Genomic DNA, 141,202 nt, shown 5'->3' on the forward strand with positions numbered 1-141,202 from the left:
CTACTATAGGAGTCCCGTTCAGACACACCTGTCAGCTCTCCTACCGTCTCATCTCTACTATAGGAGTCCCGTATAGACACACCTGTCAGCTCCCCTACCGTCTTATCTCTACTATAGGAGTCCCGTATAGACACACCTGTCAGCTCTCCTACCGTCTTATCTCCACTATAGGAGTCCCGTATAGACACACCTGTCAGCTCTCCTACCGTCTTATCTCTACTGTAGGAGTCCTGTACAGACACACCTGTCAGCTCTCCTACCGTCTTATCTCTACTATAGGAGTCCCATATAGACAAACCTGTCAGCTCTCCTACCGTCTTATCTCTACTATAGGAGTCCCGTATAGACACACCTGTCAGCTCCCCTACCGTCTCATCTCTACTATAGAAGTCCCGTACAGACACACCTGTCGGCTCTCCTACCGTCTCATCTCTGCTATAGGAGTCCCATACAGACACACCTGTCAGCTCTCCTTCCGTCTTATCTCTACTATAGGAGTCCCGTATAGACACACCTGTCAGCTCCCCTACCGTCTTATCTCTACTATAGGAGTCCCGTACAGACACACCTGTCAGCTCTCCTACCGTCTTATCTCTACTATAGGAGTCCCGTATAGACACACCTGTCAGCTCTCCTACCGTCTCATCTCTACTATAGGAGTCCCGTATAGACACACCTGTCAGCTCCCCTACCGTCTTATCTCTACTATAGGAGTCCCGTATAGACACACCTGTCAGCTCCCCTACCGTCTCATCTCTACTATAGGAGTCCCGTATAGACACACCTGTCAGCTCTCCTTCCGTCTTATCTCTACTATAGAAGTCCCGTACAGACACACCTGTCAGCTCTCCTACCGTCTTATCTCTACTATAGGAGTCCCGTATAGACACACCTGTCAGCTCTCCTTCCGTCTCATCTCTACTATAGGAGTCCCCGCATTTATTGGAGCCTCGATCACCGCCAGTACACGGCAGCCCCACAGAGGAAACTCTTCAGAGTGGTCTGGGCACGTACACTCGTGGAACCCGCCCGTCCTCTCCGTGGACGTACAGGGTTTCCCTGCGACAGCCGGGCGAGGCGGGTCCTGGACGTGCGAGTATCTCAGGCTGCGGAGGCGCCTATTCTCGCAGTATTACGGCTCTCGCTCCCAGCGGCGCCTCCAGTTCCTCCGCATTCCCGAGTCCCGGTTCCTCCGGTTCCGCTCCTTTCCTGTAAACTGCGCTCCGACCTGCGGACCGGAGCCTGCAGTCCTGCTGGAGCGGGTCAGAGCGCCGGCCCGGCCGCTCCGACTGTCAGGAGAAACTTCTGAACTCTTCTCTCTTCTCACGGTGTGTCGGTTTAGCGAGAAATGTTGGATTTTTGGTCCTGAAATCGGGAAATTGCTCGCAAGTCACGCTTTCAGGATATAGGATCAGCTCCTGAAAGCTCATCGTACACCGGAGCCTGTTTAAAACATCTCCGTTTCTTTTAAACCGTTTATACATCCCCGAACAATTTCTCTCTCCTGATCCGTGTGGTCTGGAATACAGCTTTGTGGAAAAACTCTCGAAAAACAGCACGATTGACTCTTTGTACACACGGAGTTTGTTTATATATATATACTTCCTCATTTCTGCGCAGGTAAATTAACAACCCTGAAGTGAGATGGAAGATGAACATTAATATTCATCTCGTATAGCGCCTTTAAAAGAGGCTTTTTATCGTGCTCTGCAGAGGAAGACTCCGCACCGAGAGGAAACAGCAGATTGACACAGGACCCGTGAAATTAAAGCTCTTTTACTGAAGCAGGTTTAGAGTCTGGATGTGAAAGACCTCAGGGAAGGAGACTCTGATGTCCTTGGTGATGTTTTTACCTGTTTCTCTAAATCCTAAATACTTCTCATTTCTTTTAAATTGTTTTTGCACGTTTGTTCCCCAAAAGAGTATGTGTTTAATGCACATATAAAGTATTAGCTCTTCTAAATACGAGCACATTTCAGAAAACACTGACTCAGTGCTGCAGGTTCACAGGGGAAGTGAGTTTAAAACGGAGTCATTTTCAGTCTATTCGCAGTTAATCATTGTATTTAAGACACACTCGTGCGATTTGTCTCAGTTACTTTTAAAATTTCTGGATTTCCTGAGCCTTTCACCTGCAGCAGCTGATGGATTGACAGAGCAAGCCTTTTATTGGAACAACACGAGTCACATGAGAGTTTACACGTGAAAAGTATTTTCATGTTGAATGTTTCCAGAGTGAAGAGATGCGTTATGAATTTTCCTGGCGGTTCATTAAGTTTCATTTGTACTGATCCACCAGGTGGCGCCAGAGCAGAGTCTTCATTGCTCAGGTGAGCTCACCTTTACCTGAAGAGAACAGGAAGTCATTCTTCCTTAGATCAGCAGGAAGAGAAGGAGAGAGAGAGAGATGGCAGCGTGTAGGAGCCCAGCGCTCAGCCCTGGTGAGTTTTCTCTTGTTCTACCTGTCAGAGTGTCGGTAAGGGAGTCACTGAGGGTCTCTTCTCTGTCACAGAGCACAGCAGCAGCTGGAGAAGTGTCTTCCTGTCTGCTGAGAGTGTGTTCTCTCTGTCAGACACACAGGGTCTGGTTTACTTTCACTTTCTCTTGTCAGTGATCAGAGATCGTTAGTGTAAACTCAAGCTGTTTGGAATGTACTAAATATTTTAATAAGGTGTTTATTTAAGGTAAAATGATTGATGTTAAACCTGACTGTGTGCTGATGGTATTGGATTCACACTGTTAGTATTCATGATGCTCAGACACGCTCAGATATGAATATTTCCTGTTTGTTGCTCAGAGGCCATGTTTATTGTACAGCTGATAATACCAGAGAGGAATCAGTACAGATGAACAACAGAGGAATTTATTTGGCCCATAATTAGTAGTGATTCCAGGTTCTCGTGCAGCTGTTTCTCCTGTCCTGACTGGGCAGCTTGTTCCCTTCTCCCACCCCTCTCTGTGTACAGTAGAGACTCCCACTCCTGATTTTAAGTCTTAATGTTGCTTTGATTTTTAGTGTTAATTCTGAGGAACTCTGAGGTGTCAATATCTAACTGGTCTTTAATGATGACTAACTGTCACTGAGGATGTTGAATATTTTGTATATATGTGGTTCCCTATCTTCACCCTGTCAGTGTGGGACACTCCCTTTAGACTAAAGAGACTCAGTTCCTTCAGGTTGTCAGTTTCACTGTTTTTAAACTAACATCATGCTAGTTCTCTTCAGTGTGCATCACAGTAGTTAGTTTCTAAGCGGTTTGAAACTATACAACACACAGATTTCCCAGCCAGGTGGCTGAGTCCCAAACATGTCTTTATGAAATGTGACATTTTAGACTTACTACTGAAGAATCAGGATGGACTGAATGATTTTACAGTTTTGATATATATTTTTAAAATAAGGTGGTATAAAGGTTCATTCTGAACACAGGAGTCCCATATGTGTCTGAACTGCCACTGGACACTCAGAGTGTTAGTGGGACTCTACAGGGCCCTCCAGAAGTATTGGCGCCCTTGGTAAAGATGAGCAAGGAAGGACTTGGGAAAAATGTCTGTGTTGTTTATCAGATGAGAGAAATCTAATCTTTCAGTGAGGTTAAATTTTTCTTAGGAAAAAAATCCTGATGAAAAATAAACATGTACTATTGAGAAAAACAGTTAAAAATAAAAAAATATTTTTTTATATAAATTGTAAGAATACAGAATTACAATGTTGTAAGAATACAGTTTGATTAACTAACATTAATAGAATTTTTGTATACCACAGAGAATACACAGAAATATAATCTCAATAATCTGTGATTTTCCTCTCTCACAGGGCAGAGACAATAGGAAAGATATAGAGGTGTTTTATCGTAAATTTGAAATGGGATGAGTGGTGAAGATATCTCTGATGAGAACTTTATAATGTAAATAACCTGTGATATTTCTCTCTGACAGGGAGGAGACGGGCTGATTCCCATGAGGCACCACAGCGTCTCTCAGAGATCAGGATCGTGCTGCTGGGGGGACGATGGTCTGGGAAGAGCTCAGCAGGAAACACCATCCTGGGCAGAGAGGAGTTTGTCACTAAGAGAGTAAATGAGGAGTGTGTGAAGAGACAGGGTGAAGTAGCTGGGAGGCAGATCACTGTGGTCGACACTCCAGGCTGGGGTTCCTCTTTTATAATAAGGGCACATCCACAGCGTGTCAAAGAGGAGGTTGTGCGCAGTGTCTCTCTGTGTCCCCCAGGACCCCACGCTCTCCTCCTGGTGATTAATGTGAACTCATACACAGACTGGAGATCAGTGGACGAACATCTGGAGCTTCTCAGTGAGAGAGTGTGGAGACACACAATAGTGCTGTTCACCTGGGGGGACAGACTGAGAGACACAACCATTGAGCAGCACATTGAGAGAAGAGGGAAGGAGCTCCAGTGTCTGGTGGAGAAGTGTGGGAACAGGTATCATGTTCTCAACAACAGGTACAGGGGCGACCGCACTCAGGTCACAGAGCTGCTGGAGAAGATAGAGGACATGGTGGCAGGAAACTATGGGCTTTACTTCACCACTGACATCAAAGAAATAAATACTGAACAAGAAAAATATATGAAACAAAAGGAGGAGAGACAGAGAGAGACAGAGGAGCTGAGACAGAGGGAGGAGGAGAGACAGAGAGAGACGGAGGAGCTGAGACAGAGGGAGGAGGAGAGACAGAGAGAGACGGAGGAGCTGAGACAGAGGGAGGAGGAGAGACAGAGAGAAACGGAGGAGCTGAGACAGAAGTATGAAAGAAGGGAGAGAGAGAGAGAAGAGGGGCTCAGACAGAGGTTGGAGGAGGAGTGGAGCAGGAGAGAAGAGGAGCTGAAGGAGAAGATGAGAAAGACACTGGAGGAAGAGGAGCTGGAGAAAGAGACAGAGGAGCCCAGACTGCCTGTCAAGAGGAGGAACAGTTTGGACATCAACCCTCCCACCAGTGAGTGTGATTGATGCTGTATTACTGAGTCACTGATCTTACTGGTCATCAGACTGAGAGATTCAACCATCTTGTGTCCTGTTAGGAATTAAAATCATACTGTGCTCCGCTCTGTACTGCGTTACTAACACAGTGGCACACAGATCTGTGTCTGTTTAAATCCTCTGTGCTGTAATTGAACTATTTTCTCTCAGGGAGATTAGATTTAATCCATCACACAGCAGCTCAGTCTCTGTAATCTGTTCCTCAAGACTGTCGGACCAACACTCAATCAATCAAGGTTTATTGATCAATGCATGAACAGTACAGCACACAGCAGTGTTGTCAGCATTGAAATCTGTGAGCTCGTTAAAGGCTCGTTAAGAGGGATAGAAGAGTTGGAGGACAGGAATTTATAGGGCTTAACATTGGGATACAACAGATTACACAACTGAAATTCACAGATTGTGTGGAAGTAACACAAGGATAGGAGATAATGAGGTGTCCTGACAGTGGTAGGGTACAGGGAAGAAGGTATTTAGGTGTCCTGACAGTAGCAGGGTACAGGGTAGGAGGTATTTAGTGCTCTTCGTAGGTGTCCTGAGAGTGCCAGTGCCCCCTGTCAGTTCAAGGAGGTAACTGCAGGTGTCTGCTGTGGTTGGCTGTTGCCTGGGGCAAGAAGCTGTTCTGACACCTGGTGGTCTTGGTCTGATACTTCAGTACCGTTTTCCAGATGGTAGTAGAGAGAGCAAGTTGTGTTTAGGGTGACTGGGGTCCCTGAGGATGGACCTGGCCTTCTTGAGGCATCTAACACAGTAGATATCCTGTGTTACCCTCTGGAGGACCCTGAGCTCGTGGGCGGAGCAGTTACCACACCAGGCAGTGGTGCAGCCGGTTAGGATGCTCTCAGTGGTGCAGCTGTAGAAGCTGATCAGGATGTGTGAAGGCAGGCTGAACTTCTTCAGTCTGGGGAGAAAGAACAGGCGCTGTCTTGTCTAAGGGGTTGGTGTGGTGGGTCCAGGTCAGGTCGCCTGTGATGTTGACACCTAGGAATTTGAAAATCTGGACCACTGCGGACCCACTGATGTGAATGGGTGCCTGGTCTGTTCCTGTGGTCCACCATCAGCTCCTTAGTTCTGCTGGTGTTCAGAGAGGGGCTGCTGTCCTGACACCATGCTGTCAGCGTTTCTACCTCCTCCCTGTAGGCGGACTCATCACCATTCGTGATCAAGCTGATGATCGTTGTATCGTCCGCAAACGTGATGATGGAGTTTGTCTTGTTCCTGGATACGCAGTCGTGGGCGAACAGGGAACAGAGGAGAGGGCTGAGTTTGCAGCGCTGGGGAACACTAATGTTCAGAGTCAGGGTGGAGTATGTACTTGACTCTGGGCATGATGCCCAAGAATAATTCCCAGATGTTCATTCTGTAAATTTCTTTCATAATGGCCAGCAGCCCTATCACCCTGCAACTCCCAGCTGGCAGCCCCACTGGAGCCCAGCAGGTGTGAACCTGGCCAGTACCTGCATGGGAGACTCCGGGGAAAACACTGAGGCTGCTGCTGGGAGAGGTGTGAGTGGGGCCAGCAGGGGGCGCTCTCACCCTGCGGTCTGTGTGGGTCCTGATCCCCCAGTATAGTGACGGGGACACTGGACTGTAAACAGGCGCCGTCCTGCGGATGAGACGTCAAACCGAGGTCCTGACTCTCTGTGGTCATGAACAATCCCAGGGTGTCTCTCGAGAAGAGTAGGGGTGTCACCCTGGTGTCCTGGTCAAATTACCCCCCTGGTCTTTACCCATCATGGCCTCCTAGTACCCCCCTCTCTGAACTGGCTTCATCCCTCTGCTCTCCTCCCCACTGAGAGCTGGTGTGTGGGGAGAGGACTGGAGCATCATCCAGGTGGGGCTGCACACTGGTGGTGGTGGAGGGGATCCCCATGACCTGTAAAGAGCTGCACACTGGTGGAGGTAGTGGGATCCCCAGGACCTGCAAAGCGCTTTGAGTGGAGTGTCCAGAAAAGCACTATAGAAGTGTAAGCAATTATTATTATTATTATAATAACTTTTAAGTTACGTTTGTCAAGAAATGACTTGAGCAAATTGTACTCCTTTTACCTGTGGAGAGGTTGGTCGCCTCTCATGTCTAACCTCCCTGATGCTCCTGTCTCTCCTCCTGTTGCAGTGAGTGAAGGGGACCCTGCAGTCAAACCCAGACTCCAGCCCCGCCCCTCTGAGCTGAGACTGGTGCTGCTGGGCAGGACTGGTGCTGGGAAGAGCACAGCAGGAAACACCCTCCTGGGCAGCACACAGTTCCCCTCCCGGCCCAGCCTGTCCGCGGTCACCCAGGCCTGCGAGAGACGCAGGGGGGAGGCTGCTGGGAGGCAGCTCTCCGTCATCGACACGCCAGACCTCCTGGACAGCAGGGGGCGCCAGAGGGACATGTGTCTGGAGGTCCGGAGGTGCCTGCTGCTGTCCTCCCCAGGACCCCACGCTTTCCTGCTGGTGCTGCCGGCCAGACGCTTCACGGACGAGGAGAAGGGAGCCCTGCTGACCATGACCGAGGTGTTTGGGGAGGCTGTCCTGAATCACACTGTCGTCCTCTTCACCCACGGGGACAGTCTGGGACAGGAGACAGTGCAGCAGTACATTGACACACAGGGGAGAGACCTGAAGCAGCTTTTGGAGAGCTGTGGGAACAGGTATCATGTTCTCAACAATATGGACACGGGCGACCGCACTCAGGTCACACAGCTGCTGGACAAGATCGAGGACATGGTGGCAGGAAACAGTCTGGACTTCTTTGTGGACCAGGATGCAGAGGAGAGGCTGAGAGAAAGAGAGAACAGATACAGGGAGGAGGAGGAGGGCAGGAAGGAGAGGGAGGAGTTTCTGAAGAAAGTGCAGGAGCTGAGAGAGGAGTACGAGGCAGAACTGCGTCAGAAGACGGAGGAGCTGAGACGCAGGAGTGAGGAAGAGCAGAGGAGGAGAGCGGAGCAGCTGAAGGAGGAGCACGAGGAGCAGCAGAGGCACCAGCTGGAGGAGCTGAGACGCAGGCAGGGAGAGGAGCAGCGCAGGCAGCTGGAGGCTCTCAGGAGAGAGCAGGAGGAGACACTGCGCAGGAAGGAGCAGGCGCTGCAGCTGCAGTACCAGGAGCAGAGGCAGAGGCTGGAGCAGGAGCAGCGCGAGAAGACGGAGGAGATCAAGCTCCGCTACAGGACGCAGCACCAGGAGCTCCTGCGCAGGTACGAGGAGGAGCAGCGCAGCAGAGCTGAGCAGATGGAGCTCAGATACCAGGAGCAGCACAGGAGGGTGCAGGAGACCATCCTGAAACTCACTGAGGAGCAGCTGAGGAAGGTGGAGGAGACCAGGACCCAGTGTGCAGAGAGACTGAGGGAGAGGATGGAGGCCGTGAAGAGGGAGCTTGAAGAAGAGCAGGAGAGGAAGATAGAGGAGCTGAGGCAGCAGCACAGAGGCCAAGACCGCGGGGAGGCCCAGCAGAGGTGTGAAGCAGAGCTGTGGAGGAAGGTGGACGAGATCAAGCAGCTGTATGAAGAGAGATTGCAGGGGAGAGTTCAGGAGCTGGAGCAGCAGCAGCAGAGGGAGATGGAGGAGAACAGGAAGGAGCAGGAGGAGGAGCAGAGGAAGAGAGAGGAGGAGCTGAAGAAGCAGCTGGAGGAGGATCGCAGGCAGAGGGAGCAGGAGCTGGAGCTGAGGAGGGCTGAGGAGCTCAGGAGAGTGGAGGAGCTGGAGCAGAGATACGCTGAGGAGGAGCAGAGCAGACTGGCAGAGCTCAGACTCCACGAGGAGAGGATGAGAGAGCAGGGCAGGCAGGAGCTGCAGAGGCAGACGGAGGAGCTGAAACTGAGGCAGCAGCAGAGGGAGGCAGAGCTGAGGCAGGAACTGGAGGACGAGCAGAGGAGGACGGCGGAGGAGCTGAGGCAGCAGTTGGAGAGGGAGCACCGTCAGAGAGAGCAGGAGCTGGAGGAGAGATACAGGGAGCAGCAGCAGGAGGCGCAGGAGGAGAGGAACAGGACGGAGGAGCTGAGGAGGCAGTGGGAGGAAGGGCTGAGAGAGGAGTACGACAGGAGGCTGCAGAGAAAGGAGGCGGAGATCCAGGAGAGGTGGGAAGGGGAGCTGCAGAGGAGAGTGAAGGAGCTGCAGGAGTCCTCCCAGCCTCAGAGCCTGGAGCCGGGTCAGAGTAAGTACCCCAGCAGTGGTGGATGCCCAGTCAGGGTGGGGTAAATTCTGCGGGGCAACTTCCAGAGAGACAGATCTGCTCACAAGGCTCCAGATCTTTCTCCTGACTCAGGAGTGAATCAGTTTTAGTATTGGGACCATGAGGGGCGATATGTGCTTTTTGCTGAGTACTGTTGGAATTTGTTTTTGACACAAAAGAACAGAATATGATTGCCGGCCGGCATTTCTACAGTTAAACTTTGTCAGACAAGACTTTCTGTGTTCAGTCCCCCCAGTTTCAGGTCAGCAGCAGTGAAGTGAATCAGAGTTACTTGGTCACATGTCTCTTACACGACTTTCAGTCTGCGACTCCTCGACGCCCCCAGACCCCTGATATGATCCTGTGAGCCACGTTCGGCGGCTCTCCGTCTGCGGGTGTTTCTGGGTGTCATTTCCTCTGCAGCTCAAAGGGGCTCAAACGCTCAGGAGTTTCCACTTCTTCCCCCTGACAACAGCCCATGAGAGTTGTGCATCTTGCACTGTTGCCCCTGTAGGTCTCCTCTCTAGGTCTCTGGCATATTGGATGGAGGTGTTTTCACCTCAGACCTGTGGAGGGTGTCTGCAGTCTGATGGCTATCTCAGTTTCCTCACTGCTCTCAGGAGTTTTCTCATCTGTCTTGAACCACTGCTGATTTCCCATGGCTGACTCCTCCAGTCGCGTCTTTTTCAAGACATGACATATTGTTGATATTGTGGTGCCCGGTCTCTCTCCAGCGGTTACAGTGCCACCTGGACTTTGATGGGCTCTGATCTTCACAGCTGCTCGCTCTTCTGTCACAGGCAGCTCTCTGGTCTTCATCCTGACTCGACAGCCAGACCCAGACAGTCAAGACTGGAACCAAGGCTGCAGTCTGACAGCTCTCGTTTTCACAGTTAGTACAACATAAACACCTGAGCAATTAGTCGCCTGTCAGCCATTTGCACGATTAACTCTGTTCACCTGACACTGGGGGTTGAACACAACAGACGACACTGTTGTTACATGACTAATCGTGTCTAGAAAATCATTTCCACAGACAGATGCTGCAGTTCTGTGCTTTTGCTCAAATTTAACCCTTTGATCTGAAAATCACATTTCAATAGTACACATCAAAATAAATATCACATTTAATTTAATTTTGTACAACTCAAAAATGACTAATTTTACTTATAGCTGTGGTTCAGGTCCAGTCTGGTTAGACCAGGAGGACAGCTGGTCCAGTGGTTCAGGTCCGGTCCTGTTAGACCAGGAGGACAGCTGATCCCGTGGTTTAGGTCCGGTCCTATTAGACCAGGAGGACAGCTGGTCCAGAGGTTCAGGTCCGGTCCTGTTACAAAAGGAGGACAGCTGGTCCAGTGGTTCAGGTCCGGTCCTGTCAGACCGGGAGGACAGCTGGTCCAGTGGTTCAGGTCCAGTCCTGTTACACCAGGAGGACAGCTGATCCCGTGGTTTAGGTCCGGTCCTGTTAGACCAGGAGGACAGCTGGTCCAGAGGTTCAGGTCCGGTCCTGTTACAAAAGGAGGACAGCTGGTCCAGTGGTTCAGGTCCGGTCCTGTCAGACCGTGAGGACAGCTGGTCCAGTGGTTCAGGTCCAGTCCTGTTACACCAGGAGGACAGCTGGTCCAGTGGTTCAGGTCCAGTCCTGTTAGACCAGGAGGACAGCTGGTCCGGTGGTTCAGGTCCAGTCTGGTTAGACCAGGAGGACAGCTGGTCCAGTCATGTTGGAGGACAGCAGGTGTGAGGATGCTGTACCAGGAGAACAGTGTTGAAGTTCTGTGATTTTACAGACATGATGTTCTTTCGTTAGAGGTAGTGCTGCAGCAGGTGTCAAACTTTACTGTGTTTCAGTCCCACCAATGGACTGCAGAGTCTCACTGTGAGCTGTTACAGAAGCCCCTGTCTATACGGAGGAGAAACACAACTTCTACCAAGAATGAGGAATAGGTCAAGTTTATATCCTAACAAGTTTGGTGTTGTTCCTGAGTTGTACAGTTGTACGTTTAAGGACTGAGCACATGAAGGTCTGTTTTACCCAGAGTGGTGGGTGTCTTGTACAGACTGCTCTGCTGTACTGTTGAAATTTTATATCTTTCAGAAATCAGCTGGATAAAGAAATGAGATTCATCATCGTCGATCTCTAGCTTGTTTGGTAGTGAGTAGTAAATGGGTCACTTGTGACCTCCCTTCCTGTCTCTCCTCCTGTTGCAGTGAGTGAAGGAGACCCTACAGTCGAACCCGGACTCCAGCCCCGCCCCTCTGAGCTGAGACTGGTGCCGCTGGGAGCAGGACTGGGGGCAGCAATAGGGGCCCTAGCAGGAGCCCTGAGGGGCCCAACAGGAGCAGCAGCAGGAACAGTGATAGGAGCTGCAGTAGGAGCTCAGATAGGAGCTTTACTGGGAGGAGAAACCAGAGCAGCACAGACTCACACACAAGAGCGCACACAGCCCGCAGACACACAAGAGCGCACACAGCCCGCAGACACACAAGGGCAACCACAGCCCGCAGACACACAAGAGCACACACAGCCCGCAGATGCACAATGAGCAGACACACACAGCCCGTAGACACAATGAGCAGACACACACAGCCCACAGACAGGAGAGAGAAACAGACAGGAGATTGAGGAGCTGAGAGAGAGTTGACACTAAGACAGGAGCAGGAGAGGGAGAGGAGGAGCTCAGGCAGTGTTATCCGAGTGACAGAGAGACACAGAGAGACACTGCCGCAGGTCAGTCACTGATCCACACAGTCTTTCCCAGCGGGAGAGGAAGACCGGATACTTCCTGGACACAGAGTGAGGACTTTCCACTGAAACACTGATCTCTTCCTCGTAAGAGATCCGACTCACTGAAAACCTGCCCTTAGTGTCCCATGTGAAGAAAAACTAATTTTAAATAATGTTCTATTTTGATCATGTTTGTATTTTGCTATTCTTTGTGTATATATGTGTGTGGAGTCTGTGTGTTTCTGCTGGGGGTCGCTGGTACTGGCGTCTGTGTGTGTGGAGTCTGCATGTTCCTGCTGGCGTGGTGGGGGGGGTTGCTGGCACTGGTGTCTGTGTGAAATGACTGCTATCCTTCCTGACGGTTCGAGATCCGCAGCTCCGCACCCTGACGGTCCTGCTGTCTCGACCCAGTCCACTCTGTCGGGACCAAACCAGGGAGCCAAGAGGTAGATCGGCCAGATTTAAACCGGGTCAGAACTTTTTATTAGAATACACAAGCTTTCTTCTTTCCCGCCCTCATGGACGCCGTGTCTCTGCGTCGCCGAGCTGAAGCCACAGGTCAACCGCGGTTTGAACACGTTTCAATCAGTCACTTCGTGTTTTTTAAATATAATGTCGTCTAGAGCAGCAGTTTGTTCCTCACGAACGTAGATATCGGCGTCAAAGGAGTGGAAAAGTGTGCGTTTGCGTCAGTGTCATCAATATCATATGCTATCAGTGTTGTAACGCTAATATAATACAATACTGCGTCAGTATAATCGGTCTGACAGAGTTTTCGCCAGGCTGGGGCTCTTCAGCACGTTTATACACCTGTTAAACTTGACTGAGTCCAAAGTCAACGCGTTTCTGGACGTTTCTGCGCACCGAGAGGACGTTTGCTGTTCGTGTTGGAGACGGAAGATGTTTCCCGGGCTGTGGCGGTGAGTGGCGACTTGTCCCTCCGTTTCTTCATTGAAATCGTTCAGTCCTCAGGCTGATGAGAAAACAGTCATAGGAGTGAGAAAATGTCTGTGGTGAAATTGTGTAAAAGTGTGTTTTTATCATTGAGCTGGGAGGGTTTGAGGTAAAATTGTGTCAAAGGTGTCGGGTTATCATTGAGCTCGACGGGTTTGAGGTAAAATTGTGTCAGAAGTGTCGGTTTATCATTGTAAAATTGTGTAAACGTGTCTTTATCGTTGAGCTCAGGGGGTTTGAGGTAAAACCATGTAAAAGTTTTTTACCTTTGAGCTCGATGGGTTTGAGGTAAAATTGTGTAAAAGTGTCTTTTTATTATTGAGCTCGGTGGGTTTGAGGTAAAATTGTGTAAAAGTGTCTGTTTATCATTGTGCTTGGGGGGTTTGTTGTGAAATTGTTTAAAAGTGTCTATCATTGAGCTCGTGGGGTTTGAGGTAAAATTGTGTAATATTAATAATTGCTTACACTCATATAGTGCTTTTCTGGACACTCCACTGTACGCGGTTTACAGAATGAGGACTCCCCTCCACCAACACCGAGGTCATTTATCATTGAGGTTAAAATTGTGTAAAAGTGTCTTTTTATCATTGAGCTCGACGGGTTTGAGGTAAAATTGTGTCAAAAGTGTCGGGTTATCATTGAGCTCGACGGGTTTGAGGTAAAATTGTGTCAAAAGTGTCGGGTTATCATTGAGCTCGACGGGTTTGAGGTAAAATTGTGTCAAAAGTGTCGGTTTATCAATGAGCTCGACGGGTTTGAGGTAAAATTGTGTAAAAGTGTCGGTTTATCATTGTAAAATTGTGTAAAAGTGTCTGTTTATCATTGAGCTCAGGGGGTTTGAGGTAAAACTGTGTAAAAGTTTTTTACCTTTGAGCTCGATGGGTTTGAGGTAAAATTGTGTAAAAGTGTCTGCTTATTGTAAAATTGTGTAAAAGTGTCTTTTTATCATTGAGCTCGGTGGGTTTGAGGTAAAATTGTGTAAAAGTGTCTGTTTATCATTGTGCTTGGGGGGTTTGTTGTGAAATTGTTTAAAAGTGTCTATCATTGAGCTCGACGGGTTTGAGGTCAAATTGTGTAAAAAGTGTCTGTTTATCATTGAGCTCGGGGGGTTTGAGGTCAAATTGTGTAAAATTGTCTTTATCATTGTTAAATTGTGTAAAAGTGTTTTTTTATCATTGAGGTGAAATTGTGTAAAATTGTCTTTATCATTGTTTGATAGAGGGTGTTTGAGGTAAAAGTGTCTGTTTGATGCGGCGGGGGGGCCGGGCACGGCGAGGTGTGCCGGCGGCTGTGTGGCGCAGTGAGACTGGGGGTGTGTGTGCGGGTGGGGCTGTGGCTGAGTGTGTGTGAGAATGGGGGAGTGGGGGTGTGTGTGCGGGTGGGGCTGTGGCTGAGTGTGTGGGGTTGTATGTGGGGGTGTGTGTGAGGATGGGGGAGTGGGGGTGTGTGTGCGGGTGGAGTTGTGGGGGAGTGTGTGTGGGGTTGTGTGTGCGGATGGGGGTGTGTGTGCGGGTGGGGCTGTGGCTGAGTGTGTGGGGATGTGTGTGAGGATGGGGGAGTGGGGGTGTGGGTGTAGGTGGGGTTGTGGCTGAGTGTGTGGGGGTGTGTGTGTGAGGATGGGGGAGTGGGGGTGTTTGTGTGGGTGGGGCTGTGGTCCGGCCAAAAACTAAAACTCAGATACAGTCTCCAGACACTCACAGTATGTAGATGTTTTCTGATATGTCTGTTGTGATTGTCTGATTTTTAGTTTTTTCACGTTAATTTTCTAAGGGAGGGTCACAGAGAAGACCCCCTTGCCCCCATCTTGATTAAAATGAAACGCGTGTTTCATGAAATAGTTATTTTTCACAATCTGGCCGTGCCAGACAGAATCCACGTTCACCGTGCATAAATATAGTTAGACCGTCCTTCATTCCTGTAGATACGCGATTCCATCTTATACTCCCTATGAACCCAGTTCTAAAAGTGTGCTTGTTTACTCCGGTATCGAGCGTCTTCGCAGACAAGCTTGAAACTGTCACTTCTCTCACAGAGCGCTGTCTACTGTATAAACGTCCGGTATCATGGTCAGAGGGGGCAAGGAGCACGTGAAAACGTTTCTGAAATAACCACACGTAAGACTTTGGTGCTTAAAATGTTCAGGGAGAAATGGAAGACTGGTGTGTATTTTTTCTTTAAAATACCGTGACATAATATGTTTATGTTCCTAAATTAATATCGTTTATGACCTTCAGATGCGTTATGCTCCTCTTCCTTTTATGCTCAACTACTAAAATTTCCCTTTAGTGTCAAAAGTGTCGGTTTATCATTGAGTTCGACGGGTTTGAGGTAAAATTGTGTCAAAAGTGTCGGTTTATCATTGAGCTCGACGGGTTTGAGGTAAAATTGTGTCAAAATTGTCGGTTTATCATTGAGCTCGACGGGTTTGAGGTAAAATTGTGTCAAAAGTGTCGGTTTATCATTGAGCTCGACGGGTTTGAGGTAAAATTGTGTCAAAAGTGTCTGTTTATCATTGTGCTCGACGGGTTTGAGGTCAAATTGTGTCAAAAGTTTATTTTTATCATTGAGCTCGATGGGTTTGAGGTCAAATTGTGTAAAACGTGTCTGTTTATCATTGTGCTCGGGGTGTTTGAGGTGAAATTGTGTAAAAGTGTGTTTTTATCATTGAGCTCGACGGGTTTGAGGTGAAATTGTGTAAAAGTGTGTTTTTATCATTGAGCTCGACGGGTTTGAGGTGAAATTGTGTAAAAGTGTCTTTATCATTGTGAAATTGTGTAAAAGTGTCTTTTTATCATTGAGCTCGATGGGTTTGAGGTCAAATTGTGTAAAAAGTGAATGTTTATCATTGAGCTCGATGGGTTTGTGGTAAAATTGTGTAAAAGTCTTTATCTTCGAGTTCAACGGGTTTGAGGTAAAACTGTAAAAGTGTCTTATTGTAAAAGTGTCTTTTTATCTTTAAACTCGGCGGGTTTCAGGTAAAATTGTGTAAAGTTTCTTTTTATCATTGAGCTCGGGGGGGTTTGAGGTAAATTTGTGTAAAAGTGTCTTTTTATCTTTGCGCTCGGTGGGTTTCAGGTACAATTGTGTAAAAGTATCTTTATCATTGAAGTAAAATTGTGTAAAAGTGTTGATCATTGAGCTCGACAGGTTTGTGGTGAAATTGTGTAAATTGTCTTTGTCATGGTAAAATTGTGTAAAAGTGTTTATCATTGAGCTCGTTGAGTTTGAGGTAAAAGTGTGTAAAAGTTTCTTTATCATTGAGCTCGGGGTGTTTGGAATAAAATTGTGTAATATTAATAATTGCTTACACTCATATAGTGCTTTTCTGGACACTCCACTCTACGTGCTTTACAGATTGAGGACTCCCCTCCACCAACACCGAGGTAAGTGGTGATATAAGTGTGTGTTTTTATCATTCAGCTCGTGGTGTTTCAGGTAAAATTGTGTAAAAGTGTCTGTTTATCACTGAGCACGGGGGGTTTGAGGTGAAATTGGATAAAAGTCCTTGTCATTGTAAAATTGTGTAAAAGTGTCTTTATCATTGAGCTCGGGGGGGTTTCAGGTAAAATTGTGTAAAAGTGTCGGTTTATCATTGAGCTCGACGGGTTTGAGGTAAAATTGTGTAAAGTTTCTTTTTATCATTGTGCTCGGGGGGTTTGTTGTGAAATTGTGTAAAAGTGTCTTGATCATTGAGCACAGGGTGTTTGTGGTGAAATTGTGTAAAAGTCGTTATCATTAAGCTCAGGGGGTTTGTGGTGAAATTGTGTAAAAGTGTTTTAATCATTGAGCTCGGGCTGTTTGTGGTGAAATTGTGTAAAAGTGTCTGACATTGAGCTCGGGGGGTTTGAGGTGAAATTGTGAAAAAGTCTTTTTATCATTGAGTTCAGGGGGTTTGTGGTTAAAATGTGTAAAAGTGTCTATCAATGAGCTCGGCAGGTTTGAGGTGAAATTGTGTAAAAGTGTCTGTTTATCATTGTGCTTGGGGGGTTTGTGGTAAAGTTGTGTAAAAATCTTTTTATCATTGTGTACAAGTGTTTTTATCATTGTGTTCGGGGGATTTGTTGTGAAATTGTGTAAAAGTGTCTTTTTATTATTGTGCTCCAGGGGTTTGTGGTGAATTTGTGTAAAAGTCTTATTGAGCTCGGGCTGTTTGAGGTGAAATTGTGTAAAAGTGTCTATCATTGAGCTCGGGGCTTTGTGGTGAAATTGTGTAAAAGTGTCTATCTTTGAGCTTGCGTTGTTTGTGGTGAAATTGTGTAAAAATGTCTTTTTATCATTGAGCTTGGGGGGTTTGAGGTAAAATTGTGTAAAAGTGTCTTTTTATCATCGTGCTCAAGGGGGTTGTGGTGAAATTGTGTAAAATTTTTTTGTTATTGAGCTCGCGGTGTTTGAGGTCAAATTGTGTAAAAGTGTCTTTTTATCATTGAGCTCGGGGTTTTGAGGTGAAATTGTGTAAAAGTGTCTCTCATTGAGCTCCGGGGGCTTTGTGGTGAAATTGTGTAAAAGTGTCTTTTAATCATTGAGCTCGGGGGGTTTGTGGTGAAATTGTGTAAAAGTGTCTTTTTATCATTGAGCTCCGGGGGCTTTGTGGTGAAATTGTGCAAAAGTGTCTTTTTATCATTGAGGTAAAATTGTGCAAAAGTGTCTTTTAATCATTGAGCTCGGGGGGTTTGTGGTGAAATTGTGTAAAAGTGTCTTTTTATCATTGAGCTCCGGGGGCTTTGTGGTGAAATTGTGCAAAAGTGTCTTTTTATCATTGAGCTCGGGGGCTTTGTGGTGAAATTGTGTAAAAGTGTCTTTTTATCATTGAGGTAAAATTGTGCAAAAGTGTATTTTTATCATTGAGCTCGGGGCTTTGTGGTGAAATTGTGTAAAAGTGTCTATCTTTGAGCTTGCGTTGTTTGTGGTGAAATTGTGTAAAAATGTCTTTTTATCATTGAGCTTGGGGGGTTTGAGGTAAAATTGTGTAAAAGTGTCTTTTTATCATCGTGCTCAAGGGGGTTGTGGTGAAATTGTGTAAAATTTTTTTGTTATTGAGCTCGCGGTGTTTGAGGTCAAATTGTGTAAAAGTGTCTTTTTATCATTGAGGTAAAATTGTGCAAAAGTGTCTTTTAATCATTGAGCTCGGGGGGTTTGTGGTGAAATTGTGTAAAAGTGTCTTTTTATCATTGAGCTCCGGGGGCTTTGTGGTGAAATTGTGCAAAAGTGTCTTTTTATCATTGAGCTCGGGGGCTTTGTGGTGAAATTGTGTAAAAGTGTCTTTTTATCATTGAGGTAAAATTGTGCAAAAGTGTATTTTTATCATTGAGCTCGGGGCTTTGTGGTGAAATTGTGTAAAAGTGTCTATCTTTGAGCTTGCGTTGTTTGTGGTGAAATTGTGCAAAAGTGTCTTTTTATCATTGAGGTAAAATTGTGCAAAAGTGTCTTTTAATCATTGAGCTCGGGGGGTTTGTGGTGAAATTGTGTAAAATTTTTTTGTTATTGAGCTCGCGGTGTTTGAGGTCAAATTGTGTAAAAGTGTCTTTTTATCATTGAGCTCGGGGTTTTGAGGTGAAATTGTGTAAAAGTGTCTCTCATTGAGCTCCGGGGGCTTTGTGGTGAAATTGTGTAAAAGTGTCTTTTAATCATTGAGCTCGGGGGGTTTGTGGTGAAATTGTGTAAAAGTGTCTTTTTATCATTGAGCTCCGGGGGCTTTGTGGTGAAATTGTGTAAAAGTGTCTTTTTATCATTGAGGTAAAATTGTGCAAAAGTGTCTTTTAATCATTGAGCTCGGGGGCTTTGTGGTGAAATTGTGTAAAAGTGTCTTTTTATCATTGAGGTAAAATTGTGCAAAAGTGTCTTTTTATCATTGAGCTCGACGGGTTTGAGGTACAATTGTGTAAAAGTGTCTTTATCATTGAGCTCAGGGGGTTTGTGGTGAAATTGTGTAAAAGTGTTTTTATCATTGAGCTCGAGGGGGTTTGTGGTGAAATTGTGTATAAGTGTCTTTTATTGAGCTCGGGCTGTTTGAGGTGAAATCGTGTAAAAGTGTCTATCAATGAGGTAAAAGTGTCTTTTTATCATTGAGCTCAGGGGGTTTGTGGTGAAATTGTGTAAAAGTGTCTAACATTGAGGTAAAATTGTGTAAAAGTGTCTTTATCATAGAACTCGGGGGCTTTGTGGTGAAATTGTGTAAAAGTGTCTATCATTGAGCTCGGGGGCTTTGTGGTGAAATTGTGTAAAAGTGTCTTTTTATCATTGTGCTTGGGGGTTTTGTGGTGAAATTGTGTAAAAGTGTCTTTTTATCATTGAGCTCACGGTGTTTGTGATAAAGTTGTGTAAAAATGTTTATCATTAAGCTCGGGGGCTTTGTGGTGACATTGTGTAAAAGTGTCTTATTGAGCTCAGGGGCTTTGTGTTACAGTTGTGTAAAAGTGTCTTTTTATCATTGTGCTCAGGGGGTTTGTGGTAAAAGTGTCTATCATTGAGCTCGGGGTGTTTGAGGTGAAATTGTGTAAAAGTGTCTTTTTATCATTGTGCTCAGGGAGGGTTTGTGGTGAAATTGTGTAGAAGTCTTTTTATCATTGTGCTTATGGGGTTGTGGAGATATTGTGGTTTTTGGGTGTAAAAGTCTTATTGTTCACACTTTGCTGCTGTGATGTGGCCTTTCGCCTGTAGGTGGCGCTCTCTCCAGTCATTTTTAAATGTACCAGTCCTGATGGATGACTGTACACATCCTCAGTCAAGGGGAATATCTAATTAGTTACTCTCCAAATAGCATTTTTGTATGAAACATTTAAAGAAATCGACAACCACTTTTCAAAACGCACAATAACACAGACTGGCATGTTTGACAACGAGTAAATAAGACACAGGCGAAACGAGAATTCACCATCACTTTCTGCATGTTTACTGTGACCTGTCCTGATCATGAGAAGTCTCAGACGCGTCTCTTCACCAGACAGTTTAATACAGCAGTTCTACATGGGACCGGTGTGAGAGTATGTGGGTAACAGTGATGGCTCTCTCTGCTGTACTGCTGTGGCCCTCCCTCCTGATGACAGAATCGTCTCACACTTCATCTTCACAGACACAAGCTCCATGTGTTTGTGGTGAAATTGTGGGTCTGTTGGTGTGAAAGTGTCTTTATTATTGAGCTTGTTGAACTGATCTCGAAGGCCACTTTAATTTCAGTTGCGTCTGACATTTTGAGTGAAATTGTAGTTTTGTTGGTTTAAATGTGCTGTTTCTTTGACTAGCCGGCTTGTTTAGTTGGTATTTGTATTTCCTCCTTCTGAAGTAAATATCAAGTGTTTTCTTAATGAAATTGTAGGATACCGGTGTGTCGAAGTGGCTCCGGTTTCGCTGCGGCTCATGTCAGATCCAGGGCTGATAGAAACAGTGTGATCAATAAATGAACGAAAAACCGATTCACACATTTGCTGCACTTCAGCTGAACAGAGACAACGTTTTCAAACCGTCTATATTGGAGATTTGCATCACCACTGCTAAAATCGACAGAAACAATGTTGTAAAAACGTGTTTTCGAGGTTTGCTTCGGTTCAGATGACACCTCAAATACAGTAATACAGTATAAAATAAGTGACAGGAAATACGCTGTGCTGAAGCTCTGTATGATGACGTGTTCTTGCAGGTTTATTTGGGTTCAGGTAAAGAGAAATGAAAGTTTTATAAACACTTATTTCGGAGGCGTATTTCACTCCAGGGGAAGTGAGCAGAAACTAACCCAAAGAAATGCAAGAACAGGGCGTACAGATGCGTTATGAAAGGGTGTTCTGGATGTTTGACTCAAGAACAACGATATAAAAACTGAAAACAGGAGATCCGCAGGTTGTCCGTTAAACCTTGAAGTTTATTAAGTAGTGATCAGCAGTAACTTACTGGTTTGCCCCGGTTCTTGTCTTCCAGTTCAGGACTTGTGCTGGGGAATGAGTGTGGTCTGTGGGCTCTGGCGGGAACAGTCACACTGCGGGGACGGGGGTATCCTGTTCCTGCTCTGATGTTCTCTCCTGGAACCTCCATTAACTTTCGATCTCAAGAAAAGAGAGTGATTGATTGGCTTGAGTGCCTTGTGAAATTCTCAGGGCTCGACCCCGGGTTTCGGCTGCGATGCCGTCAAGCGATCATCTGCTGTGAGTTCCCTTGTGGTGTCCCCATGTGACTGCGTGTGCCCGTGTCACTGCTGTGTGTGACAGTGGATTCCTCTCCGTCGCCCCTCAGGCGTTCCTGGGTCTCCTCTCCGTGGTGCAGCTGGACTGTAAAGAGTGCGCTGGAGAGGATTGAGCTGCTGCGGTGAAGGAGTGTGAGATGTGCTGAGTGTGAGACTACGAGCGCAGGCGAGCGGCGGCTCTCACCTTCCTCCCGAACTTCGGTTTGAAACCTCATGAGCGCTCTCGGCAAGGTCAGTCGGTCGGTGTCCTTAAATGTTTTGATCGCCTGTTATTCCTCTCGTCGTCCAGGCAGGGGTGTTGAGTTCCGCCCGTCTTCGGCACGTTCAGAGAGACCGACCCTGTGAGCGCACACGGGGGAGAGAGAGAGGAGGAGCAGGCCCCACTTCCAGCCTCTCGCTCTTTCACAGCCCCGTACCTGAGGACCAGAGCGTCTCTCGTCAGCAGGGCCTCGCGCCTGCAGGTGACTGAAGTGTGCTTTTATATACAGGTGAGAGAGAGTGCACAAGAATCGTCAGAAGTCAACACCGTTCTTTAGAGATGGATGATGTCCAAGGTCACCCAGAAATAGAGCACGACAGGTCACTCAGAGGAAAGGTATTTTTCATTTTTCACCGGCCTATGGATCTACCAAGTACAGACGCCAGACAAAAAATATTGAAATGCAATTTGAAATTCACACTGACGTGTTGAGAACTGTTCTTGAAGCGGCTGTTCCTTAGAAGTGTTTGATCTGCGTTCAGATCTTCTGCTAAGGAGGTGTGGTCAGGACTGTTGTGTCTGCAAACCCTGAGGTGTCCTGCGGTCTTTATAATCTATAACCACACTTTCCCCTGTGGACATTAAATCATCTCAGTCGCAGCAGGATGCCGATTGATTTGGAAGGCAGCTTTATCCTGACAGCATGAAAGAGAGGCCAACATCAGTCTGGCTAGAGGTCTGGTGAAAGGAAAGCTTTGAATTTAGAGAATTTAAAATGATTTTTGTAGATTTTAAAATTAAGTGATTAAGTAGAACTAACTAACTTATTATTTTATTTCAGTTGAACTATTAGGAACAGTTATTTTACGAAACCCGAACATTATACTGTGTTTTGGTTTACTCGAGATTTAACGCAAGATGGAGTTTCCTGCAGGAGTTCTCGGCCGGTGCGGAACGTGTTCAGTGTCCTGCAGGAGTTCTCGGGCGGTGCAGAACGTGTTCAGTGTCCTGCAGTCCAGGCTCTCACTACGGAGCTCGCCACTTTGACGTCTTCAACGATTTTTCTCAGCCTCTGGTTTTTCTCCCTCACGATCCTGCGCTCCTCCGGCAGCAGTTTCTCGTTGTTGGCGATCTTGGCGAGGATCTCGGCGTGCTGTTTCATCTTGCGCAGCTCGGCGATGCGGGCCTCCTCTTCCTCGTTGCGGATGAGCAGCTCGATGTAGGCGGCCGTGGACAGAGCGTTGGGCTTCAGGGCGATCTCCTCCAGCCTCGCCAGGCAGTTGGAGGACAGCCTGATCAGCTGCATGATCCGGTCCTCGATCGTCTCGAAGTCCATTTCGATTTTCTCGAGCATCTCCTTCGTCGACATGAATTTGCCGGAAGCCTTAATGAAGTTGTCCTTGAGTTCTTTGACTGTTTTCATGACCTTGACCACTTCGTACTCCCACATCGTCATCTCGGATATGTGAGCGGAGTAGTGGCAGTTACCTGGACAGATCACACAGAATCCAGCGTCATCCATGACGGCGCAGAGACTGATTTCTCCTGGTGTGGGAAGGAAACATCCTGAATGGCACGAAACCAGACAGTTGTTGCAGTTTGTTGATAGATGCTTGGTGTTCTTCCGTTTCGGGACCAGCTCCTCGATCTCTGTCTCGAAGTTCTTGTTCTGCTCCATGCTGGCCTGCTTGTTTTCCAGACATGCCCTGATCTTCTTCATTTCGCTCAGCTTCGCCAGCCCGGCCGAGATCTGAGGCAGCAGCCTCACCATCGCCGTTTTCAGCCTCTCGCGCTCCTCCAGGACTTTCTTCGTCAGCGTCAGGTCCTTCCCCTCCGTCTTCTCCAGGGTTTGGAAAAACCTCTTCAGCTGCTTCACGTTGTTCGTCCAGACGATTTTCTCCAGCTTGTTGTCGTCCTCTTCCTCGATGTCGCTCCTGTAGCCCTCCCCTTTGGAATCGGTGTCGGGCCTCTCGTTTTGCGTGTAAAGGGCGGAGTTGTTAAATTCGAAGTGCGTCGCTTTGCCCTTCCGGTTCTTGCGGCAGGGCAGGCCCGCGGCTTCGATGGCGCCCCGGACGGGGATGTCCTTCCCGTCCACAAACGTGACGAGGATGTTCTCGGCGATGTCCTTCCCGAAGATGGAGAGGATGGAGTCGAAGACATACTGCTGGATGGAGGTCAGCCGCGCCAGAGACGCCTGGACCACGAAGCCCACGGCATCGATGTGGTCCACGCTGCCGGGGCTGGTAAAGAAGCGCTTCACCTGCTCTGTGATCAGATTGTCCCAAGAGAGTCCCCGCGTGTCTCCGAACCCCGGGGTGTCGATGACCGTGAGGGAGTAGGGGACGACGAACCCCTTCTGGTTGTGGAGCTCGTAGGACGTCACGATGGAGGTCTGACTCTCCGCCCGCGAGCGGTTGGTCTCCTCGTGGATCAGCTTGAATCGAAACCGATCCTCCCACTGCAGGATGTAATTGATCATCGCGTTGATGAGGGTGGTCTTCTCTGCCCCCGTGGCCCCCAGAAGGATGATGACCTTATTGTTCCCTTCTTCTACTTTCCTGCCGAACGTGAAGCGCTGGAAATGCTGCTTGTCGGTGGGCTCCCGTTTCAGCGACAGCCTGTATAAGGAAGGCTGCCTGCGCTCTATCAAAGTGGAGAAGTTTAGGAAGTGGTCGCTCTGTACTTTAACATGAAAACCGCCCGGCAGCCGAATCGATAAGAAGCATTCAGGTCCAGCCCCGACACGGTGAGCTCTGGCTTGTTGTCATCGGTGTCCACTTCCCCCCCAAGCTGAGTTGCCCAGTTTCTGGTACAGAACCCGATACCTCACGATCTCGCCGGAGTCGTACTTCGGCTGGCGGAACGCCAGCTGGACGGAGTCGTGCAGAGTTGTCAGCATGGCCGGTACCCCCGGCTGGGAAGGCAGCTCGAAGTGCTTGCTGGCCAGAGCCCCCCTTTCGAAGAGGTAAACTGAAGATCTGATGTGGACCTCGTCGTCGATTGAAGCTCGCCTCCACATTCAGAGGAGACGCCTTGTCCACCATGGAGTCGGATGGAATGATTTGGAAATCTGTGTTCGGCTGAGGACGCATGTCGATGTCTTTCTGCAGCGTCTCGGCGTCCCATAACGTGATTCCTGCGGGGAGACAAGAAATAGAAGATGTGTTCATGGGGCTTTGCAAGCTTGTCGCGCTACAGGGAGTGATCTTTCAGCTGTACGGTCAAGTGTCGATGTAGCGTCCCTGGTGGTCTAGTGGTCAGGATTCGGCGCTCTCACTGCCATGGCCCGGGTTCGATTCCCGGTCAGGGAATGTCAATACTCTTCTGGGGGCAGAGCGGTGGCTCTGTGGCTGAGGATCTGTTCCTGTGGCTGGAAGGTTGCCGGTTCAAATCCTGCAGCCAGCAGAGGAATCTGACTCCGTTGGGCCCCTGAGCAAGGCCCTTCACCCCAACTGCTCCAGGGGCGCTGTCCAATGCCTGACCCTGTGCTCTGACCCCCAGCTTCTCTCCCTGTCTGTGTATCTGTCTCATGGAGAACAAGCTGGGGTCTGTGAAAAGACGAATTCCTAATGCAAGAAATTGTATAGGGGCAATAAAGCAACATTATCAACATGATCACATTATTATAAATCATAATCAATGCGACAGATATAAGCGCAAGGCGAGGCATCCTGACCACAAGGATGAGGCTGAAGCCCCACCACTGATGCAGCCCTCCAGTGAGAGATTTTGGTTCAACAGGCCCGTTGGGTTATTCACAAGCATTTAATCACTGATCACTGATCGAGGGTGTGATGGGAGAGTCTGAGATTCACATTCCCTGAAGGGCAGACGGGAGATTTGGGCTGCCCGACGCCAGACATAGGAACAGATGACGAGTAACTGCTTGCTGATTCCACAGGGTGAACAGAAGGATTTAATAGCGAGTGATAAGAATGAGGAACTCGGAGCAGTTTCAGTAGGATCGGGATTCAGTGCAAGCGTCCAGTTCTTCTGGTCCTTTTGTCACGACTGAAACAACGAGGATGAAAAACAAACGCCGGCCAGAGCGATGGGAACCTGTCGGAGTGTCCACTGTGGGTTAACGCTAGGGGACGACACTGCACCAGACTGGAGCCAGATGGAGTGTCCACTGTGGGTTAACGCTAGGGGACGACACTGCACCAGACTGGAGCCAGATGGAGTTTCCACTGTGGGTTAACGCTAGGGGACAACACTGCACCAGACTGGAGCCAGATGGAGTTTCCACTGTGGGTTAACGCTAGGGGACGACACTGCACCAGACTGTAGCCAGATGGAGGTTCCACTGTGGGTTAACGCTAGGGGACGACACTGCACCAGACTGGAGCCAGATGGAGTGTCCACTGTGGGTTAACGCTAGGGGACGACACTGCACCAGACTGGAGCCAGATGGAGTGTCCACTGTGGGTTAACGCTAGGGGACGACACTGCACCAGACTGGAGCCAGATGGAGTGTCCACTGTGGGTTAACACTAGGGGACGACACTGCACCAGACTGGAGCCAGATGGAGTGTCCACTGTGGGTTAACGCTAGGGCACGACACTGCACCAGACTGGAGCCAGATGGAGTGTCCACTGTGGGTTGAGGGGACGACACTGCACCAGACTGGAGCCAGATGGAGTGTCCACTGTGGGTTAACGCTAGGGGACGACACGACACCAGACTGGAGCCAGATGGAGTGTCCACTGTGGGTTAACGCTAGGGGACGACACGCCACCAGACTGGAGCCAGATGGAGTTTCCACTGTGGGTTAACGCTAGGGGACGACACTGCACCAGACTGGAGCCAGATGGACGACTCTGCACCAGACTGGAGCCAGATGGAGTTTCCACTGTGGGTTAACGCTAGGGGACGACACGACACCAGACTGGAGCCAGATGGAGTGTCCACTGTGGGTTAACGCTAGGGGACGACACTGCACCAGACTGGAGCCAGATGGAGTTTCCACTGTGGGTTAACGCTAGGGGACGACACTGCACCAGACTGGAGCCAGATGGAGTGTCCACTGTGGGTTAACGCTAGGGGACGACACTGCACCAGACTGGAGCCAGATGGAGGTTCCACTGTGGGTTAACGCTAGGGGACGACACTGCACCAGACTGGAGGCAGATGGAGTTTCCACTGTGGGTTAACGCTAGGGGACGACACTGCACCAGACTGGAGCCAGATGGAGTGTCCACTGTGGGTTAACGCTAGGGGACGACACTGCACCAGACTGGAGCCAGATGGAGTGTCCACTGTGGGTTAACGCTAGGGGACGACACTGCACCAGACTGTAGCCAGATGGAGTTTCCACTGTGGGTTAACGCTAGGGGACGATGCCACACCAGACTGGAGCCAGATGGAGTGTCCACTGTGGGTTAACGCTAGGGGACGACACTGCACCAGACTGGAGCCAGTCGGAGTTTCCACTGTGGGTTACAGTTAGGGGACGACACTGCACCAGACTGGAGCCAGATGGATATGACTGGAAGCTGGGAAGTGACCTTATCATTGACACTGTCTCTGGGAACACCAAGGACTGTGAAAGTGGGGGTACAGTGCCTGACGACGCAAGAGGAGCTCAGTTGTGCCGGGCCTCCAGGGAGGGACAAAGTCCTAGGAAGGAGCCAGACTACCAGGCAGCATGGCAACCAATAGGATTCAGTAGCGTTCTGCAGAGTGTGGAGAGGGAGACATTGAAGGAGCTGCGTCTTTGATGTGTAGAGAAAACTTATCAGAATCTAAAGAGGGCTCATACAGCTCAGCTCAGTATAGTTCTCACCTGGAATCTGTCATAGAGCTGAAAGACAGGTCACCTCAGTGTGAATCTCTCAACTGGAATCAGTGTCTCTGTCAGGGTCATACAGCTGGAGACAGGTCACCTCAGTCTGAGTCTCTCACCTGGAATCAGTGTCTCTGTCAGGGTCATACAGCTGGAGACAGTTCACCTCAGTGTGAGTCTCTCACCTGGAATCAGTGTGTCTGTCAGGGTCATACAGCTGGAGACAGGTCACCTCAGTGTGAGTCTCTCACCTGGAATCAGTGTGTCTGTCAGGGTCATACAGAATCCCCAGCTGGATCAAACGAACGCATGACCCCAAACTGTCTGGATAGCGTCTGTAAAAACGTTTTCTAAACCTTGGAGTTGTACAGTTTTAGACACTTTGTGATTGTGCTCTCTCACAGAAGATAGAAAACAAGTCTCTCATAAATTCCCGTAGGAATTAGAGCCATGATCGGATCAAGGATAGGATCGGAGCCATGCTCCTCGCCAGCTCTCCCTTCTCTGTACCCAGCCGGTGTTGAAGCTGATACCGGAGGCACTGCTGTACACAGAGAGGGGCGGGGGTGGGGAACCGATACCCCTTAACTGATGACTTCCAGTCAGCAGCAGGGGCAGTCGATCACTCAGGATGCAGAAAGCAGAACAGGACACCCAGTTATCTGAAAATGTTACTTTATTAAAACTTCTACAAAAAGATTCACGACAAGAACCAGACGAACCCGAGAGCCTTCGACACGCCAGCGCTGCCCAGAGGCAGCGCGAGGACCGCAGACGGGGAACGCACCAACGTCTCCATATATTAGTGTAACAATCTGTCCCGTACGCTATGTACAACATTAGTAGTCGGCGAAGAAGGAAAAAAACACGTTGTGTCTCTCCTGCACACTGGGGCTCAGAGACAAGGAGCCGGTCCCCCAAAACTATTCTCCTGGTCTAACAGGACCGGACCTGAACCGATGGACCAGCTAGACTGGACTTGAACCACCAGAACAGCTGTCCTCCTGGTCTAACAGGACTGGACAGTGTACTGACCTGGGCCACTCACAGCGAATGGATCAGGAGCAATCGATCACATGGAGATACTGACCAGGGCCAGCCACAGTGAATGGATCAGGAGTGATCGATCACATGGAGATACTGACCAGGGCCAGTCACAGTGAATTGAACGCCACCAGGGGGCGCACAAGAGGCTCAGCCCTCAGGGCCGCCGCCCTCCGTGCCCACAGAGGACATCCTGCCCCGCGAGAGTCCGCAGGCCGGAGCCGCTCCTGCTGCACCATGTTCATGGCATCCTCCAGCAGGATGCGGTGGATTGCTGGGAAGGATGGCCGCTCCCTGGACTCCCGGCTCCAGCAGCTCAGCATCAGCTCGTACAGGCCCTGCGGACACACCTCCGGCCGGGACAGGTACACCTGGGGACAGGAGAGAGCAGAGAGACTGGTGAGCCTGCAGGACGGGAGACAGGAGAGAGGAGAGAGACGGGTCAGCCTGCAGGACAGGAGAGAGGAGAGGGACAGGTCAGTCTGTGAGACAGGTACACCTGGAGAGAGAGAGACAGACAGGTCAGTAAGACAGGTACACCTGGAGAGAGAGAGACAGGTCCACCTGGGGAGAGAGAGGTTACAGGTACAGGTAGTGCTGGCCAGGTGTGGCTGTTGCCTGCTTGCCCTGGTCTCTGAAGAACTCTCCGGCGTTCTCGATCAATAGCTCATCTGTCATGGAGGCGTAGGGCTGCTCCTTACACAGCCTCAGCATCTCCCAGAGGGTCACCCCGAAATCCCACACATTGCTGGCCGTGGTGAACTTCCCCTGGGGACACAGACACATGGGGTTCCGAGGTCATTATGAGATTTATCAAACCAAAATTCTAACGATATCCTGCTCTTCACCAACCCTTCAAACATCCTCACCAAGTCTACAGACCCGGAACTAGAGATCTTATTTTTACGAGTCTTGTAGATGGTGAGTTTGGCCTGGCCCAGCAGAAAATTGGCGAGGAGGGTCTGAGTTTTCTGTTTTTTTGTACGACCCACCCCAAACACGAAAATAACATCGTTGAAGGCCAGGCCAAGGTTGGTGAAGAGCCGGATCAGTACGGTGAACATGGGCGACAGGCGGGGGCAGGTGCTGTAGTAGTGGAACACCGTCTCCCTCCGAGCGCAGAAGGGACAGGCGTCAGACACCGCCGGGTCCAGAACCGACACAAACGAGTTGACCCCAAGGATGGTGTGCAGGACCCTCCTTTGCAGATCACCAGCCCTCTTGTTGAGGGGAAATCTGTAGAGGCTACCCCAGGCAGGCCGGACGTCATCCGGCACTCCCAGACAAGCCCTCCAGGGAGTGTCGGGGAGCGCGGACAGCTGAACCTGGTGCCTAGATGTTACGACTAGTCAGCACAGACATTTCCCCCCCAACACCAGCTAGAGACCTCTCCTCTGAGGCAATGAGCTCAAAGAGAGATCCCGTCGGTCCGGGACTGAGCGCAGGAGACACTAGCAGACCAGGGAAAGGAGGCTGTGTGGTTGGAATGCGATGATCCTCAAACAGACCCTGGATCAGCAGCATCTCCTGGAGAGGCAGAGCAGAGCGAAGCTGACTAAGAAACCTGTCTACACACCGCCGCGAGTGTAGTCCCAGCGTGTCACACGCCCACTCCACACTGCGCCAGCAGCCCTGATCCACATCCAGCAGGTGGTGGAGCTGTGTGACGTTGGCGCGGACCAGTCTGCTGGTAAAGTCCAAGGAGCTGCCCTGTTCTATGTCCATTCATCGATTGTGTATTAATGGTTCTCTGAGTGTCCAGTATAGACTGGGCCGCTCCTCTTCTCTCTGCACGCGCAGATGCCGCCAGGCCTCCAGGAGACTGCGCTGGAAAGGTGGCAGTGGAGACAGGTCAACCCTGCTGGTGTCCATCAGGAAGAGCACACAGTCGAGCCCGAGGTGTCCTGCTCGACGCAGCAGGGTGAAGGTCAGCTCCCTCCAGGACAGTGAGGCCGGGCCGAACAGCAGCTTCTGCACTGCCTGCAAGCGAAAGGCGTCCACCCGGCTCCGGATGTTGATGAGTCCTTGCCCTCCGTCCTCTCTGGGCAGATAGAGGACGCCCCTCCGCAGCCAGTGCAGTCCGTCCCAGAAGAAGTCGAGGAGCGTGGCCTGCAGCTCCTCGACCAGTCCGGCTGGTGGCTCTAGACACACCAAGCGATGCCACAACATCGAAGCCACCAGGGTGTTGACAATCAGAACCCGGCCTCTGTAGGAGATCTGGGGGAGCAGCCAGCGCCAGCGGTCCAGACGACCTTTCACCTTTTCAAGGAGCCCCTCCCAGTTCTTTTTCACGCTGGCCTCATCCCCCAGGTGCAGCCCCAGGTATTTGAGTCCCCCTCTGGTCCAGCTGAGCCTCTCTGGCAAGACTGGGGGACCCATCTCGCTCCACTCCCCCAGGAGTAGGGCGCTAATCTTGGCCCAGTTTACTTTGGCTGATGATAGCCGTTGGAAATCACTCAAAGTTGTCTGTAGCGCCCTGACATCCTGTTCTCCTCCGACCACAACCATGATGTCATCAGCGTACGCCGAGATCTTGACAGTGGAATCGGGGCAGCCCGGGATGGACAGGCCCCTGATGACCCGGCGCAGCTGATGTAGCAGAGGCTCGATGGCAAGGGAGTAGAGCATTCCTGAGAGTGCACAGCCCTGCCTGACTCCCCTCCGCACTGGAAACGGAGCACTCAGCCCTCGGTTGACCTGTAGCACACTGAAGATGTCACTGTACAGCACCTGAATCATGGCAACAAAGACGGGGCTGAACCCGAAGGACCTCATGGTCCTCCACAAATACTGATGTTCAACCCTATCAAAGGCCTTTTCCTGGTCTAATGAAATGAGACCAGTATCTAAACCCAATAGTCTGGAGGTGGCCAAAACATCTCGAATCAGAAATATGTTATCAAAGATTGACCTTCCGGGCACGCAGTACGATTGGTCGGAGTGCACCACGGACCCCAGCACCACCTTCAGCCTGTTGGCCAGAGCCTTGGACAGGATTTTATAATCCACACACAGCAGGGCAACAGGTCTCCAGTTCTTAATGTCACACAGGTCCCCTTTCTTAGGCAGCAGGGTGACAACAGCTCTCCTGCAACTCAATGGCAGGTCCCCCTGCTCCAGACTTTCCAAATATACATCGAGCAGGTCAGGTCCCAGCACAGCCCAGAAGGCACGATAGAATTCGGCTGGCAGGCCACCGAGACCAGGGGTCTTGCCATTACTCAAGCCACTGAGTGCAGTGGAGAGCTCCTCCAGGGAGAGAGGCCTCTCCAGCCCTGCCCTCTCCTCTTTGGGGACCTGTGGAAGGTCTTCAAGGAACCTACGTGTGCGGGCCGAGTCCTCACTAGCCTCGCTGGAGAAGAGCGCTTTGTAGAACTGCACGGTCCTCTCCTGGATCTGCCCGGCCTCATGCAGTTCCTGCCCTGTCTCCGAGCGCAGGCAGTGGATTTGCCGGCTCTGGCCTAAGAAGTAGCGAGTCGGGGCGTCTACCTTTGATGCACTCTGAACCCTAGAATTTATTAGAGCTCCTTGTACTTTTGTGTCCAGAAGGCCAATGAGTGATTCTTTTTGGGTGTGGAGGTCATCAATTAGCCTCCTGTCTGCACGACACTCCAGAGCCTTGTGGAGTTCCAGAATGTCTCTCTCCAGAGCCTTCATGGACTCACGGATACCTCTCGTGACACTTCCGGTGTACTGCTGGCAGAACTGGCGAATCTGCACCTTGCCAATATCCCACCACTGCCTCAGGGAGACAAAGTGGGCTTTCTGACTCCTCCATTGCTGCCAGAAGAACACGAGGCAGTCACAGAAGTGAGCATCGTCAAGCAGCTGGGTATTAAAGTGCCAGTAGGCACTGCGGGACCTCACTGATGGCACAACGACTGTGCAGACAGTGAGACAGTGGTCCGACAGGCCCACTGGACAGATGGAGCACTGCTTGACGATGCTGTTATGATGTTTACAGCAGTAGAATCGGTCTAGCTTGGCCAGAGAGAGTTTATACTCCCTGACCTGGGCCCAGGTGTACTGCCTCGTGTCCCCGTGACATCTCCTCCACATCTCAGTGAGGTCAGACTTGACGAGGATCCTGCGCAGCTCCATGGCCGACGGGCCATGTGGCTCTGCGTGATTCCTGTCCAGTGTGCTGCTCTCTGTGCAGTTAAAATCACCCCCCAGGAAGACCAGCTCTTCAGGCTGGCTGGTCGCCAGTGCATTTTCAAGCTCCCTGAAGAGGGTGACCTTCTCCCCGCCCTCGGTGGGTGCGTAAACGTTAATAAAAACAAAGGTTTTCTTCCCGAGAACTACTTGCACGAGTAGAAGGCGAGCTTTCACCACCTCCTGGACGGCGATAGAGAGGGGCTTGAACCCCACGGAGAACAGCACCGCGACCCCCGCGCTCACAGGGGACCCGTGACTGTACATGATGTCCCCCTGCCACTCCCGCTGCCAGGCGACGATGTTGGAGCTGTCGGTGTGGGTCTCCTGCAGGAATGTCATCTGCAGGCTCTTTTCTTTGATAATCTCCAACACCGCAGCTCGCTTCAAAGTTCTTCGGCACCCATTGGTGTTCAAACTCCCTATTCTAATGTCGCCCATGTTTGCGGAAAGGAAAAAAAGAAAGAACATAAAACACGAACAGACACGAAGCATGCAGACGGATAGTGATGTGACGTGAGAGACAGGACTCATTCGTGCTGAGGTGCGTTTCGCGGTCCTGCCTTGATCTTACCTAAAAGGCTCTTCAGGCGCCATCTCTCCTGATCGCTGAAGTCATTCGCACCCGAGCCCCTCTTCAGGTGGCGCGTCGAGGAGAGGACAAAGAGCTCGGTGTCGGGGAAAAAAGTCCTCGACCACAGTTCCCCTCTTACCTTTAGTCTTCTCTAAGAACTCCCTGATGCTCTGGAAACTGTAGCTCCGCCGGGCCGAGGAGCCCGAGGCGAGAGAGGAGTCGGTGAAGCTGCCCTCGTCGTCGCTCCCGGATTCCGAGGAGCTCCGGGCGGCGGCGGTGGCGGCGAGGACACTCCAGCGCGTCCTCACTCTCCCGGTGTCGAAGTCACTCGCGGCCCCCAGGCAGGCGACAGAGCTGCCCTCCACTGAGCTCTCTGTGCTGCGCTTCTTCTGCACCGCACTCTGCACAGATTTTTTCGTGCACTTTCTCCGCGGCGTCTTAAAACAATTGGCTATTTTTTCAGATGATAATTCATTTCCTCCCCACACCGTGTCTACAGTTTTCGCTGGCGCTTGAGACGCGTTTTCCCCTGTCGGTGTCACTGCCTGCTCTCTCTCTCTCCCTGACTCTCCTGAGCAGCGGGGCTCTGCAGCTCCCCTGCTCCGCCAGCGCTCGTCCCTTGCTCTCCGATGTGGGGAGCTCCCTGCTCTTCTGAGGGCTGCGGTGGTCCACTCTTTACTGTCTGTTCTCCTGCTTGGGACACCACCGGCTCGGGCTCACCTGCTCCCTCCAGCGATCTCCTCTCCTGCACCCCGCCCGTGGGCTCTGACTCCCCGCTGCCTCCCTGCGCTGCTCCGCTCCCCGCTGCCTGACGCTGTCTGCTGGGCTCCTGTGCGCCCTGGGGCTGAGGCTCCCTGCCCGTCTCGTCCTCCACCTCCGGGCAGTTCTTCACCACATGCCCCTCGCTCCCGCACCTGAAGTACTTCCGAAGTCACGAATACAACATAGTCACAGCTGTCAATCCAAAATTTAAGGGCCACATTGATCTCTTCTGTGGGGTTTTTTAAGATGACGTAGACTTGTCTCCGGAAAGAGACGACGTGCTTCAGCTGCGGTGCCCTGCAGCCCAGAGGGACCCTCCTGATCGGAGAGACCACCTGTCCGTACCGGGACAGCTCCCTCTCCAGCAGCTCGTTCCTCATGAACGGAGGCACGTTGGAGAGGGTGATCTTTCGAGCCGGGGCCGTGAGAGGCAGTACCGGGCTGAAGGTGCCGTCCAGGACGACTCCCTTCTCCACCAGGGTGTTTGCCAAATCGGTAGATTGCAGGAAAATGACTATACCTCCACTCATGGGGGAAGCGGACCTGATGTTCCTGCAGCCCACGACCTCCCCGACCGCAAGAACGCACCTCTCAAGCGGACAGAACTCCACAGGTGAGATTTTCACACCATGGCGTCGAGTTAGTTTCTCAAAGGAGAGGTCTGGAGGATCAGAGCCTCCAGAACCGGCCATGATGAGAAAATAAACCCTGCTTTTCCCCAAAAAAGACAGAAAAACACAAAACTAGTGAAGAAACACCGCCACACGATCAAACTCACCGAAGCTCCGCCTACTCACTCACTCAGTCTCGCGAGAAACAGAGAGCGATAGAGAGAGAGAGAGCTGAGAGAGAGAGGGGTTCATACAGACACAGTGGGACAGTACTGTGTTTAGCGTGTTGTCACAGTGGGACAGTACTGTGATCAGCGTGGGGCGCTAGTGTTCAGTGAGAAATCACAGTGGCACAGTACAGTTCAGTGTGTCTTCAGAGTGGCATAGTACTGTGTTCAGTGTGTCTTCAGAGGGGGACAGTACTGTGTTCAGTGTGTCATCAGAGGGGGACAGTACTGTGTTCAGTGTGTCATCACAGGGGGACAGTACTGTGTTCGGTGTGTCATCACAGGGGGACAGGACTGTGTTCGGTGTGTCATCACAGGGGGACAGGACTGTGTTCATGTGTAACTACAGTAGGACAGGACGGTGTTCAGTGTGTCATCACAGGGGGACAGGACTGTGTTCAGTGTGTCATCACAGGGGGACAGGACTGTGTTCGGCGTGTGATCCCAGTGGCGCAGGACTGTGTTCGGCGTGTGATCCCAGTGGTATAGTAGTGTGTTCGCTGTGTGATCACAGTGGGACAGTACTGTGACCAGAGTGGGACGCTAGTGTTCAGTGAGTAATCACAGTGGGACAGTACTGTGCTCAGTGTGTGATCAGAGTGGCACTGTAGTGTGTTGAGTGAGTAATCACAGTGGCACTGTAGTGTGTTCACTGTGAATACACAGTGGCACTGTAGTGTGATCAGAGTGGGACGTTAGTGTTCAGTGAGTAACCACAGTGGGACTGTACTGTGTTCGGTGTGTGATCACAGGGGGACAGTACTGTGTTCGGTGTGACATCAGAGGGGGGACAGTACAGTGTTCGGTGTGTGATCACAGGGGGACAGTAGTGTGTTCAGTGAGTAACTAAAGTAGGACAGTACTGTGTTCAGTGTGTGATCACAGTGGCAAGTACTGTGTTTGGTGTCTGATCACAGTGGGACAGTAGTGTGTTCAGTGAGTAACTACAGTAGGACAGTACTGTGTTCAGTGTGTGATCACAGTGGCAAGTACTGTGTTTGGTGTCTGATCACAGTGGGACAGTAGTGTGTTAAGTGAGTAATCACAAGGGGACAGTACTGTGTTTGGTGTCTGATCACAGTGGAACAGTAGTGTGTTCAGTGTGTGATCACAGTGGGACCGTACTGTGTTCAGTGTTTGATCAGAGTGGCACAGTACTGTGTTCAGTGTGTCATCTGAGTGGGACAGTAGTGTGTTCAGTGAGAAATCATAGTGCGACAGTAGTGTTCAGTGAGAAATCACAGTGGGACACTACTGTGTTCATTGAGTCATCACATTGGGACAGTACTATGTTCAGTGTGTGATCAGAGTGGGAAGCTAGTGTTCAGTTAGTAATCACAGTGGCACAGTAGTGTGTTTAGTGTGTGATCATAGAGGGGCGCTAGTGTTCGGTGAGAAATAATAAATAATGAAGTAAATAATAACAACGTAACGTGGTTTTCGGCACGTCTACCTAGGCTGCAGCTACTCCTGCATTATGTTTCATGTAAAAGTCTTAGCTTAGATTTTGTTTGCAAAAGACAAGCAAAATCTTTTAATGCAAATAAGAAAAACTAGACACAACCGCAGTCCATACGAGGCCCCCTGCTACACTTTCACTGTTAATTCATTAAAGCCCATATTGTCTGTGCTTTCCCTCATGATAAACAACTGCACCTGAAATTTCTCACCGGTCAGAGACAACAATTCTAGTGGAGCATATCCTGTCTTTGACAGGACTGGTAGTGTTTTTAGAGAAACCAACAAGGTCAGTTCTATTCCTTGTGTTTATCACCGTCGGAAATTACTCTCCAGTCAGCTGATTTGTACACTGTGTGTGCAGTTCTTGTGTGAAGGAGATTGTTACTGGTCTTAGTAGTGTTATTACTATTAGTAGTAGTATTAGTATTATTAGTAATAGTAGTATTAGTAGTGTTAGTAGTAGTACTAGTGTTATCAGTAGTAGTATTAGTGTTAGTAGTAGTACTATTGTTATTAGTAGTAGTATCGGCGGTTCCTCCCGGGGAGCAGCGGCCTGTTTGTACTTGTGCCGACTCTGGGCATGATGCCCAAGAATAATTCCCAGATGTTCATTCTGTAAGTTTCTTTCATAATGGCCAGCAGCCCTATCACCCTGCAACTCCCAGCTGGCAGCCCCACTGGAGGCCAGCAGGGGTGAGCCTGGCCAGTACCTGGAGGGGAGACTGCTGGGAAAACACTGAGGCTGCTGCTGGGAGAGGTGTGAGTGGGGCCAGCAGGGGGCGCTCTCACCCTGCGGTCTGTGTGGGTCCTGATGCCCCAGTATAGTGACGGGGACACTGGACTGTAAACAGGCGCCGTCCTGCGGATGAGACGTCAAACCGAGGTCCTGACTCTCTGTGGTCATTAACAATCCCAGGGTATCTCTCGAGAAGAGTAGGGGTGTTACCCCGGTGTCCTGGCCAAATTTCCCATTGGCCCTTACCAGTCATGGCCTCCTAATAATCCCCATCTATGAACTGGCTTCATCACTCTGCTCTCCTCCCCACTGAGAGCTGGTGTGTGGGGAGAGGACTGGGGCGTCATCCAGGTGGGGCTGCACACTGGTGGCGGTAGTGGGATCCCCAGGACCTGTAAAGAGCTCTGAGTGGAGTGTCCAGAAAAGAGCTATAGTAGTGTAAGTAGTTATTATTAATATCTCAAACCCCAGCGAGCGTGACCTCTGACCCTGACTTCTCTCTCCCCCAGGTAAAGAAGCTCCCCCCGGCGGCCGAGCCCCGCGGCTCCGCTCAGTGGCTGCTCCTGCTGCTGGTGGCCGCTCTATATCTTCAGATCTACGCCTCCGAGGAGCCCGGGTGCGAACCGGCACTGCCCACCGCCAGCTGCCCCCCAGAGGGGCAGGGGCAGGTGGGGCAGGAGGAAGGGCCGGGTCTGCTGTTGCCGCCCCCACCCACACCGCTCCAGCTCCAACCTGTGACCTGTGACCTGTAACCCCCTCCCGCCCCCCTTCTGGGTGGAGTCCAACCGTGACGGGAGAGGCCCTCGAGTCCGGCCCGATACCGATACCCATACCGGCCAGCCGGAAACGAACCCGAGCTCGGACCCGGACCGCTGCCGCCCGGAGAGGGGAGTCTATTATTAGTATTATTATAGTTATCAGCAGTATTATTAGTGTTAGTAGTAGTACTATTGTTATTAGTAGTAGTAGTAGTGTTATTAGTGTTGTCAGCAGTAGTAATAGTGTTATTAGTGTTAGTAGTATTAGTAGTATTATTAGTGGGATCCCCATGACCTGTCAAGAGCTGCACACTGGTGGCGGTGGTGGGATCCCCATGACCTAAAAAGAGCTCTGAGTGGAGTGTCCAGGAAAGAGCTATAGAAGTGTATTATTATTATTGATATCATCCAGCCCAAACCCCAGCGAGCGTGACTCCCCGACCCTGACCTCTCTCCCCCAGGTGCAGAACCACCCCCCGGCGGCCGAGCCCCGCGGCTCCGCTCAGCGGCTGCTCCTGCTGCTGGTGGCCGCGCAGTGTCTCCAGATCTACGCCTCTGAGGAGTCTGGGACTCGTGGGCAGAGACGCCCGTGGCGCCTTATCGCTCTGTTTGTTTATTGATTGATTTCCTGCGTGGCTTATTTATTTATTTATCTTATTGACGGAGAGACTCGTGCGTCTTATTGATGGAGAGTATTTCAGAGAGAGCTGAAGGAAGGAAGAAGGAAGGAAGGAAGGAAGGAAGGAAGGAGAAGGAAGAGTAGGGGGTGCTACTCTTCCTTCACCGTGAGGAACTGGAACGGTTCTCCATGATTTTCGATCGGTTGATGACAGCGAGTGAAATGATCGCGGGGTGGGGGTGTTTCACTCCCTTCTCCCACCCACACCCACAAAAACAACACCACCCACGCTCCACGGCGAGAGACGGAGCCCTGGACTTCCAGTTCCTGTTGCTCTCTTGTGTGGGAATGGCAGGCGAGCCCCAGGCGTGGACGTGTTTCTGCGTCGCTCAAGCAGACTCCCACGGGGGGTGGGACAGTTTTTCCTCTGAAACCGACTGAGGTCTTCGTGTTTCCTAAGTCTTTATTTCAATAGCAAAGATGCCCCCAAAAAAATGCTTTAAAAATAAAATAAAAAAAGTGAATTTGACCTTAAAAGCAGGACAGGAGGGAGTATTTCGCCACAGTAACGCCCAGAGGACTAAGACAGACCGCCCCTTGGTCCGAAACCCCCAGATCCCACCGCCTGACCGTGGCCTGGGGTTCCTCGTGAGGGAGGGAGCCCTCGGTCGCTGTGTGTTCTGTGAACAGGTGAATAAAGATGGAGAAGCAGTGGTGTGGTTTGTGTTTGTTCTGGGGAGGGATTGACGCTGCAGAAGAGCCGACTGAGAGTCTGCGTTGGAGGAGCCGGTGGAAGAGAGGAGATTGTCCTCAAACTGTACTCGTCCCCAGACCGTCACAGGCTCTGGGGGGGCGGCTCAGTCAAGGGGGGAGGGGAGGTGGGGGTCAATCTGCGCTCAGGCATCTGCGGTTATCTGCGGGGGTCTGTACATAGAGAGGGGTAGGGGTGGGGAACAAGCTGCCCAGGCGTGTTGTTGAAGCTGAGACCCTGGCTTCTCTCCAGATAGAGCTGGGGGAGGGACGAACAAGCCGATGAGCTGCTCAGGTCCGTTATCTACTGTCTGACTCCTGTCTGCTCTCCTGCTCTCTCTGGCCTGCTGTTTCCCCAATCTGTCTCTCTCCTGAAGCCGTTCAGCTCCGGCCTCTGACTTCTGGTGCGTTGTCTCCCCCTGGCAGGGACAGCGCAGTACTGCAGCGCCTCATTGACTAAATAGATCCAGATGGGTGTGGACCACAGTGTCCCAACTGCTGGTCAGTACAGATCCGGGACACTGTGTGAGAGTAGGGGTGTGGACCCCAGTGTCCCGACTGCTGGTCAGTACAGATCAGGACACTGTGTGTGAGAGTAGGGGTGTGGACCCCAGTGTCCAAGGATGCTGGTAAGAGTTGATCTGGGTATTCTGGTGTTTTATTTTGCTCTTACTGATGAACCTGTTCAGTTGGTGATTAACTTTATGAATCCACTAGGTGGCGCCAGAGCAGCGTCACAGCGAGGACAGGAAACCCGCCACCTCACATCAGCAGGAAGAGAAGGAGAGAGAGAGAGATGGCAGCGCTCAGCCCTGGTGAGTTTTCTCTTGTTCTACCTGTCAGAGTGTCGGTAAGGGAGTCACTGAGGGTCTCTTCTCTGTCACAGAGCACAGCAGCAGCTGGAGAAGTGTCTTCCTGTCTGCTGAGAGTGTGTTCTGTCTGTCAGACACACAGGCTCTGAACTAGGAGAGACAGGAACTGTTTTACTTTCACTTTCTCTTGTTGGGGATCAGAGATCGGTAGTGTCAACTCAAGCTGTTTGGAATGTACTAAATATTTTAATAAGGTGTTTATTTAAGGTAAAATGATTGATGTAAAACCTGACTGTGTGCTGATGGTATTGGATTCACACTGTTAGTATTCATGATGCTCAGACACGCTCAGATATGATCGTTTCCTGTTTGTTGCTCAGAGGCCGTTTATTGTACAGCTGATAATACCAGAGAGGAATCAGTACAGATGAACAACAGAGGAATTTATTTGGCCCATAATTAGTAGTGATTCCAGGGTCTCATGCAGCTGTTTCTCCTGTCCTGACTGGGCAGCTTGTTCCCCCCTCCCGCCCCTCTCTGTGTATAGTAGAGCTTCCTGTCCTGACTGGAGGAGCTCACCCAGCTGTGTCTGGAGAGAAGCCAGGGTATCAGCTTGTTCCCCTCTCCCAAACCCTCTGTGTACAGTAGAGCCTCCCACTCCTGATTTTAAGTCTTAGTGTTGCTTTGAGTTTCAGTGTTAATTCTGAGGAGCTCTGAGGTGTCAATATCTAACTGGTCTTTAATGATGACTGACTGTCACTGAGGATGTTGAATATTTTGTATATATATATATGGTTCCCTATCTTCACCCTGTCAGTGTGGGACACTCCTTTCAGACTAAAGAGACTCAGTTCCTCCAGCTTGTCAGTTTCACTGTTTTTAAACTAACATCATGCTAGTTCTCTTCAGTGTGGATCACAGTAGATAGTTTCTAAGCGGTTTGAAACTATACAACACACAGATTTCCCAGCCAGGTGGCTGAGTCCCAAACATGTCTTTATGAAATGTGACATTTTAGACTCACTACTGAAGAATCAGGATGGACTGAATGATTTTACAGTTTTTTACATGTGTTTTTAAAATAAGGTGGTATAAAGGTTCATACTGAACACAGGAGTCCCATATGTGTCTGAACTGCCACTGGACACTCAGAGTGTTAGTGGGACTCTACAGGGCCCTCCAGAAGTATTGGCGCCCTTGGTAAAGATGAGCAAGGAAGACACTGGAAAAATGTCTGTGTTGTTTATCAGATGAGAGATATCTGACCTTTCAGTGAGGTTAAATTATTCTAAGAAAAAAAATCCTGATGAAAAATAAACATGTACTATTGAGAGAACAGTTAAAAATAAAATATATATATTTTATATAAATTGTAAGAATACAGAATAAGAATGTTGTAAGAATACAGTCTGATTACCTAACATTAACAGAACATTTTTGTATACCACAGAGAATACACAGAAAATTAACCTCAATCTGTGATTTTCCTCTCTCACAGGGCAGGGACAATAGAAAAGATATAGAAAAGTTTTTATCGTAAATTTGAAATGGGATGAAGAGTGAAGATATCTGTGATGAGAACTTTATCATGTAAATAATCTGTGATCTTTCTCTCTGACAGGGGAGGGACAGGCTGATGCCCATGAGGCACCACAGCGTCTCTCAGGGATGGGCTCCTCAGTTGATCTGTTAGTGTCAAAGGCAGCTCTGAAGTCCTGCAGGACAGGAGTGGGTGAAAGAGCCCATCAGCAGATCATTAGAACCCCAGACAAGAGCTGTTTCTCTACATCAGTCTGAAAGACTCGTCACAGCTTGTCTGCAGATCAGTGAGTCTGACTGAACAGCAGCAGCCTGTTGTAGAATCTGTGTCAAACAGGGTGAAATGGAGAATTACAGCCTGGAGTCTGAATTCTGCTTTGTTAACAAAGTGGTCAAGACTGCAGGTCTCAGGGTTGAAGGGACAGTTCCTGACCGACAGACACTGAATCACTGCAGCTCAGCCCAGCAGTGGGGATGTGGTACCAGGAACATGAGGTGGAGTTTATTCCACTGACAGGTGCTGAGAAGTATTAAGCCTGTTTCTCTCTTGTCATCCTCTGATAAAGACACAGTGGACTCTGACTCTGGGTGTGGTCAGTTTCAGAGTGAAATACCAGCAGGATGATTGGACTGGACTGCACACTCTCCTAGAGTGCTGTTCTTCACTGGAGTGAAGAGATTATCTCTCCTTCTTCAATTAACGTCCTTCTACACTCTGCCCCTGTAACAGTACAGTACTGCAGCATGACTGTTGTTGCTTGAGGCCAGTAAATGAACACAGATTCTTCAGATGAAACTTGAGTCACTTTGGGAAACAATATCTGACACAAGTGAAAGTCATGAACATCAGGTAAAACTATGTAGTTAGTTGATACTCAAGGTTAATTCCCAGATGTTCATTCTGTAAGTTTCCTTCATAATGACTTTTAAATTTTGACTTTTGAACAAACTGAACCCTTCTTATATGTGGAGAGGCTCATCTCCTCTCATGTGTCACCTCCCTGATGCTCCTATCTCTCCTCCTGTTGCAGTGAGTGAAGTCGAACCCAGACTCCAGCCCCGCCCCTCTGAGCTGAGACTGGTACTGCTGGGCAGGACTGGTGCTGGGAAGAGCGCAGCAGGAAACACCATCCTGGGCTCAGAGGAGTTTGACACTGAGGTAGTAACTGAGGAGTGTGAGAAGAGACAGGGTGAAGTAGCTGGGAGACAGATCACTGTGGTCGACACTCCAGGCTGGGATGAGTGGCTGATGAGGAATGATCCACAGCAGATCAGACAGGAGGTTGTGAAGATTGTGTCTCTGTGTCCCCCAGGACCCCACACTCTCCTCCTGGTGATTAATGTGGACTCAATCACAGACTGGAGATCAGTGAAGGAACATCTGGAGCTTCTCAGTGAGAGAGTGTGGAGACACACAATAGTGCTGTTCACCTGGGGGGACAGACTGAGAGACACAACCATTGAGAGAAGAGGGAAGGAGCTCCAGTGTCTGGTGGAGAAGTGTGGGAACAGGTATCATGTTCTCAACAACAAGAACAGGGCAGACCGCACTCAGGTCACAGAGCTGCTTGAGAAGATAGAGGACATGGTGGCAGGAAACTATGGGCTGTACTTCACCACTGACATCAAAGAAATAAACACTGAACTAGAAAAATATATTAAACAAAAGGAGGAGGAGAGACAGAGAGAGACAGAGGAGCTGAGACAGAGGGAGGAGGAGAGACAGAGAGAGACAGAGGAGCTGAGACAGAAGTATGAAAGAAGGGAGAGAGAGAGAGAAGAGGAGCTCAGACAGAGGTTGGAGGAGGAGTGGAGCAGGAGAGAAGAGGAGCTGAAGGAGAAGATGAGAAAGACACTGGAGGAAGAGGAGCTGGAGAAAGAGACAGAGGAGCCCAGACTGCCTGTCAAGAGGAGGAACAGTAAAGACTTCATCCCTCCCGACAGTGAGTGTGATTGATGCTGTATTACTGAGTCACTGATCTTACTGCTCATCAGACTGAGAGATTCAACCATCTTGTGTCCTGTTAGGAATTAAAATCATACTGTGCTCCGCTCTGTACTGCGTTACTAACACAGTGGCACACAGATCTGTGTCTGTTTAAATCCTCTGTGCTGTAATTGAACTGTTTTCTCTCAGGGAGATTTGATTTAATCAATCACACAGCAGCTCAGTCTCTGTAATCTGTTCCTCAAGACTGTCGGACAAACAATCAATCAAGGTTTATTGATCGATGCACGAACAGTACAGCACACAGCGGTGTTGTCAGCATTGAAATCTGCGAGCTCATTAAAGGCTCGTTAAGAGGGATAGAAGAGTTGGAGGACAGGAATTTATAGGGGTTTACATTGGGATACAACAGATTACACAACTGCAATTCACAGATTGTGTGGAACTAACACAAGGATACGAGGTATTGAGGTGTCCTGACAGTAGTAGGGTACAGGGTAGGAGGTATTGAGGTGTCCTGACAGTAGTGGGGTACAGGGTAGGAGGTATTTAGGTGTCCTAACAGTAGTAGGGTACAGGGTAGGAGGTATTTAGGTGTCCTGACAGTGGTAGGGTACAGGGTAGGAGGAATTGAGTTGTCCTGACAGTAGTAGGGTAGAGGGTAGGAGGTATTGAGGTGTGCTGACAGTGGTAGGGTACAGGGTAGGAGGTATTGAGGTGTCCTGACAGTAGTAGGGTACAGGGTAGGAGGTATTGAGGTGTCCTGACAGTGGTAGGGTACAGGGTAGGAGGTATTGAGGTGTCCTGACAGTAGTAGGGTACAGGGTAGGAGGTATTGAGGTGTCCTGACAGTGGTAGGGTACAGGGTAGGAGGTATTGAGGTGTCCTGACAGTAGTAGGGTACAGGGTAGCAGGTATTTAGGTGTCCTGACAGTAGTAGGGTACAGGGTAGGAGGTATTGAGGTATTTAGGTGTCCTGACAGTAGTAGGGTACAGGGTAGGAGGTATTGAGGTGTCCTGACAGTAGTAGGGTACAGGGTAGGAGGTATTGAGGTGTCCTGACAGTAGTACGGTACAGGGTAGGAGGTATTTAGTGCTCTTCGTAGGTGTCCTGAGAGTGCCAGTGCCCCCTGTCAGTTCAAGGAGGTAACTGCAGGTGTCTACTGTGGTTGGCTGTTCAGCAGTCTTACTGCCTGGGGGAAGAAGCTGTTCTGACACCTGGTGGTCTTGGTCTGATACTTCAGTACCGTTTTCCAGATGGTAGTAGAGAGAGCAAGTTGTGTTTAGGGTGACTGGGGTCCCTGAGGATGGACCTGGCCTTCTTGAGGCATTAACACAGTAGATATCCTGTGTGTTCAGTAGCGCAGCCGGTAGTGTTCTGAGCCAGTGTCACCACCCTCTGTTGGACCCTGAGCTCGTGGGTGGAGCAGTTACCACACCAGGCAGTGGTGCAGCCGGTTAGGATGCTCTCAGTGGTGCAGCTGTAGAAGCTGGTCAGGATGTGTGAAGGCAGGCTGAACGTCTTCAGTCTGGGGAGAAAGAATAGGCGCTGTCTCGTCTACGGGGTTGGTGTGGTGGGTCCAGATCAGGTCACTTGTGATGTTGACACCTAGGAATTTGAGAATCCGGACCACTGCGGACCCACTGATGTGAATGGGTGTTCAGGGTCAGGGTGGAAGATGTATTTGTGTCGACTCTCACTACCTGCGGTCGGCCTGTCAAAGTCCAGGATCCAGTTGCAGAGAGGGGAGCTCAGTCCTGGGTCCCGGAGCTTGGTGATGAGCCTTGAGGGTACGATGGTGTTGAATGCTGAGCTGTAATCAACAACAACATTCTCACATACGTTTCTCTCTCGTCCAGGTGTGAGAGGGCAGTGTGTAGACCAGGGGCGATGGCCTCCTCAGTTGATCTGTTAGTGTCAAAGGCAGCTCTGAAGTCCAGCAGGACAGGAGGGGGTGAAAGAGCCCATCAGCAGATCATTAGAACCCCAGACAAGAGCTGTTTCTGTACATCAGTCTGAAGGACTCGTCACAGCTTGTCTACAGATCAGCGAGTCTGTGACTGAACAGCAGCAGCCTGTTGTAGAATCTGTGTCAAACAGGGTGAGATGGAGAATTACTGAACAGAGTGAAATACCAGCAGGATGATTGCACTGGACTGCACACTCTCCTAGAGTGCTGTTCTTCACTGGAGTGAAGAGATTATCTCTCCCTCTTCAATTAATGTCCTTCTACACTCTGCCCCTGTAACAGTACAGTACTGCAGCATGACTGTTGTTGCTTGAGGCCAGCAAATGAACACAGACTTTTCAGATGAAACTTGAGTCACTTTGAAAAAATAGATCTGACACAAGGAAAAATCACGAACATCAGGTAAAACTATGTAGTTAGTTGATACTCAAGGTTAATTCCCAGATGTTCATTCTGTAAGATTCCTTCATAATGACTTTTAAGTTTTGTCTCTTAAGCAAACTGAACCCTTCTTGTATGTGGAAAGGCTGGTCTCCTCTCATGTGTCACCTCCCTGATGCTCCTGTCTCTCCTCCTGTTGCAGTGAGTGAAGTCGAACCCAGACTTCAGCCCCGCCCCTCTGAGCTGAGACTGGTGCTGCTGGGCAGGACTGGTGCTGGGAAGAGCGCAGCAGGAAACACCATCCTGGGCTCAGAGGAGTTTCCCTCTGAAGCCAGCAGCTCCGCGGTCACTCAGAAGAGCCGGAAGAGGACAGGACAAGTGTCCGGGAGACGGGTGACTGTGGTGGACACTCCAGACTGGCTCCACGCCGGACTGTCTGAGGGGGACAGGAGACGGGATGTGGGGCTCTGTGTTAACCTGTCTGCCCCGGGACCCCACGCCTTCCTCCTGGTGACCCCGCTGGGCCGATCCACAGGGGAGGAGAGGAGGACACTGGAGACAGTCCTGGAGATATTCGGGGAGAGGGCCCTGGGACACACCATGGTCCTGCTCACCCACGCTGATGAGCTGACCAGGAGGACGCTGGAGGAGTCTGTGCACACAGGCAGCAGGGAGCTCCAGTGGCTGCTGGAGAAGTGTGGGAACAGGTATCACGCCCTCAACAACAAGGACAGGGGCGGCACTCAGGTCACAGAGCTGCTGGAGAAGATAGAGGAGCTGGTAGCAGGAAACAAGGGCAGCTACTACAGCACTGAGACGTACCAGGAGGCCCAGAGACACCTGCTGATCCAGAGGGAGAGAGAGGAGGAGAGACTAAGGGAGAAGCACCAGAAGGAGCTGCTTAACCACCTCAGCAGGATGGAGGAGGAGATCCAGACACGAGAGGAGAAGATCAGAGCGCTGGAGGAGCAGATAGCAGAGCTGGAGGAGAGGCTGAGGGAGGAGAGGGATGAGGGGAGGAGGAGAGAGCTGGAGGAGGAGCTGAGGAGAGAGAGAGGGGAGAGAGAGAGGCTGCAGAGAGAGATGGGGGAGGTGAGAGAGGAGCAGGAGAGGGAGAGGAGAGAGAGAGAGGAGACACACAGGAGGGAGATGGAGGAGCTCAGGCAGCACTATGAGGAAAAGGCCAGAGAGGAGGCAGAGAGACACGGAGAGAGTCTCCAGCAGGTCAGTGTGTCGACAACACAGTTCACTCCAGCAGGACAGGAGCACAGGAGCTGCAGGAGGGAGATCGAGGAGCTGAGAGAGGCAGTAGAGAGATACAGAGAGACAATAGAGAGACAAAACACAGTGATAGACAGACTCACTGTGTGGCATCAGAGACACACAGGAGATACAGGAGAGTGATTGAGGACCACAAGCAGCACATCGAGAAGAAGGTCACAGAAGATGACTGAGACAAGAGCACACACAGCTCGCAGACACACAAGAGCGCACACAGCCCGCAGACACACAAGAGCACACACAGTAGGAACAACGTAGTCTCACACACAACCTGAAGGCACTCAAGAATACACAACCCTCAGACACAATGAGCAGACACACACAGCCCACAGACAGGAGAGAGAAACAGACAGGAGATCGGAGAGCTGAAGACACTGAGAGAGGAGCAGGAGAGGGAGAGGAGGAGCTCAGGCAGTGTTATCCGAGTGACAGAGAGACACCGAGAGACACTGCCGCAGGTCAGTCACTGATCCACACAGTCTTTCCCAGCGGGAGAGGAAGACCAGATACTTCCTGGACACAGAGTGAGGACTTTCCACTGAAACACTGATCTCTTCCTCGTAAGAGATCTGACTCACTGAGAACCTGCCCTTAGTGTCCCATGTGAAGAAAACTAATTTTAAATAATGTTCTATTTTGATCATGTTTGTATTTTGGTATTCTTTGTGTATATGTATTCATAAATGTCATGAATATTTTTGGATATAATTCTGATATTGTGTATTTGTATGGAACAGAATATATTGTAGCGTTTACAGGTTCTTCTCAGGACAAAGGACCAGTGGAGACGCGATAAACGAACCAGGCTTTATTCTTTATCAACCACAGAGTATACACACACACATGACGGAACATGCACACATCTTTAGGGTGGTAATTACTTAACGACTTAACAACAAGCTATACAGTACACTTATAAGACACTACTATGACATAATTTACACAGGTAGGGTCAGCCGCTGGTCATCGTGCTGACCCTCAGACTCTCCCTGGCTACAACTCCCAGCATGCCCAGCGGTACTATGAGCGCCTAGGGGCGCTTCCTCCTCACAACCGGGCGTTACAGTATGTGTATATGTGTACTTTATTCTCCTGAGCCCATAATCAAAGAGCAGAACCGGCTCGTCCGGCAACTGGGACTTTATATCCCGCAATGGCGACTTACACTCTCAGAATCACGACTTTATTTCTGGTCATTGGGACTTTATATCTCGCACTTCCGAGTCAGAAAAGTCATAATTTCATAATAGCGCCGGTTGCTAAGCGACGCTCCGAGCCCGAGCGCTCGAGCTCCTCTCGGGGCGGTTTTATTCCCAGCTGAGGAGCCGCTCCTGTCCTGGAAATCCCGGGAAGGACTGGGACTCCCCTCCTGTGGGCTGGGAGGCTCTTCCCGGGTGTTTCCGCAGACGAGGGGAGTCCTGGTGTCCTGGGAAAAGGCCCCCTGTGCTGCGGGCGTCTCCGAGAGAAACGGGCTGTTTGTGTGGGAAGATGCTCTTTCCTCAGGAGGGGAAGAGCCGAGCGGGAAGGAAAGTTCTGGAAGTGCGTCTCCTCTCCGGCTGCTCCAGTCCCAGTGACGGCGACACCGGGACAGGACAGGAGGGACGAGCGGGTCCTCTTTCCCGCACGGGGGATTAGTGGGGTTTGTTAGGACACAGGACAGAGAGAGAGAAAAGGACACCAGTGGGAGAGAGTCCTGAAGCTCTCAGGTCTGGTCTTGATCCGGGTTGTGCCCAGTCCCAGTTTACACTGGTTTACAATGTGGGACTTCTGCCCTGACACGACCCCACAGGTGTGTCTCCACAGGAGACGGGAGTCCTGTAACGTGTAACCCTACAATATTTGATCTCCTGACTGTCTGTTATTCTCCCCAATATAATCCTCTCAGTCTGGTATGAAATACCAGCTCCTGTCAGTCAGCTCTGTTACAACAGACAGGATCCCTTTAGTCCTGCAGGGCTTGATTCTGATTTTTATTCAACTACTTCTCTCATAATCACCTTTGTTTTCCAACAGCGTTTCTGTATCATTCTAAAGACGCGAACAATAGGTTTCTACTGCTGTACTTCAGCTGGAAGGAGGTAAAAACACACGTTCCTGTTTCTCTTCAATACCTGGTCCTCTAGGCTGGTCCTCTGTCACATCAGCTAAAAAGTCACTTTTGAGGTTGAGTCCTGAAACTGCTGGACGAATCTCTGTTCTCATCACATCGCAAACTGGAACCACAGCACCTCCAGCGAGCATGTCGAAGCCAATACCGCCCTGCTCCTCAGAGAAAGAGTCTCTCTTTTCCCCAGTGACTCACTGTCGGTGCTGCTCTTTCCCTGAATCTGTCCTCACTCGTCCCCTGAGCCGAGCGGCAAGGACAAACGAGTGAAACTGTGTCAGAGGAGCGAGTGTGGAGTCTGCGTGTTCCTGCTGGGGGTCGTTGGCGCTGGTGTCTGTGTGTGTGGAGTCTGCGTGTTCCTGCTGGGGGTCGCTGGTGTCTGTGTGTGGAGTCTGCGTGTTCCTGCTGGGGGTCGCTGGTGTCGGTGTGTGTGGAGTCTGCGTGTTTCTGCTGGGGGTCGTACTGGTGTCTGTGTGTGGAGTCTGTGTGTTTCTGCTGGGAGTCGCTGGTACTGGTGTCTGTGTGTGTGGAGTCTTTATGTTCCTGCTGGGGGGGGGGGTAGCTGGCGCTGGTGTCTGTGTGAAATGACTGCTATCCTTCCTGACGGTTTGAGATCAACCCCGCAGCCTCACGGTCCTGCTGTCTTGACCCGTTCCACTCTGTCGGTTCCGAACCAGGGAGCCAAGAGCTGGATCAGCCAGATTTAAACTGGGTCAGAACCGGGTCACTGTTCCTGAAAGCGCACACAGTAGGTGGGCAGAGACGGGGGGGTGGGGGTCAGGTGTCATTTTACTGAGGGGGGGTGCCACCACCTGCAGCCCTTCACACTGGGAATGACACCCACAGGGTTGAACTCGCTCGTTAATTAGTCGGTCGTAAATTGATCCCGGCTTCATAAGCAGTTTCCTGAGAGGAGCCAGGGTATGGGCTTCAACAACAGGACTGGGCAGCTTGTTCCCCCCTCCCACCCCTCTCTCTGTACAGTAGAGCCTCCTGGGCAGCTTGTGAGCCCTGGGTCAGTCACTCAGAGGGCTTATAACAGCCCTGCCCGAGGAGGAGGGCTCCCGAGAGCCTCACTCGAGTGTCCCTTAAGCCCATTGGAGGAGAGGGCTGAGGCGGGACGTCACTCCACCGTGGCGGAAGCCCATTGGCTGAGAGGGGACAGGGGGGCGGTCCCTGCGAGAACTCGGGGCAGGTGCGCGTCTCGTTTGAAGTTTGAATTCCTAACGGTCGCGCTTCCCGCCTTTCCCGCCGTGAGGGCTCCTGCCCCGCCGCGGTTTCCTGAGTTTGACCTTATTTTATCATTAATAATTGGTTTTAGTCAGCTTTTTATTAGAATATACAAGCTTTCTTCTTTCCCGCCCTCATGGACGCCGTGTCTCTGCGTCGCCGAGCTGAAGCCACAGGTCAACCGCGGTTTGAACACGTTTCAATCACTCAATTCGTGTTTTTTAAATATAATGTCGTCTAGAGCAGCAGTTTGTTCTTCACGGACGTAGATATCGGCGTCAAAGGAGTGGAAAAGTCTGCGTTTGCGTCAGAGTCATCAATATCATATGATATCAGTATTGTAACGCTAATATAATATAATACTGCGTCAGTATAATCGGTCTGACAGAGTTTTCGCCAGTCTGGGGCTCTTCAGCACGTTTATACACCTATTAAACTTGACTGAGTCCAAAGTCAACGCGTTTCTGGACGTTTCTGCGCACCGAGAGGACGTTTGCTGTTCGTGTTGGAGACGGAAGATGTTTCCCGGGCTGTGGCGGTGAGTGGCGACTTGTCCCTCCGTTTGTTCATTGAAATCGTTCAGTCCTCTGGCTGATGAGAAAACAGTCATAGGAGTGAGAAAATGTCTGTGGTGAAATTGTGTAAAAGTGTGTCTGTATCATTGAGCTCGACGGGTTTGAGGTGAAATTGTGTAAAAGTGTGTCTGTATCATTGAGCTCGACGGGTTTGAGGTGAAATTGTGTCAAAAGTGTCGGTTTATCATTGAGCTCGACGGGTTTGAGGTAAAATTGTGTCAAAAGTGTCGGTTTATCATTGAGCTCGACGGGTTTGAGGTAAAATTGTCTAAAGTGTCGGTTTATCATTGAACTCGACGGGTTTGAGGTAAAATTGTGTAAAAGTGTCTTTTTATCTTTGAGCTCGGTGGATTTCAGGTAAAATTGTGTAAAAGTGTCAAAGTGTATTTTTATCATTGTGCTCGACGGGTTTGAGGTAAAATTTTGTCAAAAGTGTCGGTTTATCATTGAGCTCGACGGGTTTGAGGTAAAATTGTGTAAACGTGTCTTTATCGTTGAGCTCGGGGTGTTTGAGGTAAAACTGTGCAAAAGTGTCTTTTAATCTTTTAGCTCAGGGTGTTTGTGGTGAAATTGTGTAAAAGTGTCTATCAATGAGCTCGGGGGGTTTGAGGTGACATTGTGTAAAAGTGTCTTTTTATCATTGAGCTCAGGGGCTTTGTGTTACAATTGTGTAAAAGTGTCTTTTTATCATTGTGCTTATGGGGGTTTGTGGTGAGGTTGTGTAAAAGTGTGTTTTTATCATTGTGCTTATGGGTTTGTGGAGATATTGTGGTTTTTGGGTGTAAAAGTCTCATTGTTCACACGTTGCTGCTGTGATGTGGCCTTTCGCCTGTAGGTGGCGCTCTCTCCAGTCATTTTTAAATGTACCAGTCCTGATGGATGACTGTACACATCCTCACTCAAGGGGAATATCTAATTAGTTACTCTCCAAATAGCATTTTTGTATGAAACATTTAAAGAAATCGACAACTACTTTTTCAAAACGCACAATAACACAGACTGGTATGTTTGACAACGAGTAAATAAGACAAAGGCGAAACGAGAATTCACCATCACTTTCTGCATGTTTACCGTGACCTGTCCTGATCATGAGAAGTCTCAGACGCGTCTCTTCACCAGACAGTTTAATCCAGCAGTTCTACATGGGACCGGTGTGAGAGTATGTGGGTAACAGTGATGGCTCTCTCTGCTGTACTGCTGTGGCCCTCCCTCCTGATGACAGAATCGTCTCACACTTCACCTTCACAGACACAAGCTCCATGTGTTTGTGGTGAAATTGTGGGTCTGTTGGTGTGAAAGTGTCTTTATTATTGAGCTTGTTGAACTGATCTCGAAGACCACTTTAATTTCAGTTGGCGTCTGACATTTTGAGTGAAATTGTAGTTTTGTTGGTTTAAATGTGCTGTTTCTTTGACTAGCCGGCTTGTTTAGTTGGTATTTGTATTTCCTCCTCCTGAAGTAAATATCAAGTGTTTTTTTAATGAAATTGTAGGATACCGGTGTGTCGAAGTGGCTCCGGTTTCGCTCCGACTCATGTCAGATCCAGGGCTGATAGAAACAGTGTGATCAATAAATGAACGAAAAACCGATTCGCACGTTTGCTGCACTTCCGCTGAACAGAGATGACGTTTTCAAACCGTCTATATTGGAGATTTGCATCACCGCTGCTAAAATCGACAAACAATGTCGTAAAACGTGTTTTCGAGGTTTGCTTCGGTTCAGATGACACCTCAAATACAGTAATACGGTATAAAAATAAGTGACAGGAAATACGCTGTGCTGAAGCTCTGTATGATGACGTGTTTTTGCAGGTTTATTTGACTTCAGGTAAAGAGAAATGAAAGCTTTATAAACACTTATTTCGGAGGCGTGTTTCACTCCAGGGGAAGTGAGCAGAAACTAAACCAAAGAAATGTGAGAACAGGGTGTACAGATGTGTTATGAAAGGGTGTTCTGGATGTTTGACTCAAAAACAACGATATAAAAACAGAAAACAGGAGATCCGCAGGTTGTCCATTAAACCTTGAAGTTTATTAAGTAGTGATCAGCAGTAACTTACTGGTTTGCCCCGGTTCTTGTTTTCCAGTTCAGGACTTGTGCTGGGGAATGAGTGTGGTCTGTGGGCTCTGGCGGGAACAGTCACACTGCGGGGACGGGGGTATCCTGTTCCTGTTGTGATGTTCTCTCCTGGAACCTCCATTAACTTTTGATCTCAAGAAAAGAGAGTGATTGATTGGCTTTGAGTGCCTCGTGAAATTCTCGGGGCTCGACCCCGTGTCTCGGCTGCGATGCCGTCGAGCGATCATCTGCTGTGAGTTCCCTTGTGGTGTCCCCATGTGACTGCGTGTGCCTGTGTCACTGCTGTGTGTGACAGTGGATTCCTCTCCGTCGCCCCTCAGGCATTCCTGGGTCTCCTCTCCGTGGTGCAGCTGGACTGTAAAGAGTGCGCTGGAGAGGATTGAGCTGCTGCGGTGAAGGAGTGTGAGATGTGCTGAGTGTGAGACTGACGAGCGCGGGCGAGCGCCGGCTCTCACCTTCCTCCCGAACTTCGGTTTGAAACCTCATGAACGCTCTCGGCAAGGTCAGTCGGTCGGTGTCCTTAAATGTGTTGATTACCTGTTATTCCTCTCATCGTCCAGGCAGGGGTGTTGAGTTCCGCCCGTCTTCGGCACGTTCAGAGAGACCGACCCTGTGAGCGCGCACGGGGGAGAGAGAGAGGAGGAGCAGGCCCCACTTCCAGCCTCTCGCTCTTTCACAGCCCCGTACCTGAGGACCAGAGCGTCTCTCTTCAGCAGTGCCTCGCGCCTGCAGGTGACTGAAGTGTGCTTTTATATACAGGTGAAGGAGAGTGCACAAGAATCGTCAGAAGTCAACACCGTTCGTTAGAGATGGATGATGTCCAAGGTCACCCAGAAATAGAGCACGACAGGTCACTCAGAGGAAAGGTATTTTTCATTTTTCACCGGCGTATGGATCTACCAAGTACAGAAGCCAGACAAAAAACATTGAAATGCGATTTGAAATTCACACTGACGTGTTGAGAACTGTTCCTTAGAAGCGTTTGATCTGTGTTCAGATCTTCTGCTAAGGAGATGTGGTCAGGAAGGGCAGCGACGCCTTCTCTCGTCTGACTGTTGTGTCTGCAAACCCTGAGGTGTCCTGCGGTCTTTATAATCTATAACCACACTTTCCCCTGTGGACATTAAATGATCTCAGTCGCAGCAGGATGCCGATTGATTTGAAAGGCAGCTTTATCCCGACAGCATGAGAGAGAGGCCAACATCAGTCTGGCTAGAGGTCTGGTGAAAGGAAAGCTTTGAATTTAGAGAATTTAAAATGATTTTTGTAGATTTTAAAACTAAGGGATTGAGTAGAACTAAGTTATTTTATTTCAGTTGAACTATTGGGAATAGTTATTTTACGAAACCCGAACATTATTCTTTGTTTTGGTTTACTCGAGATTTAACGCAAGATGGAGTTTCCTGCAGGAGTTGTCGGGCGGTGTGGAACGTGTTCAGTGTCCTGCAGGAGTTTTCGGGCGGTGTGGAACGTGTTCAGTGTCCTGCAGGAGTTTTCGGGCGGTGTGGAACATGTTCAATGTCCTGCAGGAGTTGTCGGGCGGTGTGGAACGTGTTCAGTGTCCTGCAGGAGTTGTCGGGCGGTGTGGAACGTGTTCACTGTCCTGCAGTCCAGGCTCTCACTGCGGAGCTCGCCAGTTTGACGTCTTGAGCGATTTTTCTCAGCCTCTCGTTTCTCTCCCTCACGATCCTGCGCTCCTCCAGCAGCAGTTTCTCGTTGTTGGCGATCTTGGCGAGGATCTTGGCGTGCTGTTTCATCTTGCGCAGGTCGGCGATGCGGGCCTCCTCTTCCTCGTTGCGGATGAGCAGCTCGATGTAGGCGGCCGTGGACAGAGCGTTGGGCTTCAGGGCGATCTCCTCCAGCCTCGCCAGGCAGTTGGAGGACAGCCTGATCAGCTGCATGATCCGGTCCTCGATCGTCTCGAAGTCCATTTCGATTTTCTCGAGCATCTCCTTCGTCGACATGAACTTGCCGGAAGCCTTAACAAAGTTGTCCTTGAGTTCTTTGACTGTTTTCATGACCTTGACCACTTCGTACTCCCACATCCTCATCTTGGATATGTGAGCGGAGTAGTGGCAGTTACCTGGACAGATCACAGTGTCCAGCGTCATCCATGACGGCGCAGAGACTGATTTCTCCTGGTGTGGGAAGGAAACATCCTGAATGGCACGAAACCAGACAGTTGTTGCAGTTTGTTGATAGATGCTCGGTGTTTTTCCGTTTCGGGACCAGCTCCTCGATCTCCGTCTCAAGTTCTTGTTCTGCTCCATGCTGGCCTGCTCGTTTTCCAGACGCCTTGATCTTCTTCATTTCGATCAGCTTCGCCAACCCGGCCGAGATCTGAGGCAGCAGCCTCGCCATCGCCGTCTCCAGCCTCTCGCGCTCCTCCAGGACTTTCTTTGTCAGCGTCAGGTCCTTCAACTCCGTCTTCTCCAACGTTTGGAAAAACCTCTTCAGCTGCTTCACGTTGTTCATCCAGACGATTTTCTCCAGCTTGTTGTCGTCCTCTTCCTCGTTGTCGCTCCCGGAGCCCTCCCCGCTGGAATCGGTGTCGGGCCTCTCGTTTTGCGTGTAAAGGGCGGAATAGTTAAATTCGAAGTGCGTCGCTTTCCCCATCCGGTTCTTGCGGCAGGGCAGGCCCGCGGCTTCAATGGCACCCAGGACGGGGATGTCCTTCCCGTCTCCAAACGTGACGAGGATGTTCTCGGCGATGTCCTTCCCGAAGATGGAGAGGATGGAGTTGAAGACATACTGCTGGATGGAGGTCAGCCGCGCCAGAGATGCCTGGACCACGAAGCACATGGTGTCGATGTGGTCCACGCTTCACCTGCTCTGTGATCAGCTTGTCCTGAGAGAGTCCCCGTGGTGTCGATGACCGTGAGGGAGTAGGGGACGACGAATCCCTTCTGGTTGTGGAGCTCGTAGGACGTCATGATGGAAGTCTGATTCTCCGCCTGCGAGCGCTTGGTCTCCTCGTGGATCAGCTTGAATCGAAACCGATCCTCCCACTGCACGCCCAGTATGTATTTGATAATCGCGTTGATGAGGGTGGTCTTCCCTGCCCCCGTGGCCCCCAGAAGGATGATGACCGTATTGTTCACTTCTACTTTCCTGTCGAACGTGAAGCGCCCACAGAGGAAGCTCGCCTCCACATTCATAGCGGACGCCTTGTCCTCCGTGGCGTCGGATGGAATGATTTGGAAATCTGTGTTCGGCTGAGGACGCATGTCGATGTCTTTCTGCAGCGTCTCGGCGTCCCATAACGTGATTCCTGCGGGGAGACAAGAAATAGAAGAGGTGTTAATGGGGCTTTGCAAGCTTGTCGCACTACAGGGAGTGATCTTTCAGCTGTGCGGTCAAGTGTCGCTGTAGCGTCCCTGGTGGTCTAGTGGTCAGGATTCGGCGCTCTCACTGCCGAGGCCCGGGTTCGATTCCCGGTCAGGGAATGTCAATACTCTTCTGGGGCGGAGCGGTGGCTCTGTGGCTGAGGATCTGTTCCTGTGGCTGGAAGGTTACCGGTTCAAATCCCGCAGCCGGCAGAGGAATCTGACTCCGTTGGGCCCCTGAGGAAGGCCCTTCACCCCAACTGCTACAGGGGTGCTGTATAATGCCTGACCCTGCACTCTGACCCCCAGCTTTACTCCCTGTCTGTGTGTCTTTCTCATGGAGACCAAGCTAATGCAAGAAATTGTATAGGGGCAATAAAGCAACATTATCATATTATTATAAATCATAATCAATGCGACAGATATAAGTGCAAGGCGAGGCATCCTGACCACGAGGATGAGGCTGAAGCCCCACCACTGATGCAGCCCTCCAGTGAGAGATTTTGGTTCAACAGGCCCGTTGGGTTATTCACAAGCATTTAATCACTGATCACTGATCGAGGGTGTGATGGGAGCATCTGAGATTCACATTCCCTGAAGGGCAGATGGGAGATTTGGTCTGCCCGACGCCAGACATAGAAACAGATGACGAGTGACTGCTTGCTGATTCCACAGGGTGAACAGAAGGATTTAATAGCGAGTGATAAGAATGAGGAACTCGGAGCAGTTTCAGTAGGATCGGGATTCAGTGCAAGCGTCCAGTTCTTCTGGTCCTTTTGTCACGACTGAAACAACGAGGATGAAAAACAAACGCCGGCCAGAGCGATGGGAACCTGTCGTTGTTTCCACTGTGGGTTAACGCTAGGGGACGACATGACACCAGACTGGAGCCAGATGGAGTGTCCACTGTGGGTTAACGCTAGGGGACGACACTGCACCAGACTGGAGCCAGATGGAGTGTCCACTGTGGGTTAACGCTAGGGGACGACACTGCACCAGACTGGAGCCAGATGGAGTTTCCACTGTGGGTTAACGCTAGGGGACGACACTGCACCAGACTGGAGCCAGATGGAGTGTCCACTGTGGGTTAACGCTAGGGGTCGACACGACACCAGACTGGAGCTAGATGGAGTGTCCACTGTGGGTTACAGTTAGGGGACGACACTGCACCAGACTGGAGCCAGATGGGTATGACTGGAAGCTGGGAAGTGACCTTATCATTGACACTGTCTCTGGGAACACCAAGGACTGTGAATGTGGGGGTACAGTGCCTGACGACGCAAGAGGAGCTCAGTTGTGCCAGGCCTCCATGGAGGGACAAAGTCCTAGGGAGGAGCCAGACTACCAGACAGCATGGTAACCAATAGGATTCAGTAGTGTTCTGCAGAGTGTGGAGAGGGAGATATTGAAGGAGCTGCGTCTTTGATGTGTAAAACTTATCAGAATCTAAAGAGGGCTCATACAGCTCAGCTCAGTATAGCTCTCACCTGGAATCTGTCATAGAGCTGAAAGACAGGTCACCTCTGTGTGAATCTCTCACCTGGAATCAGTGTGTCTGTCAGGGTCATACAGAATCCCCAGCTGGATCAAACGAACGCATGACCCCAAACTGTCTGGATAGCGTCTGTAAAAACGTTTTCTAAACCTTGGAGTTGTACAGTTTTAGGCGCTTTGTGATTGTGTTCTCTCACAGAAGATAGAAAACAAGTCTCTCATAAATTCCCATAGGAATTAGAGCCATGATCGGATCAAGGATAGGATCAGAGCCATGCTCCTCGCCAGCTCTCCCTTCTCTGTATCCAGCCAGTGTTGAAGCTGATACCGGAGGCACTGCTGTACACAGAGAGGGGCGGGGGTGGGGAACAAGCTGCACAGCCCTGTTGTTGAAGTCGATACCCTTTAACTGATGACTTCCAGGCAGCAGCAGGGGCAGTCGATCACTCAGGATGCAGAAAGCAGACCAGGACACCCAGTTATCTGAAAATGTTACTTTATTAAAACTTCTACAAAAAGATTCACGACAAGAACCAGACGAACCCGAGAGCCTTCGACACGCCAGCGCCGCCCAGAGGCAGCGCGAGGACCGCAGACAGGGAACGCACCAACGTCTCCATATATTAGTGTAAAAATCTGTCCCGTACGCTATGTACAACATTAGTAGTCGGCGAAGAAGAAGAAGAAAAACACAAAGACATCCAGTGTGTCACGACAGCAGTACCTACAGCGCCCACGCCCCTGGGGTAGTATTCACCCCCCTGCCCCGCCGTCCTCACCCCTAAACCTCAGCGCTGGCCGGCTGAGCCCCCCGTCCCCCAGAACGCCCTGGACTGACTCCACCTGTTCCTGTCCTGCTCCACACAGCGGCGCCCCCTGTAGCTGGAGGTGTGACGCAGCAGGGTTGAACCCCAACCCCCCCTCCCTCCCTTCCCCACCCCCTCTCAAACTGGTGTGGCAAAAGTTTCTAACACCTTCTGTGCTCCCCTGTCCCCTCCGACACCCCGCCAGCTCCCAGATCATTCCCCTGCCTCCAGCAGCCACCTTCTGGACCGGGCTGGGCGGACGACCGCAGAACCGGCGCTCGGGAGGAGCCGGGCCGCGTCACGACTGCGGGAGGCCACGATCACAGCCAGTTTCACATCGATCACCGTTCTGGGGGCGACCTGTTTGTTCTGTAGTGTGAACAGTGACACGCACGCGCCCGACATGAGAGATCATTAAAACAGACAGACGTGAGAACCTCCGCGCACACACGCCGAGCGAGCAGCAGAGTCATTTCTCCTCCCCGCCGTTAGTGACGCAGGTCCGCTTGTCCACGAGCCGCTGAGGCCCGATCACGCGGCCCTCGCGTCTCTGCTGCACACCGGGGCGCAGAGACGAGGAGCCGGTACCCCAAAACTGTTCTCCTGGTCTAACAGGACCGGACCTGAACCACTGGACCAGCTAGACTGGACCTGATCCACCAGACCAGCTGTCCTCCTGGTCTAACAGGACTGGACAGTGTACTGACCTGGGTCAGTCACAGCGAATGGATCGTGAGTGATCGATCACATGGAGATACTGACCAGGGCCAGTCATGGTGAATCGATCAGGAGCGATTGATTACATGGAGATACTGACCAGGGCCAGTCACAGTGAATTGATCATGAGGGATTGATTACATGGAGATACTGACCAGGGCCAGTCACAGTGAATTGATCATGAGCGATCGATCACATGGAGATACTGACCAGGGCCAGTCCCAGTGAATCAATCAGGAGCGATTGATTACATGGAGATACTGACCAGGGCCAGTCCCAGTGAATCAATCAGGAGCGATTGATTACATGGAGATACTGACCAGGGCCAGTCACAGTGAATTGATCATGAGCGATCGATCACATAGAGATACTGACCAGGGCCAGTCCCAGTGAATCGATCAGGAGCGATTGATTACATGGAGATACTGACCAGGGCCAGTCACAGTGAATTGATCATGAGCGATCGATCACATGGAGATACTGACCAGGGCCAGTCCCAGTGAATCGATCAGGAGCGATTGATTACATGGAGATACTGACCAGGGCCAGTCACAGTGAATTGATCATGAGGGATTGATTACATGGAGATACTGACCAGGGCCAGTCACAGTGAATTGATCATGAGCGATCGATCACATGGAGATACTGACCAGGGCCAGTCCCAGTGAATCAATCAGGAGCGATTGATTACATGGAGCTACTGACCAGGGCCAGTCACAGTGAATTGATCATGAGCGATCGATCACATAGAGATACTGACCAGGGCCAGTCACAGTGAATCGATCAGGAGCGATTGATTACATGGAGATACTGACCAGGGCCAGTCCCAGTGAATCGATCAGGAGTGATTGATTACATGGAGATACTGACCAGGGCCAGTCACAGCGAATCGATCAGGAGCGATCGATCTCAGGGGCAAAGTACCGGAGCACATTCGAGCGAAGCTCCCAGCCGCTGGTGAAGTGGGCCTGGAAATGTGCAAGACTGCAAAGCAAACAGCAGACAGACCCCTCTCCCACACCCCAGCACGCAGCAGCAAGAGAGCGTTTCCTCTGGGGGGGGGCAGCCCCCTTGTAGGACGGAGACCGAACCAGCAGTCCCCTGAGCTCCGCCACACACACCCCACCCCCCCCCTCCAAACACCGCCACCCCAGGAACCCCGAAAAACGAGAAGTAAAAGGAATACAGAAGTACCAGCCTCCCCCACCCCCCTAGTGTCCTTCCTCTTCCTCAGAGGCTGTCCGTCTCGGTCGCCACCAGGGGGCGCACAAGAGGCTCAGCCCTTAGGGCCGCCGCCCTCCGAGCCCTCCGAGAGTCCGCAGGCCGGAGCCGCTCCTGCTACACCATGTTCATGGCGTCCTCCAGCAGGAAGCGGTGGATTGCTGGGAAGGATGGCCGCTCCCTGGACTCCCGGCTCCAGCAGCTCAGCATCAGCTCGTACAGGCCCTGCGGACACACCTCCGGCCGGGACAGGTACACCTGGGGACAGGAGAGAGCAGAGAGACTGGTGAGCCTGCAGGACAGGAGAGAGGAGAGGGACAGGTCAGTCTGTGAGACAGGTACACCTGGAGAGAGAGAGACAGACAGGTCAGTCTGTAAGACAGGTCCACCTGGGGAGAGAGAGGTTACAGGTACAGGTACTGCTGGCCAGGTGTGGCTGTTACCTGCTTGCCCTGGTCTCTGAAGAACTCTCCAGCGTTCTCGATCACCAGCTCATCTGTCATGGAGGCGTAGGGCTGCTCCTTACACAGCATCAGCATCTCCCAGAGGGTCACCCCGAACGCCCACACATCGCTGGCCGTGGTGAACTTCCCCTGGGGACACAGACACATGGGGTCACCCCGAACGCACCCACACACACAGATACACAGGGTCACCCCGAACGCCCCCACATCGGAGGGTACCCCAATGCTCAGGCGATGCTGTAGTAGGAGGTCACCCCAGCTGCAGTGACCCCAGTCCGGGGGCGTGGGGGATCCCGACGGGAGACGTACCATGAGGATGCACTCCCAGGCCATCCAGCGGATGGGCAGCACCGCACGGCCCTGGATGCGGTAGTAGTCGCCGGCGCCGCCCTCCCCCACCAGGCAGTTCCGGGTCGCCAGGTCCCGGTGTACAAAGTTCAGGGAGGCCAGGAACTTCATCCCGGAGGAGATCTGGCAGGCCATGGAGATCAGAGAGGTGTAGCTGGAGAGAGAGACACATCACATATTAACACTGAGAGAGAGAGGGGTTCATACAGACACACTGACTGGACACTCCAGTACATTAACACTGCACTGAGAGAGAGAGGGGTTCATACAGACACGCTGACTGGACACTCCAGTACATTAACACTGCACTGAGAGAGAGAGGGGTTCATACAGACACGCTGACTGGACACTCCAGTACATTAACACTGCACTGAGAGAGAGAGGGGTTCATACAGACACGCTGACTGGACACTCCAGTACATTAACACTGCACTGAGAGAGAGAGGGGTTCATAGAGACACTGAGTGGACAGACCTGACGGCGGACTCCCCATGGCTGGCGGTGGCCTTGTCCTCCAGGCTGCGGTGGCTCAGGTACTGGTTGAGGTCTCCGCTCTCCATGTACTCGGTCACCATGCACAGGGGGTCGTCGCGCACGCAGACCCCCAGCAGGCGGATGATGTTGGGGTCCTTGAGCCGCCACAGGATCTTCACCTCCTTCAGGAAGTCATTCCTGGAGGGAGGAGTGGCTCAGTCAGCACTGGTGGTCAGGCCCACTGGTCCTGCTGGGGCGATCTGATCTTGCACACTCTCGCACAAGTAGACTCGCGCACAGACTCGCAGTTACACTCGGGGACAGACTCACGGACATGTAGACTCGCACAGACACAGACTCGCGCACTCGCACAAGTAGACTCAGACAGACTCAATCACACTCGGACAGACTCGCACACATGTAGACTCGCAGTCACTCAGACACTCGCGCACAAGTAGACTGGCACACAGACTCGCAGTCACACTCAGACACTCGCGCACAAATGTAGACTGGCACACAGGCTCGCAGTCACACTCAGACACTCGCACATGTAGACTCGCACAGACTCTTGCACACAGGCTCGCAGTCACACTCATACACTCTCGCACACAGACTCGCAGTCACACTCAGACTCGCGCACATGTAGACTCGCACAGACTCGCACACAGGCTCGCAGTCACACTCAGACACTCGCACATGTAGACTCGCACAGACTCTTGCACACAGGCTCGCAGTCACACTCATACACTCGCACACAGACTCGCAGTCACACTCAGACTCGCGCACATGTAGACTCGCACAAACACAGACTCGCGCACTCGCACAAGTAGACTCAGACAGACTCAATCACACTCGGACAGACTCGCACACATGTAGACTCGCAGTCACTCAGACACTCGCGCACAAGTAGACTGGCACACAGACTCGCAGTCACACTCAGACACTCGCGCACACATGTAGACTGGCACACAGGCTCGCAGTCACACTCAGACACTCGCACATGTAGACTCGCACAGACTCTTGCACACAGGCTCGCAGTCACACTCATACACTCTCGCACACAGACTCGCAGTCACACTCAGACTCGCGCACATGTAGACTCGCACAGACTCGCACACAGGCTCGCAGTCACACTCAGACACTCGCACATGTAGACTCGCACAGACTCTTGCACACAGGCTCGCAGTCACACTCATACACTCTCGCACACAGACTCGCAGTCACACTCAGACTCGCGCACATGTAGACTCGCACAGACTCTCGCACACAGGCTCGCAGTCACACTCAGACACTCTCGCACACATGTAGACTCGCACAGACTCGCACACATGTAGACTGGCACACAGACTCGCACAGACTCGCACACATGTAGACTGGCACACAGACTCGCAGTCACACTCAGACACTCGCGCACATGTAGACTGGCACACAGACTCGCAGTCACACTCAGACACTCTCGCACGCATGTAGACTCGCACACAGGCTCGCAGTCACACTCAGACACTCTCGCACACATTTAGACTCGCACAGACTCTCGCACACATGTAGACTGAGACACTCTCGCACACATGTAGACTCGCACAGACTCTCGCACACAGGCTCGCAGTCACACTCAGACACTCTGGCACACATGTAGACTCGCAGTCACACTCAGGGACAGACGCAGTCACACTCAGGGACAGACTCGCGCACAGACTCACAGTCACTCTCAGTCTCTCGCACAGACTGGTGTCCGGGGTCCAATACCAGACCCGGGATTCTGTCTGTGTGAAGCAAGGTGGGGTACAGCCTTGATAGGACACCAGTCCATCACGGGACACGGACACAGACACACTCTCTGGACAGGATACCGGTCTATCACAGGACAGACAAACAGTCTCACACACAGATAAACAATCATAGATAGACTCTCACACACTCACCAATACCCTGGCTTCTCTCCAGACACAGCTGGGTGAGCTCCTCCAGTCAGGACAGGAGGCTCTACACACAGAGGGGTGGGAGGGGGGAACAAGCAGCACTTGCCTGGCGTTCTTGGTGGCATCGGCGCGCAGGATCTTGACGGCCACCAGAAGGGGGCGCCCTTTGCGGATGTTGAAGGGGAACTCCAGCCCGGGCAGCTCCTGTGGGCTGTGTATCTCACACAGGTGGACCTGGGGACGCAGACAGAGGGGTCACCCCAGGACACACAGGGGGGCAGTGGGGTAAGTCTGGGTCACACTAACGGCGTCTGGGTCCCGTTTCGGGGTTCCGGGCCCCGTGTGGGGGTGACTATCTGCTCACCTCCCCGAACTGCCCCTCGCCCAGCTTCTCCCTGAAGACCAGGCAGGCGCGGGGCAGCTCGGCGGGGGCGCTGTCCTCGGCCGCCAGCGCGGGCACGGCGTACGTGTTGTTCCCGCTGACGCCCTGCAGGCTGACGATGTCGGCCTCCGCGTAGTGGGGCACGCTGGGAGGGGGCGGGGCCCCGGGGTACGGGGGTGGAGCCTCCTGCAGGGGTGGGGCCATAGCCTCACTGTAGCCACGCCCACCTGCTGCTGGGAGAAGAGGGGGAGCTAGAATTAACATGACTAATTAGATTGACACAGGAAATGATGTCATGACAGACAGACAGACTGAACAAGGAAACAGGGAGAGATCGTGGGGCTCCAGGGCTGAACCCCAAAAACTGCCCTATAAAGCATAGATAGAACGGGTGTCCAGTGAACCCCTGTGTGTCTCAGTGTGAGAGAGAGAGAGAGACGGGGTGTCCAGTCTTGTGTGTGTCTCAGTCTTACCCTGCGTGTTGATGGGCTTGCTACCCTCGTCCCCAGCTGGGGTCAGGCTGTGAAGAGACGGCAGGAGGAGGTTGCTCAGTGGCCGCGCTGGGGACAAGGGGCACAACAACACAGACACGACAACAGTCAGACACAGCCACAGAGACACAACACCCACGCTGACTCACAGGAACTGCACATACTGACACAGACAAAACTTTTTAACCCTCCTCTCTCTCAGTGCAGTGTTCATGTACTGGAGTGTCCAGTCAGTGTGTGTGTATGAACCCCTCTCTCTCTCAGTGCAGTGTTCATGTACTGGACTGTCCAGTCATTGTGTGTGTGTATGAACCCCTCTCTCTCTCAGTGCAGTGTTCATGTACTGGAGTGTCCAGTCAGTGTGTCTGTATTAACCCCCCTCTCTCTCAGTGCAGTGTTCATGTACTGGAGTGTCCAGTCAGTGTGTGTGTATGAACCCCTCTCTCTCTCAGTGCAGTGTTCATGTACTGGAGTGTCCAGTCAGTGTGTCTGTATGAACCCCTCTCTCTCTCAGTGCAGTGTTAATGTACTGGAGTGTCCAGTCAGTGTGTGTGTATGAACCCCTCTCTCTCTCAGTGCAGTGTTCATGTACTGGACTGTCCAGTCATTGTGTGTGTATGAACCCCTCTCTCTCTCAGTGCAGTGTTCATGTACTGGAGTGTCCAGTCAGTGTGTCTGTAATAACCCCCCTCTCTCTCAGTGCAGTGTTCATGTACTGGAGTGTCCAGTCAGTGTGTCTGTATTAACCCCTCTCTCTCTCTCAGTGCAGTGTTCATGTACTGGAGTGTCCAGTCAGTGTGTCTGTATTAACCCCTCTCTCAGTGCAGTGTTAATGTACTGCAGTGTCCAGTCAGTGTGTCTGTATGAACCCCTCTCTCTCTCAGTGCAGTGTTCATGTACTGGAGTGTCCAGTCAGTGTGTCTGTATTAACCCCTCTCTCTCTCAGTGCAGTGTTAATGTACTGGAGTGTCCAGTCAGTGTGTGTGTATGAACCCCTCTCTCTCTCAGTGCAGTGTTAATGTACTGGAGTGTACAGTCAGTGTGTCTGTATGAACCCCTCTCTCTCTCAGTGCAGTATTCATGTACTGGAGTGTCCAGTCAGTGTGTGTGTATGAACCCCTCTCTCTCTCAGTGCAGTGTTCATGTACTGGAGTGTCCAGTCAGTGTGCCTGTATGAACCCCTCTCTCTCTCAGTGCAGTGTTCATGTACTGGAGTGTCCAGTCAGTGAGTGTGTATTGACCCCCTCTCTCTCAGTGCAGTGTTCATGTACTGGAGTGTCCAGTCAGTGTGTCTGTATGAACCCCTCTCTCTCTCTCAGTGCAGTGTTCATGTACTGGAGTGTCCAGTCAGTGTGTCTGTATTAACCCCTCTCTCTCTCAGTGCAGTGTTCATGTACTGGAGTGTCCAGTCAGTGTGTGTGTATGAACCCCTCTCTCTCTCAGGGCAGTGTTCATGTACTGGAGTGTCCAGTCAGTGTGTCTGTATGACCCCCTCTCTCTCTCAGTGCAGTGTTCATGTACTAGAGTGTCCAGTCAATGTGCCTGTATGAACCCCTCTCTCTCTCAGTGCAGTGTTCATGTACTGGAGTGTCCAGTCAGTGAGTGTGTATTGACCCCCTCTCTCTCAGTGCAGTGTTCATGTACTGGAGTGTCCAGTCAGTGTGTCTGTATTAACCCCTCTCTCTCTCAGTGCAGTGTTCATGTACTGGAGTGTCCAGTCAGTGTGTCTGTATGAACCCCTCTCTCTCTCAGGGCAGTGTTCATGTACTGGAGTGTCCAGTCAGTGTGTCTGTATGACCCCCTCTCTCTCTCAGTGCAGTGTTCATGTACTGGAGTGTCCAGTCAATGTGTCTGTATGAACCCCTCTCTCTCTCAGTGCAGTGTTAATGTACTGGAGTGTCCAGTCAGTGTGTCTGTATGAACCCCTCTCTCTCTCAGTGCAGTGTTCATGTACTGGAGTGTCCAGTCAGTGTGTGTGTATGACCCCCTCTCTCTCTCAGTGCAGTGTTCATGTACTGGAGTGTCCAGTCAGTGTGTCTGTATGAACCCCTCTCTCTCTCAGTGCAGTGTTCATGTACTGGAGTGTCCAGTCAGTGTGTCTGTATGAACCCCTCTCTCTCTCAGTGCAGTGTTCATGTACTGGAGTGTCCAGTCAGTGTGCCTGTATGAACCCCTCTCTCTCTCAGTGCAGTGTTCATGTACTGGAGTGTCCAGTCAGTGAGTGTGTATTGACCCCCTCTCTCTCAGTGCAGTGTTCATGTACTGGAGTGTCCAGTCAGTGTGTCTGTATGAACCCCTCTCTCTCTCTCAGTGCAGTGTTCATGTACTGGAGTGTCCAGTCAGTGTGTGTGTATGAACCCCTCTCTCTCTCAGGGCAGTGTTCATGTACTGGAGTGTCCAGTCAGTGTGTCTGTATGACCCCCTCTCTCTCTCAGTGCAGTGTTCATGTACTGGAGTGTCCAGTCAATGTGTCTGTATGAACCCCTCTCTCTCTCAGTGCAGTGTTAATGTACTGGAGTGTCCAGTCAGTGTGTGTGTATGAACCCCTCTCTCTCTCAGTGCAGTGTTAATGTACTGGAGTGTACAGTCAGTGTGTCTGTATGAACCCCTCTCTCTCTCAGTGCAGTATTCATGTACTGGAGTGTCCAGTCAGTGTGTGTGTATGAACCCCTCTCTCTCTCAGTGCAGTGTTCATGTACTGGAGTGTCCAGTCAGTGTGCCTGTATGAACCCCTCTCTCTCTCAGTGCAGTGTTCATGTACTGGAGTGTCCAGTCAGTGAGTGTGTATTGACCCCCTCTCTCTCAGTGCAGTGTTCATGTACTGGAGTGTCCAGTCAGTGTGTCTGTATGAACCCCTCTCTCTCTCTCAGTGCAGTGTTCATGTACTGGAGTGTCCAGTCAGTGTGTCAGTATTAACCCCTCTCTCTCTCAGTGCAGTGTTCATGTACTGGAGTGTCCAGTCAGTGTGTGTGTATGAACCCCTCTCTCTCTCAGGGCAGTGTTCATGTACTGGAGTGTCCAGTCAGTGTGTCTGTATGACCCCCTCTCTCTCTCAGTGCAGTGTTCATGTACTAGAGTGTCCAGTCAATGTGCCTGTATGAACCCCTCTCTCTCTCAGTGCAGTGTTCATGTACTGGAGTGTCCAGTCAGTGAGTGTGTATTGACCCCCTCTCTCTCAGTGCAGTGTTCATGTACTGGAGTGTCCAGTCAGTGTGTCTGTATTAACCCCTCTCTCTCTCAGTGCAGTGTTCATGTACTGGAGTGTCCAGTCAGTGTGTCTGTATGAACCCCTCTCTCTCTCAGGGCAGTGTTCATGTACTGGAGTGTCCAGTCAGTGTGTCTGTATGACCCCCTCTCTCTCTCAGTGCAGTGTTCATGTACTGGAGTGTCCAGTCAATGTGTCTGTATGAACCCCTCTCTCTCTCAGTGCAGTGTTAATGTACTGGAGTGTCCAGTCAGTGTGTCTGTATGAACCCCTCTCTCTCTCAGTGCAGTGTTCATGTACTGGAGTGTCCAGTCAGTGTGTGTGTATGACCCCCTCTCTCTCTCAGTGCAGTGTTCATGTACTGGAGTGTCCAGTCAGTGTGTCTGTATGAACCCCTCTCTCTCTCAGTGCAGTGTTCATGTACTGGAGTGTCCAGTCAGTGTGTCTGTATGAACCCCTCTCTCTCTCAGTGCAGTGTTCATGTACTGGAGTGTCCAGTCAGTGTGCCTGTATGAACCCCTCTCTCTCTCAGTGCAGTGTTCATGTACTGGAGTGTCCAGTCAGTGAGTGTGTATTGACCCCCTCTCTCTCAGTGCAGTGTTCATGTACTGGAGTGTCCAGTCAGTGTGTGTGTATGAACCCCTCTCTCTCTCAGGGCAGTGTTCATGTACTGGAGTGTCCAGTCAGTGTGTGTGTATGAACCCCTCTCTCTCTCAGGGCAGTGTTCATGTACTGGAGTGTCCAGTCAGTGTTTCTGTATGACCCCCTCTCTCTCTCAGTGCAGTGTTCATGTACTGGAGTGTCCAGTCAGTGTGTGTGTATTAACCCCTCTCTCTCTCAGTGCAGTGTTCATGTACTGGAGTGTCCAGTCAGTGCGTCTGTATTAACCCCCCTCTCTCTCTCAGTGCAGTGTTAATGTACTGGAGTGTCCAGTCAGTGCGTCTGTATTAACCCCCCTCTCTCTCACAGTGCAGTGTTCATGTACTGGAGTGTCCAATCAGTATGAACCCCTCTCTCTCTCAGTGCAGTGTTCATGTACTGGAGTGTCCAGTCAGTGTGTGTGTATGAACCCCTCTCTCTCAGTGCAGTGTTAATGTACTGGAGTGTCCAGTCAGTGTGTGTGTATGAACCCCTCTCTCTCTCAGTGCAGTGTTCATGTACTGGAGTGTCCAGTCAGTGTGTTTGTATGAACCCCTCTCTCTCAGTGCAGTGTTCATGTACTGGAGTGTCCAGTCAGTGTGTGTGTATTAACCCCTCTCTCTCTCAGTGCAGTGTTCATGTACTGGAGTGTCCAGTCAGTGCGTCTGTATTAACCCCCCTCTCTCTCTCAGTGCAGTGTTAATGTACTGGAGTGTCCAGTCAGTGTGTCTGTATGACCCCCTCTCTCTCTCAGTGCAGTGTTCATGTACTGGAGTGTCCAGTCAGTATGAACCCCTCTCTCTCTCAGTGCAGTGTTCATGTACTGGAGTGTCCAGTCAGTATGAACCCCTCTCTCTCTCAGTGCAGTGTTAATGTACTGGAGTGTCCAGTCAGTGTGTGTGTATGAACCCCTCTCTCTCTCAGTGCAGTGTTCATGTACTGGAGTGTCCAGTCAGTGTGTCTGTATGAACCCCTCTCTCTCTCAGTGCAGTGTTCATGTACTGGAGTGTCCACTCAGTGTGTGTGTATGAACCCCTCTCTCTCTCAGTGCAGTGTTCATGTACTGGAGTGTCCAGTCAGTGTGTGTGTATTAACCCCTCTCTCTCAGTGCAGTGTTAATGTACTGGAGTGTCCAGTCAGTGTGTCTGTATGAACCCCTCTCTCTCAGTGCAGTGTTAATGTACTGGAGTGTCCAGTCAGTGTGTGTGTATGAACCCCTCTCTCTCTCAGTGCAGTGTTCATGTACTGGAGTGTCCAGTCAGTGTGTGTGTATTAACCCCTCTCTCTCAGTGCAGTGTTAATGTACTGGAGTGTCCAGTCAGTGTGTCTGTATGAACCCCTCTCTCTCAGTGCAGTGTTAATGTACTGGAGTGTCCAGTCAGTGTGTGTGTATGAACCCCTCTCTCTCTCAGTGCAGTGTTCATGTACTGGAGTGTCCAGTCAGTGTGTTTGTATGAACCCCTCTCTCTCAGTGCAGTGTTAATGTACTGGAGTGTCCAGTCAGTGTGTGTGTATGAACCCCTCTCTCTCTCAGTGCAGTGTTCATGTACTGGAGTGTCCAGTCAGTGTGTGTGTGTGAACCCCCCTCTCTCTCAGTGCAGTGTTAATGTACTGGAGTGTCCAGTCAGTGTGTCTGTATGACCCCCTCTCTCTCTCAGTGCAGTGTTCATGTACTGGAGTGTCCAGTCAGTAAGAACCCCTCTCTCTCTCAGTGCAGTGTTCATGTACTGGAGTGTCCAGTCAGTGTGTGTGTATGAACCCCTCTCTCTCTCAGTGCAGTGTTCATGTACTGGAGTGTCCAGTCAGTGTGTGTGTATTAACCCCTCTCTCTCAGTGCAGTGTTAATGTACTGGAGTTTCCAGTCAGTGTGTGTGTATGAACCCCTCTCTCTCTCAGTGCAGTGTTAATGTACTGGAGTGTCCAGTCAGTGTGTCTGTATGAACCCCTCTCTCTCAGGGCAGTGTTAATGTACTGGAGTGTCCAGTGTGTCTGTATTAACCCCTCTCTCTCTCAGTGCAGTGTTCATGTACTGGAGTGTCTAGTCAGTATGTCAGTATGAACCCCTCTCTCTCTCAGTGCAGTGTTCATGTACTGGAGTGTCCAGTCAGTGTGTCTGTATTAACCCCCCTCTCTCTCAGTGCAGTGTTAATGTACTGGAGTGTCCAGTCAGTGTGTCTGTATGAACCCCTCTCTCTCTCTCAGTGCAGTGTTCATGTACTGGAATGTCCAGTCAGTGTGTCTGTATGAACCCCTCTCTCTCTCAGTGCAGTGTTCATGTACTGGAGTGTCCAGTCAGTGTGTCTGTATTAACCCCCCTCTCTCTCAGTGCAGTGTTAATGTACTGGAGTGTCCAGTCAGTGTGTGTGTATGAACCCCTCTCTCTCTCAGTGCCGTGTTCATGTACTGGAGTGTCCAGTCAGTGTGTGTGTATGAACCCTTCTCTCTCTCAGTGCAGTGTTCATGTACTGGAGTGTCCAGTCAGTGTGTGTGTATGAACCCCTCTCTCTCTCAGTGCAGTGTTCATGTACTGGAGTGTCCAGTCAGTGTGTCTGTATGAACCCCTCTCTCTCTCAGTGCCGTGTTCATGTACTGGAGTGTCCAGTCAGTGTGTGTGTATGAACCCTTCTCTCTCTCAGTGCAGTGTTCATGTACTGGAGTGTCCAATCAGTGTGTGTGTATGAACCCCTCTCTCTCTCAGTGTAGTGTTCATGTACTGGAGTGTCCAGTCAGTGTGTCTGTGTGAACCCCTCTCTCTCTCAGTGCAGTGTTCATGTCCTGGAGTGTCCAGTCAGTATGTCAGTATGAACCCCTCTCTCTCTCAGTGCAGTGTTCATGTACTGGAGTGTCCAGTCAGTGTGTGTGTATGAACCCCTCTCTCTCTCAGTGCCGTGTTCATGTACTGGAGTGTCCAGTCAGTGTGTGTGTATGAACCCTTCTCTCTCTCAGTGCAGTGTTCATGTACTGGAGTGTCCAGTCAGTGTGTGTGTATGAACCCCTCTCTCTCTCAGTGCAGTGTTCATGTACTGGAGTGTCCAGTCAGTGTGTCTGTATGAACCCCTCTCTCTCAGTGCAGTGTTCATGTACTGGAGTGTCCAGTCAGTGTGTCTGTATGAACCCCTCTCTCTCTCAGTGCAGTGTTAATGTACTGGAGTGTCCAGTCAGTGTGTCTGTATGAACCCCTCTCTCTCTCAGTGCAGTGTTCATGTACTGGAGTGTCCAGTCAGTGTGTGTGTATGAACCCCTCTCTCTCTCAGTGCAGTGTTCATGTCCTGGAGTGTCCAGTCAGTATGAACCCCTCTCTCTCTCACCGGTGGCCTCTCTCTGCCTCAGCAGGACGCTGGGCTCCTGGTACTCCCCTGGACTGTGCTCCTCTCGGTCGGGCTCGCCGGCGCAGGACTGGATGCGCTGGTACCGGCTGCTGTAGCGGGCCGAGCTCAGGGGGTTGTGGGTGTTGTTGATGACCACAGTGTCGCCGGGCACGGACAGGTGGACCCGCAGCTCCTCGTCGGACCGGCCCTGCGCCTGGACGCAGGGAGAGGACGGGTCAGCGCCCGGCAAGAGGAGGCAGGGAGGCCCGGTCTGCTACTACTTTACAGCGCTCCTAACCACCCCCCACTGCTGGTAAAGCAGTAGCAGACCAGGCCTCTCGCGGCGCCTCGGCTCCCACAGCGCCCTCTGGTGTCCCCTCCCTCTGTCCCGAGATCCCTCGCCAACAGAGGGGGTGCTAGCTCTGCACCTGTGTGAACCCCTCTCTCTCAGTGCAGTGTTAATGTACTGGAGTGTCCAGTCAGTGTGTGTGTATGAACCCCTCTCTCTCTCAGTGCAGTGTTCATGTACTGGAGTGTCCAGTCAGTGTGTGTGTATGAACCCCTCTCTCTCTCTCAGTGCAGTGTTAATGTACTGGAGTGTCCAGCCAGTGTGTCTGTAAGAACCCCTCTCTCTCTCAGTGCAGTGTTAATGTACTGGAGTGTCCAGTCAGTGTGTCTGTATGAACCCCTCTCTCTCTCAGTGCAGTGTTCATGTACTGGAGTGTCCAGTCAGTGTGTCTGTATGAACCCCTTTCTCTCTCAGTGCAGTGTTCATGTACTGGAGTGTCCAGTCAGTGTGTGTGTATGAACCCCTCTCTCTCTCAGTGCAGTGTTCATGTACTGGAGTGTCCAGTCAGTGTGTGTGTATGAACCCCTCTCTCTCAGTGCAGTGTTCATGTACTGGAGTGTCCAGTCAGTGTGTGTGTATGAACCCCTCTCTCTCTCAGTGCAGTGTTCATGTACTGGAGTGTCCAGTCAGTGTGTCTGTATGAACCCCCCTCTCTCTCAGTGCAGTGTTAATGTACTGGAGTGTCCAGTCAGTGTGTCTGTATGAACCCCTCTCTCTCTCTCAGTGCAGTGTTCATGTACTGGAGTGTCCAGTCAGTGTGTGTGTATGAACCCCTCTCTCTCAGTGCAGTGTTCATGTACTGGAGTGTCCAGTCAGTGTGTCTGTATGAATCCCTCTCTCAGTGCAGTGTTCATGTACTGGAGTGTCCAGTCATACTGGAGTGTCCTGTATGAACCCCTCTCTCCTCACAGCAGGATCTCGAACCCTGGACCCCCAGTCCGGCAGGAGTTGAGCTCCACAGCCGAATACCTCCGGGAACGCAGGCCCTGGGACGACCTGTGATCGACTAACCTATTGATTGGGGATACACAGCCAACAGCTCCCTTCCCCCTGAACCCCACAGGGCTCAATCAGGGGTTCAGGGGCTCCCCTCTGTGCTCCTGGGGTCTCACCTTGCCCAGCAGCTTCCTCCAGTGCTGCCGCCACAGGATGCTGGCGATGACCCCCAGCAGCAGCAGGATGATGGCCACCAGGCAGCCCACCAGGATAGAGGTGTGGCTGCTGTCGTCCTTGGCGACGGGAAGCCCCGCCTTTGGAGTCAGGACCACCCAATCCGCTCCTGGGAACAGAGCAGCCGAACTCCAGATTAGTGATCTCCTGCTCCTGCACTCTCCCTCTTCTCCCTCCTCTCCTCTCCTGCTCCTGCACCCTCCCTCCTCTCCTGCACTCTCCCTCCTCTCTCCTCTCCTCTCCTGCTCCTGCACTCTCTCCTCTCACCTCTCCTGCTCCTGCACTCTCCCTCCTCTCACCTCTCCTGCTCCTGCACTCTCTGCTCCTGCACTCTTTCCTCTCACCTCTCCTGCTCCTGCACTCTCCCTCCTCTCACCTCTCCTGCTCCTGCACTCTCATGTTTCCCCTCAGTCCTTCCCCTGTGGCTCCCCCAGTCTTTACACAAAGCGCAACTCATGCAGAAGCTGTGCACCACTAAAGCGCGCACCGCCCACTGTAAATGCAATGTAAGGTTTGAAAGGGGAGATGCCCCAGTGGCAGTCAGATGCCCCAGGTCAGTTCAGCCAGTCTCATGCTCTGTTACAGGGTTACAGCCTCATGCAGTTCTGGGGTGCAGGGTTAGAGGTCACCCCCGTCACTCTCACCTGACAGTGTGCCGTTGGTGGCGTCCGTGTCTGTCGGGGAGAGATCGCTGGGGTCTGGGGGGGGATCGGTGAAGTGGAGGAGCAGAGATCAGGTGACTGAATACAGGTGTTTTTACCCTGATCTTACTGGGCTGTACTGCATACTGTGTTTTTACCCTGATCTCACTGGGCTGTACTGCATACTGTGTTTTTACCCTAATCTCACTGCACTGTCCTCTGTTTTTACCCTGATCTCACTGGGCTGTACTGCGCTGTCCTGTGTTTATACCCCAGTCTCACCATGTTTGGCGCTCAGTGTCCCAGCCAGCTGCTCACCTGGCAATGTGGAGCTGTTCTCGGCGCCCCCTGGTGTCAGGGCAGTAGAGGTGCTGCCAGCGGTGGTAGAGGGAGGCGGAGGGTCTTCTGGGAGGGGCAGCTCCTCGGCCTCCTCTGGGGTGGATAGAGGGAGAGAGGATTGGGGACAGAAGCAGTAAGGACAGACAGCAGACCCCCCCAGTGTCCTTCAACCCCACCCCCTCTGTGTCACACTTAGCCCCGCCCCAGTCTCCTGTCACACTCCACCCCCCTCACACGTCGCCCCGCCCCCAGTCTCCTGTCACGCTCCGCCCCTCTGTCACCCGTAGCCCCGCCCCCAGTCTCCTGTCACGCTCCGCCCCTCTGTCACACGTAGCCCCACCCCCAGTCTCCTGTCACGCTCCGCCCCTCTGTCACACGTAGCCCCGCCCCCAGTCTCCTGTCACGCTCCGCCCCTCTGTCACACGTAGCCCCGCCCCCAGTCTCCTGTCACGCTACACCCCTCTGTCACACGTAGCCCCGCCCCAGTCTCCTGTCACACTCCACCCCCCTCACACGTCGCCCCGCCCCCAGTCTCCTGTCACGCTCCACCCCTCTGTCACCTGTAGCCCCGCCCCCAGTCTCCCGTCACGCTCCACCCCTCTGTCACCTGTAGCCCCGCCCCCAGTCTCCTGTCACGCTCTGCCCCTCTATCACCTGTAGCCCCGCCCCCAGTCTCCTGTCGCGCTCTGCCTGTCGTATCTGAGAGAAACAAGACCTTGACCCTGTTTATCAACACTCCTGCCCCTCTCTCACTGGCCCCGCCCCTCATCTTCTCCACCTCAGCACTGCTCCTCTATATCATACCTCTGCCCCGCCCCTTGACCCCTCTGCCCCCTCATCTTCTCCACCTCAGCACTGCTCCTCTATATCATACCTCTGCCCCTCATCTTCTCCACCTCAGCACTGCTCCTCTATATCATCCCTCTGCCCCGCCCCTCGACCCCTCTGCCCCTCATCTTCTCCACCTCAGCACTGCTCCTCTATATCGTACCTCTGCCCTGCCCCTCGACCCCTCTGCCCCTCATCTTCTCCACCTCAGCACTGCTCCTCTATATCGTACCTCTGCCCCTCATCTTCTCCACCTCAGCACTGCTCCTCTATATCATCCCTCCGCCCCGCCCCTCGACACCTCTGCCCCTCATCTTCTCCACCTCAGCACTGCTCCTCTATATCGTACCTCCGCCCCGCCCCTCGACCCCTCTCTGCCCCGCCCCTCGACCCCTCTCTGCCCTGCCCCTCGACCCCTCTGCCCCTCATCTTCTCCACCAGCACTGCTCCTCTATATCATCCCTCTGCCCCACCCCTCGACCCCTCTGCCCCTCATCTTCTCCACCTCAGCACTGCTCCTCTATATCATCCCTCTGCCCCTCATCTTCTCCACCTCAGCACTGCTCCTCTATATCATCCCTCTGCCCCGCCCCTCGACCCCTCTGCCCCCTCATCTTCTCCACCTCAGCACTGCTCCTCTATATCATACCTCCGCCCCGCCCCTCGACCCCTCTGCCCCTCATCTTCTCCACCTCTGCCCCACCCCTCGACCCCTCTGCCCCTCATCTTCTCCACCTCAGCACTGCTCCTCTATATCATCCCTCTGCCCCGCCCCCGACCCCTCTGCCCCTCATCTTCTCCACCTCAGCACTGCTCCTCTATATCGTACCTCTGCCCCGCCCCTCGACCCCTCTGCCCCTCATCTTCTCCACCTCAGCACTGCTCCTCTATATCATACCTCTGCCCTGCCCCTCGACCCCTCTGCCCCCTCATCTTCTCCACCTCAGCACTGCTCCTCTATATCATCCCTCCGCCCCGCCCCTCGACCCCTCTCTGCCCCGCCCCTCGACCCCTCTGCCCCCATCTTCTCCACCTCAGCACTGCTCCTCTATATCATCCCTCTGCCCCGCCCCTCGACCCCTCTGCCCCTCATCTTCTCTACCTCAGCACTGCTCCTCTATATCGTACCTCTGCCCTGCCCCTCGACCCCTCTGCCCCTCATCTTCTCCACCTCAGCACTGCTCCTCTATATCATACCTCTGCCCCGCCCCTCGACCCCTCTGCCCCTCATCTTCTCCACCTCAGCACTGCTCCTCTATATCATCCCTCTGCCCCGCCCCTCGACCCCTCTGCCCCTCATCTTCTCCACCTCAGCACTGCTCCTCTATATCATCCCTCTGCCCCTCATCTTCTCCACCTCAGCACTGCTCCTCTATATCATACCTCTGCCCCTCATCTTCTCCACCTCAGCACTGCTCCTCTATATCATCCCTCTGCCCCTCATCTTCTCCACCTCAGCACTGCTCCTCTATATCATCCCTCTGCCCCGCCCCTCGACCCCTCTGCCCCTCATCATCCCCACCTCAGCACTGCTCCTCTATATCATCCCTCTGCCCTGCCCCTCGACCCCTCTGCCCCTCATCTTCTCCACCTCAGCACTGCTCCTCTATATCATACCTCTGCCCCGCCCCTCGACCCCTCTCTGCCCAGCCCCTCGACCCCTCTGCCTCTCATCTTCTCCACCTCAGCACTGCTCCTCTATATCATCCCTCTGCCCCGCCCCTCGACCCCTCTGCCCCTCATCATCCCCACCTCAGCACTGCTCCTCTATATCATCCCTCCGCCCCGCCCCTTGACCCCTCTGCCCCTCATCTTCTCCACCTCAGCACTGCTCCTCTATATCATCCCTCTGCCCCGCCCCTCGACCCCTCTGCCCCTCATCTTCTCCACCTCAGCACTGCTCCTCTATATCGTCCCTCTGCCCCGCCCCTCGACCCCTCTGCCCCTCATCTTCTCCACCTCAGCACTGCTCCTCTATATCATCCCTCTGCCCCGCCCCTTGACCCCTCTGCCCCTCATCATCCCCACCTCAGCACTGCTCCTCTATATCATCCCTCTGCCCCGCCCCTCGACCCCTCTGCCCCTCATCTTCTCCACCTCAGCACTGCTCCTCTATATCATACCTCTGCCCCGCCCCTCGACCCCTCTGCCCCTCATCTTCTCCACCTCAGCACTGCTCCTCTATATCATCCCTCTGCCCCGCCCCTCGACTCCTCTGCCCCTCATCTTCTCCACCTCAGCACTGCTCCTCTATATCGTACCTCTGCCCCGCCCCTCGACCCCTCTGCCCCTCATCTTCTCCACCTCAGCACTGCTTCTCTGTATGATCCCTCTGCTCCGCCCCTCAACCCCTCTGCCCCGCCCCTATCTTCTCCACCTCAGCACTGCTCCTCTATATCGTACCTCTGCCCCGCCCCTCGACCCCTCTGCCCCTCATCTTCTCCACCTCAGCACTGCTCCTCTATATCATACCTCTGCCCCGCCCCTCGACCCCTCTCTGCCCAGCCCCTCGACCCCTCTGCCTCTCATCTTCTCCACCTCAGCACTGCTCCTCTATATCATCCCTCTGCCCCGCCCCTCGACCCCTCTGCCCCTCATCATCCCCACCTCAGCACTGCTCCTCTATATCATCCCTCCGCCCCGCCCCTTGACCCCTCTGCCCCTCATCTTCTCCACCTCAGCACTGCTCCTCTATATCATCCCTCTGCCCCGCCCCTCGACCCCTCTGCCCCTCATCTTCTCCACCTCAGCACTGCTCCTCTATATCGTCCCTCTGCCCCGCCCCTCGACCCCTCTGCCCCTCATCTTCTCCACCTCAGCACTGCTCCTCTATATCATCCCTCCGCCCCGCCCCTCGACCCCTCTCTGCCCCGCCCCTCGACCCCTCTGCCCCTCATCTTCTCCACCTCAGCACTGCTCCTCTATATCATCCCTCTGCCCCGCCCCTTGACCCCTCTGCCCCTCATCATCCCCACCTCAGCACTGCTCCTCTATATCATCCCTCTGCCCCGCCCCTCGACCCCTCTGCCCCTCATCTTCTCCACCTCAGCACTGCTCCTCTATATCATACCTCTGCCCCGCCCCTCGACCCCTCTGCCCCTCATCTTCTCCACCTCAGCACTGCTCCTCTATATCATCCCTCTGCCCCGCCCCTCGACTCCTCTGCCCCTCATCTTCTCCACCTCAGCACTGCTCCTCTATATCATCCCTCTGCCCCGCCCCTCGACCCCTCTGCCCCTCATCTTCTCCACCTCAGCACTGCTTCTCTGTATGATCCCTCTGCTCCGCCCCTCAACCCCTCTGCCCCGCCCCTATCTTCTCCACCTCAGCACTGCTCCTCTATATCGTACCTCTGCCCCGCCCCTCGACCCCTCTGCCCCTCATCTTCTCCACCTCAGCACTGCTCCTCTATATCATCCCTCTGCCCTGCCCCTCGACCCCTCTGCCCCTCATCTTCTCCACCTCAGCACTGCTCCTCTATATCATCCCTCTGCCCCGCCCCTCGACCCCTCTGCCCCTCATCTTCTCCACCTCAGCACTGCTCCTCTATATCATACCTCTGCCCTGCCCCTCGACCCCTCTGCCCCCTCATCTTCTCCACCTCAGCACTGCTCCTCTATATCATCCCTCCGCCCCGCCCCTCGACCCCTCTCTGCCCCGCCCCTCGACCCCTCTGCCCCCATCTTCTCCACCTCAGCACTGCTCCTCTATATCATCCCTCTGCCCCGCCCCTCGACCCCTCTGCCCCTCATCTTCTCTACCTCAGCACTGCTCCTCTATATCGTACCTCTGCCCTGCCCCTCGACCCCTCTGCCCCTCATCTTCTCCACCTCAGCACTGCTCCTCTATATCATACCTCTGCCCCGCCCCTCGACCCCTCTGCCCCTCATCTTCTCCACCTCAGCACTGCTCCTCTATATCATCCCTCTGCCCCGCCCCTCGACCCCTCTGCCCCTCATCTTCTCCACCTCAGCACTGCTCCTCTATATCATCCCTCTGCCCCTCATCTTCTCCACCTCAGCACTGCTCCTCTATATCATACCTCTGCCCCTCATCTTCTCCACCTCAGCACTGCTCCTCTATATCATCCCTCTGCCCCTCATCTTCTCCACCTCAGCACTGCTCCTCTATATCATCCCTCTGCCCCGCCCCTCGACCCCTCTGCCCCTCATCATCCCCACCTCAGCACTGCTCCTCTATATCATCCCTCTGCCCTGCCCCTCGACCCCTCTGCCCCTCATCTTCTCCACCTCAGCACTGCTCCTCTATATCATACCTCTGCCCCGCCCCTCGACCCCTCTCTGCCCAGCCCCTCGACCCCTCTGCCTCTCATCTTCTCCACCTCAGCACTGCTCCTCTATATCATCCCTCTGCCCCGCCCCTCGACCCCTCTGCCCCTCATCATCCCCACCTCAGCACTGCTCCTCTATATCATCCCTCCGCCCCGCCCCTTGACCCCTCTGCCCCTCATCTTCTCCACCTCAGCACTGCTCCTCTATATCATCCCTCTGCCCCGCCCCTCGACCCCTCTGCCCCTCATCTTCTCCACCTCAGCACTGCTCCTCTATATCGTCCCTCTGCCCCGCCCCTCGAACCCTCTGCCCCTCATCTTCTCCACCTCAGCACTGCTCCTCTATATCATCCCTCCGCCCCGCCCCTCGACCCCTCTCTGCCCCGCCCCTCGACCCCTCTGCCCCTCATCTTCTCCACCTCAGCACTGCTCCTCTATATCATCCCTCTGCCCCGCCCCTTGACCCCTCTGCCCCTCATCATCCCCACCTCAGCACTGCTCCTCTATATCATCCCTCTGCCCCGCCCCTCGACCCCTCTGCCCCTCATCTTCTCCACCTCAGCACTGCTCCTCTATATCATACCTCTGCCCCGCCCCTCGACCCCTCTGCCCCTCATCTTCTCCACCTCAGCACTGCTCCTCTATATCATCCCTCTGCCCCGCCCCTCGACTCCTCTGCCCCTCATCTTCTCCACCTCAGCACTGCTCCTCTATATCATCCCTCTGCCCCGCCCCTCGACCCCTCTGCCCCTCATCTTCTCCACCTCAGCACTGCTTCTCTGTATGATCCCTCTGCTCCGCCCCTCAACCCCTCTGCCCCGCCCCTATCTTCTCCACCTCAGCACTGCTCCTCTATATCGTACCTCTGCCCCGCCCCTCGACCCCTCTGCCCCTCATCTTCTCCACCTCAGCACTGCTCCTCTATATCATCCCTCTGCCCTGCCCCTCGACCCCTCTGCCCCTCATCTTCTCCACCTCAGCACTGCTCCTCTATATCATCCCTCTGCCCCGCCCCTCGACCCCTCTGCCCCTCATCTTCTCCACCTCAGCACTGCTCCTCTATATCATCCCTCTGTCCCGCCCCTCGACCCCTCTGCCCCTCATCTTCTCCACCTCAGCACTGCTCCTCTATATCGTACCTCTGCCCTGCCCCTCGACCCCTCTGCCCCTCATCTTCTCCACCTCAGCACTGCTCCTCTATATCATCCCTCTGCCCTGCCCCTCGACCCCTCTCTGCCCCCTCATCTTCTCCACCTCAGCACTGCTCCTCTATATCATCCCTCTGCCCTGCCCCTCGACCCCTCTGCCCCTCATCTTCTCCACCTCAGCACTGCTCCTCTATATCATCCCTCTGCCCTGCCCCTCGACCCCTCTGCCCCTCATCTTCTCCACCTCAGCACTGCTCCTCTATATCATCCCTCTGCCCTGCCCCTCGACCCCTCTCTGCCCCCTCATCTTCTCCACCTCAGCACTGCTCCTCTATATCATCCCTCTGCCCTGCCCCTCGACCCCTCTGCCCCTCATCTTCTCCACCTCAGCACTGCTCCTCTATATCATCCCTCTGCCCTGCCCCTCGACCCCTCTGCCCCTCATCTTCTCCACCTCAGCACTGCTCCTCTATATCATCCCTCTGCCCTGCCCCTCGACCCCTCTCTGCCCCCTCATCTTCTCCACCTCAGCACTGCTCCTCTATATCATCCCTCTGCCCTGCCCCTCGACCCCTCTGCCCCTCATCTTCTCCACCTCAGCACTGCTCCTCTATATCATCCCTCTGCCCTGCCCCTCAACCCCTCTGCCCCGCCCCTATCTTCTCCACCTCAGCACTGCTCCTCTATATCGTACCTCTGCCCCGCCCCTCGACCCCTCTCTGCCCCACCCCTCGACCCCTCTCCGCCCCGCCCCTCGACCCCTCCGCCCCTCAGAGTCTCGTACCCGACCGGAAGGCGATCTCGCTGATGAGCAGCCAGCTGTCGGCGAAGGAGAACTGGCAGCGCACGATGGCGCCCAGCCGCCCGCCCAGCGGCACGGTGACGGTCCGGGCGCTGGGGTCCAGCAGGTCCTCCAGCGCCACCGCCAGGCCGAGCGGCTCCGGGTCCCACTGGTGCAGCAGGCCGGGCTTGAACTGGCACTGCACCCGGCTGAAGACCCGCACGCCCTGGACATAGCGGTTATTACAGCGCACCTGGGGGACAGAGGGACAGGGCTGGACACAAAGAGACAGGGCTGGACACAGCGCACCAGGGACAGGGCTGGACACAGCGCACCTGGGACAGAGAGAGGGACAGGGCTGGACACAGCGCACCTGGGGGACAGAGGGACAGGGCTGGACACAGCGCACCTGGGACAGAGAGGCATAGGGCTGGACACAGCGCACCTGGGGGACAGAGAGAGGCATAGGGCTGGACACAGCACACCTGGGGGACAGAGGGGCAGGGCTGGACACAGCGCACCTGGGGGACAGAGGGGCAGGGCTGGACACAGTGCACCTGGGGGACAGAGGGACAGGGCTGGACACAGCGCACCTGGGACAGAGAGAGGCATAGGGCTGGACACAGCACACCTGGGGGACAGAGGGGCAGGGCTGGACACAGCGCACCTGGGGGACAGAGGGACAGGGCTGGACACAGAGAGACAGGGCTGGACACAGCGCACCTGGGGGACAGAGGGGCAGGGCTGGACACAGCGCACCTGGGGGACAGAGGGGCAGGGCTGGACACAGCGCACCTGGGACAGAGAGGGACAGGGCTGGACACAGCGCACCTGGGACAGAGAGAGGCATAGGGCTGGACACAGTGCACCTGGGGGACAGAGGGACAGGGCTGGACACAGCGCACCTGGGGGACAGAGGGGCAGGGCTGGACACAGAGGGACAGGGCTGGACACAGCGCACCTGGGACAGGGCTGGACACAGCGCACCTGGGGGAAAGAGGGACAGGGCTGGACACAGCGCACCAGGGACAGAGAGACATAGGGCTGGACACAGAGAGACAGAGGGGTCACACTGACTAGACATGCTGTGCTGGACAAGGGTTGACAGAGGTATCTGCATGCTGTGCGGGACTGTGCTGGACAGGGGTGGACAGGGGTGGACAGAGGTACCTGCATGCTGTGCAGTGTCCGAGGAGTCTGGAAGTGGAACTCCATCTCGACGTGACCCTTTCCAGTGGCCTCTCTGTTCCAGCCCAGGTAGTCGTACCCGGGCCACACCCTGAGCTCCTGGCTGTCCATGAAGTCGTCCTCACCCAGCACACCGTCACACAGCTGACCCAGCCCGCCGTACTGGATACTGACCACAGGAGAGAGAGACAGGGGGTTAATACTGACCACAGGGAGAGAGAGAGAGACAGGGGGGTTAATACTGACCACAGGAGAGAGAGAGAGGGGTTAATACTGACCACAGGAGAGAGAGAGAGAGGGGTTAATACTGACCACAGGGGAGAGAGAGACAGGGGGGTTAATACTGACCACAGGGGGGAGAGAGAGAGAGGGGTTAATACTGACCACAGGGGGAGAGACAGAGGGGTTAATACTGACCACAGGGGGAGAGAGAGAGACAGGGGGGTTAATACTGACCACAGGGGAGAGAGAGAGGGGTTAATAGTGAGCATGCACAGGGACAGAGACAGACAGAGGGGTTAATAGCACACACAGAGACAGAGAGGTTAATAGTGAGCACATGAGAGAAGGAGAGGGGGGTTAAGACAGAGAGAGGGGTTAATAGTGAGCACACACACATGAGAGAGAAAGAGGGGGGTTAATAGTGAGCACACAGACACACAGAGGAGTTAATAGTGAGCACAGACAGAGAGAGAGTGAGCACACACACATGAGAGAGAAAGAGGGGGGGTTAATAGTAACCACGGGGAGAGAGAGCAACAGCAAGTTTAATAATGAGCACACACAGAGACAGACAGAGGGGTTAATACAGCAGTACGGAGTCAGTGATCAGGAGACTCACCCTGCCTCAGTGGTGCCGTCGTACGTAGAGTCGTTCAGATACACAGGTGACCCAGACAGGTGCATCACCTGTCCCTCTGGTACAGTGTAGGCCTTCAGAGCTCCTGAGAGAGAGACAGATGATCGCTTTATACCCGTCTGTCTCACCTGTACAGCTCCTCTCTGACACACACTCCTCTCTCACTGTCTCCTCTCTGAGACACACTCTCTCTGTCTCTGTCTCACCGGTCCAGGGGCAGCCGTACAGCTCCACGCGCAGACAGACGCTCATGACCCGGTCGGCCATGGGGTAGAACCGCACCAGTCTGGCGATGATGGGCGGGCCCAGGTCCTTCAGAACCACGTCGTATGTGTTCTGGTTCCCCGACACCACCTGCAGGGCGGCGCCAGAGAGACAGGGAGGGGAGTGAGGTCCACATCCCCAGCGTCTCTCCTGAAGATCAGGCCAACCGTGTGCTTGTGAGGATCTCATTGACCCCTCACCCCTGACCTCCTCGCCCCAGCGGTCCCTCCAGCTCAGCCAGGTGCGCCCTGACCCCTGACCCCTGAGCCCTGAGCCCTGAGCCCTGACCTCCTCGCCCCAGCGGTCCCTCCAGCTCAGCCAGGTGCGCCCTGACCCCTGACCCCAGGTGTTCCCTGAGCCCTGAGCCCTGAGCCCTGACCTCCTCGCCCCAGCGGTCCCTTCAGCTCAGGCAGGTGCGCCCTGACCCCTGACCCCAGGTGTTCCCTGAGCCCTGAGCTCTGACCTCCTCGCCCCAGCGGTCCCTCCAGCTCAGCCAGGTGCGCCCTGAGCCCTGAGCCCTGACCTCCTCGCCCCAGCGGTCCCTCCAGCTCAGCCAGGTGCGCCCTGAGCCCTGAGCCCTGAGCCCTGACCTCCTCGCCCCAGCGGTCCCTCCAGCTCAGCCAGGTGCGCCCTGACCCCTGACCCCTGAGCCCTGAGCCCTGACCTCCTCGCCCCAGCGGTCCCTCCAGCTCAGCCAGGTGCGCCCTGAGCCCTGAGCCCTGAGCCCTGACCTCCTCGCCCCAGCGGTCCCTTCAGCTCAGGCAGGTGCGCCCTGACCCCTGACCCCAGGTGTTCCCTGACCCCTGACCCCTGACCCCTGAGCCCTGAGCCCTGAGCCCTGACCTCTTCGCCCCAGCGGTCCCTCCAGCTCAGCCAGGTGCGCCCTGACCCCTGACCCCTGAGCCCTGAGCCCTGAGCCCTGACCTCCTCGCCCCAGCGGTCCCTCCAGCTCAGCCAGGTGCGCCCTGACCCCTGACCCCTGAGCCCTGAGCCCTGAGCCCTGACCTCCTCGCCCCAGCGGTCCCTCCAGCTCAGCCAGGTGCGCCCTGACCCCTGACCCCAGGTGTTCCCTGAGCCCTGAGCCCTGAGCCCTGACCTCCTCGCCCCAGCGGTCCCTCCAGCTCAGCCAGGTGCGCCCTGACCCCTGACCCCAGGTGTTCCCTGAGCCCTGAGCCCTGAGCCCTGACCTCCTCGCCCCAGCGGTCCCTCCAGCTCAGCCAGGTGCGCCCTGACCCCTGACCCCAGGTGTTCCCTGAGCCCTGAGCCCTGAGCCCTGAGCCCTGAGCCCTGACCTCCTCGCCCCAGCGGTCCCTCCAGCTCAGCCAGGTGCGCCCTGACCCCTGACCCCAGGTGTTCCCTGAGCCCTGAGCCCTGACCTCCTCGCCCCAGCGGTCCCTCCAGCTCAACCAGGTGCGCCCTGACCCCTGACCCCAGGTGTTCCCTGAGCCCTGAGCCCTGAGCCCTGACCTCCTCGCCCCAGCGGTCCCTTCAGCTCAGGCAGGTGCGCCCTGACCCCTGACCCCAGGTGTTCCCTGAGCCCTGAGCTCTGACCTCCTCGCCCCAGCGGTCCCTCCAGCTCAGCCAGGTGCGCCCTGAGCCCTGAGCCCTGACCTCCTCGCCCCAGCGGTCCCTCCAGCTCAGCCAGGTGCGCCCTGAGCCCTGAGCCCTGAGCCCTGACCTCCTCGCCCCAGCGGTCCCTCCAGCTCAGCCAGGTGCGCCCTGACCCCTGACCCCTGAGCCCTGAGCCCTGACCTCCTCGCCCCAGCGGTCCCTCCAGCTCAGCCAGGTGCGCCCTGAGCCCTGAGCCCTGAGCCCTGACCTCCTCGCCCCAGCGGTCCCTTCAGCTCAGGCAGGTGCGCCCTGACCCCTGACCCCAGGTGTTCCCTGACCCCTGACCCCTGACCCCTGAGCCCTGAGCCCTGAGCCCTGACCTCTTCGCCCCAGCGGTCCCTCCAGCTCAGCCAGGTGCGCCCTGACCCCTGACCCCTGAGCCCTGAGCCCTGAGCCCTGACCTCCTCGCCCCAGCGGTCCCTCCAGCTCAGCCAGGTGCGCCCTGACCCCTGACCCCAGGTGTTCCCTGAGCCCTGAGCCCTGAGCCCTGACCTCCTCGCCCCAGCGGTCCCTCCAGCTCAGCCAGGTGCGCCCTGACCCCTGACCCCAGGTGTTCCCTGAGCCCTGAGCCCTGAGCCCTGACCTCCTCGCCCCAGCGGTCCCTCCAGCTCAGCCAGGTGCGCCCTGACCCCTGACCCCAGGTGTTCCCTGAGCCCTGAGCCCTGAGCCCTGAGCCCTGACCTCCTCGCCCCAGCGGTCCCTCCAGCTCAGCCAGGTGCGCCCTGACCCCTGACCCCAGGTGTTCCCTGAGCCCTGAGCCCTGACCTCCTCGCCCCAGCGGTCCCTCCAGCTCAACCAGGTGCGCCCTGACCCCTGACCCCAGGTGTTCCCTGAGCCCTGAGCCCTGAGCCCTGACCTCCTCGCCCCAGCGGTCCCTCCAGCTCAGCCAGGTGCGCCCTGAGCCCTGAGCCCTGACCTCCTCGCCCCAGCGGTCCCTCCAGCTCAGCCAGGTGCGCCCTGAGCCCTGACCCCTGAGCCCTGACCTCCTCGCCCCAGCGGTCCCTCCAGCTCAGCCAGGTGCGCCCTGAGCCCTGAGCCCTGACCTCCTCGCCCCAGCGGTCCCTCCAGCTCAGCCAGGTGCACCCTGACCCCTGACCCCAGGTGTTCCCTGAGCCCTGAGCCCTGAGCCCTGACCTCCTCGCCCCAGCGGTCCCTCCAGCTCAGCCAGGTGCGCCCTGACCCCTGACCCCTGACCCCTGAGCCCTGACCTCCTCACCCCAGCGGTCCCTCCAGCTCAGCCAGGTGCGCCCTGACCCCTGACCCCTGACCCCTGAGCCCTGACCTCCTCGCCCCAGCGGTCCCTCCAGCTCAGCCAGGTGCGCCCTGAGCCCTGAGCCCTGAGCCCTGACCTCCTCGCCCCAGCGGTCCCTCCAGCTCAGCCAGGTGCGCCCTGAGCCCTGAGCCCTGAGCCCTGAGCCCTGACCCCTGAGCCCTGAGCCCTGACCTCCTCGCCCCAGCGGTCCCTCCAGCTCAGCCAGGTGCACCCTGACCCCTGACCCCAGGTGTTCCCTGAGCCCTGAGCCCTGAGCCCTGACCTCCTCGCCCCAGCGGTCCCTCCAGCTCAGCCAGGTGCGCCCTGACCCCTGACCCCTGACCCCTGAGCCCTGACCTCCTCACCCCAGCGGTCCCTCCAGCTCAGCCAGGTGCGCCCTGACCCCTGACCCCTGAGCCCTGACCTCCTCGCCCCAGCGGTCCCTCCAGCTCAGCCAGGTGCGCCCTGAGCCCTGAGCCCTGAGCCCTGACCTCCTCGCCCCAGCGGTCCCTCCAGCTCAGCCAGGTGCGCCCTGACCCCTGAGCCCTGAGCCCTGAGCCCTGACCTCCTCGCCCCAGCGGTCCCTCCAGCTCAGCCAGGTGCGCCCTGACCCCTGACCCCAGGTGTTCCCTGAGCCCTGAGCCCTGAGCCCTGACCCCTGACCTCCTCGCCCCAGCGATCCCTCCAGCTCAGCCAGGTGCGCCCTGAGCCCTGAGCCCTGAGCCCTGAGCCCTGAGCCCTGAGCCCTGAGCCCTGACCTCCTCGCCCCAGCGGTCCCTCCAGCTCAGCCAGGTGCGCCCTGAGCCCTGAGCCCTGAGCCCTGAGCCCTGACCCCTGAGCCCTGAGCCCTGACCTCCTCGCCCCAGCGGTCCCTCCAGCTCAGCCAGGTGCGCCCTGACCCCTGAGCCCTGAGCCCTGAGCCCTGACCTCCTCGCCCCAGCGGTCCCTCCAGCTCAGCCAGGTGCGCCCTGACCCCTGACCCCAGGTGTTCCCTGAGCCCTGAGCCCTGAGCCCTGACCCCTGACCTCCTCGCCCCAGCGATCCCTCCAGCTCAGCCAGGTGCGCCCTGAGCCCTGAGCCCTGAGCCCTGAGCCCTGAGCCCTGAGCCCTGAGCCCTGACCTCCTCGCCCCAGCGGTCCCTCCAGCTCAGCCAGGTGCGCCCTGAGCCCTGAGCCCTGAGCCCTGAGCCCTGACCCCTGAGCCCTGAGCCCTGACCTCCTCGCCCCAGCGGTCCCTCCAGCTCAGCCAGGTGCGCCCTGAGCCCTGAGCCCTGAGCCCTGACCTCCTCGCCCCAGCGGTCCCTCCAGCTCAGCCAGGTGCGCCCTGAGCCCTGAGCCCTGAGCCCTGAGCCCTGACCCCAGGTGTTCCCTGAGCTCTGAGCCCTGACCTCCTCGCCCCAGCGGTCCCTCCAGCTCAGCCAGGTGCGCCCTGACCCCTGAGCCCTGAGCCCTGACCTCCTCGCCCCAGCGGTCCCTCCAGCTCAGCCAGGTGCGCCCTGACCCCTGACCCCTGAGCCCTGAGCCCTGACCCCTGACCCCAGGTGAGCCCTGACCCCTGAGCCCTGAGCCCTGACCTCCTCGCCCCAGCGGTCCCTCCAGCTCAGCCAGGTGAGCCCTGAGCCCTGAGCCCTGACCCCAGGTGTTCCCTGACCCCTGACCCCTGACCCCTGAGCCCTGAGCCCTGACCTCCTCGCCCCAGCGGTCCCTCCAGCTCAGTCAGGTGCGCCCATCGCGACTGTAGCGCAGCCGGTAGCTGCGGGCGAACTCCTTGCCGTGCCCGTTGGCATGGCGACCCTGCGTCCCCACCAGCGTGACGAAGTGCAGCCGCTGCAGGTCCACCTGCAGGAACTCGGAGCTGTGGGGGTACACGGACCCCCCAGGACACCAGGCCCCATCGCCCTCCCCCGAGGACAGCCTGGGAGAGAGAGAGGGGTTCATACACACACACTGACTGGACACTCCAGTACATGAACACTGCACTGAGAGAGAGAGGGGTTCATACAGACACACTGACTGGACACTCCAGTACATGAACACTGCACTGAGAGAGAGAGGGGTTCATACAGACACACTGCCTGGACACTCCAGTACATGAACACTGCACTGAGAGAGAGGGGGGTTCATACAGACACACTGACTGGACACTCCAGTACATGAACACTGCACTGAGAGAGAGAGGGGTTCATACAGACACACTGACTGGACACTCCAGTACATGAACACTGCACTGAGAGAGAGAGGGGTTCATACAGACACACTGACTGGACACTCCAGTACATGAACACTGCACTGAGAGAGAGAGGGGTTCATACAGACACACTGACTGGACACTCCAGTACATTAACACTGCACTGAGAGAGAGAGGGGTTAATACAGACACACTGACTGGACACTCCAGTACATGAACACTGCACTGAGAGAGAGAGGGGTTAATACACACACACTGACTGGACACTCCAGTACATGAACACTGCACTGAGAGAGAGAGGGGTTCATACAGACACACTGACTGGACACTCCAGTACATGAACACTGCACTGAGAGAGAGGGGGTTTAATACAGACACACTGACTGGACACTCCAGTACATGAACACTGCACTGAGAGAGAGGGGTTCATACAGACACACTGACTGGACACTCCAGTACATGAACACTGCACTGAGAGAGAGAGGGGTTCATACAGACACACTGACTGGACACTCCAGTACATGAACACTGCACTGAGAGAGAGAGGGGTTCATACAGACACACTGACTGGACACTTCAGTACATTAACACTGCACTGAGAGAGAGAGAGAGGGGTTAATACAGACACACTGACTGGACACTCCAGTACATTAACACTGCACTGAGAGAGAGAGGGGTTAATACACACACACTGACTGGACACTCCAGTACATGAACACTGCACTGAGAGAGAGAGAGGGGGGTTCATACAGACACACTGACTGGACACTCCAGTACATTAACACTACACTGAGAGAGAGGGGGGTTCATACACACACACTGACTGGACACTCCAGTACATGAACACTGCACTGAGAGAGAGAGGGGTTCATACAGACACACTGACTGGACACTCCAGTACATGAACACTGCACTGAGAGAGGGATTCATACAGACACACTGACTGGACACTCCAGTACATGAACACTGCACTGAGAGAGAGAGGGGTTCATACACACACACTGACTGGACACTCCAGTACATGAACACTACACTGAGAGAGAGGGGTTCATACAGACACACTGAATGGACACTCCAGTACATGAACACTGCACTGAGAGAGAGAGGGGTTCATACACACACACTGACTGGACACTCCAGTACATGAACACTGCCCTGAGAGAGAGAGGGGTTAATACAGACACACTGACTGGACACTCCAGTACATGAACACTGCACTGAGAGAGAGAGAGGGGTTCATACAGACACACTGACTGGACACTCCAGTACATGAACACTGCACTGAGAGAGAGAGGGGTTCATACAGACACACTGATTGGACACTCCAGTACATGAACACTGCACTGAGAGAGAGGGGTTCATACAGACACACTGACTGGACACTCCAGTACATGAACACTGCACTGAGGGAGAGGGGTTCATACACACACACTGACTGGACACTCCAGTACATGAACACTGCACTGAGAGAGAGAGGGGTTCATACACACACACTGACTGGACACTCCAGTACATGAACACTGCACTGAGAGAGAGAGGGGTTCATACAGACACACTGACTGGACACTCCAGTACATGAACACTGCACTGAGAGAGAGAGGGGTTCATACAGACACACTGACTGGACACTCCAGTACATTAACACTGCACTGAGAGAGAGAGAGGGGTTCATACAGACACACTGACTGGACACTCCAGTACATGAACACTGCACTGAGAGAGACAGGGGTTCATACACACACACTGACTGGACACTCCAGTACATGAACACTGCACTGAGAGAGAGAGGGGTTCATACACACACACTGACTGGACACTCCAGTACATGAACACTGCACTGAGAGAGAGAGGGGTTCATACAGACACACTGACTGGACACTCCAGTACATGAACACTGCACTGAGAGAGAGAGGGGTTCATACAGACACACTGACTGGACACTCCAGTACATGAACACTGCACTGAGAGAGAGAGGGGTTCATACAGACACACTGACTGGACACTCCAGTACATTAACACTGCACTGAGAGAGAGAGGGGTTCATACACACACACTGACTGGACACTCCAGTACATGAACACTGCACTGAGAGAGAGAGGGGTTCATACAGACACACTGACTGGACACTCCAGTACATGAACACTGCACTGAGAGAGAGGGGTTCATACAGACACACTGACTGGACACTCCAGTACATGAACACTGCACTGAGAGAGAGAGGGGTTCATACACACACACTGACTGGACACTCCAGTACATGAACACTGCACTGAGAGAGAGAGGGGTTCATACACACACACTGACTGGACACTCCAGTACATGAACACTGCACTGAGAGAGAGAGGGGTTCATACAGACACACTGACTGGACACTCCAGTACATGAACACTGCACTGAGAGAGAGAGGGGTTCATACAGACACACTGACTGGACACTCCAGTACATTAACACTGCACTGAGAGAGAGAGGGGTTCATACACACACACTGACTGGACACTCCAGTACATGAACACTGCACTGAGAGAGAGAGGGGTTCATACAGACACACTGACTGGACACTCCAGTACATGAACACTGCACTGAGAGAGAGAGGGGTTCATACAGACACACTGACTGGACACTCCAGTACATGAACACTGCACTGAGAGAGGGATTCATACAGACACACTGACTGGACACTCCAGTACATGAACACTGCACTGAGAGAGAGAGGGGTTCATACAGACACACTGACTGGACACTCCAGTACATGAACACTGCACTGAGAGAGAGAGGGGTTCATACAGACACACTGACTGGACACTCCAGTACATTAACACTGCACTGAGAGAGAGAGAGAGGGGTTAATACAGACACACTGACTGGACACTCCAGTACATTAACACTGCACTGAGAGAGAGAGGGGTTCATACACACACACTGACTGGACACTCCAGTACATGAACACTGCACTGAGAGAGAGAGGGGTCCATACAGACACACTGACTGGACACTCCAGTACATGAACACTGCACTGAGAGAGAGAGGGGGTCATACAGACACACTGACTGGACACTCCAGTACATGAACACTGCACTGAGAGAGGGATTCATACAGACACACTGACTGGACACTCCAGTACATGAACACTGCACTGAGAGAGAGAGGGGTTCATACAGACACACTGACTGGACACTCCAGTACATGAACACTGCACTGAGAGAGAGAGGGGTTCATACAGACACACTGACTGGACACTCCAGTACATTAACACTGCACTGAGAGAGAGAGAGAGGGGTTAATACAGACACACTGACTGGACACTCCAGTACATTAACACTGCACTGAGAGAGAGAGGGGTTAATACACACACACTGACTGGACATTCCAGTACATGAACACTGCACTGAGAGAGAGAGGGGTTCATACAGACACACTGACTGGACACTCCAGTACATGAACACTGCACTGAGAGAGGGATTCATACAGACACACTGACTGGACACTCCAGTACATGAACACTGCACTGAGAGAGAGAGGGGTTAATACAGACACACTGACTGGACACTCCAGTAAATGAACACTGCACTGAGAGAGAGAGGGGTTCAAACACACACACTGACTGGACACTCCAGTACATGAACACTGCACTGAGAGAGAGAGGGGTTCATACAGACACACTGACTGGACACTCCAGTACATTAACACTGCACTGAGAGAGAGAGGGGTTCATACAGACACACTGACTGGACACTCCAGTACATTAACACTGCACTGAGAGAGAGAGGGGTTCATACACACACACTGACTGGACACTCCAGTACATGAACACTGCACTGAGAGAGAGAGGGGTCCATACAGACACACTGACTGGACACTCCAGTACATGAACACTGCACTGAGAGAGAGAGGGGGTCATACAGACACACTGACTGGACACTCCAGTACATGAACACTGCACTGAGAGAGAGAGGGGTTAATACACACACACTGACTGGACACTCCAGTACATGAACACTGCACTGAGAGAGAGAGGGGTTCATACAGACACACTGACTGGACACTCCAGTACATGAACACTGCACTGAGAGAGAGGGGGTTTAATACAGACACACTGACTGGACACTCCAGTACATGAACACTGCACTGAGAGAGAGGGGTTCATACAGACACACTGACTGGACACTCCAGTACATGAACACTGCACTGAGAGAGAGAGGGGTTCATACAGACACACTGACTGGACACTCCAGTACATGAACACTGCACTGAGAGAGAGAGGGGTTCATACAGACACACTGACTGGACACTTCAGTACATTAACACTGCACTGAGAGAGAGAGAGAGGGGTTAATACAGACACACTGACTGGACACTCCAGTACATTAACACTGCACTGAGAGAGAGAGGGGTTAATACACACACACTGACTGGACACTCCAGTACATGAACACTGCACTGAGAGAGAGAGAGGGGGGTTCATACAGACACACTGACTGGACACTCCAGTACATTAACACTACACTGAGAGAGAGGGGGGTTCATACACACACACTGACTGGACACTCCAGTACATGAACACTGCACTGAGAGAGAGAGGGGTTCATACAGACACACTGACTGGACACTCCAGTACATGAACACTGCACTGAGAGAGGGATTCATACAGACACACTGACTGGACACTCCAGTACATGAACACTGCACTGAGAGAGAGAGGGGTTCATACACACACACTGACTGGACACTCCAGTACATGAACACTACACTGAGAGAGAGGGGTTCATACAGACACACTGAATGGACACTCCAGTACATGAACACTGCACTGAGAGAGAGAGGGGTTCATACAGACACACTGACTGGACACTCCAGTACATGAACACTGCACTGAGAGAGAGAGGGGTTCATACAGACACACTGACTGGACACTCCAGTACATTAACACTGCACTGAGAGAGAGAGAGGGGTTCATACAGACACACTGACTGGACACTCCAGTACATGAACACTGCACTGAGAGAGACAGGGGTTCATACACACACACTGACTGGACACTCCAGTACATGAACACTGCACTGAGAGAGAGAGGGGTTCATACACACACACTGACTGGACACTCCAGTACATGAACACTGCACTGAGAGAGAGAGGGGTTCATACAGACACACTGACTGGACACTCCAGTACATGAACACTGCACTGAGAGAGAGAGGGGTTCATACAGACACACTGACTGGACACTCCAGTACATGAACACTGCACTGAGAGAGAGAGGGGTTCATACAGACACACTGACTGGACACTCCAGTACATTAACACTGCACTGAGAGAGAGAGGGGTTCATACACACACACTGACTGGACACTCCAGTACATGAACACTGCACTGAGAGAGAGAGGGGTTCATACAGACACACTGACTGGACACTCCAGTACATGAACACTGCACTGAGAGAGAGGGGTTCATACAGACACACTGACTGGACACTCCAGTACATGAACACTGCACTGAGAGAGAGAGGGGTTCATACACACACACTGACTGGACACTCCAGTACATGAACACTGCACTGAGAGAGAGAGGGGTTCATACACACACACTGACTGGACACTCCAGTACATGAACACTGCACTGAGAGAGAGAGGGGTTCATACAGACACACTGACTGGACACTCCAGTACATGAACACTGCACTGAGAGAGAGAGGGGTTCATACAGACACACTGACTGGACACTCCAGTACATTAACACTGCACTGAGAGAGAGAGGGGTTCATACACACACACTGACTGGACACTCCAGTACATGAACACTGCACTGAGAGAGAGAGGGGTTCATACAGACACACTGACTGGACACTCCAGTACATGAACACTGCACTGAGAGAGAGGGGTTCATACAGACACACTGACTGGACACTCCAGTACATGAACACTGCACTGAGAGAGAGAGGGGTTAATACAGACACACTGACTGGACACTCCAGTAAATGAACACTGCACTGAGAGAGAGAGGGGTTCAAACACACACACTGACTGGACACTCCAGTACATGAACACTGCACTGAGAGAGAGAGGGGTTCATACAGACACACTGACTGGACACTCCAGTACATTAACACTGCACTGAGAGAGAGAGGGGTTCATACAGACACACTGACTGGACACTCCAGTACATTAACACTGCACTGAGAGAGAGAGGGGTTCATACACACACACTGACTGGACACTCCAGTACATGAACACTGCACTGAGAGAGAGAGGGGTCCATACAGACACACTGACTGGACACTCCAGTACATGAACACTGCACTGAGAGAGAGAGGGGGTCATACAGACACACTGACTGGACACTCCAGTACATGAACACTGCACTGAGAGAGGGATTCATACAGACACACTGACTGGACACTCCAGTACATGAACACTGCACTGAGAGAGAGAGGGGTTCATACAGACACACTGACTGGACACTCCAGTACATGAACACTGCACTGAGAGAGAGAGGGGTTCATACAGACACACTGACTGGACACTCCAGTACATTAACACTGCACTGAGAGAGAGAGAGAGGGGTTAATACAGACACACTGACTGGACACTCCAGTACATTAACACTGCACTGAGAGAGAGAGGGGTTCATACACACACACTGACTGGACACTCCAGTACATGAACACTGCACTGAGAGAGAGAGGGGTCCATACAGACACACTGACTGGACACTCCAGTACATGAACACTGCACTGAGAGAGAGAGGGGGTCATACAGACACACTGACTGGACACTCCAGTACATGAACACTGCACTGAGAGAGGGATTCATACAGACACACTGACTGGACACTCCAGTACATGAACACTGCACTGAGAGAGAGAGGGGTTCATACAGACACACTGACTGGACACTCCAGTACATGAACACTGCACTGAGAGAGAGAGGGGTTCATACAGACACACTGACTGGACACTCCAGTACATTAACACTGCACTGAGAGAGAGAGAGAGGGGTTAATACAGACACACTGACTGGACACTCCAGTACATTAACACTGCACTGAGAGAGAGAGGGGTTAATACACACACACTGACTGGACATTCCAGTACATGAACACTGCACTGAGAGAGAGAGGGGTTCATACAGACACACTGACTGGACACTCCAGTACATGAACACTGCACTGAGAGAGGGATTCATACAGACACACTGACAGGACACTCCAGTACATGAACACTGCACTGAGAGAGAGGGGTTCATACAGACACACTGACTGGACACTCCAGTACATTAACACTGCACTGAGAGAGAGAGGGGTTCATACAGACTCATTGACTGGACACTCCAGTACATTAACACTACACTGAGAGAGAGGGGTTCATACAGACACACTGACTGGACACTCCAGTACATGAACACTGCACTGAGAGAGAGAGGGGTTCATACAGACACACTGCCTGGACACTCCAGTACATGAACACTGCACTGAAAGAGAGAGGGGTTCATACACACACACTGACTGGACACTCCAGTACATGAACACTGCACTGAGAGAGAGAGGGGTTCATACAGACACACTGACTGGACACTCCAGTACATGAACACTGCACTGAGAGAGAGAGGGGTTCATACACACACACTGCCTGGACACTCCAGTACATGAACACTGCACTGAGAGAGAGGGGTTCATACAGACACACTGACTGGACACTCCAGTACATGAACACTGCACTGAGAGAGAGAGGGGTTCATACAGACACACTGACTGGACACTCCAGTACATTAACACTGCACTGAGAGAGAGAGGGGTTCATACAGACACACTGACTGGACACTCCAGTACATTAACACTGCACTGAGAGAGAGAGAGAGGGGTTAATACAGACACACTGACTGGACACTCCAGTACATTAACACTGCACTGAGAGAGAGAGGGGTTAATACACACACACTGACTGGACATTCCAGTACATGAACACTGCACTGAGAGAGAGAGGGGTTCATACAGACACACTGACTGGACACTCCAGTACATGAACACTGCACTGAGAGAGGGATTCATACAGACACACTGACAGGACACTCCAGTACATGAACACTGCACTGAGAGAGAGGGGTTCATACAGACACACTGACTGGACACTCCAGTACATTAACACTGCACTGAGAGAGAGAGGGGTTCATACAGACTCATTGACTGGACACTCCAGTACATTAACACTACACTGAGAGAGAGGGGTTCATACAGACACACTGACTGGACACTCCAGTACATGAACACTGCACTGAGAGAGAGAGGGGTTCATACAGACACACTGCCTGGACACTCCAGTACATGAACACTGCACTGAAAGAGAGAGGGGTTCATACACACACACTGACTGGACACTCCAGTACATGAACACTGCACTGAGAGAGAGAGGGGTTCATACAGACACACTGACTGGACACTCCAGTACATGAACACTGCACTGAGAGAGAGAGGGGTTCATACACACACACTGCCTGGACACTCCAGTACATGAACACTGCACTGAGAGAGAGGGGGGTTCATACAGACACACTGACTGGACACTCCAGTACATGAACACTGCACTGAGAGAGAGAGGGGTTCATACAGACACACTGATTGGACACTCCAGTACATGAACACTGCACTGAGAGAGAGGGGTTCATACAGACACACTGACTGGACACTCCAGTACATGAACACTGCACTGAGAGAGAGAGGGGTTCATACAGACACACTGACTGGACACTCCAGTACATTAACACTGCACTGAGAGAGAGAGGGGTTCATACAGACACACTGACTGGACACTCCAGTACATGAACACTGCACTGAGAGAGAGGGGTTCATACACACACACTGACTGGACACTCCAGTACATGAACACTGCACTGAGAGAGAGAGGGGTTCATACAGACACACTGACTGGACACTCCAGTACATGAACACTGCACTGAGAGAGAGAGGGGTTCATACAGACACACTGACTGGACACTCCAGTACATTAACACTGCACTGAGAGAGAGAGGGGTTCATACACACACACTGACTGGACACTCCAGTACATGAACACTGCACTGAGAGAGAGAGGGGTTCATACAGACACACTGACTGGACACTCCAGTACATGAACACTGCACTGAGAGAGAGAGGGGTTCATACAGACACACTGACTGGACACTCCAGTACATTAACACTGCACTGAGAGAGAGAGGGGTTCATACACACACACTGACTGGACACTCCAGTACATGAACACTGCACTGAGAGAGAGAGGGGTTCATACAGACACACTGACTGGACACTCCAGTACATGAACACTGCACTGAGAGAGAGGGGTTCATACAGACACACTGACTGGACACTCCAGTACATGAACACTGCACTGAGAGAGAGAGGGGTTCATACACACACACTGACTGGACACTCCAGTACATGAACACTGCACTGAGAGAGAGAGGGGTTCATACACACACACTGACTGGACACTCCAGTACATGAACACTGCACTGAGAGAGAGAGGGGTTCATACACACACACTGACTGGACACTCCAGTACATGAACACTGCACTGAGAGAGAGAGGGGTTCATACAGACACACTGACTGGACACTCCAGTACATGAACACTGCACTGAGAGAGAGAGGGGTTCATACAGACACACTGACTGGACACACCAGTACATTAACACTGCACTGAGAGAGAGAGGGGTTCATACACACACACTGACTGGACACTCCAGTACATGAACACTGCACTGAGAGAGAGAGGGGTTCATACAGACACACTGACTGGACACTCCAGTACATGAACACTGCACTGAGAGAGAGGGGTTCATACAGACACACTGACTGGACACTCCAGTACATGAACACTGCACTGAGAGAGAGAGGGGTTAATACAGACACACTGACTGGACACTCCAGTAAATGAACACTGCACTGAGAGAGAGAGGGGTTCAAACACACACACTGACTGGACACTCCAGTACATGAACACTGCACTTAGAGAGAGAGGGGTTCATACAGACACACTGACTGGACACTCCAGTACATTAACACTGCACTGAGAGAGAGAGGGGTTCATACAGACACACTGACTGGACACTCCAGTACATGAACACTGCACTGAGAGAGAGAGGGGTCCATACAGACACACTGACTGGACACTCCAGTACATGAACACTGCACTGAGAGAGAGAGGGGGTCATACAGACACACTGACTGGACACTCCAGTACATGAACACTGCACTGAGAGAGAGAGGGATTCATACAGACACACTGACTGGACACTCCAGTACATGAACACTGCACTGAGAGAGGGATTCATACAGACACACTGACTGGACACTCCAGTACATGAACACTGCACTGAGAGAGAGAGGGGTTCATACAGACACACTGACTGGACACTCCAGTACATTAACACTGCACTGAGAGAGAGAGGGGTTCATACAGACACACTGACTGGACACTCCAGTACATTAACACTGCACTGAGAGAGAGAGAGAGGGGTTAATACAGACACACTGACTGGACACTCCAGTACATTAACACTGCACTGAGAGAGAGAGGGGTTAATACAGACACACTGACTGGACACTCCAGTACATGAACACTGCACTGAGAGAGAGAGGGGTCCATACAGACACACTGACTGGACACTCCAGTACATGAACACTGCACTGAGAGAGAGAGGGGGTCATACAGACACACTGACTGGACACTCCAGTACATGAACACTGCACTGAGAGAGGGATTCATACAGACACACTGACTGGACACTCCAGTACATGAACACTGCACTGAGAGAGAGAGGGGTTCATACAGACACACTGACTGGACACTCCAGTACATGAACACTGCACTGAGAGAGAGAGGGGTTCATACAGACACACTGACTGGACACTCCAGTACATTAACACTGCACTGAGAGAGAGAGAGAGGGGTTAATACAGACACACTGACTGGACACTCCAGTACATTAACACTGCACTGAGAGAGAGAGGGGTTAATACACACACACTGACTGGACATTCCAGTACATGAACACTGCACTGAGAGAGAGAGGGGTTCATACAGACACACTGACTGGACACTCCAGTACATGAACACTGCACTGAGAGAGGGATTCATACAGACACACTGACTGGACACTCCAGTACATGAACACTGCACTGAGAGAGAGAGGGGTTAATACAGACACACTGACTGGACACTCCAGTAAATGAACACTGCACTGAGAGAGAGAGGGGTTCAAACACACACACTGACTGGACACTCCAGTACATGAACACTGCACTGAGAGAGAGAGGGGTTCATACAGACACACTGACTGGACACTCCAGTACATTAACACTGCACTGAGAGAGAGAGGGGTTCATACAGACACACTGACTGGACACTCCAGTACATTAACACTGCACTGAGAGAGAGAGGGGTTCATACACACACACTGACTGGACACTCCAGTACATGAACACTGCACTGAGAGAGAGAGGGGTCCATACAGACACACTGACTGGACACTCCAGTACATGAACACTGCACTGAGAGAGAGAGGGGGTCATACAGACACACTGACTGGACACTCCAGTACATGAACACTGCACTGAGAGAGAGAGGGGTTAATACACACACACTGACTGGACACTCCAGTACATGAACACTGCACTGAGAGAGAGAGGGGTTCATACAGACACACTGACTGGACACTCCAGTACATGAACACTGCACTGAGAGAGAGGGGGTTTAATACAGACACACTGACTGGACACTCCAGTACATGAACACTGCACTGAGAGAGAGGGGTTCATACAGACACACTGACTGGACACTCCAGTACATGAACACTGCACTGAGAGAGAGAGGGGTTCATACAGACACACTGACTGGACACTCCAGTACATGAACACTGCACTGAGAGAGAGAGGGGTTCATACAGACACACTGACTGGACACTTCAGTACATTAACACTGCACTGAGAGAGAGAGAGAGGGGTTAATACAGACACACTGACTGGACACTCCAGTACATTAACACTGCACTGAGAGAGAGAGGGGTTAATACACACACACTGACTGGACACTCCAGTACATGAACACTGCACTGAGAGAGAGAGAGGGGGGTTCATACAGACACACTGACTGGACACTCCAGTACATTAACACTACACTGAGAGAGAGGGGGGTTCATACACACACACTGACTGGACACTCCAGTACATGAACACTGCACTGAGAGAGAGAGGGGTTCATACAGACACACTGACTGGACACTCCAGTACATGAACACTGCACTGAGAGAGGGATTCATACAGACACACTGACTGGACACTCCAGTACATGAACACTGCACTGAGAGAGAGAGGGGTTCATACACACACACTGACTGGACACTCCAGTACATGAACACTACACTGAGAGAGAGGGGTTCATACAGACACACTGAATGGACACTCCAGTACATGAACACTGCACTGAGAGAGAGAGGGGTTCATACACACACACTGACTGGACACTCCAGTACATGAACACTGCCCTGAGAGAGAGAGGGGTTAATACAGACACACTGACTGGACACTCCAGTACATGAACACTGCACTGAGAGAGAGAGAGGGGTTCATACAGACACACTGACTGGACACTCCAGTACATGAACACTGCACTGAGAGAGAGAGGGGTTCATACAGACACACTGATTGGACACTCCAGTACATGAACACTGCACTGAGAGAGAGGGGTTCATACAGACACACTGACTGGACACTCCAGTACATGAACACTGCACTGAGGGAGAGGGGTTCATACACACACACTGACTGGACACTCCAGTACATGAACACTGCACTGAGAGAGAGAGGGGTTCATACACACACACTGACTGGACACTCCAGTACATGAACACTGCACTGAGAGAGAGAGGGGTTCATACAGACACACTGACTGGACACTCCAGTACATGAACACTGCACTGAGAGAGAGAGGGGTTCATACAGACACACTGACTGGACACTCCAGTACATTAACACTGCACTGAGAGAGAGAGAGGGGTTCATACAGACACACTGACTGGACACTCCAGTACATGAACACTGCACTGAGAGAGACAGGGGTTCATACACACACACTGACTGGACACTCCAGTACATGAACACTGCACTGAGAGAGAGAGGGGTTCATACACACACACTGACTGGACACTCCAGTACATGAACACTGCACTGAGAGAGAGAGGGGTTCATACAGACACACTGACTGGACACTCCAGTACATGAACACTGCACTGAGAGAGAGAGGGGTTCATACAGACACACTGACTGGACACTCCAGTACATGAACACTGCACTGAGAGAGAGAGGGGTTCATACAGACACACTGACTGGACACTCCAGTACATTAACACTGCACTGAGAGAGAGAGGGGTTCATACACACACACTGACTGGACACTCCAGTACATGAACACTGCACTGAGAGAGAGAGGGGTTCATACAGACACACTGACTGGACACTCCAGTACATGAACACTGCACTGAGAGAGAGGGGTTCATACAGACACACTGACTGGACACTCCAGTACATGAACACTGCACTGAGAGAGAGAGGGGTTCATACACACACACTGACTGGACACTCCAGTACATGAACACTGCACTGAGAGAGAGAGGGGTTCATACACACACACTGACTGGACACTCCAGTACATGAACACTGCACTGAGAGAGAGAGGGGTTCATACAGACACACTGACTGGACACTCCAGTACATGAACACTGCACTGAGAGAGAGAGGGGTTCATACAGACACACTGACTGGACACTCCAGTACATTAACACTGCACTGAGAGAGAGAGGGGTTCATACACACACACTGACTGGACACTCCAGTACATGAACACTGCACTGAGAGAGAGAGGGGTTCATACAGACACACTGACTGGACACTCCAGTACATGAACACTGCACTGAGAGAGAGGGGTTCATACAGACACACTGACTGGACACTCCAGTACATGAACACTGCACTGAGAGAGAGAGGGGTTAATACAGACACACTGACTGGACACTCCAGTAAATGAACACTGCACTGAGAGAGAGAGGGGTTCAAACACACACACTGACTGGACACTCCAGTACATGAACACTGCACTGAGAGAGAGAGGGGTTCATACAGACACACTGACTGGACACTCCAGTACATTAACACTGCACTGAGAGAGAGAGGGGTTCATACAGACACACTGACTGGACACTCCAGTACATTAACACTGCACTGAGAGAGAGAGGGGTTCATACACACACACTGACTGGACACTCCAGTACATGAACACTGCACTGAGAGAGAGAGGGGTCCATACAGACACACTGACTGGACACTCCAGTACATGAACACTGCACTGAGAGAGAGAGGGGGTCATACAGACACACTGACTGGACACTCCAGTACATGAACACTGCACTGAGAGAGGGATTCATACAGACACACTGACTGGACACTCCAGTACATGAACACTGCACTGAGAGAGAGAGGGGTTCATACAGACACACTGACTGGACACTCCAGTACATGAACACTGCACTGAGAGAGAGAGGGGTTCATACAGACACACTGACTGGACACTCCAGTACATTAACACTGCACTGAGAGAGAGAGAGAGGGGTTAATACAGACACACTGACTGGACACTCCAGTACATTAACACTGCACTGAGAGAGAGAGGGGTTCATACACACACACTGACTGGACACTCCAGTACATGAACACTGCACTGAGAGAGAGAGGGGTCCATACAGACACACTGACTGGACACTCCAGTACATGAACACTGCACTGAGAGAGAGAGGGGGTCATACAGACACACTGACTGGACACTCCAGTACATGAACACTGCACTGAGAGAGGGATTCATACAGACACACTGACTGGACACTCCAGTACATGAACACTGCACTGAGAGAGAGAGGGGTTCATACAGACACACTGACTGGACACTCCAGTACATGAACACTGCACTGAGAGAGAGAGGGGTTCATACAGACACACTGACTGGACACTCCAGTACATTAACACTGCACTGAGAGAGAGAGAGAGGGGTTAATACAGACACACTGACTGGACACTCCAGTACATTAACACTGCACTGAGAGAGAGAGGGGTTAATACACACACACTGACTGGACATTCCAGTACATGAACACTGCACTGAGAGAGAGAGGGGTTCATACAGACACACTGACTGGACACTCCAGTACATGAACACTGCACTGAGAGAGGGATTCATACAGACACACTGACAGGACACTCCAGTACATGAACACTGCACTGAGAGAGAGGGGTTCATACAGACACACTGACTGGACACTCCAGTACATTAACACTGCACTGAGAGAGAGAGGGGTTCATACAGACTCATTGACTGGACACTCCAGTACATTAACACTACACTGAGAGAGAGGGGTTCATACAGACACACTGACTGGACACTCCAGTACATGAACACTGCACTGAGAGAGAGAGGGGTTCATACAGACACACTGCCTGGACACTCCAGTACATGAACACTGCACTGAAAGAGAGAGGGGTTCATACACACACACTGACTGGACACTCCAGTACATGAACACTGCACTGAGAGAGAGAGGGGTTCATACAGACACACTGACTGGACACTCCAGTACATGAACACTGCACTGAGAGAGAGAGGGGTTCATACACACACACTGCCTGGACACTCCAGTACATGAACACTGCACTGAGAGAGAGGGGGGTTCATACAGACACACTGACTGGACACTCCAGTACATGAACACTGCACTGAGAGAGAGAGGGGTTCATACAGACACACTGATTGGACACTCCAGTACATGAACACTGCACTGAGAGAGAGGGGTTCATACAGACACACTGACTGGACACTCCAGTACATGAACACTGCACTGAGAGAGAGAGGGGTTCATACAGACACACTGACTGGACACTCCAGTACATTAACACTGCACTGAGAGAGAGAGGGGTTCATACAGACACACTGACTGGACACTCCAGTACATGAACACTGCACTGAGAGAGAGGGGTTCATACACACACACTGACTGGACACTCCAGTACATGAACACTGCACTGAGAGAGAGAGGGGTTCATACAGACACACTGACTGGACACTCCAGTACATGAACACTGCACTGAGAGAGAGAGGGGTTCATACAGACACACTGACTGGACACTCCAGTACATTAACACTGCACTGAGAGAGAGAGGGGTTCATACACACACACTGACTGGACACTCCAGTACATGAACACTGCACTGAGAGAGAGAGGGGTTCATACAGACACACTGACTGGACACTCCAGTACATGAACACTGCACTGAGAGAGAGGGGTTCATACAGACACACTGACTGGACACTCCAGTACATGAACACTGCACTGAGAGAGAGGGGTTCATACAGACACACTGACTGGACACTCCAGTACATGAACACTGCACTGAAAGAGAGAGGGGTTCATACAGACACACTGACTGGACACTCCAGTACATGAACACTGCACTGAGAGAGAGGGGTTCATACAGACACACTGACTGGACACTCCAGTACATGAACACTGCACTGAGAGAGAGAGGGGTTCATACAGACACACTGACTGGACACTCCAGTACATGAACACTGCACTGAGAGAGAGAGGGGTTCATACAGACACACTTACTGGACACTCCAGTACATGAACACTGCACTGAGAGAGAGAGGGGTTCATACACACACACTGACTGGACACTCCAGTACATGAACACTGCACTGAGAGAGAGAGGGGTTCATACAGACACACTGACTGGACACTCCAGTACATGAACACTGCACTGAGAGAGAGGGGTTCATACACACACACTGACTGGACACTCCAGTACATGAACACTGCACTGAGAGAGAGAGGGGGGTTCATACACACACACTGACTGGACACTCCAGTACATGAACACTGCACTGAGAGAGAGAGGGGTTCATACAGACACACTGACTGGACACTCCAGTACATGAACACTGCACTGAGAGGGGGGTTCATACACACACACTGACTGGACACTCCAGTACATGAACACTGCACTGAGAGAGAGAGGGGGTCATACAGACACACTGACTGGACACTCCAGTACATGAACACTGCACTGAGAGAGAGAGGGGTTCATACAGACACACTGACTGGACACTCCAGTACATGAACACTGCACTGAGAGAGAGGGGTTCATACAGACACACTGACTGGACACTCCAGTACATGAACACTGCACTGAGAGAGAGGGGTTCATACAGACACACTGACTGGACACTCCAGTACATGAACACTGCACTGAAAGAGAGAGGGGTTCATACAGACACACTGACTGGACACTCCAGTACATGAACACTGCACTGAGAGAGAGGGGTTCATACAGACACACTGACTGGACACTCCAGTACATGAACACTGCACTGAGAGAGAGAGGGGTTCATACAGACACACTGACTGGACACTCCAGTACATGAACACTGCACTGAGAGAGAGAGGGGTTCATACAGACACACTTACTGGACACTCCAGTACATGAACACTGCACTGAGAGAGAGAGGGGTTCATACAGACACACTGACTGGACACTCCAGTACATGAACACTGCACTGAGAGAGAGAGGGGTTCATACAGACACACTGACTGGACACTCCAGTACATGAACACTGCACTGAGAGAGAGAGGGGTTCATACAGACACACTGATTGGACACTCCAGTACATGAACACTGCACTGAGAGAGAGAGGGGTTCATACACACACACTGACTGGACACTCCAGTACATGAACACTGCACTGAGAGAGAGAGGGGTTCATACAGACACACTGACTGGACACTCCAGTACATGAACACTGCACTGAGAGAGAGGGATTCATACAGACACACTGACTGGACACTCCAGTACATGAACACTGCACTGAGAGAGAGAGGGGTTCATACAGACACACTGACTGGACACTCCAGTACATGAACACTGCACTGAGAGAGAGAGGGGTTCATACAGACACACTGACTGGACACTCCAGTACATGAACACTGCACTGAGAGAGAGGGGGGTTCATACAGACACACTGATTGGACACTCCAGTACATGAACACTGCACTGAGAGAGAGAGGGGTTCATACACACACACTGACTGGACACTCCAGTACATGAACACTGCACTGAGAGAGAGAGGGGTTCATACAGACACACTGACTGGACACTCCAGTACATGAACACTGCACTGAGAGAGAGAGGGGTTCATACAGACACACTGACTGGACACTCCAGTACATGAACACTGCACTGAGAGAGAGAGTTCAATCAAACTTTATTGACAGAAAAAAAACAAAAGTATTAATCAAGGGTCTTAAAACTCCATTTTAAGAATTAAGAGGGGAAAAAAAAAATCATAATAGGAATAAAACTCTTTCATTATTTATGATCCTGCACAGGATATTTCTAAAACACCAAAACTTTTCAAATGTTCTGAGGTCATTATGCGATTTGTAAAACAAAAATTCTAACGATATCCTGCTCTTCACCAACCCTTCGAACATCCTCACCAAGTCTACAGACCCGGAACCAGAGATCTTATTTTTCCGAGTCCTGTAGATGGTGAGTTTGGCCTGGCCCAGCAGAAAATTAGCGAGGAGGGTCTGAGTTTTCCGTTTTTTTGTGTGACCTACCCCAAACACGAAAATAACATTGTTGAAGGCCAGGCCAAGGTTGGTGAAGAGCCGGATCAGTACGGCAAACATGGGCGACAGGCGGGGGCAGGCGCTGTAGCAGTGGAACACCGTCTCCCTCCGAGCGCAGAAGGGACAGGCGTCAGGCACCGCCGGGTCCAGAACCGACACAAACGAGTTGACCCCAAGGATGGTGTGCAGGACCCTCCATTGCAGATCACCAGCCCTCTTGTTGAGGGGAAATCTGTAGAGGCTACCCCAGGAAGGCCGGACATCATCCGGCACTCCCAGACGAGACCTCCAGGGAGTGTCAGGGAGTGCGGACAGCTGGGCCTGGTGCCTAGATGTTAGGACTAGTCTGTACAGACATTTCCCCCCAACACCAGCTAGAGACCTCTCCTCTGAGGCAAGGGGCTCAAGGAGAGATCCCGTCGGTCCGGGACTGAGCGCAGGAGACACTAGCAGACCAGGGAAAGGAGGCTGTGTGGTTGGAATGCGATGATCCTCAAACAGACCCTGGATCAGCAGCATCTCCTGGAGAGGCAGAGCAGAGCGAAGCTGACTGAGAAACCTGTCTATACACCGCCGCGAGTGTAGTCCCAGCGCGTCACATGCCCAATCCACGCTGCGCCAGCAGCCCTGATCCACGTCCAGCAGGTGGTGGAGCTGTGTGATGTTGGCGTGGACCAGTCTGCTGGTAAAGTCCAAGGAGCGGCCCGGTCCTATGTCCATTCGTAGATTGTGTATTAATGGTTCTCTGAGTGTCCAGTATAGACTGGGCCGCTCCTCTTCCCTCTGCACGCGCAGATGCCGCCAGGCCTCCAGGAGACTGCGCTGGAAAGGCGGCAGTGGAGACAGGTCAACCCTGCTGGTGTCCATCAAGAAGAGCACGCAGTCGAGCCCGAGGTGTCCTGCTCGACGCAGCAGGGTGAAGGTCAGCTCCCTCCAGGACAGCGAGGCCGGGCCGAACAGCAGCTTCTGCACTGCCTGCAGGCGAAAGGCGTCCACCCGGCTCCGGATGTCGATGAGTCCTTGCCCTCCGTCCTCTCTGGGCAGATAGAGGACGCCCCTCCGCAGCCAGTGCAGTCCGTCCCAGAAGAAGTCGAGGAGCGTGGCCTGCAGCTCCTCGACCAGTCCGGCTGGTGGCTCCAGACACACCAGGCGATGCCACAACATCGAAGCCACCAGGGTGTTGACAATCAGAACCCGGCCTCTGTAGGAGATCTGGGGGAGCAGCCAGCGCCAGCGGTCCAGACGACCTTTCACTTTTTCAAGGAGCCCCTCCCAGTTCTTTTTCACGCTGGCCTCATCCCCCAGGTGCACCCCCAGGTATTTGAGTCCCCCTCTGGTCCAGCTGAGCCTCTCTGGCAAGACTGGGGGACCCATCTCGCTCCACTCCCCCAGGAGTAGGGCGCTACTCTTGGCCCAGTTTACTTTGGCTGATGATAGCCGTTGGAAATCGCTCAAAGTTGTCTGTAGCGCCCTGACATCCTGTTCTCCACTGACCACAACCATGATGTCATCAGCGTACGCCGAGATCTTGACAGTGGAACCGGGGCAGCCCGGGATGGACAGCCCCTTGATGACCCGGCGCAGCTGATGTAGCAGAGGCTCGATGGCAAGGGAGTAGAGCATTCCTGAGAGTGCACAGCCCTGCCTGACTCCCCTCCGCACTGGAAACAGAGCACTCAGCCCTCCGTTGACCTTTAGCACACTGAAGATGTCACTGTACAGCACCTGAATCATGGCAACAAAGACGGGGCTGAACCCGAAGGACCTCATGGTCCTCCACAAATACTGATGTTCAACCCTATCGAAGGCCTTTTCCTGGTCTAACGAAATGAGACCAGTGTCTAAACCCAATAGTCTGGAGGTGGCCAAAACATCTCGAATGAGAAATATGTTATCAAAGATTGACCTTCCGGGCACGCAGTACGATTGGTCGGAGTGCACCACAGACCCCAGCACCACCTTCAGCCTGTTGGCCAGAGCCTTGGACAGGATTTTATAATCCACACACAGCAGGGCAACAGGTCTCCAGTTCTTAATGTCACACAGGTCCCCTTTCTTGGGCAGCAGGGTGACAACAGCTCTCCTGCAACTCAGTGGCAGGTCCCCCTGCTCCAGACTTTCCAAATATACATCGAGCAGGTCAGGACCCAGCACAGCCCAGAAGGCATGATAGAATTCGGCTGGCAGGCCATCGAGACCAGGGGTCTTGCCATTGCTCAAGCCACTGAGTGCGGTGGAGAGCTCCTCCAGGGAGAGCGGCCTCTCCAGCCCTGCCCTCTCCTCTTCGGGGACCTGTGGAAGGTCTTCAAGGAACCTGCGTGTGCGGACCGAGTCCTCACTAGCCTCGCTGGAGAAGAGCGCTTTATAGAACTGCACGGTCCTCTCCTGGATCTGCCCGGCCTCGTGCAGCTCCTGCCCTGTCTCCGAGCGCAGGCAGTGGATCTGCCGGCTCTGGCCCGGTTTCTTCTCTAGGCCGAAGAAATAGCGAGTTTTGGCGTCTACCTGTGATGCACTCTGAACCCTAGAATTTATTAGAGCTCCTTGTACTTTTGTGTCCAGAAGGCCAATGAGTGATTCTTTTTGGGTGTGGAGGTCATCAATTAGCCTCCTGTCTGCACGACACTCCAGAGCCTGGTGGAGCTCCAGAATGTCTCTCTCCAGAGCTTTCATGGACTCACGGATACCTCTCGTGACACTTCCAGTGTACTGCTGGCAGAACTGGCGAATCTGCACCTTGCCAATATCCCACCACTGCCTCAGGGAGACAAAGTGGGCTTTCTGACTCCTCCACTGCTGCCAGAAGAACACGAGGCAGTCACAGAAGTGAGCATCGTCAAGCAGCTGGGTATTAAAGTGCCAGTAGGCACTGCGGGACCCCACTGAAGGCACAGCGACTGTGCAGACAGTGAGACAGTGGTCCGACAGGCCCACTGGACAGATGGAGCACTGCTTGACGATGCTGTAATGATGTTTACGGCAGTAAAGTCGGTCTAGCCTGGCCAGAGAGAGGGTATTCCCCCTGACCTGGGCCCAGGTGTACTGCCTCGTGTCCCCATGACATCTCCTCCAGATGTCAGTGAGGTCAGACTTGACGAGGATCCTGCGCAGCTCCCCGGCCGACGGGCCATGTGGCTCTGCGTGATTCCTGTCCAGTGTGCTGCTCTCTGTGCAGTTGAAATCCCCCCCCAGGAAGACCAGCTCTTCAGGCTGGCAGGTCGCCAGCGCAGTCTCAAGCTCCCTGAAGAGGGTGACCCTCTCCCCGCCGTCGGTGGGTGCGTAAACGTTAATAAAAACAAAGGTTTTCTCCCCGACAACTACTCGCACGAGTAGCAGGCGACCCTTCACCACCTCCTGGACGGCGATGGAGAGGGGCTTGAACCCCACGGAGAACAGCACCGCGACCCCCGCGCTCACAGGGGACCCGTGACTGTACATGATGTCCCCCTGCCACTCCCGCTGCCAGGCGACGATGTTGGAGCTGTCGGTGTGGGTCTCCTGCAGGAACGTCACCTGCAGGCTCTTTTCTTTGATAATCTCCAACACCGCAGCTCGCTTCAAAGCCCTCCTGCACCCATTGGTGTTCAAACTCGCTATCCTAATGTCGCCCATGTTTGCGAAAAAGAAAAAAAGAAAAAACATAAAACACGAACAGACATGTAGCACGCAGACGGATAGTGATGTGACGTGAGGGACAGGACTCATTCGTGCTGAGGTGCGTTCCGCGGTCCTGCCCTGATCTTTCCTAATAGGCTCTTCAGACGCCATCTCTCCTGATCGCTGAAGTCATTCGCACCCGAGCCCCTCTTCAGGTGGCGCGTCGAGGAGAGGACAAAGAGCTCGGTGTCGGGAAAAAAGTCCCCGACCACAGTTCCCCTCTTACCTTTAGTCTTCTCTAAGAACTCCCTGATGCTTTGGAAACTGTAGCCTCCTCTGCAGCTCCGCCGGGCCGAGGAGCCCGAGGCGAGAGAGGAGTCGGTGAAGCTGCCCTCGTCGTCGCTCCCGGATTCCGAGGAGCTCCGGGCGGCGGCGGCGGTGGCGGCGAGGACACTCCAGCGCGTCTTCACTCTCCCGGTGTCGAAGTCACTCGCGGCCCCCAGGCCGGCGACAGAGCTGCCCTCCACCGAGCTCTCTGTGCTGCGCTTCTTCTGCACCGCACTCTGCACAGATTTTTTCGTGCACTTTCTCCGCGGCATCTTAAAACCATTGGCTATTTTTTCAGATGATAATTCATTTCCTCCCCACACCGTGTCTACAGTTTTCGCTGGCGCTTGAGACGCGTTTTCCCCTGTCGGTGTCACTACGTGCGCTCTCTCTCTCCCTGACTCTCCTGAGCAGCGCTCATCTCTCCGCCAGCGCTCGTCCCTTGCTCTCCGGTGTGGGGGGCTCCCTGCTCTTCTGAGGGGTGCGGTGGTCCACTCTTTACTGTCTGTTCTCCTGCTTGGGACGCCACCGGCTCGGGCTCACCTGCTCCCTCCAGCGATCTCCTCTCCTGCACCCCGCCCGTGGGCTCTGACTCCCCACTGCCTCCCTGCGCTGCTCCGCTCCCCGCTGCCTGACGCTGTCTGCTGGGCTCCTGTGCGCCCTGGGGCTGAGGCTCCCTGCCCGTCTCGTCCTCCACCTCCGGGCAGTTCTTCACCACATGCCCCTCGCTCCCGCACCTGAAGTACTTCCGAAGTCACGAATACAACATAGTCACAGCTGTCAATCCAAAATTTAAGGGCCACATTGATCTCTTCTGTGGGGTTTTTTAAGATGACGTAGACTTGTCTCCGGAAAGAGACGACGTGCTTCAGCTGCGGTGCCCTGCAGCCCAGAGGGACCCTCCTGATCGGAGAGACCACCTGTCCGTACCGGGACAGCTCCCTCTCCAGCAGCTCGTTCCTCATGAACGGAGGCACGTTGGAGAGGGTGATCTTTCGAGCCGGGGCCGTGAGAGGCAGTACCGGGCTGAAGGTGCCGTCCAGGACGACTCCCTTCTCCACCAGGGTGTTTGCCAAATCGGTAGATTGCAGGAAAATGACTATACCTCCACTCATGGGGGAAGCGGACCTGATGTTCCTGCAGCCCACGACCTCCCCGACCGCAAGAACGCACCTCTCCAGCGGACAGAACTCCGCAGGGGAGATTTTCACACCATGGCGTCGAGTTAGTTTCTCAAAGGAGAGGTCTGGAGGATCAGAGCCTCCAGAACCGGCCATGATGAGAAAATAAACCCCGCTTTTCCCCAAAAAAGACAGAAAAACACAAAACTAGTGAAGAAACACCGCCACACGATCAAACTCACCGAAGCTCCGCCTACTCACTCACTCAGTCTCACGAGAAACAGAGAGCGATAGAGAGAGAGCTGAGAGAGAGAGGGGTTCATATCGACACAGTGGGACAGTACTGTGATCAGCATGGGGCGCTAGTGTTCAGTGAGAAATCACAGTGGCACAGTACAGTTCAGTGTGTCTTCAGAGTGGCATAGTACTGTGTTCAGTGTGTCTTCAGAGTGGCATAGTACTGTGTTCAGTGTGTCATCACAGGGGGACAGTACTGTGTTCAGTGTGTCATCACAGGGGGACAGTACTGTGTTCGGTGTGTCATCACAGGGGGGACAGTACTGTGTTCGGTGTGTAACTACAGTAGGACAGGACGGTGTTCAGTGTGTCATCACAGGGGGACAGGACTGTGTTCGGTGTGTGATCCCAGTGGCACAGTACAGTGTTCGGTGTGTGATCCCAGTGGCACAGCACAGAGTTCGGTGTGTGATCCCAGTGGCACAGGACTGTGTTCGGCGTGTGATCCCAGTGGCACAGGACTGTGTTCGCTGTGTGATCACAGTGGGACAGTACTGTGATCAGAGTGGGACGCTAGTGTTCAGTGAGTAATCACAGTGGGACAGTACTGTGCTCAGTGTGTGATCAGAGTTGCACTGTAGTGTGTTGAGTGAGTTATCACAGTGGTACTATAGTGTGTTCACTGTGAATACACAGTGGCACTGTAGTGTGTTCACTGTGAATACACAGTGGGACAGTAGTGTGATCAGAGTGGGACGCTAGTGTTCAGTGAGTAATCACAGTGGGACAGTACTGTGTTCGGTGTGTGATCACAGTGGGACAGTACTGTGTTCGGTGTGTGATCACAGGGGGACAGTACTGTGTTTGGTGTCTGATCACAGTGGGACAGTAGTGTGTTCAGTGTGTGATCACAGTGGGACCATACTGTGTTCAGTGTTCGATCAGAGTGGCACAGTACTGTATTCAGTGTGTCATCTGAGTGGGACAGTAGTGTGTTCATTGAGTCATCACATTGGGACAGTACTATGTTCAGTGTGTGATCAGAGTGGGACGCTAGTGTTCAGTTAGTAATCACAGTGGCACAGTACTTTGTTTAGTGTGTGATCATAGAGGGGCGCTAGTGTTCGGTGAGAAATAATAAATAATAAAGTAAATAATAACAACGTAACGTGGTTTTCGGCACGTCTACCTAGGCTGCAGCTACTTGTAGTGTTTAGAGAAACCAACAAGGTCAGTTCTATTCCTTGTGTTTATCACCGTCGGAAATTACTCTCCAGTCAGCTGATTTGTACACCGTGTGTGCAGTTCTTGTGTGAAGGAGATTGTTACTGGTCTTAGTAGTGTTATTACTGTTAGTAGTAGTATTAGTATTATTACTAGTATTATCATTATCAGTAGTATTAATAGAGTATTAGTATTGTTAGTGTTATTATTAGTAGTATTAGTATTATCAGTATTAGTAGTAGTATTAGTGTTGTCAGTAGTAGTACTATTGTTAGCAGTGGTAGTAGTAGTTGTATTATAAGTATTATTGTTATCAGCAGTAGTATTAGTGTTAGTAGTAGTACTATTGTTATCAGTAGTATTATTAGTGTTAGTAGTAGTACTATTGTTATCAGTAGTAGTATCGGCGGTTCCTCCCGGGGAGCAGCAGCCTGTTTCTTCCTAGAAACAAACGCAGTTCTCTGAAACCTCCAGCGCCATGCGGCAGCAGTGAATCGGCGGAAATTCGCACAACCGCTGAGGGTGCCGGCCCTGCGCGTGCTGTACTCCGACGTGGTGAGTACCGGCTCGGCGCGTCTCGACTGTGTGGTGCCGTGTGTGGGTGCAGGTGTGTCTCCTGCCTGCTTTTCAATGTTCTTTTTGAAGTGTGACACTTAAACAGCCCCACTGGAGCCCAGCAGGTGTGAGCCTGGCCAGTACCTGGAGGGGAGACTCCTGGGAAAACACTGAGGCTGCTGCTGGGAGAGGTGTGAGTGGGGCCAGCAGGGGGCGCTCTCACCCTGCGGTCTGTGGGGGTCCTGATGCCCCAGTATAGTGACGGGGACACTGGACTGTAAACAGGCGCCATCCTGCGGATGAGACGTCAAACCGAGGTCCTGACTCTCTGTGGTCATTAACCATCCCAGGGTGTCTCTCGAGAAGAGTAGGGGTGTTACCCCAGTGTCCTGGTCTTTACCCATCATGGCCTCCTAATAACCCCCCTCTCTGAGCTGGCTCCATCACTCTGCTCTCCTCCCCACTGAGAGCTGGTGTGTGGGGAGCGGACTGGAGCATCATCCGGGTGGGGCTGCACACTGGTGGCGGTAGTGGGATCCCCAGGACCTGTCAAGAGCTGCACACTGGTGGCGGTAGTGGGATCCCCAGGACCTGTAAAGAGCTATAGTAGTGTAAGGAGTTATTATTAATATCATGCAGCTCGAACCCCAGCGAGTGTGAACCCCTGACTCTGACCTCTCTCCTCTTACCAATCATGGCCTCCTAATAACCCCCCTCTCTGAACTCTGAGCTCTCTGAACAGCTCACTGTAATAACGTGGCGAGTTGACCGTGGGAACCGCGGCCGTGTCCTGACTTCGCCTCGTGAGGGAGGGAGCTCCCGGTCACTGTATGTTCTGTGAACAGATGAATAAAGACGGAGAAGCAGCGGTGTGGTTTGTGTTTGTTCTGGGGAGGGATTGACGCCGCAGAAGAGTCGACTGAAAGTCTGCGTTGTAGGAGCCGGTGGAAGAGAGGAGATTGTCCTCAAACTGTACTCGTCCCCAGACCGTCACAGGCTCTGGGGGGGCGGCTCAGTCAAGGGGGGAGGGGAGGTCGGGGTCAATCAGCGCTCAGGCATCTGCGGTTGTGAGGGGATCTGTACACAGAGAGGGGTGAGAGGGGGGAACAAGCCGATGAGCTGCTCAGGTCCGTTATCTACTGTCTATTCTCCTGTTCTCTCTGGCCTGCTGTTTACCCGATCTGTCTCTCTCCTGAAGCAGTTAATTAAAAAAAAACAATTAAATTAATTAAAGGTTAATGTTCTAATGACAAGGGACATCACTTAACTCTGTTTTGCGCAGAGAGGGGTGGGAGGGGGGAACAAGCCGATACCCTGGCTTCTCTCCAGACACAGCTGGATGAGCTCCTCCAGTCAGGACAGGGGGCTCTACTGTACACAGAGAGGGGTGGGAGGGGGGAACAAGCTGATACCCTGGCTTCTCTCCAGACACAGCTGGGTGAGCTCCTCCAGTCAGGACAGGGGGCTCTACTGTACACAGAGAGGGGTGGGAGGGGGGAACAAGCTGATACCCTGGCTTCTCTCCAGACACAGCTGGGTGAGCTCCTCCAGTCAGGACAGGGGCTCTACTGTACACAGAGAGGGGTGGGAGGGGGGAACAAGCTGATACCCTGGCTTCTCTCCAGACACAGCTGGGTGAGCTCCTCCAGTCAGGACAGGGGCTCTACTGTACACAGAGAGGGGCGGGAGGAGGGAACAAGCCGATACCCTGGCTTCTCTCCAGACACAGCTGGGTGAGCTCCTCCAGTCAGGACAGGAGGCTCTGCTGTACACAGAGAGGGGTGGGAGGGGGAACAAGCCGATACCCTGGCTTCTCTCCAGACAGAGCTGGGGGTGGGGCGAACAAGCCGATGAGCTGCTCAGGTCCGTTATCTAATGTCTGACTCCTGTCTGCTCTCCTGCTCTCTCTGGCCTGCTGTTTCCCCGATCTGTCTCTCTGTCCAGACTGCTGGTCAGTACAGATCCAGGACACTGTGTGAGAGAGTAGGGGTGTGGACCCCAGTGTCCCGACTGCTGGTCAGTACAGATCAGGACACTGTGTGTGAGAGTAGGGGTGTGGACCCCAGTGTCCCGACTGCTGGTCAGTACAGATCCAGGACACTGTGTGAGAGAGTAGGGGTGTGGACCCCAGTGTCCCGACTGCTGGTCAGTACAGATCAGGACACTGTGTGTGAGAGTAGGGGTGTGGACACCAGTGTCCAAGGATGCTGGTAAGAGTTGATCTGGGTATTCTAGTGTTTTATTTTGCTCTTACTGATGAACCTGTTCAGTTGGTTAATTACTTTATCAATCCACTAGGTGACGCCAGAGCAGTGTCACAGCGAGGACAGGAAACCCGCCACCTCACATCAGCAGGAAGAGACGGAGACAGAGAGAGAGAGAGATGGCAGCATGTAGGAGCTCAGCGCTCAGCCCTGGTGAGTTTTCTCTTGTTCTACCTGTCAGAGTGTCGGTAAGGGAGTCACTGAGGGTCTCTTCTCTGTCACAGAGCACAGCAGCAGCTGGAGAATTGTCTTCCTGTCTGCTGAGAGTGTGTTCTGTCTGTCAGACACACAGGGTCTGAACTAGGAGAGAGACAGGAGCTGGTTTACTTTCACTTTCTCTTGTCAGCGATCAGAGATCGGTAGTGTAAACTCAAGCTGTTTGGGATTCACTAAATATTTTAATCAGGTGTTTATTTAAGGTAAAATGATTGATGTAATACCTGACTGTGTGCTGATGGTATTGGATTCACACTGTTAGTATTCATGATGCTCAGACACGCTCAGATATGAACATTTCTTGTTTGTTGCTCAGAGGCCGTGTTTATTGTACAGCTGATAATACCAGAGGGGAATCAGTACAGATGAACAACAGAGGAATTTATTTGGCCCATAATTAGTTGTGATTCCAGGTTCTCGTGCAGCTATTTCTCCTGTCCTGACTGGGCAGCTTGTTCCCCCCTCCCGCCCCCCTCTGTGTACAGTAGAGCCTCCTGTCCTGACTGGAGGAGCTCACCCAGCTGTGTCTGGAGAGAAGCCAGGGTATCGGCTTGTTCCCCCCTCCCACCCCTCTCTGTGTACAGTAGAGCCCCTGTCCTGACTGGAGGAGCTCACCCAGCTGTGTCTGGAGAGAAGCCAGGGTCTCGGCTTGTTCCCCCCTCCCGCCCCCCTCTGTGTACAGTAGAGCCTCCTGTCCTGACTGGAGGAGCTCACCCAGCTGTGTCTGGAGAGAAGCCAGGGTCTCGGCTTGTTCCCCCCTCCCACCCCTCTCTGTGTACAGTAGAGCCTCCTGTCCTGACTGGAGGAGCTCACCCAGCTGTGTCTGGAGAGAAGCCAGGGTATCAGCTTGTTCCCCTCTCTGTGTACAGTAGAGCCTCCCACTCCTGATTTTAAGTCTTAGTGTTGCTTTGAGTTTCAGTGTTAATTCTAAAGAACTCTGAGGTGTCAATATCTAACTAGTCTTTAATGGTGACTGACTGTCACTGAGGATGTTGAATATTTTGTATGTATGTGGTTCACTATCTTCACCCTGTCAGTGTGGGACACTCCCTTCAGACTAAAGAGACTCAGTTCCTCCAGCTTGTCAGTTTCACTGTTTTTAAACTAACATCACGCTAATTCTCTTCAGTGTGGATCACAGTAGATAGTTTCTAAGCGGTTTGAAACTATACAACACAGAGATTTCCCAGCCAGGTGGCTGAGTCCCAAACATGTCTTTATGTAATGTGACATTTTAGACTCACTGCTGAAGAATCAGGATGGACTGAATGATTTTACAGTTTTTACATGTATTTTTAAAATAAGGTGGAATAATAATAATAATCTTTATTTTATATAGCGCCTTTAAAGGTGGCTTCTCAAAGCGCTTTACAGGATGACAATAACAATAAATAAGAAGACTACACAAGATAAAACACAGTTACAATATATAGAGGAGACTGTGGAAGGTGGTACTAAGAAGAGCAGAGGGCTGAAGAATGGAACCAGTTCAGTAAAGGCTTTTCTGAAGAAGAGGGTTTGGAGTCTGGATCTGAAGGAGTTTAGAGAAGGTGACTCTCTGATATCCTTGGGCAGAGAGTTCCAGAGCTTGGGTGCAGAACAGGAGAAGACCCTGTCACCCCAAGAGTGTAGAGGGGCTTGGGGGACAGTAAGGAGAGGAGAATTAGCAGAGCGAAGGTTGTGAGGTGGAGAGTAGGGCGATAATAGTTCAGACAGGTACTTAGGTGCCATGCAGAGCCTTACAGGTGAGCGTGAGTATTTTAAAGTCCACACAGAATTTAACTGGATGCCAGTGCAGGGACTCCAGGATAGGAGTGATGTGATCACTTGCACCAGACCTTGTCAGGATTCTGGCTGCTGAGGTTTGGACCAGAGTAGATTTAGATACCCCAGCGAGTAGAGCATTACAGTAGTCAATTTGAGAGAATACAAATGGAGTCCCATTTGTGTCTGAACTGCCACTGGACACTCAGTAGGGCTCTACATGTTACTCTACATGTACTCAGTGTTAGTAGGACTCTACAGGGCCCTCCAGAAGTATTGGTAAAGATGAGCAAGGAAGACATTGGAAAAAATGTGTGTTTATCAGATGAGAGAAATCTGACCTTTCAGTGAGGTTAAATTATTCTAAGAAAAAAAATCCTGATGAAAAATAAAGATGTACTATTGAGAAAACAGTTAAAAATAAAAAAATATATATATTTTATATTAATTGTAAGAATTCAGTTTAATTAACATTAACAGAACATTTTTGTATACCACAGGGAATACACAGAAAAATAATCTCAATAATCTGAGATTTTCCTCTCTCACAGGGCAGGGACAATAGAAAAGATATAGAGGAGTTTTTATCGTAAATTTGAAATGGGATGAAGAGTGAAGATATCTGTAATGAGAACTTTATCATGTAAATAATCTGTGATCTTTCTCTCTGACAGGGGAGGAACAGGCTGATTCCCATGAGGCACCACAGCATCTCTCAGAGATCAGGATCGTGCTGCTGGGGGGGATTGGGTCTGGGAAGAGCTCAGTAGGAAACACCATCCTGGGCAGAGAGGAGTTTGAGACTAAGGGAGTAAATGAGGAGTGTGTGAAGAGACAGGGTGAAGTAGCTGGGAGGCAGATCACTGTGGTCGACACTCCAGGCTGGGGTTCCTCTTTTATAATAAGGGCACATCCAAAGCGTGTCAGAGAGGAGGTTGTGCGCAGTGTGTCTCTGTGTCCCCCAGGACCCCACGCTCTCCTCCTGGTGATTAATGTGAACTCATACACAGACTGGAGATCAGTGAAGGAACATCTGGAGCTTCTCAGTGAGAGAGTGTGGAGACACACAATAGTGCTGTTCACCTGGGGGGACACACTGAGAGACACAACCATTGAGCAGCTCATTGAGAGAAGAGGGAAGGAGCTCCAGTGGCTGGTGGAGAAGTGTGGGAACAGGTATCATGTTCTCAACAACAAGCACAGGGGCGACCGCACTCAGGTCACAGAGCTGCTGGAGAAGATAGAGGACATGGTGGCAGGAAAGAGTGACTGTTGTTATGAGATTGAGGAAAAGGATTCACAGGAGATGGAAGAGAAGTTCAGGAGTTTGGGAATAAAGGAGAGACAGAGGATAGAAGAGCTTCTGCAGAAGACACTGGGACCCCAACTGCTTCCCAAGAGTGAGTTCATGTTCTCTCTCTGATAGGGGTCACAGTCTGAGTACTGTAGCTCTGAAATGAATTATATATTTTAATTTTTTTAATGAGATAAGTAATAAATGTTAACTACGCGTGATGTCCTGGATGCCCAGTTCTACAGCAGGGCTCTGCAGGAAAAGACTCACAGCTGTGTTGGAAACAGAGCCCTTGTGGGGTATCTACCCTGTAGAGCAACAGGTCTCCACTGGGTCACACTGTGAGCTCTGGTGAGACTCCTCACTCACTGCAGCTCATCTCAGTGCTGAGTTTCTGAAGAGGAATAATCTGTGATCTTTCTCTCTGACAGGGGAGGGACAGGCTGATTCCCATGAGGCACCACAGCGTCTCTCAGAGATCAGGATTGTGCTGCTGGGCCAGAGAAGGTCTGGGAAGAGCTCAGCAGGAAACACCATCCTGGGCAGAGAGGAGTTTGACACTGAAGGAGTAACTAAGGAGTGTGTGAAGAGACAGGGTGAAGTAGCTGGGAGGCAGATCACTGTGGTCGACACTCCAGGCTGGGATGTGTGGCTGATGAGGAATGATCCACAGCAGATCAGACAGGAAATTGTCTCTCTGTGTCTCCCAGGACCCCACACTCTCCTCCTGGTGATTAATCTGAACCCATACAGAGACTGGAGATCAGCAGAGGAACATTTGGAGCTTCTCAGTGAGAGAGTGTGGAGACACACAATAGTGCTGTTCACCTGGGGAGACAGACTGATGCACACAAGCATTGAGCAGCACATTGAGAGAAGAGGGAAGGATCTCCAGTGGCTGGTGGAGAAGTGTGGGAACAGGTATCATGTTCTCAACAACAAGAACAGGGACGATCGCACTCGGGTCACAGAGCTGCTGGAGAAGATAGAGGACATGGTGGCAGGAAACTATGGGCTGTACTTCACCACTGACATCAAAGAAATAAATACTGAACGAGAGATAGAGGAGCTGAGACAGAGGGAGGAGCCGAGACGGAGACAGAGGAAGGAGCCGAGACGGAGACAGAGGGAGGAGCCGAGACGGAGACAGAGGGAAGAGCCGAGACGGAGACAGAGGGAGGAGCCGAGACAGAGACAGAGGGAGGAGGAGAGACAGAGGGAGGAGGAGAGACAGAGAGAGACGGAGGAGCCGAGACAGAGGTTGGAGGAGAGAGAGAGAGAGACGGAGGAGCTGAGACAGAGGGAGGAGGAGGGACAGAGAGAGACTGAGGAGCTGAGACAGAAGTATGAAAGAAGGGAGAGAGAGAGAGAAGAGGAGCTCAGACAGAGGTTGGAGGAGGAGTGGAGCAGGAGAGAAGAGGAGCTGAAGGAGAAGATGAGAAAGACACTGGAGGAAGAGGAGCTGGAGAAAGAGACAGAGGAGCCCAGACTGCCTGTCAAGAGGAGGAACAGTATAGACCTCATCCCTCCCAAAAGTGAGTGTGATTGATGCTGTATTACTGAGTCACTGATCTTACTGCTCATCAGACTGAGAGATTCAACCATCTTGTGTCCTGTTAGGAATTAAAATCATACTGTGCTCCGCTCTGTACTCCATTACTAACACAGTGGCACACAGATCTGTGTCTGTTTAAATCCTCTGTGCTGTAATTGAACTGTTTTCTCTCAGGGAGATTAGATTTAATCCATCACACAGCAGCTCAGTCTCTGTAATCTGTTCCTCAAGACTGTGGGACCAACACTCAATCAATCAAGGTTTATTGATCGATGCACGAACAGTACAGCACACAGCGGTGTTGTCAGCATTGAAATCTGCGAGCTCGTTAAAGGCTCGTTAAGAGGGATGGAAGAGTTGGAGGACAGGAATGTATAGGGGTTAACATTGGGATACAACAGATTACACAACTGCAATTCACAGATTGTGTGGAAGTAACACAAGGATAGGAGGTATTGAGGTGTCCTGACAGTAGTGGGGTACAGGATAGGAGGTATTGAGGTGTCCTGACAGTAGTAGGGTACAGGGTAGGAGGTATTTAGGTGTCCTGACAGTAGTAGGGTACAGGGTAGGAGGTATTGAGGTGTCCTGACAGTAGTAGGGTACAGGGTAGGAGGTATTGAGGTGTCCTGACAGTAGTAGGGTACAGGATAGGAGGTATTGAGGTGTCCTGACAGTGGTAGGGTACAGGGTAGGAGGTATTGAGGTGTCCTGACAGTAGTAGGGTACAGGGTAGGAGGTATTGAGGTGTCCTGACAGTAGTAGGGTACAGGGTAGGAGGTATTTAGTGCTCTTCGTAGGTGTCCTGAGAGTGCCAGTGCCCCCTGTCAGTTCAAGGAGGTAACTGCAGGTATCTGCTGTGGTTGGCTGTTCAGCAGTCTTACTGCCTGGGGGAAGAAGCTGTTCTGACACCTGGTGGTCTTGGTCTGATACTTCAGTACCGTTTTCCAGATGGTAGTAGAGAGAGCAAGTTGTGTTTAGGGTGACTGGGGTCCCTGAGGATGGACCTGGCCTTCTTGAGGCATTAACACAGTAGATATCCTCTGTGTTCAGTAGCGCAGCCGGTAGTGTTCTGAGCCAGTGTCACCACCCTCTGGAGGACCCTGAGCTCGTGGGCGGAGCAGTCACCACACCAGGCAGTGGTGCAGCCGGTTAGGATGCTCTCAGTGGTGCAGCTGTAGAAGCTGGTCAGGATGTGTGAAGGCAGTCTGAACTTCTTCAGTCTGGGGAGAAAGAACAGGCGCTGTCTTGTCTACGGGGTTGGTGTGGTGGGTCCAGGTCAGGTCGCCTGTGATGTTGACACCTAGGAATTTGAAAATCTGGACCACTGTGGACCCACTGATGTGAATGGGTGCCTGGTCTGTTCCTGTGGTCCACCATCAACTCCTTAGTTTTGCTGGTGTTCAGAGAGAGGCTGCTGTCCTGACACCATACTCTCAGCGTTTCTACCTCCTCCCTGTACGCGGACTCATCACCGTTCGTGATCAAGCTGATGATCGTTGTATCGTCCGTAAACGTGATGATGGAGTTTGTCTTGTTCCTGGAGACGCAGTCGTGGGTGAATAGGGAGCAGAGGAGAGAGGGCTGAGTTTGCAGCGCTGGGGAACGCCGATATTCAGGGTCAGGGTGAAGGATGTACTTGTGCCGACTCTGGGCATGATGCCCAAGAATAATTCCCAGATGTTCATTCTGTAAGTTTCTTTCATAATGGCCAGCAGCCCTATCACCCTGCAACTCCCAGCTGGCAGCCCCACTGGAGCCCAGCAGTGTGAGCCTGGCCAGTACCTGGAGGGGAGACTGCTGGGAAAACACTAAGGCTGCTGCTGGGAGAGGTGTGAGTGGGGCCAGCAGGGGGCGCTCTCACCCTGCGGTCTGTGTGGGTCCTGATGCCCCAGTATAGTGACGGGGACACTGGTCTGTAAACAGGCGCCGTCCTGCGGATGAGACGTCAAACCGAGGTCCTGACTCTCTGTGGTCACTAACAATCCCAGGGTGTCTCTCAAGAAGAGTAGGGGTGTTACCCCAGTGTCCTGGTCAAATTACCCCCCTGGTCTTTACCAATCATGGCCTCCTAATAACCTCCATCTCTGAACTGGCTTGATCCCTCTGTTCTCCTCCCCACTGAGAGCTGGTATGTGGGGAGAGGACTGGAGCATCACCCAGGTGGGGCTGCACACTGGTGGTAGTGGAGGGGATCCCCATTACCTGTAAAGAGCTGCACACTGGTGGCGGTAGTGGGATCCCCAGGACTTGTAAAGAGCTGCACACTGGTGGCGGTAGCAGGAAACAAGGGCAGCTACTACAGCACTGAGACGTACCAGGAGGCAGAGTCCCAGATCAGACAGAGGCAACTGCAGATCCTGAGGGACAGAGAGGAGAGAAAACAGAGGGAGGAGGAGAGACTGAGGGAGGAGAGGGATGAGGGGAGGATCCCCAGGACCTGTAAAGAGAGAGGTTGCTGTCTGTCTGCTGCAACAGCAGCAGCCTGTTGTAGAATCTGTGTCAAACAGGGTGAGATGGAGAATTACTGAACAGCCTGGAGTCTGAATTCTGCTTTGTTAACAAAGTGCTAAAGACTGCAGGTCTCAGGGTTGAAGGGACAGTTCCTGACCGACAGACACTGAATCACTGCAGCTCAGCCCAGCAGTGGGGATGTGGTACCAGGAACATGAGGTGGAGTTTATTCCACTGACAGGTGCTGAGAAGCATTAAGCCCGTTTCTCTCTTGTCATCCTCTGATAAAGACACAGTGGACTCTGACTCTGGACTCTGGGTGTGGTCAGTTTCAGAGTGAAATACCAGCAGGATGATTGCACTGGACTGCACACTCTCCTAGAGTGCTGTTCTTCACTGGGGTGAAGAGATTCTCTCTCCTTCTTCAATTAACGTCCTTCTACACTCTGCCCCTGTAACAGTACAGTACTGCAGCATGACTGTTGTTGCTTGAGGCCAGTAAATGAACACAGATTCTTCAGATGAAACTTGAGTCACTTTGGGAAACAATATCTGACACAAGTGAAAGTCATGAACATCAGGTAAAACTATGTAGTTATCATGATGCCCAGGACTATAAGTTTCTTTTATAATGACTTTTAAGTTTTGAATCTTGAGCAAACTGAACCCTTCTTATATGTGGAGAGGTTGGTCTCCTCTCATGTGTCACCTCTCTGATGCTCCTGTCTCTCCTCCTGTTGCAGTGAGTGAAGTCGAACCCAGACTCCAGCCCCGCCCCTCTGAGCTGAGACTGGTGCTGCTGGGCAGGACTGGTGCTGGGAAGAGCGCAGCAGGAAACACCATCCTGGGCTCAGAGGAGTTTCCCTCTGAAGCCAGCAGCTCGGCGGTCACTCAGGAGAGCCGGAAGAGGACAGGACAAGTGTCCGGGAGACGGGTGACTGTGGTGGACACTCCAGACTGGCTCCACGCCGGACTGTCTGAGGGGGACAGGAGACGGGATGTGGGGCTCTGTGTTAACCTGTCTGCCCCGGGACTCCACGCCTTCCTTCTGGTGACCCCGCTGGGCCGATCCACAGGGAAGGAGAGGAGGACACTGGAGACAGTCCTGGAGATATTCGGGGAGAGGGCCCTGGGACACACCATGGTCCTGCTCACCCACGCTGATGAGCTGACCAGCAGGACGCTGGAGGAGTCTGTGCACACAGGCAGCAGGGAGCTCCAGTGGCTCCTGGAGAAGTGTGGGAACAGGTATCAAGCCCTCAACAACAAGGACAGGGGCAGCACTCAGGTCACAGAGCTGCTGGAGAAGATAGAGGAGCTGGTAGCAGGAAACAAGGGCAGCTACTACAGCACTGAGACGTACCAGGAGGCAGAGTCCCAGATCAGACAGAGGCAACTGCAGATCCTGAGGGACAGAGAGGAGAGAAAACAGAGGGAGGAGGAGAGACTGAGGGAGGAGAGGGATGAGGGGAGGAGGAGAGAGCTGGAGGAGGAGCTGAGGAGAGAGAGAGGGGAGAGAGAGAGGCTGCAGAGAGAGATGGGGGAGGTGAGAGAGGAGCAGGAGAGGGAGAGGAGAGAGAGAGAGGAGACACACAGAAGGGAGATGGAGGAGCTCAGGCAGCACTATGAGGAAAAGGCCAGAGAGGAGGCAGAGAGACACCTGGACCTGGTGAAGTCGCACTTCAGCACAAGAGCAGTGATACTGGGAGCAGGACTGGGGGCAGCAATAGGGGCCCTAGCAGGAGCCCTGAGTGGCCCAACAGGAGCAGCAGCAGGAACAGTGATAGGAGCTGCAGCAGGAGCTCAGATAGGAGCTTTACTGGGAGGAGAAACCAGAGCAGCACACTCGCACACAAGGGCGCACACAGCCCGCAGACACACAAGGGCACCCACAGCCCGCAGACACACAAGAGCGCACACAGTAGTCACAACGTAGTCTCACACACAACCTGAAGGCACTCAAGAATACACAACCATCAGACACATAGAGAACACACACAGCCCACAGACACAATGAGCAGACACACACAGCCCGCAGACACAATGAGCAGACACACACAGCCCGCAGACACACACAGCCCGCAGACAGGAGAGAGAAACAGACAGGAGATCGGAGAGCTGAGAGAGAGCTGAAGACACTGAGACAGGAGCAGGAGAGGGAGAGGAGGAGCTCAGGCAGTGTTATCCGAGTGACAGAGAGACATAGAGACACTGCCGCAGGTCAGTCACTGATCCACACAGTCTTTCCCAGCGGGAGAGGAAGACTGGATACTTCCTGGACACAGAGTGAGGACTCTCCACTGAAACACTGATCTCTTCCTCGTAAGAGATCTGACTCACTGAAAACCTGCCCTTAGTGTCCCATGTGAAGAAAAACTCATTTTAAATTAATGTTTTATTTTGATCATGTTTGTATTTTGGTATCCTTTGTGTGTATATATATATGTTATAAATTCTTTTTGGATATAATTCTGACATTGTATATGTGTGTGTAACAGAATATATGTATATAATTGTAACAGTGGAACAGTGAGTTTGTATCCAGCTGTGGGTCTGGCGGTGTCACACCCGGTATAAGAGCACAGTGTCGCTGGCCGGGACTCCGAGGTGGGAAAGTGGCCGGTTGTGGCCGAGATGGCGAGCAGCTGTTTCCGGCGGGCGCCAGGCAGGGTGGGCCAGGACAGGCGTGAGGCGGCCGGGCTGTGTCTGCGATCCCAGCGGGGGCGTGTGCCTCCTTCTCACAGCGTGTCTGGTGTGGGTGTTCGAGGGGCTGCTCATGAGGGGTCTTGAGGAAGAGACAGAGGCGCTTCAGCGCGACGGTCAGCCACACTGCGCGCATCATGCCGGCCGATCGCTCGGACACACAGACCTTTCTGGAAGAGAAGCGCGTTTTCACCTCCTTCAGCCGGAGTGCAGCTGCAGAAACACACCGCTCGCTTGTGCAGAAGGACGTTGAAGCGCCGCTGGAAAACCGACGTGATGATGAAAGACGTCGTTTCATTACGGCGTCCAGACCCGCTGCCGGCTCGTCCGGCAACTGGGACTTTATATCCCGCAACGGCGACTTACAGTCTCAGAATCACGACTTTATTTCTGGTCATTGGGACTTTATATCTCGCAACGGCGACTTACAGTCTCAGAATCACGACTTTATTTCTGGTCATTGGGACTTTATATCTCGCAACGGCGACTTACAATCTCAGAATCACGACTTTATTTCTGGTCATTGGGACTTTATATCTCGCAATGGCGACTTACAATCTCAGAATCACGACTTTATTTCTGGTCATTGGGAATTTATATCTCGTAATGGCGACTTACAGTCTCAGAATCACGACTTTATTTCTGGTCATTGGGACTTTATATCTCGCAACGGCGACTTACAATCTCAGAATCACGACATGATTTCTGGTCATTGGGACTTTATATCTCGCAACTGCGACTTACAATCTCAGAATCACGACTTTATTTCTGGTCATTGGGACTTTATATCTCGCAACGGCGACTTACAGTCTCAGAATCACGACTTTATTTCTGGTCATTGGGAATTTATATCTCGCAACGGCGACTTACAGTCTCAGAATCACGACTTTATTTCTGGTCATTGGGACTTTATATCTCGCAACGGCGACTTACAATCTCAGAATCACGACTTTATTTCTGGTCATTGGGAGTTTATATCTCGCAACGGCGACTTACAATCTCAGAATCACGACTTTATTTCTAGTCATTGGGAATTTATATCTCGTAATGGCGATTTACAATCTCAGAATTACGACTTTATTTGTCTGTTATTCTCCCCAATATAATCCTCTCAGTCTGGTATGAAATACCAGCTCCTGTCAGTCAGCTCTGTTACAACAGACAGGATCCCTTTAGTCCTGCAGGGCTTGATTCCGATTTTTATTCAACTACTTCTCTCATAATCACCTTTGTTTTCCAGCAGCGTTTCTGTATCATTCTAAAGAAGCGAACAATAGGTTTCTACTGCTGTACTTCAGCTGGAAGGAGGTAAAAACACACGTTCCTGTTTCTCTTCAATACCTGGTCCTCTAGGCTGGTCCTCTGTCACATCAGCTAAAAAGTCACTTTTTAGGATGAGTCCTGAAACTGCTGGACGAATCTCTGTTCTCATCACATCGCAAACTGGAACCACAGCACCTCCAGCGAGCATGTCGAAGCCAATACCGCCCTGCTCCTCAGAGAAAGAGTCTCTCTTTTCCCCAGTGACTCAGTCGGTGCTGCTCTGGGCCATGCTGGGAATGACACCCACAGGGTTCAACTCGCTCGTTTTAGTCAGCTTTTTATTAGAATACACAAGCTTTCTTCTTTCCCGCCCTCATGGATGCTGTGTCTCTGCTTCGCCGAGCTGAAGCCACAGGTCAACCGCGGTTTGAACACGTTTCAATCACTCAATTCGTGTTTTTTAAATATAATGTCGTCTAGAGCAGCAGTTTGTTCTTCACGAACGTAGATAACGTAGATATCGGCGTCAAAGGAGTGGAAAAGTGTGCGTTTGCGTCAGTGTCATCAATATCATATGCTATCAGTGTTGTAACGCTAATGTAATATAATACTGCGTCAGTATAATCGGTCTGACAGAGTTTTCGCCAGTCTGGGGCTCTTCAGCACGTTTATACACCTGTTAAACTTGACTGAGTCCAAAGTCGACGCGTTTCTGGACGTTTCTGCGCACCGAGAGGACGTTTGCTGTTCGTGTTGGAGACGAAAGATGTTTCCCGGGCTGTGGCGGTGAGTGGCGACTTGTCCCTCCGTTTCTTCATTGAAATCGTTCAGTCCTCAGGCTGATGAGAAAACAGTCATAGGAGTGAGAACATGTCTGTGGTGAAATTGTGTAAAAGTGTGTCTGTATCATTGAGCTCGACGGGTTTGTGGTAAAATTGTGTCAAAAGTGTCGGTTTATCATTGAGCTCGACGGGTTTGAGGTAAAATTGTGTCAAAAGTGTCGGTTTATCATTGAGCTCGACGGGTTTCAGGTAAAATTGTGTCAAAAGTGTCGGTTTATCATTGAGCTCGACGGGTTTGAGGTAAAATTGTGTCAAAAGTGTCTGTTTATGATCGAGCTCGACGGGTTTGAGGTAAAATTGTGTAAAAGTGTCTTTTTATCATTGTGCTCGACGGGTTTGAGGTAAAACTGTGTAAAAGTTTATCATTGAGCTCGACGGGTTTGAGGTAAAATTGGGTCAAAAGTGTCGGTTTATCATTGAGCTCGACGGGTTTGAGGTAAAATTGTGTCAAAAGTGTCGGTTTATCATTGAGCTCGACGGGTTTGAGGTAAAATTGTGTAAAAGTGTCGGTTTATCATTGAGCTCGACGGGTTTGAGGTAAAATTGTGTAAAAGTGTCTGTTTATCATTGAGCTCGACGGGTTTGAGGTAAAATTGTGTAAAAAGTGTCGGTTTATCATTGAGCTCGACGGGTTTGAGGTAAAATTGTGTAAAAAGTGTCTGTTTATCATTGAGCTCGACGGGTTTTTAGGTAAATTTGTGTAAAAAGTGTCGGTTTATCTTTGAGCTCGACGGGTTTGAGGTAAAATTGTGTAAAAGTGTCGGTTTATCTTTGAGATCGACGGGCTTGAGGTAAAATTGTGTAAAAAGTGTCGGTTTATCTTTGAGCTTGGTGGGTTTGAGGTAAAATTGCGTAAAAGTGTTTATCATTGAGCTCGGGGGGTTTGTGATGAAATTGTATAAAAGTGTCTATCATTGAGCTCGTGGGGTTTGAGGTCAAATTGTGTAATATTAATAATTGCTTACACTCATATAGTGCTTTTCTGGACACTCCACTGTACGCGGTTTACAGATTGAGGACTCCCCTCCACCACCACCAAGGTAAGTGGTGATATAAGAGTGTCTGTTTATCATTGAGGTTAAAATTGTGTAACAGTGTCTTTTTATCATTGAGCTCGGGGGGTTTGAGGTCAAATTGTGAAAAAAGTGTCTTTTTATCATTGAGCTCAGGGGGGTTTGAGGCAAATTTGTGTAAAACTGTCTTATTGTAAAATTGTGTAAAAGTGTCTATCATTGAGCTTGACGGGTTTGTGGTGAAACTGCGTAAAATGTCTGTTTATCATTGTAAAATATTGTAAACGTGTCTTTTTATTATTGAGCTCGATGGGTTTGAGGTCAAATTATGTAAAAGTGTCTTATTGTAAAATTGTCTTTATCATTGTAAAATTGTGTCAAAGTGTTTTTTTTTATCATTGAGGTGAAATTGTGTAAAATTCTTGTTTGATAGAGGGTGTTTGAGGTAAAAGTGTCTGTTTGATGCGGCGGGGGGGCCGGGCACGGCGAGGTGAGCCGGCGGCTGTGTGGCGTGGCGCAGTGGGGTCCGGGCACGGCGAGGTGCGCCGGCTGCTGTGTGGCGTGGCGTGGCGCAGTGGGGTCCGGGCACGGCGAGGTGCGCCGGCGGCTGTGTGGCGTGGCGCAGTGGGGGCCGGGCACGGCGAGGTGTGCCGGCTGCTGTGTGGCGTGGCGCAGTGGGGTCCGGGCACGGCGAGGTGCGCCGGCGGCTGTGTGGCGTGGCGCAGTGGGGGCCGGGCACGGCGAGGTGCGCCGGCGGCTGTGTGGCGTGGCGTGGCGCAGTGGGGGCCGGGCACGGCGAGGTGCGCCGGCGGCTGTGTGGCGTGGCGCAGTGGGGGCCGGGCACGGCGAGGTGAGCCGGCGGCTGTGTGGCGTGGCGTGGCGCAGTGGGGGCCGGGCACGGCGAGGTGCGCCGGCGGCTGTGTGGCGTGGCGCAGTGGGGGCCAGGCACGGCGAGGTGCGCCGGCGGCTGTGTGGCGTGGCGTGGCGCAGTGGGGGCCGGACACGGCGAGGTGCGCCGGCGGCTGTGTGGCGTGGCGCAGTGGGGGCGGCTGTGTGGCGTGGCGCAGTGGGGGCGGCTGTGTGGCGTGGCGTGGCGCAGTGGGGGCCGGGCACGGCGAGGTGCGCCGGCGGCTGTGTGGCGTGGCGCAGTGGGGGCCAGGCACGGCGAGGTGCGCCAGCGGCTGTGTGGCGTGGCGTGGCGAAGTGGGGGCCGGGCACGGCGAGGTGAGCCGGCGGCTGTGTGGCGTGGCGTGGCGCAGTGGGGGCCGGGCACGGCGAGGTGCGCCGGCGGCTGTGTGGCGTGGCGCAGTGGGGGCCGGGCACGGCGAGGTGCGCCGGCGGCTGTGTGGCGTGGCGCAGTGGGGGCCGGGCACGGCGAGGTGAGCCGGCGGCTGTGTGGCGTGGCGCAGTGGGGGCCGGGCACGGCGAGGTGCGCCGGCGGCTGTGTGGCGTGGCGCAGTGGGGTCCGGACACGGCGAGGTGCGCCGGCGGCTGTGTGGCGTGGCGTGGCGCAGTGGGGGCCGGGCACGGCGAGGTGAGCCGGCGGCTGTGTGGCGTGGCGTGGCGCAGTGGGGGCCGGGCACGGCGAGGTGCGCCGGCGGCTGTGTGGCGTGGCGCAGGGTGGACCGGGCACGGCGAGGTGCGCCGGCGGCTGTGTGGCGTGGCGCAGTGGGGGCCAGGCACGGCGAGGTGCGCCAGCGGCTGTGTGGTGTGGCGTGGCGCAGTGGGGGCCGGACACGGCGAGGTGCGCCGGCGGCTGTGTGGCGTGGCGCAGTGGGGGCCAGGCACGGCGAGGTGCGCCAGCGGCTGTGTGGTGTGGCGTGGCGCAGTGGGGGCCGGACACGGCGAGGTGCGCCGGCGGCTGTGTGGCGTGGCGCAGTGGGGGCCAGGCACGGCGAGGTGCGCCAGCGGCTGTGTGGTGTGGCGTGGCGCAGTGGGGGCCGGGCACGGCGAGGTGCGCCAGCGGCTGTGTGGTGTGGCGTGGCGCAGTGGGGGCCGGGCACGGCGAGGTGCGCCGGCGGCTGTGTGGCGTGGCGCAGTGGGGGCCGGGCACGGCGAGGTGCGCCGGCGGCTGTGTGGCGTGGCGTGGTGCAGTGGGGGGTCCGGGCACGGCGAGGTGCGCCGGCGGCTGTGTGGCGTGGCGCAGTGGGGGCCGGACACGGCGAGGTGCGCCGGCGGCTGTGTGGCGTGGCGCAGTGGAGGCCGGGCACGGCGAGGTGCGCCGGCGGCTGTGTGGCGTGGCGTGGCACAGTGGGGGGACCGGGCACGGCGAGGTGCGCCGGCGGCTGTGTGGCGTGGCGCAGTGGGGGCCGGACACGGCGAGGTGCGCCGGCGGCTGTGTGGCGTGGCGCAGTGGGGGCCAGACACGGCGAGGTGCGCCGGCGGCTGTGTGGCGTGGCGCAGGGTGGTCCGGGCACGGCGAGGTGCGCCGACGGCTGTGTGGCGTGGCGCAGTGGGGGCGGCTGTGTGGCGTGGCACAGTGGGGGCCGGGCACGGCGAGGTGCGCCGACGGCTGTGTGGCGTGGCGTGGCGCAGTGGGGGCCGGGCACGGCGAGGTGCGCCGGCGGCTGTGTGGCGTGGCGTGGCGCAGTGGGGGGGCCGGGCACGGCGAGGTGCGCCGGCGGCTGTGTGGCGTGGCGCAGTGGGGGCCGGGCACGGCGAGGTGCGCCGGCGGCTGTGTGGCGTGGCGCAGTGGGGGCCGGGCACGGCGAGGTGCGCCGACGGCTGTGTGGCGTGGCGCAGTGGGGGGGCCGGGCACGGCGGGGGGGCCGGCGGCTGTGTGGCGTGGCGCAGTGGGGGGGCCGGGCACGGCGTGGTGCGCCGGCGGCTGTGTGGCGTGGCGTGGCGCAGTGGGGGCCGGGCACGGCGAGGTGCGCCGGCGGCTGTGTGGCGTGGCACAGTGGGGGCCGGGCACGGCGAGGTGCGCCGACGGCTGTGTGGCGTGGCGCAGTGGGGGGGCCGGGCACGGCGGGGGGGCCGGCGGCTGTGTGGCGTGGCGCAGTGGGGGGACCGGGCACGGCGAGGTGAGCCGGCGGCTGTGTGGCGTGGCGCAGTGGGGGCCGGGCACGGCGAGGTGCGCCGGCGGCTGTGTGGCGTGGCGCAGTGGGGGCCGGACACGGCGAGGTGCGCCGGCGGCTGTGTGGCGTGGCGCAGTGGGGGCCGGGCACGGCGAGGTGCGCCGGCGGCTGTGTGGCGTGGCGCAGTGGGGGCCGGACACGGCGAGGTGCGCCGGCGGCTGTGTGGCGTGGCGCAGTGGGGGGGCCGGGCACGGCGAGGTGCGCCGACGGCTGTGTGGCGTGGCGCAGTGGGGGGGCCGGGCACGGCGAGGTGCGCCGGCGGCTGTGTGGCGTGGCGCAGTGGGGGGGCCGGGCACGGCGAGGTGCGCCGGCGGCTGTGTGGCGTGGCGCAGTGGGGGGGCCGGGCACGGCGAGGTGCGCCGGCGGCTGTGTGGCGTGGCGCAGTGGGGGGGCCGGGCACGGCGAGGTGCGCCGACGGCTGTGTGGCGTGGCGCAGTGGGGGGGCCGGGCACGGCGAGGTGCGCCGACGGCTGTGTGGCGTGGCGCAGTGGGGGGGCCGGGCACGGCGAGGTGCGCCGACGGCTGTGTGGCGTGGCGCAGTGGGGGGGCCGGGCACGGCGAGGTGCGCCGGCGGCTGTGTGGCGTGGCGCAGTGGGGGGGCCGGGCACGGCGAGGTGCGCCGGCGGCTGTGTGGCGTGGCGCGCCGACGGCTGTGTGGCGTGGCACAGTGGGGGGGCCGGGCACGGCGAGGTGCGCCGACGGCTGTGTGGCGTGGCGCGCCGACGGCTGTGTGGCGTGGCACAGTGGGGGGGCCGGGCACGGCGAGGTGCGCCGACGGCTGTGTGGCGTGGCGCAGTGGGGGGGCCGGGCACGGCGAGGTGCGCCGGCGGCTGTGTGGCGTGGCGCAGTGGGGGGGCCGGGCACGGCGAGGTGCGCCGGCGGCTGTGTGGCGTGGCGCGCCGACGGCTGTGTGGCGTGGCGCAGTGGGGGGGCCGGGCACGGCGAGGTGCGCCGGCGGCTGTGTGGCGTGGCGCGCCGACGGATGTGTGGCGTGGCACAGTGGGGGGGCCGGGCACGGCGAGGTGCGCCGACGGCTGTGTGGCGTGGCGCGCCGACGGCTGTGTGGCGTGGCACAGTGGGGGGGCCGGGCACGGCGAGGTGCGCCGACGGCTGTGTGGCGTGGCGCAGTGGGGGGGCCGGGCACGGCGAGGTGCGCCGGCGGCTGTGTGGCGTGGCGCAGTGGGGGGGCCGGGCACGGCGAGGTGCGCCGGCGGCTGTGTGGCGTGGCGCGCCGACGGCTGTGTGGCGTGGCGCAGTGGGGGGGCCGGGCACGGCGAGGTGCGCCGACGGCTGTGTGGCGTGGCACAGTGGGGGGGCCGGGCACGGCGAGGTGCGCCGGCGGCTGTGTGGCGTGGCGCGCCGACGGCTGTGTGGCGTGGCACAGTGGGGGGGCCGGGCACGGCGAGGTGCGCCGACGGCTGTGTGGCGTGGCACAGTGGGGGGGCCGGGCACGGCGAGGTGCGCCGACGGCTGTGTGGCGAGGTGCGCCGACGGCTGTGTGGCGTGGCACAGTGGGGGGGCCGGGCACGGCGAGGTGCGCCGACGGCTGTGTGGCGTGGCGCAGTGGGGGGGCCGGGCACGGCGAGGTGCGCCGACGGCTGTGTGGCGTGGCGCAGTGGGGGGGCCGGGCACGGCGAGGTGCGCCGACGGCTGTGTGGCGTGGCACAGTGGGGGGGCCGGGCACGGCGAGGTGCGCCGGCGGCTGTGTGGCATGGCGCAGTGGGGGGGCCGGGCACGGCGAGGTGCGCCGGCGGCTGTGTGGCGTGGCGCAGTGGGGGCCGGGCACGGCGAGGTGCGCCGACGGCTGTGTGGCGTGGCGCGCCGACGGCTGTGTGGCGTGGCACAGTGGGGGGGCCGGGCACGGCGAGGTGCGCCGACGGCTGTGTGGCGTGGCACAGTGGGGGGGCCGGGCACGGCGAGGTGTGCCGGCGGCTGTGTGGCGTGGCGCAGTGGGGTCCGGGCACGGCGAGGTGCGCCGGCGGCTGTGTGGCGTGACGCAGTGGGGGCCGGGCACGGCGAGGTGAGCCGGCGGCTGTGTGGCGCAGTGTGAGGATGGGGGAGTGGGGGAGTGTGTGTGGGGTTGTATGTGCAGGTGGGGCTGTGGGGGAGTGTGTGGGGGTGTGTGTGAGGATGGGGGAGTGGGGGTGTGTGTGAGGAGTGGGGGTGTTGGTGTAGGTGGGGGAGTGGGGGTGGTGTGTGGAGTGGGGGTGTGTGTGCAGGTGGGGTTGTGTGTGCAAATGGGGGAGTTGGGGGCGTGTGTGTAGGTGGGGCTGTGGGGGTGTGTGTGTGGATGGGGGTGTGTGTGCGGGTGGGGCTGTGGCTGAGTGTGTGGGGGTGTGTGTGTGAGGATGGGGGAGTGGGGGTGTTTGTGTGGGTGGGGCTGTGGCTGAGTGTGTGGGGGTGGGGGAGTGTGTGTGGATGGGGGTGTGTGTGCGGGTGGGGTTGTGGCTGAGTGTGTGGGGGTGTGTGTGTGAGGATGGGGGAGTGGGGGTGTTTGTGTGGGTGGGGCTGTGGTCCGGCCAAAAACTAAAACTCAGATACAGTCTCCAGACACTCACAGTATGTAGATGTTTTCTGATATGTCTGTTGTGATTGTCTGATTTTTAGTTTTTTCACGTTAATTTTCTAAGGGAGGGTCACAGAGAAGACCCCCTTGCCCCCATCTTGATTAAAATGAAACGCGTGTTTCATGAAATAGTTATTTTTCACAATCTGGCCGTGCCAGACAGAATCCACGTTCACCGGCCGTGTAATTGTAACGAGTCGCTTGGACTTGCTGACCGTTACTGGAAGAAGCTTCTGATGGCTCCTGACGTGGGCGAGAGAATAAAGCCTTGTCTGTTTCTGAAGCCCTTCCTGTGTGTCCTTTCATTTCACATCTATTCCTCTGGGTGACTGGAGGCGGCGCTGTCCTGCTCCCTCTGGTGATCGACGGGTTTTTCACACGGAGCCGTGTTGAGCGGTATTTTTCGCGTTAGGAAAGTTAGGTGTTGGCATGAACTCTTTGTCATCAATAATATTCAATTTAGCATTGTCATCAATTCTGTTCTACTCTGAGGATGAAGGGGAGGAAAGAGGCCCGTGGTCTTGTCACTGAGAGACTCCAGTGTGCTCAAGAGCTGTTCAGCACAGCTAGAGCCCCACAATTCACACTCAACCGTCCCAGATCCCAGATCAGTCCCCGGCTGTGAGATCCTGCTGTGTGATCTGAGCTTCTCTCTGTCACTGTATTAATGTCCAGTGGTATTAATCAGTGAGCTCTTTCTCTCTTTTTAAACCTGCGGTTTCTCATCGCTGCGTAATGACACACTGACTGGACCCACAGGGTCACAGCGAGAGAAATACAGCCTGTAGATCACCAGAGGAAGAGCAGAGCAGCACAGTCTCCATCACCTGATTGCTGATTATGCATTATGTCCTGTTTTCATCCAGCTGAGGCTCAGCTATACTCACAACACTGCTGACAGCAGGAAGATTCAAGTATTCTTGACTCGGCAGCTCATTAAAACCAGCAGCCATGGTGTTCAGACCGATTGTTCTTACACACAGAAGACTGACACAGCTGCGCGTTGTGAATCTGTTTTTCTAAGAGGACATGTGAGTGGGGGAGGCGGACTCACCCTTAGTCTACTCTGAAAATACCTGTGAAACCGGAGAGAGAGAGAGATGCGATAACAACCTTTGCACCTGAATCTGCGCCCTACAGGACAGCACACAGCACGAACGTGGTGATGTTCAGAAATATAAAAAACGTCAAGATGATGCCAATAATATTTGTTCAAAGGAAACTGATGGCGCCAGCTGGGTTTGAACACTCGACCTCCGTTCAGCGATCACGCCACCGAGGCAGTGGAGTGACCAGCACTGAAACAGCACAGTGCGTGAATATAGTTAGACCGGCCTTTATTCCTGTAGATACGCACTTCCATCTTGTACTCCCTATTAACCCAGTTCTAAAAGTGTGCTTGTTTACTCCGGTATCGAGCGTCTTCGCAGACAAGCTTGAAACTGTCACTTCTCTCACAGAGCGCTGTCTACTGTATAAACGTCTGGTATCATGGTCAGAGGGAGCAAGGAGCACGTGAAAACATTTCCCAAATAACCACATGTAAGACTTTGGTGCTTAAAATGTTCAGGGAGAAATGGAAGACTGGTGTGTATTTTTTCTTTAAAATACCGAGACATAATATGTTTATGTTCCTAAATTAATATCGTTTATGACCTTCAGATGCGTTATGCTCCTCTTCCTTTTAAGCTCAACTACTAAAATTTCCCTTTAGTGGTAAAATTCCATATAAATATTCAATACTAAGCAGATTAAAATGTGCACAGTAAGATCAAATGATGAAATCTTTCCACGACCGACCAACGCACCACGAGCGCCCCCTGTCGGTCATTTTGGCCGCCAATCACGTACCGCGGTATGACGTAATGATTTGCGTGGCTGAATCTGTATATAGCGCCTTTCTGGACAGTCCACTCAGCGCGCTTTACAGGATATGAGGACTCCCCTCCACCAACACTGAGGTAAGTGTGTCTTTTTTTTCCTAAGTGTGACGGGTTTGAGGTGAAATTGTGTAAAAGTGTCTTTTTATCATTGAGCTTGGAGGGTTTGAGGTGAAATTGTGTAAAAGTGTCTTTTTATCATTGAGCTCGGGGTGTTAAACTTTATTTTATATAGCGCCTTTAAAGGTGGCTTCTCAAAGCGCTTTACAGGATGACAACAATAAATAAGAAAAATATATAAGATAAAACACAATTACAACACACAGAGGAGACTGTGGAAGGTGGTACTAAGAGCAGAGGGGTGAAGAATGGAACCAGTTCAGTAAAGGCTTTTCTGAAGAAGAGGGTTTGGAGTCTGGATTTGAAGGAGTTTAGAGAAGGTGACTCTCTGATATCCTTGGGCAGAGAGTTCCAGAGCTTGGGGGCAGAACAGGAGAAGACCCTGTCACCCCAAGAGTGTAGAGGGGCTTGGGGGACAGTAAGGAGAGCAGAATTAGCAGAGCGAAGGTTGTGAGGTGGAGAGTAGGGCGATAATAGTTCAGACAGGTACTGAGGTGCCTAGCCATGCATAGCCTTACAGGTGAGCGTGAGGATTTTAAAGTCCACACAGAATTTAACTGGATGCCAGTGGAGGGACTCCAGGATAGGAGTGATGTGGTCACTTGCACCAGACCTAGTCAGGATTCTGGCTGCTGAGGTTTGGACATACTGCAGTTTGTTCAGAGTAGATTTAGATACCCCAGCGAGTAGAGCATTACAGTAGTCAATTCGAGAGAACACAAATGTGTTGATCAGCTTTTCAGCCACAGTTAGTGATAGCATAGGGGGTAGTCTAGCGATATTTCTAAGGTGAAAAAAACATGTTTTGATGATATGCTGCACATGTGGGTCGAATGTTAAGCCAGAATCGAATATAACTCCAAGGTTTTTCAGTTTTGATTGAAGCTCGAGTACAGAGCCATCTACAGACAGGGTTACAGGACTGGCTGTACGAAGTTGATGGGGGGTGCCAATAAGCATGACTTCAGTCTTGTCTTAGTTAAGATGAAGGACGCTTTGAGTCATCTAACTTTTTACGTCAGAGATGCAATTAGATAGAATAGAGACAGCCACATCAGTGTCAGGTTTGGTATGGATGTATAGTTGAGTATCATCAGCGTAAAAATGAAAGCTGAGGCCATGTGATCTTCAAAGCTGACCAAGTGGGAACATGTAAATGCTGAAGAGCAAGGGGCCCAGTATTGAGCCCTGAGGAACACCAGACTTGACAAGACCAATTTCAGACCTGTACCCATTGAGAGAGACAAAGTGACAGCAATCAGTGAGGCAAGATTTGAACCATTTGAGGGCAGTGTCAGAAACTCCAAACAGTCTCAGGACGAGAAAGTAAGATGTCATGGTCAACAGTGTCAGAAGCAGCACTGAGATCAAGAAGGATGAGTATAGAGAGGGAACCAGAATCAGAAGCTATTAGATGATCGGTGGTGATGTAACTGGAGTGTGACAGCACGTTCTAGACTTTTAGGAAGAAAGGGTCAGTTGGCGATGGGGTGAAAATTAAGATTGTCGAGAGCCATGTTAGGCTTTTTTGGCAAGGGGGTAATGGCAGCAGTTTTGAGGACCGTTGGTATAACACCAGTGCTCATGGATTCATGTATAATATTGAGGACAATGGGACAGAGAGAAGAGAAACAGGACTGGAATAAAGTGGTGGGAATGGGATCTAAAATAGATGTGGTGGGTTTCATGCGTGTAACTAGTTTGTTGAGGGATGCTGAGTCAAGAAGAGAGAAGCTGGAGGTAAAGAAATTATATGTGTAGTGGAGAGAATGTGATGTGTGTTTAAGATAAAATTGTGTAAAAGTCTTTTTATCATTGAGCTCAGGATGTTTGACGTAAAATTGTGTAAAAGTGTCTTTTATTATTATTGAGTTTGTGGTGTTTGAGGTAAAAGTGTCTTTTTATCATTGAGCTTGAAGGGTTTGAGGTAAAGTTGTGCAAAAGTGTCTTTTTATCATTGTGCTCAGGGGGATTGTGGTGAAATTGTGTAAAGGTGTCTTTATCATCGTGCTCAGGGTGTTTGAGGTAAAATTGTGTAAAAGTGTCTTTATCATTGAGCTCATGGGTGTTTGAGGTCAAATTGTGTAAAAGTGTCTTTTTATCATTGAGCTCAGGGGGTTTTTGGTGAAATTGTGTAAAATTGTCTATCATTGAGCTCGTGGGGTTTGTGGTGAAATTGTGTAAAAGTGTCTTTATCATTGAGCTTGGGGGTTTGTGGAGAAATTGTGTGAAAGTGTCTTATCATTGTGCTCGAAGTGGTTGTGGTGAAATTGTGTAAAACTGTCTTCATCATTGAGCTCGCGGTGCTTGAGGTAAAATTGTGTAAAAGCGTCTGTTTATCATTGAGGTAAAATTGTGTAAAAGTGTCTTTTTATCTTTGAGCTCACGGCGTTTGAGGTCAAATTGTGTAAAAGTGTCCATCATTGAGCTCAGGGGGTTTGTGGAGAAATTGTGTAAAAGTGTCTTTTTATCATTGTGCTCAGGGGGTTTGTGGTGAAATTGTGTAAAAGTTTCATTTTATCATTCTGCTCGGGGGGGTTTGTGGTGAAATTGTGTAAAAGTTTCATTTTATCATTCTGCTCGGGGGGGTTTGTGGAGAAATTGTGTAAAAGTGTCTGTTTATCATTGAGCTCGACGGGTTTGAGGTAAAATTGTGTAATATAAATTGCTTACACTCATATAGTGCTTTTCTGGACACTCCACTCTACGCTACACGCTTTACAGAATGAGGACTCCCCTCCACCAACACCGAGGTAATTTATCATTGAGGTTAAAATTGTGTAAAATTGTCTATCATTGAGCTCGACGGGTTTGTGGTGAAATTGTGTAAAAAGTGTCTATTATTGTAAAATTGTGTAAAAGTGTCTTTATCATTGTGCTGGATGGGTTTGAGGTAAAATTGTGTAAAAAGTGTCTGTTTATCATTGTGCTCGGGGTGTTTGGAATAAAATTGTGTAATATTAATAATTGCTTACACTTATATAGCGCCTTTCTGGACACTCCACTCAAAGCGCTTTACAGATTGAGGACTCCCCTCCACCACCACCAAGGTAAGTGGTGATATAAGTGTTTGTTTTTATCATTCAGCTTGTGGCGTTTCAGGTAAAAGTCTTTGTCTTTGTAAAATTGTGTAAAAGTGTCTTTATCATTGATAATTGAACATTGATCAGTGTCTTATTGTAATAGTGTTTTTTTATCTTTGAGCTCCCGGTGTTTTAGGTAAAATTGTGTAAAAGTGTCTTTTTATCATTGTGCTCGGGGGTTTTGTGGTGAAATTGTGTAAAAGTGTCTTTTTATTATTGAGCTCGGGGTGTTTTGAGGTGAAATTGTGTAAAAGTGTCTATCATTGTGCTCGGGTGGTTTGTGATAAAGTTGTGTAAAAGTCTTTATCATTGTGTAAAAGTGTCTTTTTATCATTGAGCTCGAGGGGGTTGTGGTGAAATTCTGTTAAAGTGACTTTTTATCATTGTGCTCAGGGTGTTTGTGGTGAAATTGTGTAAAAGTGTCTATCTTTGAGCTCACAGGGTTTGTGGTGAAATTGTGTAAAAGTGTCTGTTTATCTTTGAGCTCGAGGGGTTTGTGGTAAAATTGTATAAAAGTGTCTATCATTGAGTTCGGGGGGTTTGTGGTAAAGTTGTGTAAAAGTGTCTTTTTCACTGTGCTCTGGGGGTTTGTGGTGAAATTGTGTAAAAGTGTCTTTATCATTGTGCTCCGGGGGTTTGTGGTGAAATTGTGTGAAAGTGTCTGTTTATCATTGAGCTCAGGGGGTTTCAGGTGAAATTCTGTAAAAGTGTCTTTTTATCATTGAGCTCGGGGTGTTTGTGGTGAAATTGTGTAAAAGTGTATTTTTATCATTGAGCTCGTGGGGGTTTGTGGTGAGGTTGTGTAAAAGTGTGTTTTTATCATTGTGCTTATGGGGTTGTGGAGATATTGTGGTTTTTGGGTGTAAAAGTCTCATTGTTCACATGTTGCTGCTGTGATGTGGCCTTTCGCCTGTAGGTGGCGCTCTCTCCAGTCATTTTTAAATGTACCAGTCCTGATGGATGACTGTACACATCCTCACTCAAGGGGAATATCTAATTAGTTACTCTCCAAATAGCATTGTTGTATGAAACA

General features: G+C 52.8%; 6 protein-coding genes, 2 non-coding genes and 1 pseudogene across 9 annotated transcripts; 5 read left to right on the forward strand and 4 right to left on the reverse strand.

Annotated features, from left to right (window-relative positions):
* Positions 1-1,276: 1,276 nt before the first annotated feature.
* Positions 1,277-12,058, forward strand: LOC148812577 (uncharacterized). 2 transcript variants are annotated; one of them, XM_088908551.1, is made up of 5 exons: positions 1,277-1,620; positions 1,714-2,441; positions 3,940-4,953; positions 7,114-9,129; positions 11,356-12,058. In XM_088908551.1, exons 2-5 carry the CDS (start codon positions 2,408-2,410, stop codon positions 11,688-11,690), a joined length of 3,399 nt encoding a protein of 1,132 aa, XP_088764677.1. In that variant the 5' UTR covers positions 1,277-1,620; positions 1,714-2,407; the 3' UTR covers positions 11,691-12,058. The 2 variants fall into 2 exon arrangements, with proteins under 2 accessions (XP_088764677.1, XP_088764678.1); XM_088908552.1 differs by having other exon boundaries at positions 1,277-2,441; positions 11,243-11,432.
* A 10,135-nt stretch (positions 12,059-22,193) lies between these two features.
* LOC148812578 (uncharacterized) lies at positions 22,194-27,780 on the reverse strand. The gene is made up of 5 exons (XM_088908515.1): positions 27,704-27,780; positions 27,233-27,273; positions 24,226-24,331; positions 24,021-24,149; positions 22,194-23,948 (listed from the first exon to the last, which is right to left on the reverse strand). The coding sequence occupies exons 1-5, from the start codon at positions 27,778-27,780 to the stop codon at positions 22,196-22,198; spliced, it is 2,106 nt and encodes a 701-aa protein (XP_088764641.1). The 3' UTR covers positions 22,194-22,195.
* trnae-cuc (transfer RNA glutamic acid (anticodon CUC)) lies at positions 24,435-24,506 on the forward strand. Its single transcript has one exon. It is a non-coding gene; the product is annotated as a tRNA-Glu (tRNA).
* A 355-nt stretch (positions 27,781-28,135) lies between the features above and the next one.
* On the reverse strand, positions 28,136-28,757 carry LOC148812580 (epithelial discoidin domain-containing receptor 1-like). Its single transcript, XM_088908516.1, has 2 exons — positions 28,644-28,757; positions 28,136-28,396 (listed from the first exon to the last, which is right to left on the reverse strand). Exons 1-2 carry the CDS (start codon positions 28,737-28,739, stop codon positions 28,136-28,138), a joined length of 357 nt encoding a protein of 118 aa, XP_088764642.1. The 5' UTR covers positions 28,740-28,757.
* Positions 28,758-41,903: 13,146 nt separating this feature from the next.
* LOC148812581 (GTPase IMAP family member 8-like) lies at positions 41,904-47,248 on the forward strand. Its single transcript, XM_088908568.1, has 2 exons — positions 41,904-42,972; positions 45,531-47,248. Exons 1-2 carry the CDS (start codon positions 41,994-41,996, stop codon positions 46,730-46,732), a joined length of 2,181 nt encoding a protein of 726 aa, XP_088764694.1. The 5' UTR covers positions 41,904-41,993; the 3' UTR covers positions 46,733-47,248.
* Positions 47,249-53,130: 5,882 nt separating this feature from the next.
* Positions 53,131-58,628, reverse strand: LOC148812582 (uncharacterized; annotated as a pseudogene).
* Positions 55,972-56,043, forward strand: trnae-cuc (transfer RNA glutamic acid (anticodon CUC)). The gene has a single exon. It is a non-coding gene; the product is annotated as a tRNA-Glu (tRNA).
* Positions 58,629-59,641: 1,013 nt separating the features above from the next.
* LOC148812584 (epithelial discoidin domain-containing receptor 1-like) lies at positions 59,642-83,438 on the reverse strand. Its single transcript, XM_088908518.1, has 15 exons — positions 83,192-83,438; positions 82,968-83,070; positions 82,109-82,295; positions 80,942-81,191; positions 73,870-73,983; positions 73,555-73,608; positions 72,853-73,019; positions 72,650-72,751; positions 71,392-71,605; positions 63,731-63,981; positions 63,473-63,600; positions 61,448-61,645; positions 60,935-61,127; positions 60,605-60,754; positions 59,642-60,419 (listed from the first exon to the last, which is right to left on the reverse strand). The coding sequence occupies exons 1-15, from the start codon at positions 83,436-83,438 to the stop codon at positions 60,279-60,281; spliced, it is 2,499 nt and encodes an 832-aa protein (XP_088764644.1). The 3' UTR covers positions 59,642-60,278.
* A 33,014-nt stretch (positions 83,439-116,452) lies between these two features.
* On the forward strand, positions 116,453-125,966 carry LOC148812585 (GTPase IMAP family member 8-like). The gene is made up of 4 exons (XM_088908557.1): positions 116,453-116,492; positions 118,994-119,719; positions 120,045-121,148; positions 124,366-125,966. The coding sequence occupies exons 1-4, from the start codon at positions 116,459-116,461 to the stop codon at positions 125,556-125,558; spliced, it is 3,057 nt and encodes a 1,018-aa protein (XP_088764683.1). The 5' UTR covers positions 116,453-116,458; the 3' UTR covers positions 125,559-125,966.
* Positions 125,967-141,202: the final 15,236 nt, after the last annotated feature.

Source organism: Atractosteus spatula (assembly GCF_055471065.1).
Source record: "Atractosteus spatula isolate fAtrSpa1 chromosome 10 unlocalized genomic scaffold, fAtrSpa1.hap1 SUPER_10_unloc_2, whole genome shotgun sequence".
Classification (NCBI taxonomy): Eukaryota; Metazoa; Chordata; class Actinopteri; order Semionotiformes; family Lepisosteidae; genus Atractosteus; species Atractosteus spatula.

Bases quoted from the DNA above. Each gene is read 5' to 3' on its own strand.
- LOC148812577 (XM_088908551.1), top strand. From the start codon at position 2,408: ATGGCAGCGTGTAGGAGCCCAGCGCTCAGCCCTG. The intron at 4,954-7,113 runs GTGAGTGTGATT...CTCCTGTTGCAG, and splicing joins GGACATCAACCCTCCCACCA to TGAGTGAAGGGGACCCTGCA. The intron at 9,130-11,355 runs GTAAGTACCCCA...CTCCTGTTGCAG, and splicing joins GAGCCTGGAGCCGGGTCAGA to TGAGTGAAGGAGACCCTACA.
- LOC148812578 (XM_088908515.1), bottom strand. From the start codon at position 27,780: ATGGAGACGTTGGTGCGTTCCCCGTCTGCGGTCCTCGCGCTGCCTCTG. The intron at 24,332-27,232 runs GTGAGAGACTCA...GTCTCCCCGCAG, and splicing joins GACAGACACACTGATTCCAG to GAATCACGTTATGGGACGCC. The intron at 24,150-24,225 runs GTCTCCTCTGAA...CCTCTTCGAAAG, and splicing joins GACTCCATGGTGGACAAGGC to GGGGGCTCTGGCCAGCAAGC.
- LOC148812580 (XM_088908516.1), bottom strand. From the start codon at position 28,739: ATGCTGAGGCTGTGTAAGGAGCAGCCCTACGCCTCCATGACAGATGAG. The intron at 28,397-28,643 runs GCAACAGCCACA...TCCTGTCCCCAG, and splicing joins TCAGAGACCAGGGCAAGCAG to GTGTACCTGTCCCGGCCGGA.
- LOC148812581 (XM_088908568.1), top strand. From the start codon at position 41,994: ATGTGGAGAGGCTCATCTCCTCTCATGTGTCACCTCCCTGATGCTCCT. The intron at 42,973-45,530 runs GTGAGTGTGATT...CTCCTGTTGCAG, and splicing joins AGACTTCATCCCTCCCGACA to TGAGTGAAGTCGAACCCAGA.
- LOC148812584 (XM_088908518.1), bottom strand. From the start codon at position 83,438: ATGAGATCCTCACAAGCACACGGTTGGCCTGATCTTCAGGAGAGACGC. The intron at 71,606-72,649 runs GTGAGGAGAGAG...CCCTGCGTCCAG, and splicing joins CCAGGGTTCGAGATCCTGCT to GCGCAGGGCCGGTCCGACGA. The intron at 60,755-60,934 runs GTACGTCTCCCG...CTGTGTCCCCAG, and splicing joins CCTGGGAGTGCATCCTCATG to GGGAAGTTCACCACGGCCAG.
- LOC148812585 (XM_088908557.1), top strand. From the start codon at position 116,459: ATGGCAGCATGTAGGAGCTCAGCGCTCAGCCCTG. The intron at 119,720-120,044 runs GTGAGTTCATGT...TCTCTCTGACAG, and splicing joins ACCCCAACTGCTTCCCAAGA to GGGAGGGACAGGCTGATTCC. The intron at 121,149-124,365 runs GTGAGTGTGATT...CTCCTGTTGCAG, and splicing joins AGACCTCATCCCTCCCAAAA to TGAGTGAAGTCGAACCCAGA.